At 49.5% G+C, this 138,209-nt stretch overlaps 28 protein-coding genes across 28 annotated transcripts; 16 read left to right on the top strand and 12 right to left on the bottom strand.

Annotated features, from left to right (window-relative positions):
- Positions 1-2,982: 2,982 nt before the first annotated feature.
- HRG_00402 (reverse transcriptase (RNA-dependent DNA polymerase) domain-containing protein) lies at positions 2,983-3,285 on the top strand (the record flags this gene model as incomplete). Its single annotated transcript, XM_044858873.1, has 1 exon — positions 2,983-3,285. The coding sequence occupies one exon, from the start codon at positions 2,983-2,985 to the stop codon at positions 3,283-3,285; it is 303 nt and encodes a 100-aa protein (XP_044725273.1).
- A 39,334-nt stretch (positions 3,286-42,619) lies between these two features.
- HRG_00401 (uncharacterized protein) lies at positions 42,620-43,228 on the bottom strand (the record flags this gene model as incomplete). The annotated part of the gene is made up of 3 exons (XM_044858872.1): positions 42,620-42,631; positions 42,720-42,764; positions 42,836-43,228. 3 exons carry the CDS (start codon positions 43,226-43,228, stop codon positions 42,620-42,622), a joined length of 450 nt encoding a protein of 149 aa, XP_044725272.1.
- Positions 43,229-43,842: 614 nt separating this feature from the next.
- On the top strand, positions 43,843-45,108 carry HRG_00400 (taurine catabolism dioxygenase tauD, tfdA family domain-containing protein; the record flags this gene model as incomplete). The annotated part of the gene is made up of 2 exons (XM_044858871.1): positions 43,843-43,942; positions 44,087-45,108. The coding sequence occupies 2 exons, from the start codon at positions 43,843-43,845 to the stop codon at positions 45,106-45,108; spliced, it is 1,122 nt and encodes a 373-aa protein (XP_044725271.1).
- Positions 45,109-45,710: 602 nt separating this feature from the next.
- HRG_00399 (calcineurin-like phosphoesterase domain-containing protein) lies at positions 45,711-46,127 on the top strand (the record flags this gene model as incomplete). Its single annotated transcript, XM_044858870.1, has 1 exon — positions 45,711-46,127. One exon carries the CDS (start codon positions 45,711-45,713, stop codon positions 46,125-46,127), a length of 417 nt encoding a protein of 138 aa, XP_044725270.1.
- An 11,813-nt stretch (positions 46,128-57,940) lies between these two features.
- On the top strand, positions 57,941-60,932 carry HRG_00398 (spindle pole body component alp14; the record flags this gene model as incomplete). Its single annotated transcript, XM_044858869.1, has 4 exons — positions 57,941-58,150; positions 58,213-60,415; positions 60,480-60,853; positions 60,906-60,932. The coding sequence occupies 4 exons, from the start codon at positions 57,941-57,943 to the stop codon at positions 60,930-60,932; spliced, it is 2,814 nt and encodes a 937-aa protein (XP_044725269.1).
- Positions 60,933-61,707: 775 nt separating this feature from the next.
- HRG_00397 (uncharacterized protein) lies at positions 61,708-63,154 on the bottom strand (the record flags this gene model as incomplete). Its single annotated transcript, XM_044858868.1, has 5 exons — positions 61,708-61,871; positions 61,923-62,142; positions 62,188-62,445; positions 62,508-62,774; positions 62,828-63,154. 5 exons carry the CDS (start codon positions 63,152-63,154, stop codon positions 61,708-61,710), a joined length of 1,236 nt encoding a protein of 411 aa, XP_044725268.1.
- A 784-nt stretch (positions 63,155-63,938) lies between these two features.
- On the top strand, positions 63,939-64,997 carry HRG_00396 (glycosyl hydrolases family 43 domain-containing protein; the record flags this gene model as incomplete). Its single annotated transcript, XM_044858867.1, has 1 exon — positions 63,939-64,997. One exon carries the CDS (start codon positions 63,939-63,941, stop codon positions 64,995-64,997), a length of 1,059 nt encoding a protein of 352 aa, XP_044725267.1.
- A 998-nt stretch (positions 64,998-65,995) lies between these two features.
- On the top strand, positions 65,996-75,669 carry HRG_00395 (SHR-binding domain of vacuolar-sorting associated protein; the record flags this gene model as incomplete). Its single annotated transcript, XM_044858866.1, has 4 exons — positions 65,996-69,173; positions 69,216-72,308; positions 72,402-72,468; positions 72,519-75,669. The coding sequence occupies 4 exons, from the start codon at positions 65,996-65,998 to the stop codon at positions 75,667-75,669; spliced, it is 9,489 nt and encodes a 3,162-aa protein (XP_044725266.1).
- A 3,774-nt stretch (positions 75,670-79,443) lies between these two features.
- HRG_00394 (solute carrier family 28 member 3) lies at positions 79,444-81,373 on the top strand (the record flags this gene model as incomplete). The annotated part of the gene is made up of 2 exons (XM_044858865.1): positions 79,444-81,015; positions 81,083-81,373. 2 exons carry the CDS (start codon positions 79,444-79,446, stop codon positions 81,371-81,373), a joined length of 1,863 nt encoding a protein of 620 aa, XP_044725265.1.
- Positions 81,374-82,524: 1,151 nt separating this feature from the next.
- HRG_00393 (uncharacterized protein) lies at positions 82,525-83,362 on the top strand (the record flags this gene model as incomplete). The annotated part of the gene is made up of 2 exons (XM_044858864.1): positions 82,525-82,953; positions 83,012-83,362. 2 exons carry the CDS (start codon positions 82,525-82,527, stop codon positions 83,360-83,362), a joined length of 780 nt encoding a protein of 259 aa, XP_044725264.1.
- A 224-nt stretch (positions 83,363-83,586) lies between these two features.
- HRG_00392 (pex19 protein family domain-containing protein) lies at positions 83,587-84,924 on the bottom strand (the record flags this gene model as incomplete). Its single annotated transcript, XM_044858863.1, has 4 exons — positions 83,587-83,685; positions 83,746-84,405; positions 84,466-84,686; positions 84,747-84,924. The coding sequence occupies 4 exons, from the start codon at positions 84,922-84,924 to the stop codon at positions 83,587-83,589; spliced, it is 1,158 nt and encodes a 385-aa protein (XP_044725263.1).
- Positions 84,925-85,956: 1,032 nt separating this feature from the next.
- On the top strand, positions 85,957-86,609 carry HRG_00391 (ubiquitin-conjugating enzyme domain-containing protein; the record flags this gene model as incomplete). The annotated part of the gene is made up of 4 exons (XM_044858862.1): positions 85,957-85,991; positions 86,052-86,212; positions 86,277-86,300; positions 86,356-86,609. The coding sequence occupies 4 exons, from the start codon at positions 85,957-85,959 to the stop codon at positions 86,607-86,609; spliced, it is 474 nt and encodes a 157-aa protein (XP_044725262.1).
- A 927-nt stretch (positions 86,610-87,536) lies between these two features.
- HRG_00390 (asparagine synthase domain-containing protein) lies at positions 87,537-89,836 on the top strand (the record flags this gene model as incomplete). The annotated part of the gene is made up of 9 exons (XM_044858861.1): positions 87,537-87,562; positions 87,703-87,753; positions 87,817-87,842; positions 87,898-87,924; positions 87,988-88,023; positions 88,082-88,230; positions 88,290-89,282; positions 89,339-89,727; positions 89,794-89,836. 9 exons carry the CDS (start codon positions 87,537-87,539, stop codon positions 89,834-89,836), a joined length of 1,740 nt encoding a protein of 579 aa, XP_044725261.1.
- A 1,705-nt stretch (positions 89,837-91,541) lies between these two features.
- On the top strand, positions 91,542-92,886 carry HRG_00389 (eukaryotic porin domain-containing protein; the record flags this gene model as incomplete). Its single annotated transcript, XM_044858860.1, has 6 exons — positions 91,542-91,586; positions 91,713-91,835; positions 91,899-91,929; positions 92,104-92,606; positions 92,678-92,797; positions 92,857-92,886. 6 exons carry the CDS (start codon positions 91,542-91,544, stop codon positions 92,884-92,886), a joined length of 852 nt encoding a protein of 283 aa, XP_044725260.1.
- A 365-nt stretch (positions 92,887-93,251) lies between these two features.
- Positions 93,252-94,277, bottom strand: HRG_00388 (dnaJ domain-containing protein; the record flags this gene model as incomplete). The annotated part of the gene is made up of 2 exons (XM_044858859.1): positions 93,252-93,930; positions 94,069-94,277. The coding sequence occupies 2 exons, from the start codon at positions 94,275-94,277 to the stop codon at positions 93,252-93,254; spliced, it is 888 nt and encodes a 295-aa protein (XP_044725259.1).
- A 605-nt stretch (positions 94,278-94,882) lies between these two features.
- Positions 94,883-96,729, bottom strand: HRG_00387 (glycosyl hydrolase family protein; the record flags this gene model as incomplete). Its single annotated transcript, XM_044858858.1, has 2 exons — positions 94,883-95,008; positions 95,137-96,729. The coding sequence occupies 2 exons, from the start codon at positions 96,727-96,729 to the stop codon at positions 94,883-94,885; spliced, it is 1,719 nt and encodes a 572-aa protein (XP_044725258.1).
- A 1,206-nt stretch (positions 96,730-97,935) lies between these two features.
- On the bottom strand, positions 97,936-101,249 carry HRG_00386 (RNA helicase (UPF2 interacting domain) domain-containing protein; the record flags this gene model as incomplete). Its single annotated transcript, XM_044858857.1, has 2 exons — positions 97,936-100,906; positions 100,963-101,249. The coding sequence occupies 2 exons, from the start codon at positions 101,247-101,249 to the stop codon at positions 97,936-97,938; spliced, it is 3,258 nt and encodes a 1,085-aa protein (XP_044725257.1).
- Positions 101,250-101,910: 661 nt separating this feature from the next.
- HRG_00385 (brix domain-containing protein) lies at positions 101,911-102,865 on the top strand (the record flags this gene model as incomplete). Its single annotated transcript, XM_044858856.1, has 2 exons — positions 101,911-101,916; positions 101,975-102,865. The coding sequence occupies 2 exons, from the start codon at positions 101,911-101,913 to the stop codon at positions 102,863-102,865; spliced, it is 897 nt and encodes a 298-aa protein (XP_044725256.1).
- Positions 102,866-104,403: 1,538 nt separating this feature from the next.
- On the top strand, positions 104,404-105,507 carry HRG_00384 (syntaxin domain-containing protein; the record flags this gene model as incomplete). The annotated part of the gene is made up of 3 exons (XM_044858855.1): positions 104,404-104,478; positions 104,559-105,047; positions 105,148-105,507. 3 exons carry the CDS (start codon positions 104,404-104,406, stop codon positions 105,505-105,507), a joined length of 924 nt encoding a protein of 307 aa, XP_044725255.1.
- A 1,209-nt stretch (positions 105,508-106,716) lies between these two features.
- On the bottom strand, positions 106,717-108,721 carry HRG_00383 (tetratricopeptide repeat domain-containing protein; the record flags this gene model as incomplete). Its single annotated transcript, XM_044858854.1, has 3 exons — positions 106,717-106,970; positions 107,041-108,472; positions 108,536-108,721. The coding sequence occupies 3 exons, from the start codon at positions 108,719-108,721 to the stop codon at positions 106,717-106,719; spliced, it is 1,872 nt and encodes a 623-aa protein (XP_044725254.1).
- Positions 108,722-109,593: 872 nt separating this feature from the next.
- On the top strand, positions 109,594-110,489 carry HRG_00382 (amino-transferase class IV domain-containing protein; the record flags this gene model as incomplete). Its single annotated transcript, XM_044858853.1, has 2 exons — positions 109,594-110,303; positions 110,369-110,489. 2 exons carry the CDS (start codon positions 109,594-109,596, stop codon positions 110,487-110,489), a joined length of 831 nt encoding a protein of 276 aa, XP_044725253.1.
- Positions 110,490-110,851: 362 nt separating this feature from the next.
- HRG_00381 (uncharacterized protein) lies at positions 110,852-112,377 on the bottom strand (the record flags this gene model as incomplete). Its single annotated transcript, XM_044858852.1, has 2 exons — positions 110,852-112,219; positions 112,339-112,377. 2 exons carry the CDS (start codon positions 112,375-112,377, stop codon positions 110,852-110,854), a joined length of 1,407 nt encoding a protein of 468 aa, XP_044725252.1.
- Positions 112,378-112,899: 522 nt separating this feature from the next.
- Positions 112,900-115,403, bottom strand: HRG_00380 (sulfate permease family domain-containing protein; the record flags this gene model as incomplete). The annotated part of the gene is made up of 4 exons (XM_044858851.1): positions 112,900-113,628; positions 113,683-114,196; positions 114,256-114,885; positions 114,943-115,403. 4 exons carry the CDS (start codon positions 115,401-115,403, stop codon positions 112,900-112,902), a joined length of 2,334 nt encoding a protein of 777 aa, XP_044725251.1.
- A 999-nt stretch (positions 115,404-116,402) lies between these two features.
- HRG_00379 (3-ketoacyl-CoA thiolase, peroxisomal) lies at positions 116,403-117,848 on the bottom strand (the record flags this gene model as incomplete). Its single annotated transcript, XM_044858850.1, has 4 exons — positions 116,403-116,827; positions 116,902-117,478; positions 117,538-117,718; positions 117,784-117,848. 4 exons carry the CDS (start codon positions 117,846-117,848, stop codon positions 116,403-116,405), a joined length of 1,248 nt encoding a protein of 415 aa, XP_044725250.1.
- Positions 117,849-119,113: 1,265 nt separating this feature from the next.
- HRG_00378 (glycosyl hydrolase catalytic core domain-containing protein) lies at positions 119,114-120,245 on the top strand (the record flags this gene model as incomplete). The annotated part of the gene is made up of 3 exons (XM_044858849.1): positions 119,114-119,721; positions 119,786-120,029; positions 120,204-120,245. 3 exons carry the CDS (start codon positions 119,114-119,116, stop codon positions 120,243-120,245), a joined length of 894 nt encoding a protein of 297 aa, XP_044725249.1.
- A 1,873-nt stretch (positions 120,246-122,118) lies between these two features.
- On the top strand, positions 122,119-125,661 carry HRG_00377 (e1-E2 ATPase domain-containing protein; the record flags this gene model as incomplete). The annotated part of the gene is made up of 5 exons (XM_044858848.1): positions 122,119-122,319; positions 122,394-122,593; positions 122,652-123,260; positions 123,315-123,949; positions 124,001-125,661. 5 exons carry the CDS (start codon positions 122,119-122,121, stop codon positions 125,659-125,661), a joined length of 3,306 nt encoding a protein of 1,101 aa, XP_044725248.1.
- Positions 125,662-126,236: 575 nt separating this feature from the next.
- On the bottom strand, positions 126,237-126,950 carry HRG_00376 (carbonic anhydrase domain-containing protein; the record flags this gene model as incomplete). Its single annotated transcript, XM_044858847.1, has 1 exon — positions 126,237-126,950. One exon carries the CDS (start codon positions 126,948-126,950, stop codon positions 126,237-126,239), a length of 714 nt encoding a protein of 237 aa, XP_044725247.1.
- Positions 126,951-129,569: 2,619 nt separating this feature from the next.
- On the bottom strand, positions 129,570-132,170 carry HRG_00375 (transcriptional regulator Medusa; the record flags this gene model as incomplete). Its single annotated transcript, XM_044858846.1, has 5 exons — positions 129,570-130,001; positions 130,095-130,759; positions 130,802-131,563; positions 131,759-131,945; positions 132,126-132,170. The coding sequence occupies 5 exons, from the start codon at positions 132,168-132,170 to the stop codon at positions 129,570-129,572; spliced, it is 2,091 nt and encodes a 696-aa protein (XP_044725246.1).
- Positions 132,171-138,209: the final 6,039 nt, after the last annotated feature.

Genomic DNA, 138,209 nt, shown 5'->3' with positions numbered 1-138,209 from the left:
CCCGAATCCTTCGATTCGAACGAGAGTCACCGGCGACGATAAAGTCATTCTTGGCCTTTTTAAACGATCGGAACCGACTGAGCTTGTTGTTGATATGAAGAGATGCGCCGCAATCAAGGAGGTTGAATTCTTAAGCGGATATTCCGATCCCCTTAGGCCAGGGGACTCAGCTGAGAACACGAAAGCTGGGTTTGCTGAGCCACAAGCCTTCCTCATCCTTGGTTGCTATTTCTGCATTTTCTTTCGAATATCTTCAATTCTCCTTTTCAGGACAGGATCGTCAGCGACTCTCTCGTGTCATCTTGAGATACCTTTCAGGGGCGGATTATAGCCCTCTGGTCTGGCTTCTTCGATAACCTGCCAGCAACCTCGAGCTCGTGTCCCTTGCGTCTGCAGGCAAGGCAGGGATCTCTTTTGGAATATGGCTCCTTTCCAAGGGCTCTCTGTCCAGCTTCTTCTTCTTCGCTGGCGGTACTTCGTCCGCATCGTCTGCGTCTGCTGCTGCTTTGTCCGCATGAAATGCGCCTCCTCTTTGATAGCACCTCGGGTTTTCTGCTTCTCTGCTTTCGGCCAGATGCTTCACATCTCGCACGACTCTCTCAACAGTCCATTGACTCTCCGTCGGAGCTTGGGCTGCAAGAACGGCGGCGACTGCGGCCGTTGCTGCAGCGGCCATCGCGGCTACTGCAGCTGCTGCCGGATTGTGAACAACGGGGTTAACAGGAGCAGCAGCAGGAGGACCATATCGGTCGAAGTCGAACAGTTTCCCTGGGTAGCCTCTGATTTTGCGTCGAGTATCCTGCTTCCTTGTTCGTACTGGTAGCCTAGGAGTTATCCAGAGGCCTAATCAATGTGGCAACGTCTCTAAGCCACTGGCCCGTTTGGGCCTCCATTAGCTTATACTTATCGGCGTCAGACATTATGTCTTCCCATTTGTCGATCCAGGAGTCTAGATCCTTTGCGTTAAATCTCTTTAGGTGGGTCGAATACTTGGTCCGGTGAGATTCATCATATATCCCGCTTCAGGGGCCGTCGACGCTTCTAGACGTTTAAACCACTGACGAATTGGAAGGTCTTCGTCGAAGGCGTTCTGCTTCGAGGATACCACTGATTCCTGCATCGCTATGCGAGCGTTGGTAACCAGTTTAGTCTCATCTTTATACTCTTTCCTCCTGATATCATAGTCCCGCATCGCGTCGTTATAATCTCTTCTGAACGGCAGAGAGGTCAGCGAGTCTAACAGCATCAGGGGCGTAGTGGCGGAATTCAGGTCGCTCAGGAGGTTCGAGGGGGTCCTCGTTGGTAAAGATCAGGCTATGGATCGTCTTGTCAGTTCGATTCCTGAGCTCCCTTCTCCATTTGTCCCAGTTGCTTGGTCCTGAGAGGATCGCTCGTGCAGGGGCGGCAGAAGACTTCGACATCTCGTTGATTTGAGAGTGGTTTTCGGTCGGAATGGAAGTTACAGGAACGTAGTTCCTCCCGGGCTCATGACTGTCACGAAAAGTAGGGCCAAATAGGCATAAAGTTAGTATTTCAGAATCGTCCGGTGCTGCTCCATTTTTCCTTCTGTTCTCTGTGTCTGTTCCTTCCTTCCTCGCCCTTTTATTCCTGGCCACAATCTCGATCTTCTCCGTCTGCCTCACACCTCCGTCAATCGTCGGGGGTGGCTGCGCCCCCCCCCCCACTTTTTCCTAGGACACCGTCCCTGACGGCCGGGCTGACTGTCTCAGCCGACGCATCAGAAAGCAGGCCTGACGTCCTGGCTGACTGTCTCAGCAGGAGCATCAGCAAGCAGGGAACCTCTAGAGGTCCTACGAGCGGCTTCGCAACAACCTTCGGAACCGGACCCCTAGAGGGACTACCCAAGGAACAGACTGGAAATCCCCCCTCGAGCTCTTCACGAAGAAAAGGGCCTCGCTAGCCCACCTTCGTGCCTACGGCTGCAAGGCATACGCAATGACTGCCGATGCACAGCTAAAAGGAAGAAGAAAAGAAAGCTTGATCCTAGAGCCTTTGTTGGTTACCTCGTTGGTTATAATTCTACGAATATCTTCCGGATCTGGATTCCTCTTCTACGGAAGGTTATTTCGACTAGGGATGTGATTTTCGACGAATCTAGCTTCTTCGACGGAAAGAGGGATCAACAGCCCCTCTTACTCTCACAACGTCAGCTAATTCAGAAGATCCAAATTCCCCCTTCCCAACAGTCTCAAGAAGAGGCCCTAGACGAGGAAACGGAAGAAGAAACCGACGTCGAAGCAGTAGAGGATAACGCCGACTTCGAGGAAGAAGAAGAAGAGGAAGCTGCTAGATCAGATGATCTAGACGAAGAAGGAGACTATAGGAAAGCGGTAGAGCTGGAATACGCCTACCTCCCTACGCCTCCTCTTACGGAACAAGAAGAAGATCTAGAAGCAGCTTTTTCAGTCAGTCTTCCCGTCTCGACCCCTAAGGGGTGGGAAAGGCACCTCTCTCGAAGGATTACCCGGCTGCCTTTTGTCCCTGCTTCGAGAAGCAAAGGAAGGTATAGGGCCCGATACGGATACTAAAGAAGACCAACCTCTCCCTATTTCGATCGTTTTCCGACTTCTACCTAACGCCAATAGAAGACGGTTCCCACGGAGCGTTCACAGCAGGCCGGCTTTTTAAGCCAATATCAGCAAGGAAGGTACATAAAGAGACCTCCCGGACCCACCAGCAAACCAGAAGCAGCTAGAAAGACACCCTTTAGAGACCAGTTTTCCAGGCCCAGAAAGACCACCTAGCCTCACACGAAGAGATGGGGTCTTTCGAAGAGGTCCTAAGGAAAAAGCAAGAGGAAAACAGGTCCTTGGCTGCAAGTGGGTCTTTATCTATAAGACTGATAAACACGGCTTCCTTCAAAAGTGCAAAGCCCGGCTAGTTGTCTGTGGGAATCAACAGGAAAAAGGGGATTTACCTACTAGGGCAACTACCCTAGCAGGGATGTCTTTTCGGACCCTTATGGCTATAGCAGCAGAATTCGACCTCGAGCTCGATCAGATGGATGCAGTCAACGCCTTTATTAACTGCCCACTCGAGGAAGAAGAAGTTGTCTACATGCGCCTTCCACCAGGCTTCCAAAAGCCAGGAAAGGTTCTACGGCTTAGGAAAGCTCTATACGGACTACGAAGATCACCCCTTCTTTGGCAACAGCATTTAACAGGTTCCCTCGAAGCCCTAGGATTTACGAAAGTCCCTCAGGAACCGTATATAATGCAGAAGGGTAAAATCACGGTCTTCTTTTACGTCGATGACATTATCTAGGCCTACCCGAAAGAGGAAGAAGCTGCTGCTAGGGAGGCTATACGAGGCCTGCAACAAAGGTATAAGATGACTAGGCTAGGGGAGCCAAAGTGGTTCCTAGGGATACGAATCCTTAGGAATAGGTCCCAACGGACTATCTGGCTTACCCAGGACGCCTATATCGATAAGGTCGCTTATAAATTCCTCCCTAATTCCCTCGACAAGAAGCTTCCCTCTACGCCTATGTCAGACGAAGAGCTTTTACCTGATCCGTCCTTTCAAGCCAGGGAGCAAGAGAAACACCAATATCAACAGAAGGTGGGCTCCCTGCTTTTTTCAGCTATTTCTACTAGACCGGATATCTCTTTTACGGTCTCCCGGCTAGCTAGGCACAACCAGAATCCTAGCCCTAGGCATCAAGAAGCAGCAGACAGAGCTATCCTTTATCTCTATTTAACGAGATCACATGGTCTGCGCCTAGGAGGGCAGGGAAGGAAACAAGCTGCCGAAATCTTCCTTTGTTCGAGCGATTCGTCCTTTGCGGACAATTCCTTAGACAGAAAGAGCTCACAGGGGTATATCATGTCCCTTTTTGGAGGAACCATTGCTTGGAGAGCTTCGAAGCAGGCTACCGTTACGACTTCTAGTACGGAGGCAGAGCTACTAGCTCTTTCAGAAGCGTCAAAGAAGCGATTTTCCTTAGCCGGCTGCTAATATCGTTACGACTGCAAATTCCGACCCCATTAGCTATAGAATGCGATAACACGCAGACTATACGAATTCTTACGGAAAACAGCAAGTTGTCGACCCGGCTACGGCATATCGATATCCACCAGCATTGGTTACGCCAAGAGGTCCAAAGGGGACTTATTTCCGTCCGTTAGGTTCCAACGGCATCGATGAAAGCCGACGGTCTTACGAAGCCCCTGCCGAAGCAGAAGCTAGCTATCTTTTTACAGCAAATTGGGCTAGAAGACGTTCGAGAGAAGCTGTCCTTGGAAGCCCGCCTTAAGAGTCTACGAGAGGAGCTAATGGCACGTACGAGAAGGTAACGTCTGCAGCCGAAGAAAAGGAAGAGGTTTTTCCCTTTAGAGGGCCCCCTATTTTAATTGGGTTTTTCCCCCTTTCTTATAGGACTTTCCCCTCTTTAGGCCCCTTTTCCTTAAGTAGGTCTGAAAGAGCCCAGGGACCCGAAAGGGCCCTGCTTTCCTCGAGTAAAGGGAGAAGTGCAGAGCTAAGAATCTCCTCTATACGCTCACCAGCCCGAAGCCGTATTAGCTATGCCCTTAAGGGCAGGCCATAGCTAAGGGTGTGTCATGAAGCGTGGCCTGATTTCGCAGTTCTCGGAGATATCCCTGGCACGAGGACTAAGGAAGCTGAAAAACACCCGGTGTGGAAGAAGGAAGAAGGAGCTGAAAAGAGGTGCAGAAAGGAGGGTGGGGGCATAAGGGGAAGCAGAAGTGGCGATGGCTTCCTATGGAGGTGGCGAGAGATAAGACGGATGTGCCGGCAACGGCTGGAAAGGAGGGGAAAAACCGGCAAAAAGCTCGGTAATCGAAAGGACATTAGTGGCTTCTTTAAGCAGGATCTTCTTTGTTAATTAAGATGCTAGAAGGGTATAAAGAGGGGCGTTGGATAGAGGAAAGAAGGACAATCAAGGAAATATAACAATCACTCCCCTACTGCAATTGCTGCCCCCGCAAGATTCAAACATCTCTGCCCTGCCTGTCCGACCCCTTACTTCTACTTTCACCTTCGTGCATTTTATATGCACTTCTCGCATCTCTCTTCGCGAGAATATTAGCCTATCGATATAGCCTTTTATACTTATCCTCTTATCTAGCTTAAAGAAATACTAGTCTTAGTATAAGATTTTATTTATTTATAAGGCTTTTTATATTACCTTATACCTTTACTTTAAAATTACTTTAACCTTTAAGTATTACTACTTAATTATCTTAAGGTATAGCCTAACTATACCTTAACTTAGTATTAAATTATTATTAAAGCTAAGTAGCTATATTCTTACCTTTTATACTAAGTAGTATAAGAGACTAGTATATAAGTAAAGTTATAAGGAACTTAGAAGATATAAAGAAACTACCGCTATACTTATAAGAATATATAAAGTCTAGTATACTATCCTTCTTTCTAAGTATTAAAAATAACTATATTTCCTTTCTTATAGTCTTAAAGGAACGCTTCTTAATAGAGTTATAAGAGCGCTACTAAGAGGTATAGGCTAATAAAGTACTTAGATATATAGTACTAATATATCGGTAGGGTATTAGTAGGGAATCGTGCCTACCCTACTTATATATTATAGACCTCTTACTACTCTAACTAAAGAGGAAAAATCCCTCTTCCTATAAGCTTTAGTCTTATAACGAGGAGAATATAATATATATAGCGTAGTACCTCTAGCTATCTTTACTACCTAACTAATCGTACTATAATACGTATTCCCTTATAATTTCTAAAGCTTCCTTTTTTAGTTACTTAGTAGAGATAGCTACTTAGAGAAGACTATATAACGCTCCTATAGCGCGACGTAGTAGTTAACTAGTTAAGGCCTCTTTATTATATATATTAGGTATCTACTTAGGAGATAAAGAACCGGAAGATATATCCTTAGAATAGACCCTTATTATAGACGATATTCTAACTATATTAAAGATATCGCTACTTATAGGCATAAGACTATCGACTTATAAAGAAAAGCTTATAGCCCTATAAGCGCGTATTAAGGAGCTAGAGGAGATAAAACGCCTATAAGACCGCGTTATATAATTAAAGGAGGAAATTACTAAACGTGCCGGCGCTATCGCTATTTATTTAGGAAAGTATCGATAGTCCTACTCCCTTAAATCGGATAGTAGTCGCGGTAGCGAGGTTAAGATTAAAAACATCGCTTAATTATCTTAACCTACTAATATATAGAAACGTCTAGACTAGACTTACGATCTAAAAGACGCTTTTAAGGTAGCGCTTAAACGCTTTTATCGCAACGAAATAAAGATCCTCTACGCGGTAGATTATATATATAGCGACTATAAAGTAAGATAGCGCCGATACCTTAAAGAATAGACGCTAATTAACCGAACTAAATATAGTATAGATTAAGTATACTTTAAAGAATAGATACTCGTCTTAATTAAGGATACTATAAATAAAGAGATACTATTAGCGATATAATTAAAGGAGGCTTACTAACGAGAAGGCTAGTCCCCCTTAGAGTTTAGCTTATACCTTAACTCCTTAGAGAGGTATTTTAAACGCTTATTAAAAAAGGCGCGTGCTCTTACGTTTTTTACTAAGCTAGAGCTATAACTTTAATACTAAATTAACCTCTATTTAATACCTATTTATACCTACTAATAGGAAGAGCTTATATAAGTCGCTTAATATTATTAAGATACTACTATTAATAAGAGGCGACGTACTAATACTACTTTTACCTTTAGAGGAACTAAGAATAGAAGTAGTACTATACCTTAAGGCGGTATATATAAGGGAAGGAATTAAAGAGGCTAATAAGCTAGGCCGAATTATTAAGGAAATACTACCGATTCGACTAATAACTAGTAAGCTAGCGATATACTTACTAGGGGCCGAACTAAGGGACGTTATTAAGGAAGAGGATCTTTTACTTAATTAGGAATTATATATTTCTAATATAATAAGCTAGGATACTTATTTATAGAATATACTAATTCTTTAAAGGTAGAAACCCTAGTAAAGACTCTTAAACTTAATACTATAAATAGGGAAAAGGTAAGATATTAAGGTAAACGCCTCTCTCTTAGTAAACTTAATACTTATAGGATAGTTACTTAAAACTCCTATAATAATATTAAGGCGAAACCCTATTAAAGTCCCTATATACCTAGATACTTATAGTACTATTAACTTTATAGATATATACTTTACCTAATAATATAGATTACTATAAGTAGCGCGATTATACCTTAAGTTATTAGGGCTTAGTAATAGTAAGGTAAAGGAGTATAAAGTATAGTTAGTATCGCTCTAAATAATAAATATAAGAGGCACCGAAAAGATAATTACTTATTTCTATATTAGTACTAATAAGTTAACGCTAAATAATTAAGTACTAATCCTTTTATTAGTTACTACCTTAAAGGATAAACGTATTTATATTATCTTATAGAAACGATAGTAGTAGTTTAAGTATTAACTAAGTAGCGAAACCTTATAGAATCCCTATAGATTCCTTTAAGAATATAGGAATAAGGTAAGGGTATATATAATAGCGCTTAATCTTAAGCTAATCCTACTACTAGATAAAGATAAAGATAAAGGGATTTTATAGGAAGAATAGGCCGAAATCCTACTAACTCTCTACTAGTTTAAAGATACCTTCTTAGCTAATAAATCCGATTTATTACTAGCTAAAAAGGGAATAGATTACTTAATTAATTTAATCCTTAATATAGAACCTCCTTATAAACCGATTTACCCTCTATTATAAAGGGAACTCTAAGTATTACGTAACTAGATCTAAGACGCGATAAAAAGGAAAATAATCTAAGAGTTAAAGAGCTTAGCTAAGGCGCCTATCCTTTTTATTTTAAAAAAAGATAGTACCTTACGGCTATATATAGACTACTAAGGACTTAACTAGGTTATATAAAAGAATCGGTACCCTTTACCCCTTATTTCGGAGATTATTAACCGCTATTAAGAAGCTAAGTATTTTTCTAAGATTAATATATAGAATATATATTAACGTATTTAAATTTAGGAAGGAGATAAATAGAAGACCGCTTTCTAAACGCATTATAGATATTTCGAATACCTAGTAATACCCTTTAGACTTACTAATATACTAGCTACGTTTTAGAGCTATATCTATTAGGCGCTTAAGGGGCTTATAGATATAATCTACGTAGTCTACCTTAACGATATCCTTATATACTCTAAGATAAGAAAAGAATATACTAAATACTTAGGATAAGTAATAGAAAGGCTAAGGGCTATAGAGCTCTATATAAAACTATCGAAGTATATCTTCTATTAATAGTTAGTTAAGTTCCTTAGGTTTATATTATCTATTAATAGGGTATCGATAAACCCTTAATAGGTAGAGGTAATAGCTTAATAGCTTAAACCTATAACCTACTATAATATTTAGGTTTTCCTTAAGTTCTATAATTTTTACCGACGATTTATATATAGGTACTTAGGAGTTATAGCGCCCTTAACTATATTATTAAAAGGGAGTAAGAATAGGAAGAAGCTAGGGAGTATAGAGCTAAACCTCGCCGAAAAGGCAGCGTTTTAGGCTCTTAAGGATACTTTTTAAGGAGCCCTACTCCTTTAATATTATAATCTAGAAAGATATATTTATATCGAAATAGATATATCGTAATTCGCGATAGTAAGGATTATCTCTTAACTTAATAATAAAGGGCGTTACTATCTAATCGCATTTTAGTTAAGGAAGTTTACTAGAGCCGAACTTAATTATAGTATTTTAAACTAAGAACTCTTTACTATTATTAAGTTATTTAAATACTAGCGATATTACGTTAAAGGGGCAGCGTATAAAGTAAAGGTATTATTAGACTACTATAACCTCTAGACGTTTATATACTAGACCTCATTAAATAAGAGGTAAGTAAAATAGTATATATATTTAGCACTATTCGACTTTACGATTAAGTATTATATAGGTAAATCTAACCTAGTAAACGCGCTATTAAGAATGCCTAGATATAAGGGCGAGAAGCCCCTATTTATAGAACTATTACTAGAGCTATAAGCGAAACTAGCTACTATTAATACTATATCTATATAAAGAAATAATAAGGCGTTTTTATAGGTAAAGAGACGCTTAACCTTAAGTTAATATAAGCGTAGTAAAGTACCTTTATATAAGGAAAATATATAAGCTTATCTATAGTAAAACTATAATAATTCGGGCGCGAGACTTAAATAATTAGCCGATTAAGCTAAAGAGAGAGCTAGTTATAAATAGTTACTCTTAAGGAAGACCGCTAAAGAAGCGGCTTACTATATAAAGGTTTATATAGTAGAAGTTCTAGAACCGTTACTAGAGTTACTAAAACGTACTTAGTCGGTTAATATAGCGATTAGTAAGCTAAAGGAGACTAAAGACTTCTTAAAAGGGAAGGGTTTCTAGTTAGTACGCTTAGATAGACTACTATTATAAAAAGGTTATATTATAATGCCTCTAAAGGCAGCTTTATAGTAAGAGCTAATATAGCTCTTTTATAACGATCCGTTAATAGGATACTTTAGCTCTTAATATACTAACGAACTACTAGTAAGGAACTTTTATTAAGATAGAATAATAAAAAACGTAAATAAATACGTCTAGTTATACTTAGTATATTAAGGTATAGTATCTAGGAAGCATCGCCCTTATAGTACTATATAATCGTTACTATATCTTATACGACTATAAGAAGAATTATTAATAGACTTTACTATAGGTTTACCTAAAGTATAGTATAATAGATAAGACGTTAATACGATCTTAGTAATTATAGACTAATATACTAAGTATTACCTTTTCTTTCCTATCTTTAAGATAATAATAGCCCTAGAGCTAGTAGAATTATTTTATTACTAAGTTAAATTAGTATATAGACCTTTAAAAGGCATTATCTTAGATAAAGGGTCCTTATTTATAAGTAAGTTCTAGTTAGATCTTTATTTTATCTTATAAGTAAAATATAAGCTATCGATAGTATTTTACCTATAAACTAACGGGTAAATAGAACGAATAAACTAAGCTATATAGAACTACTTAAGATACTTTACTAACTTAGAATAAACTAACTAAGCGTTACTCCTATATATTACTTAATTTATATATAATAATATAAAGAACGTAATAACTAGGTTATTACTTAATAAAGCGTTAATAGGTTACTAACTAAACTTCTATATTAATACCGAGGACGATATTATTTAAAGGGGGGTACCTAAAGTAAGAGTAAGAGTTACTAAGCTATAGGAGCTATAAAAGAGGCTTAAGGAATACTAAGGAAAGGCTATTAAATCGTAAGCGAAATACTACGATTTAAGGCACTAACCGCTTATACTAAAAGTAAGAGACCTTATAGTATTATTAATAAAGAACTTACGCTTTAAGGACGAAAAAAGAAAACTCTTACCTAAGTATATTAGACTGTTTTAGGTCCTATAAGCTATTAGAAAGTAAGTATATCGTCTTATACTCCCTAAGAAGTACTTATACTTCTATAACGTTTTTTATATTAGTCTCTTAGAGCTATAAAAGGAGCGTAAAGGCACCTATAAAGATAGCGAAACCCTACCGATACTAGACTTAAAGGACGACGAAGGTAAATAAGAAGTCTAAGAGATTAAAGACTAAAAGAGATCTAAGGGCGATACTTTTTTCCTTATTAAATAGAAAGGATAGCTAGCTAAGTATAACTAATAGGTTAATACTAAAGATATAGCGAATAGCTAAGACCTTATTAAAGAATATACTACTCGCCTAATTTAAAGGTATATAAGTAAAAGCGGAATTTTAGGAAATTAAGGAATTATATAAGACTACGTAATAAAGGGGAAGAAGGAGTATAAGGTAGGATTTTCAACGGAATTTATTAGTAGTATATTAGTATATAGAAGAGGTGTTAAAGTTAATAATTCTCTATCTATCTACTAGCGGACATACTGTCTTATATAGACAATTATAGCTAAATAGAAGAACCTTTTAGGACTAGATTTAGGCTGCCGTATAGCCCTAAGACTAGGGAATTCCGTGATATCTCGAGTAAATCTAGAAGTGTCTTGGTTCTACTAATATTCGTGTTTAGAGGAGGTTAGTCGTGCCGGTGTTCTTAAGAGGTCTTAGCTAGTATTCTAAGCTAGCTCTATTCCTTCGATTCCCGATTATATAATAACCGGCAACCCGTTTAATGCGTAATAACATGCAAAATAACGAGCAATTCTTGCTCTATAGGATGAGATTTTATCTATAATTAATATACTACTTATTAGCTTATATAATCGGGAGAGTATATTATAGCTGCTTTATTTATAGTAGGAACACCGTTCCTTATAGCCTCCCTTAAAGAGTAGATTTATATACTCTTTACTAATTTATTTATAGTAGTATATATATAGGGTAAAAACCTAATATAGGAAAACTATTCTTATACCTTAATAGGATATATAAAAACCTATTCTTTCTTAGGAAAAAAATTCCTTAGGTATATACTAATAGAAAAACCTATAGTAGGAAAAATCTATAGTTATAATAATTATTTATAGGATAACCTTATATAAGGTAAAACCTATTATTACTAGGAAAATCTTAATAGATAAAAACCTAATAAATATTTCTCTAGGAAACCTAAAAAGGAAAAACCTAGTAAGGGAAAGATATAGAAAGTATAAGAAATATCTAAAAACCCCTTTTAATTGCTTAGGAACTTATATTAAGGATAGACCGTCTCTAAATTTATAGAGTAATCTAGGTCTTAATTCCTTCGTAAAAATATTAGCTATATTATCTTTTAATTTAATATAAAAAACTCTAATTTCCCCTTCTCTTATACTAGTTCTAGTATAGTAATAGGCTAATCTTATATACTTAGACCTTTTATAAAATTCCGGATTTTCTACTAATTTAATAGCAGTAGTATTATCCGTTAAAATAGGAGGTATAGTATTAGGAATCTTAATAGATAGATCCTTAGTAATATTTTTAAAAAGCATATTTAAATAAATAGCTTCTTTATTTACCTCCCTAAGGCTAATATACTCTACTTCGTAGGTAGAAAGGGCAACGGCTTTCTACTTAGAGCAAGCCTAGCTTATTATATTATTATATATATAAAAATAGTAACCGGAAAAGGATTTTCCGTCCGTTAAATCCAACGCCTAGCTAGAGTTAGTAAAACCCTTTATATATAGATAGGTAAAAGGGATATTATAATTATATTTAATCTTTAGGCTAGGGAATTTATTTAAATATTTCTAAATTATATTTAAAGCCTTAAAATACGTCTAGTCGGGCTTAGCCGCGAATCTAGCATAGGAAATTATAGAATATAAGATATCTAGCCTAGTAAATAAGGCTAAGTATAATAGAGATCCTATTTCTTTCTAAAATTATAATATATCTTCCTTAGAAGGTAATTCCTTTGCTTTTATAAGCTTAAAGCCTACTATAGCGGGTAAATTTAAAGTTCCTAAACCTTCTATATTAAATTCCTTTAATATTTTTAAGGTATAATCTTCTTAGGATATATATAGCTCTTTATATTCTCGGTTTATTATAATATTTAGACCTAAGAAGTCTTTTATATCTCCTAAGATAGTAAAATCTAGGAATTTAGATAATTCTTTAAATAATCTTTCTTTTATTATAGATTTAAAGGGCCCTACTATAAGAAAGTCGTCGACGTAAATTACTAAGGCTATACTATAGTCCTTATTTATAAATACTCCTTTATCTATTAAAAGAAGAAGAAATCCGAGATTATTTAGTATAATTTTTAAATAATTATACTAGAGCTTAGGACTTTATTTTAGGCTATATAATGCTTTCTTTAGCTTTGCTTTATTTTAACTAGTTTTATATAGGTCTAGGAATTTAGTTAATTTAATTCCTTTAGCTCTATAAGCTAATCTATATTTTAAATAATATCTTTTAAGAGCGTATTCTTCGTAGCCTATAGGAAGATCGATATATACTTCGCTATCTATATCGGTATATACGAAGGCATTTATTATATCTATCTATAAAGCTTTAAATTTATAGATAATAGCTAAAATAAGTAGAATTCTAATAGATTTAGGTCTAGCCGTAGTCGAGAAGGTATCTAGGAAATCTAAGCTATAGATCTACTTAAATCCCTATATTATAAAACGGGCTTTATATTTTATTATATTATTTTAACTATCCTTCTTAATGGTATAGACCTAGCGGCCTCCTATAGCCTCCCTATCCCTAAGGAGGTAGGAAAATTCCTAAGTTTTATATTTAATTAGCTAGCTAATTTCCTTAATTATAGCTTCTTTCTAAAATGCTACCTTAGGGCTATTTATTGCCTATTTATAAGTCTTTAGAATTTTTAGATCCTAATTTTCTATACTAGCTAGAATTAACTCTATAAAATCGCAGTTTAGAAATAAATTAATATTAGGGTATTCGATATAGTTAGAATCGAACCCTTCCGGCTTCTTAGGTAATTTTACTACTATTTTACTAGTAGTAGGAATAGGATCGTTATTTAGAGACTCTTCTTCTATAAAGGGCGAGGGACTTTTATCTCTAGGTTCTCTAATAGCTTCCTCTATAGGGATATAGCTTTCTAGCTTATCTTTATTCGGAATAGAATTAAAATCAAAGGTATTATTACTACTAGAGATTTCTAGATTTTTTATAAATTTATTTTCTAGTATAGTAATATCTCTAGAGATAGTAATCTTTCTCTTAGAAAATTCCTAGATTTTATATACATTTTCTAAATAGCTTACTATTATTCCCTTAAAAGCTCTATTATCTAGCTTATCTTTAGGGTCTATATTCTTATAATATATAAAGCTTCTAAAGGTCTTAATTTTATTTAAGGTCTCGAATAGTAGTATTATATTATCCCTCTTTTCTATAGGACTTTTAAATCCTATCGTAGAATATAGTAATCTATTATATAAATAGGTAGCTGTTAAAACAGCTTCTCCCTATAGATATTTAGGAAGCCTAGTAGTAAATAAAAGAGCTCGTACTTTTTCTAATATAGTACGATTTATGCTTTTTATTCTACTATTATATTCTAGCGTCCTAAGAGGACTAGAATTAAAGGTAATTCCTTCTTTTTCGTAATAGAGCTTTATTTTATATATAAATTCTTTAGCATTATTAGAAAATGCTTCTCTAATCCTAGTATTTTTAGGGTTATTTTCTACCCTATTTTTAAATTCTAGGAACCTATCTAGAGCTTCTCCCTTTTTTCGAAGAAGGTATATTTCTAGATATTAGGTTCCTACGTCTAGGAAAGAGATATAATAGTAATATTTATTATAAGTAGGCACTTTAATTAGCCCCTAAATATCTAATACTATTTTTTCTAAATAAGACTAAGACTTATACGAAGGTTATTTATTAACCTTATTCGTTACTTTAGCTTTAATATATATTTCGCATTGCCTTATTTTATTTTCCTCTTTTAGAGGTATTTTTATATCCTTATTATATCTTTTTAATACTTCTAAAATAGCCCTACTATTTATATGCCCTAAGCGTAAGTACTAAGTATAAAAATCTATATCCTTTGCTTTTAAAGACGTAATAAGGATTAATTAGCTTTCTAATAAAGGTTCTATAGGAATATAATATAATTTATTTCTAAGAAATCCTTTAGTAAGGACCTTAGCCTTATTATCTAATAAAAGGACTTTATTTCCTCCTATTAAGGCATAGGTATTATTAAAATAAGATTAGGATAGTATATTTACCCTTAATTTAGGTATATAAAAGCAGTCTTAAAGGATATACCTTTTTCTACTATATAGGAACTTAAATACTAAGTCCCCCTTTCCTTTTACTAATATAAAGGAAGCTTTTCCCTAGTAAACTTTAGACTTAATTTCTTTATAGTTAATAAGGAAATTCTTATTAGATACTATATGCTTAGTAGCTCCGGTATTATATATAAAATCAAAGATCCTTTTATTCTTATAACTAGAAATCCTCCTTCTCTTACCTTTAAGACTAATTCCTTTATTCTAGGAATCGAGGCTTTTAAAGGTCCTAAAGAGAGTCTTTATTAGCTTCTACTATAGGGTATTTATAGAGGTTAAAATTACCTCTAAATCCTTAGACGTTTATATAGGGTCGGAGCCTAGAAAGGTCTATAAGGTCGATATCTAGGTCTATATTTTCTTACGAAGCTATATTTAAGACCTTATTACTATCTTCCGAATCGGACTCTAGCTCGGTAATTCAGCCTTCCTTCTTTATTAGTAGTAGAAATGCTACTAAAAGGATTTCTTCCTAGAAGAAGAAGAAGAAGAAGATTTTCTCTTCTTAGAAATTTAAGTCCTATCGTCCCTTTTTCCTTTATTTAATACCTAATAAGCGGGAGCCTTATTCGGGTATAATTTATAGTAATTTACTATAAAATGCCTTGGTTTTTTATATTCCTTATAATAAGGAGTATCCGTAGAATTTCTATAGGATTTCTAAGGCTTCCTTTATATTAAGAAGGTTTTCTCCGAAGATTTATCTATATCCTCTATTCTTTTAGCTTCGTCTAAAAGACTAGCTATAAGGGTTTCGAGGGTAAACGCCGTAGAATTATACCTAAGGCTCTACGTAATATTTATAATATAGCTTCTAAATTCCTTATTAAGGTAATTAAGAATCTATACTATAAGAATAACTTCTAGAATTTCTATATTATAGGATTTTAAATCCTTATAGATTTCCTTTACCTTATAAAGGTATTTCTTTAAATTAAAGTCCGAGGGACTAAGATTAAAGAGCTGCTTAATAAGTAGATAATTCGACGAAAAGTTCGACGGATTATATAGCATTTTAAGCTCATCCCACGCTTCTTTAGTATTTTTTAAATGCCGAATTTATATTAAGGGACTATCTTCGACTTAAAGGAATATTATAAATAAAGCCTCCGTAGTCTATATATAATTTACTTGCTCTAGAGCAGTAATAAGCTTTTCTTTTATAAGGATAGCTTCTATCCTTATAGTTTATAAGGTATAATTTAAATTTCCCTTAAGTCTAGTAAATTCGTATTCTTTCTATTTACCTATTTTATATAAATTCGGTATTATTTCGTTCGTAGGGATCGAGAAGTCTAGACGGGAGTTTAAGAGCGTAGGAAGGTAAAAGAAGTTAGGGGGAATTTTGAAAGGAATTTTAATTAAATATTTCGACGAGGAATTTTAAAGGTATAAGTAGTTAATTTCCTAGCTTAAAAAGAGTAAGCCGGGCTTATAACCTCTAAAGGTATATAAGCAAAAGCGGAATTTTAGGAAATTAAGGAATTACGTAAGACTACGTAATAGAGGGGAAGAAGGAGTATAAGGTAGGATTTTCAACGGAATTTATTAGTAGTATATTAGTATATAGAAGTGGAGTTAAAGTTAATAATTCTCTATCTATCTACTAGCGGATATACTATCTTATATAGATAATTATAGCTGAATAGAAGAACCTTTTAGGACTAGATTTAGGCTGCCGTATAGCCCTAAGACTAGGGAATTCCGTGATATCTTAAGTAAATCTAGAAGTATCTTAGTTCTACTAATATTCGTGTTTAGAGGAGGTTAGTCGTGCTAGTGTTCTTAAGAGGTCTTAGCTAGTATTCTAAGCTAGCTCTATTCCTTCGATTCCCGATTATACGATAACCGACAACCCGTTTAATATATAATAATATATAAAATAACGAGCGATTCTTACTCTATAGGATAAGATTTTATCTATAATTAATATACTACTTATTAGCTTATATAATCGGGAGAGTATATTATAGCTGCTTTATTTATAGTAGGAACACCGTTCCTTATACCTAACTAGGAAAAAGAGGCGTAAGACTAAGTAAGGTAGGGAAACCTACTAGCGTAGGGAGACGCTACTAAATCGGTAATAAATCCCTACTAAATCGCTACTAACTTATTAACGTATTAGTATGCCTAAACGTCCTATAACTATATATAAAATAGTAAAATAAGAGAATAAGGGAAAACTATCTATACTACCTATTAAATATTATTAAGGAAAATAAAACTAAACTATAACTCTACTAAGGCCCTAACGATAAAGGAGAGAAGGATAGTTATAGCTAAATAAAAGAAAGATAAGACCTATCTATTACTTCTAACTACCCCTCTTCTTCGCTAGCGTAGTAGGAACTAACTAAGGCGCCCCCTTTACTATACTAAATACCTCTAGAAATACTAAAACTACCCTATCTTCCGCTCTTTCCTTATCCTCCGCGTTAAGACCTATCTTTATTAGTATAGTACTTACCTTAGCCTTAGTAAATAGTAAGGTATATTACTATAAAGTATAGCCTATATCGCCGTCGATAAGGTAAAGTTTTAACCGGGATTCCTAGGCCTAGTACTCTAGGCTTATATAGGCGATATCGAATAAGGGCGCGGGGTTAAGGCGAATAATAAGCTCGCGGCGCTTATTAATTAGTATATAGTAGTTAGTACGCTCGACCTAGTATATCGTTAGGCGGTCGCTAATAAAAGGGTCGGATAAAACTTATAATAGTAGACTTCTATATACCTATAGTCCTAAAGGACTTACGATAGGCCGTCTTAGCGGCGTTAAAAGCCTCGGCTAAATACTATACTATAATAGCGAGATAGCGCTAATTAGCCTCCTTAAAAATAAGCACGCCTACGTTTAAGCTATTATCCTCGGTATCCTCGTTACCGGTCTTTAGCTTATTAAGCTTATATAGGTACTTAATAATAGCGACTATATCAGCCTAGTTATTAGATATAAGAGTAGTAGCCTTAAGAAGGATTAGCTTATTAATCGTAATATTTAAAGTTAAGGGGAAACTTACTTAGTTATAGGTCGCGGCACGTCTATAATACTACTTATAGTACGTTAAGGAAACCCTTAAGAAAATATAGCTAATCGAGAGTACCTTAATAGGCTTAGGCTCGGTTATACTATACTCCTTAACGACTATCCTAAAATAATATATATACTAGAGCTTATAAGGGATAACCCTATAGGCCTTAACTAAGCGGACTTTAGCCTTAGATTAGGTACGCTTTTTTATAGGAGCGCGACCGCCTTATACCGCCGCTTAGGTGCCCTTGTTTCCGGCGCCGCCGTTCTTAGGTTCGTTGGTAGGAGGAGTTAAATCGCGGCCGTCTCTATTATTACCGTTATCGTTATCTTAGCCCTCGTTTAGCTAGGCATTAAGATAGTCTTATCCCTTATTTAGCTACGCCTCGTTATTAATATCGGCCTACTTATTTTAAGGAGCGGCCTAAGCGACGATCTCTTATTAGCTAGAGCCGCCCTATTAAGATAGAGTAGCTAGGTTATCGGCACTTACCTAAGAGCGCCTAGGTACGATCTCCTCGCTAGTATTAGTATCGCTAATAAGGGTAATAGACTTATAAGTTTCCTAGCCTATAAAGGTAAGCTTATTAATAGCTAGAGCTAGGGTATTTAGCGGGGTAATAGGGGCATAACCCTCGCTAACGTTAGGTCTTAGACTAAAAGTCTCCTAGGACTAGGATTCCCCTATACCTTTCTTAGCTTTCTTCGCTAAGGGGGAACTAGCGTCGCTATAAGACTTCTAGGCCGATCGCTTACGCTTTAAGGGCAAACCCGCCGCTACCTACTCCCGTATATAGTATAGGAAATCGGCGTTATAGTTCTTTATCTTCTTTAGTATAAAAGGTATTATCGTTAATAAATCGTTAATAAAAAGTAATATAAAAAGGTATAAGGGATTAATAAAAAAGGGCGTAAAACTTTATAGTAATCGTAAGTAGAAGAGTTAAAGAAAAAAAGAAAATAAAAGAAGTAGGAGATATATACGCACGCTCTTTATATTATAGTTACGCGGCCGATATATAGGCGATACTATAACGGTTACTTAGCGGTAACCGCTAGTATAATAACTATTAATATTATAGAGCGTAGACTAACGTATACTTATATAAGCGTATATACGCGATATATAACCGAAACTACCTCTCTTTTTAACTAAATATATATAGTATAGCGAAAGTAATATATATTAAAGATATAGCCGAGACGTCTATATAGGAGGGGAGATAATTATAAGAGCGCTACTAAGAGGTATAGGCTAATAAAGTATTTAGATACGTAGTACTAATATATTAGTAGGGTATTAGTAGGGAATCGTACCTACCCCGCTTATATATTATAGACCTCTCGCTACTTTAACTAAAGAGGAAAAATCCCTCTTCTTATAAGCTTTAGTCTTATAACGAGGAGAATATAATATATATAGCGTAGTACCTCTAGCTATCTCTACTACCTAACTAATCGTACCGTAATATATATTCCTTTATAAGAGTCCCTTTTTATTTAGTCTTATTAAAAAGTTAATAACTTTAGTCGTATACCTTTATTTATATATAAAGCGACTAAGGTTAAAGGTAAGAGCGGTAAACTTAATTAAATACTCCTTATTACTTAAGTATTTATAGTACTTTATATATTTATTATCTATATCTTTAATAAGTTCCCTTTAATAGTTAGTATAACTTAATAGTAAGTAAGGTAAAAGGTATACTATATTCTTAATACCTTTTATTAAGATCTTAATTATCGCGCTAAGGCTAAAGCTTATAGCTTATTATTTATTAATAGCTTTATAAAGAAAGTTATATATATCGACGATATACTCTTCCTAGTAGGCCTTATTCTTAGTAAATCCGTTTATCTTTTTAACGCCCTTATATATTATCTAAGCGTCTTTAAGGGTAATATCCCGCTATTTAATAAGGCCTATTAATATTAAGTACTAACGATCTTTATAAATATACTAAGGAGGTTACTTTTACCTATAAACGTCTTATTAGTCTTAGTCTATAAATCTTTCCTTATTATTAGTATAGAAGCGCCCTTCGCTACCTTTTACTTTAACTTTACTATAGTAAGTAAGTAAAATAAAGCTTTTACTCTTAAATAGTAGTACGCTAAAGAAAATAGTAGTATTCTTAAGGAGGTCTATAACTAGGCCTAGGATATTATTTAGGTTCGCTGCTATATCTTAGGAAAGGGTAGAGTAAGTAAAAGAGAGGGAAAAGTTAAGATTAAATAGTTAAGGTAAGTAGTTCTAAGTTATAACGCTAAGAGGCTAAGAGGGTTATATATATATATATAAGAGTTATATTAATAGAGGGGATTATTATAAGTAGGGAAGTATTATTATAACTACGGCTACTAGGCCGCTAACGGTTGACCGCGTTAAGTACGTAATATAGTCTAATAAATAAATAGTTAGTATAACTATCTAATAGATATAGGATTAAGGGGATCGTAGAGATCTAAGTAATCTAAGATTAATAGGATTACTACGCTCTATACGATCTAACGTTAAGGATTATAGCTAGGCCTATAATCTAAGGATAGTCTCTACGGGTATATATAGCTACCTACTTTTACTCCTTTAAATAGATAGCTCTCTAGCTTTTAATATAAATCTTTATTACGATTCTATCTCTAATTTTAATTACCTAGTTATAGTCTATAGTCTACGACCTCTAACTTATTACTAACGTAATATACTTATTATTACTTAGACTACGCCCTATTATATCTATTAATATAAACCCCTTGATAGGTTTATCCCTTAGGAATAATACTAGTCGTTATACGTTAAAAGCTCTTATTTAGTATAATACTACGTTACTCTAAGTAATATCGTAACTATTAATATACCTATATAGTAAACTAGATTAACTAACTCTAGAGCTACTATATTACCTTAGGATATAATATACGAGATTATTACCCTTCGATAAGAGGTATAGTTACTTAGGAACGGAGGAGGCAACGGATAAGTTAGGGACCTTAAAGAAGTAGTTAAACTAAAATAGCTAGGACTATTCGACGGTACTTATAGTACGCTTCGAGACTTTCTTACTTAACTTAAGGCCTACTACTAGTTTTACCCTACTAAACTCTTAAACTTAGTCGAAAAGGTACTTTATATAGGAAATTATTTATCTAGAATAGTACTCGCTTAGTTTAGACCTATTATAAGGGACTTTCTCGATAACTAACTAGCACGACGAGATAATAAGATAAACGAAGTCTTTACTAGTTTCTAAGGATTGAAAGAAGCTATTATAAAGGTATTCGGAATAACTAATAAGGAATAAGAAGCTAAATAAAAACTTTAAGAACTTTAATAAAGGATCTTAGTATTAGATTATACTATAAAGTTCCGATAAGTTACCTTAAAGCTTAATTAAAATAACGAACCTCTTATATTACGATTCTATAATAAGCTTAAAGAAGAAGTTAAGGATAAACTCTATAAGGAAAATCGACTTAATAACCTCTTAGACTATATTACTATAGTAATACGAATTAACGATAGATAGTATACGTAACGCTAAGAAAAGAAATAAAGAAGAGGAAACTAAAACCCTTCCTATAAAAATAACTTTAACCGACGCGCTAACTATAAAAAGAAGCGCGAAACTCTTATTACCTATGCCTATATAACTAACCTAAGTAAGATAGACCTAAACGTAATATAGAAAAGTAAAGGAAAGTATTTTAACTATAGGAAACTTAGATATTACTTTAAAGAATATAGATAACCTCGTAAGGAGAAGAAAACCTACTAAGTACTAGCCTTAGAAGGTAAGAAATACTTAAACGCTACTAATAGATAGGAACTAAAGTATAAACTCCTTAGTTAGACTATATACTATAATAATAAATATATAGTATACTTACGCGATAAGAACGGTACTAGATAGTTCCTAAAGCTACTAAAGAAGACCCTTATAATAATATAACGAAGGGATCTTAAAATATAGAAATAAGTTAAATTTATAGAACTAGAATACCCCTATCCTAAAAGAGTCTCTTAAGACTAGATTAGGAAAAACGGTAAACGATTCTAGGAGGATATATAAAATAAAAATCGATAATAACGATAGGCAGTCTATAAGTAATATAATAAAGAAGATATAGATATAGCCCTTATACTTATAAAACTTAGATAATAACTTAAAGAGGAATAATAAAGTATCGACGATATAAGCTTTAAAAAATAAGAAATACTTAGAGAAACGGAAGATAAGAACGAACTTATACTACTACCCTCGTTATTAAAGGAAAATACTACGATTAGAGAATATACTCTATACTTCGAAGTATTTAAAGAAATACTTAAAATTAGAACCTAATAAATACCTTAAATTCTTACGGAAAACTAATAAGCTATATTAATTCGATATTAACTAGTACTATACGGAGGAGACTATACTATAGCTATCGCTATAGTCGATACCTTTATAGCTCTATAACGAGAATAGTAACTATAAGGAGAATTTAAAGATAATCTATAAATACTACTTACTTATAAGTACTATAAGTATATTTTATAGATATTATACGTCTACCTAGATTATATAATATACTTTTAGATAAAGGCACGATATAACGCTTTCTTAGTTAGGTTTAAAGGATAAGTACTTTCGAAACCCTACCTAAGTATAGAACTAAACTATTAGAAAATCGATTAACGCTACCTAAATAACTAAGTTATATTATTAAAACCTAATTATAGCACGCTACTTAAATACTACGATAATTATAGTTTATTAACGAGATATCTTTTAAAGATATATAAAATCTATAAACACGCTAAAATAAAGGAATAGTATAGCGCTACTTACTCTAAGGTATCTAAACTATTAATCTTTTAAAGACTTACGTAACGAATTAAATATAATAAAGAAGATTATAATAAATACGTATACCTAAACTATAGAGTTTATAAATATAAAAAAGTATAAGTATAGTATAAACGATATAACGGTATACTAAAAGATTACTAGTAATACGTATAAAGGCTATAGGCTATATTCGACTAAGGAAAAATTAATATAGACGAACTACGTATAAAATAGAAAGATATAGAACGAAAACTTAATCTTTAGTATAAAAACAAATAAAATTACGATATAAACTATATAATTAACTATAAAGCGACTTAATATAAACGATATAGCGTTGAGAAATAAGAAATCTTTAACTAGTTATAAGAAGTTAGCCTCTTAAGTTAAGTAATAACTTAACGCGATAAAAGAATAAAGAAATAATACTAGTAATAAATTAAAGAAGAATATATAAACGAAATAAATAAAGACTAGGTAAAAAATAAGGTACGCTATTTATAAAAGGGCTATAGACTAGTATAATACGAAAAGATCTAAGGACCCTATATATAGCAACGGTAAGCTATAGTAACTAAATAGTATTAGATATCTAAATCGCGGGATATTATATATATATACTTTTAAACTATAGCGTAATAGGTAATTATATTTTACCTAAAGTTATTAATCGTTACTAACTTATATAGAGATATAAGAAAGATCTATATAAACTTACGAATATTAAAGGAGAGGCCTTTAACTATAATAACGGAATTATTAATATAGAGATTAATTACCTCGATATTAATATCTAAGGCTACGACGAATAAGTTAACTTTAATATTATAGATATTAGAGAATATAACCTTATATTAAGGCTTTTATAGCTATAGGAGAGCAACCTACTAATTAACTAGAAAACTAGCTAGCTACGTTAAAATAAAGATATAAGTTTCTAGGACTAGTAGATTTAAGAGAAAGTAAAATTTTACGATAATTTAGCTACTAAATAGGATAAAAGGGATAACCGTTTAAGTAGATTATTATAGGCTTTAGCAATATAAATAAAAATAGTAACCGAACTAGTAAATATAATAAAATCGACTAATAAGACCTATATACTAACTAATATAGCTATATAACCTAATATCTAATATAAATAGAATAAAGGATATAATATAAAGATCTAAAGAGTTATTACTACTTTAAGGAAAGACCTTAAATAAATTAATAAAGAGCTTAAGTTAAGAGAAACTAGCTCTTAAAAGAAAAAATAAAGCCTATAAGATAGAATAAAAAACATCCCCTAGGAATACTAGAAATATAATAAACTTTTTAAGGAAGAACTTAAGATAGGGTTACCTAAATATAGCTAATAGGACTACGAAATTTATCTTAAGGATAGAATAACGCCGACGTTCTATAAGATCTATAACTTAAACGAAAAATAACTATAAACGCTACGCGACTACCTTAATAAGAATCTATAAAAGGGATATATATAAACGTTAATATCTAAAGTAAGCTACCTAGTTATATTTATTTTAAAGAAAAATAGTAAGCTATAACTAATTATCGATTATAAACGCTTAAACGATATTATAATAAAAGACCGAATACTATTACCGCTTATATTAAAACTATAAGATCGACTATATAGTAAAAAATAGTTTATAGCCCTTAACCTTAAAGGCGCCTATAACTTAATATATATAAAAAAAGGACGCGAATAGATAATAGCCTTTAAAACGAAATTCGGACTATTTAAATATCTAGTAATACTATTTAGACTTATAAATATACTAGCTACCTTTTAATAGATAATTAATAATATCCTACGCGAATACTTAGATATCTTTATAGTAGTATACCTAGATAATATCCTAATCTTCTTAGATACCCTAGAAGAATATAAGGAATACGTCTATAAGGTACTCCGCGTACTTTAGAATATAAAGTTACTAGTTAAACTAAAGAAAAGTAAGTTTATATATATAGGAAGTAGACTTCTTAGGATATACGATCTTACTAAGAGAGATATAAATATAATAAGATAAGATTAACTTAGTTAAAGAATAGCTAACGCTAAAGAACGTTAAGGATATATAAAGTTTCCTAGGATTTATAAATTACTACTAACGATTTATTAAAGATTTTAAAAAGATTATAGTACTATTATATAACTTAACGAAGAAGGAAAAAGAATTTATATAAGACGATAAAGCTAACGAAGCTTTTAAATATATTAAAACTATAATTATATAAGAACTAATCTTAACTACCTTTAATTTAAAACGATAAATTAAACTTAAAACCGATATATTAGACTTTACTTTAGGAGTATAAATCGGATAAAAAGATAATAAAGGAAGACTACGACTAATTATATTTTATTCGAAAAAGCTATATAGCGTAGAACTTAATTACCCTATCTACGATAAAGAATTCCTTATAATTATTTAAGCTTTTAAGGAATTTTAATACTACCTTTTCGGAAGTAAGTATAAAGTTAAGGTTTATATAGATTATAAAAACATCTTATACTTTATAACTATATAATAGTTAAACGGACGATAGATCTAATAGGCTAAATACTTATTAGAATTCGACTATAAAATAATTTATAGAAAAGGAATAGAAAACGGTTAAGCTAATACCCTTAGTTAACGAAGTAACTACGATATAGGGGTACCTATAGTAAAAGGATAGCTCCTAGAAATCAACGAAAATAGGAACTACTAGTAATAATAGCTAAATATAATATTTAAAGTATAACCTAACGACTTAATATACTAAAAGATCTTAAAATAGATAAAAGAATATAAAGTATTAAACGGATATAATATAGAATATTTCGAAGTTCTAATATATAAAAATAAAATCTAGATACTACTAGAATTACGAGATAAAGTTATATAAGATATATACGAATATCTAATATATAGATACTAAGGAATCTAAAGAATAATAGAATAGATTAAACGATAATATAACTTCCTATAGCTTAAAGAAGTAGTACGATAAGTTATTAAAGAATATAAACTTTACGTATAAAGTAAAGCTAAACGATATAAACTATATAAAGAATTATAACCGCTACTAGTACTAGAGAAACTATAGGATTCGATAGCTTTTAATTATATTATAAAGCTACTACCGTTAAAAGAACCTATAACTAACGCTAAGTATAATAGTATATTTATTATTACTAATAGACTAACGAAGTATAGGTATTTTTTACTATATAAAGAAGTAAGTAATATAAAAGAGCTAGTATATATATTCCTACGAATAATTATTAGTAATTATAGACTACCGAATAAGATTATCTCTAATAAAGGAAGTATATTTATAGCTAAATTTTAGTAAGCTCTTATAGTATAATTAAGGACGAAATATAAGCTTAGTATAGCTTATTACCTATAAATAGATAGATAAATAAAACGACTTAACTAAACGCTTAAATAATATTTACGATACTATATTAGCTACGAATAAAACGATTAAGTTAAATAGCTACTAATAGCGTAACTAGCTTATAATAGCTTAGTTACGGAAATAACTAAGCTCTTACTAATATATACTAATTATAGATATAACCTAAAAGTATTTAAGGTTACTTAATAAGGACTATAAGTAGAACGAGCGATACTATAAGTAGATTAGCTATAAAAACTATATAAAGAAATATAATAAGAACTTTAATTTATTAGAGAATAAATATCTACTTACTATAACCGGAAAAGATTATAGGGACTAATCTTTCGAAAGGGAGATATAGTCTACCTTATATAATAAAATATTAAAATAAAACGACTAAGCAATAAATTAGATTTTAAGAAACTTAGACCGTTTAAGGTTAAGAAAACTATTTTAAAAGTTAACTATAAACTTTCGCTACTAACGATAATATAAATATACCCGATATTTTATATCTTATTATTAAAACTAATACTATAAAACGCTAAACTATAGGAAAAAATTAAAGTTAATAATAATTAAGAATATAAAGTAGAATAAATACTAAATATAAGAAAATAAGGTTAGTAATAAGAATACCTTATTAAGTAAAAGGGATATAGACTAAAGGAAAATACTTAGGAACTACTTAAGCACTTAACCTACTATAGCTCTCTACTTTAATAATTTTACTAGAAGGTTTAAGAGGGATTAAAGGACTAAGATCTATAAACTCCTTACTAATACCGAATAAGGACTAATTCGCTTTATTAAGAACGCCTAATAATTATAAGTTATTTACTACCTAATACTTATACGTATTTAGCGTAGGTAAAACGCTATCCTTAGTATCTACTTCTTAGATACTACGACGAAATAACTTAGAACTCTTTTCCTTTATACGATTCTAAATCTTTTAGATATAAGCTAAACGATTAACGGCGATAGATATTTATAACTAAAGGTTTATAAGTTATACCTAAAGCTCTAATAAGGCTTCCTTAGCTTCCTCCTCTTTAGAATATAGCCTACGCTACTCCGCTAATAATTTAGTTACTAAAAGAAATATATTAGCTACTATATATAGAAAGAATTAAAAGATACCTATAAGAAGAGGCTACTAAAATACTATTATAATAGGGACGACTACTAGTAATATAATTATTATAGCGTAAAGAATTTTCGGCTATCCGATAATTTATCTTCTTCGCCTTAAAATATTAAGTATATAGTATATCGGTAGGATCTCTACTTAAGTTAATATATTCGGTAAGAGTAGCGCGCTTAGAGGCTTTTTAAGAACGATTTTTTAGTATACGACTAGATATACTATTAGTAGTATATCCTAAAAGGATAAAGAAATAAGGAACGATATACTTACGCATAACGCGATAAGGGTATATTTATATATAGCGGCTAAGGCAGCTATAGTAGGTCTTATAAATAAGACTAAAAGGAGGGGAGATATCGTATTACGACTACGGCTACTAGGCCGCTAACGGTCGACCGCGTTAAGCACGTAATATAGTCTAACGGATAAATAGTTAGCACGACTATTTAATAGATATAGGATTAAGGGGATCGTAGAGATCTAAGTAATCTAGGATTAATAGGATTACTACGCTCTATACGATCTAACGTTAGGGATTATAGCTAGGCCTATAATCTAAGGATAGTCTCTATAGGTATATATAGCTACCTACTTTTACTCCTTTAGATAGATAGCTTTCTAGCTTTTAATATAGATCTTTATTACGATTCTATCTCTAATTTTAATTACCTAGTTATAGTCTATAGTCTACGACCTCCGACTTATTACTAACGTAATATACTTATTATTACTTAGACCACGCCCTATTATATCTACTAATATAAACCCCTTAATAGGTTTATCCCTTAAGAATAACACCGGTCGTTATAAGTATATAAAGTATATATATATATATATAAAAGGAAGAAGAAGGAAGAAAGAAAAAGAAAGAAAGAAAGAGGGTATAGTAAAAGAAATAAATAGTTATTAAAGCGCGCGGTTATTAATTACTTTAGCTAGCCTTTATAATAGTAAGGTCTTAGGTATATTTAAGGGTTATACTTAAATAGCTTCTTTTACTAGTTATCGATTAAGGAGCTATTTAATTTCCGCCCTTTTCTTCCCTTCTTTACTCTTTCTATTTCTCTTCTTTCTCTTCTTTTTTTTATCTTCTTTATTTCTTTAAACCGCTACCTCTTATCTTCTCTTTTTATAACTACCTCTTCTTCCTTATTATATCTTATAAAACCGCTAAACTTAAAACTAAAGAGCTATTAAATATCGTTAACTTTTCTTTAACTACTCTTTTATAACCTTCCCTTATTACTACTACTCTTCTTACTTAGAATTATCGTACTAAGGTCTTTCCTCTTTATATAAAGTACTTTTAAGTAATAACTATCTAACTTATTTAATCTCGCTTAGCTCGTTCTAACTATCTTCTTTTATAGATTATAGTTACTTTAAGACTTAGGTTTATAGTAAAAATAATATCGGTTATTAAGGGTTTTTAATTTATATAGAAATTGCCTTTTAATTATAGGTCCTATTAAAAGCTCCTAATATTATTAAGATTAAAGTATATAGTTACTCTCCTTTCTCTTACTTTCTTAAGAGCACGCTAGGTTAGTATAATTAAATCGTCTTTTATACCCTTTATTATAAACGTTAGCTAATAACCTATATCCTTATAGAAATTACTTATCCGCGCGGATACTTTTTTTCCTAGCTTAGTTTAAGGTAGTAAGAATACTCTTAAGTAGTCTTAATTACTTTATATAGAACTTATAACCCTTGCTTTTATTAAGGGTATATTCGAACTTATTAAATAATTATAACTTTTACTTATAAGTATATTATATTTCTTTTTTATAAGTATATCTCTCTTTTAAGTACTATTAGCGGTTCTTACGCTAACTATATCTAGGATTTAACTAAGGCGCCTATTTATAAATAGTAGTACTTCCTTAAATACTATAAGGCTACTTATAACCTTAATAGATTCGCTAACTATATATATAGTTATAATTTCTATACTAACCTTAAGACTAATAAATTTTATAATAAGTATATTAGTAATAAGACTGCCCTTTATCTTCTTTATAATATCCTTAATCCCTTTAGTCCTACTAAGGATTTAAAGGAAAGGGAGGAAATTAACCTTATATCTATTTTTCTTAGAAAGAGATTATATAGGTTTAATAAGCTCTCTCTTAAGTAATAATTAAATAGTCTTTAAGTTCGCTTTATAGTAGTCTATAATAGGTTTACTAAGAGTAGGTAGTATTATTTAGTCGCTATCTTTAATAGTAAAAGTTTTTCTCTTAAGGTTATATATATTTAATTTAGTAAGTTAAAAATATATTAAAATTTATTTTATAAGCGCGATTATTTTTACTATAATAGGTCTCCTTTTTTATAATAAAAAATAAACGTCCTTATTTATAAAGTAAAAAGTCTTATTTTTAAAAAAGGTAAGTAGTAAGAATATTTATTTTCTTACTTTATTATTTAACTATATCTTTATTTACTTTCTTTAAGGTAGTAAAGGGTAGGTTATTATTAAGAAAGGGTAGAAAATATTATCTTTATTTACTTAGGGAGCTTTAAGTAGAAAATTTAAAAAGATAAGGTAGTAAGTAAAGCGCTTATAAATATCTTAGCTACTATAGTTATCCTTTAATTAAATAGTTAGATAGTACCTTAGTTACTAGTTAGGTTTTAGCGTGCTTCTTATAATAGTTATAGATTTTTATCTTTATTACCTTTTCCTCCTTAGCTCCTTTTTACCTCCTCTTTTTCTTATTAAATTAGCGTCTTTAAGGCTCTTATATAGAGATCCTTTTTTACTTTACTAAGTTATAGTAGCTAAACCTCGATCGTATACCTTAGGCCTCTCTTAGGTATTTATAGTCGCTTTTCTTTTTCTTCTTAGCTTTAATCCTTCTAAGGTTTATTAAGGAGTCGTTATAACTATAGTACTATTTAATCTAAGGCTTCTTTACTTAGTAAGAGTAGTAAATTATTTACTTTATTTATTATTTCTTCCTTCCTTCTTTTATTAAGAGTAATCTTATCTTAGAGTAACTAGTTATCCTTAATAAAGTACTACTAACCTTCCTTATCTTTTTTAAACTTCTTTAAATACTCTCTTAGGATTATCTTATTAAGTATAATTTTATTTAAAGTCTTAATCTTATACGCCTTAAACTACTTTAAGCGTAATACTACTTAAAAGGGACCGTTCTACCTTATTTAATACTTAGCTTACCTCCTTAGATTATTTAATTATCTTATATTAAATAGTAAGATAAGGTCTTTAAGTTATAGGCTTTCTTTCCTTATTATATACTTATTAGCTTTATCTATCTTTTTTACTAATTAATTTTAATATCTTATTACTCTTTTCTTAGCTTCTTTTATATCTTTTTCTTTCCTTTTTAAAACTTATACTTATACTTTAAATAATTCTTTTCTTATCTTTACTTTATCTTAGTTAATTAGTCGCTAAGGTAAATATTCTACCTTAAAAGATAGTACTAGTTCTTATTTATATAGTAAGTAGAAAGCTAATATTCTATAAGACTCTTTAACTATTATTTAGTTTATAAGGATTACTTAGTTAAGGTATTTAATCTACTTACCCTTTTTCTCTACTATTTTTATAAGTACTATTATTAACCTTTAATACCCTTATTTTACTACTACGTTTACCTTTAAATTATATACTAAAGTTTAGATAACTTTAACGCTTATATCCTTTAAGATATACTTAAAGTCTTTCTTTATTTTAGGCCCTCTATTAATTATAGTATATAGTATTATACTATACCTATAAATAATAAAGAGTATAAATTTAGTTATAGCTCCTATAGTAATTTCTTTAACTAAGGTTACTTCTACCTATTTAGTAAGGTTATCTTATACTTTTATAAGGTATAAATACTTATAATTAGATAGTATATACTAGCTATTAAAGTAAATTTTACTTATAAGGTAGCTAAGCGCGGTCGTAGTTATAACTTCTTAGGGTCTCTTAGTTATAAAGTATTAGTATTCTTTATAAAAAAAGATTATACTATAAATATTATTTTAAAGGCTAGCCTACTAATACTTATTCTTTATAAATATATATATAACTTATTATCCTTTATATCCTATTTACGTATAGTACTTTATAATAATCTATTTTTATTCTTTTAGGTTATCTATAACTAGTATAGGTCCCTTTTCTTCCTTTTAAGGGAGTCGATAAAGCTTTTAATCTTTAACGTAGAAATTTAGACTCTTTAAGTATAGCTTCCTATAGTCTTATTTAGAAAGGCCCTTTAGCCGTTTTAACGTTTAAAGGGAGTTTATAATTATCCTTAATTCCTTTAAGTAGTCCCCTTATAGCTTAGTCCCTTATACTACGTTTAAGTAAAAGTTTATAGATTCTTTAATATCGCCTTTTATTTCCCTATTTAATATATTAAAAGGTCCTTTAGGCTTTCTTAAGAGTCTATTAGCTATACTATTCTTCTTACCTTTAATATATTATATAGTAAAGTTAAAGAAGAAAATATAGCTTATTTAATAAGTTACTATAGCTTTAGGGATATCTTTAAGAGCACCTTTTAGTTAATTAACTAAGACCTATATATTAGTTTCTAGGATAAAATATACGCTATATAAGTATATTCTTAGTCTTTTAAACGTACTTAATATAGCCCTATACTCCCTCTTTATTATATTATATTTAGTTTCTACTAGTAACTATATTTTACTTTCGAACCTTATAAGGCGCCTCTTTCTATTAACTATTTATATTAGAACTACTCCTTAGCTAAGTAGACTAATATTATATATTAAAATAATATCTCTTTTTCTTAGGCCGATATTAAGGGATACTAAAAAGACTAGATTAGTAATAGCTTCTTTAAGGGTAGCTATTATATTTACTTATTTATCTCCTTACTCTTAATAGACTTCTTTCTTTAATAGGTCTATAAGGCGTTTTACTAAGATAGCGAACTATTTAATCTAGATTTAATAGTATCCTATAATACTAAGGAAAGCTTTAATATATATTATATTAAGGTATCTTATCTATTCCTTAATTTTAATAACTTTAGCTTCTATAAAGCACCTTTTATTTATTTTATAAATATAACTAATAACTTTAGTTACTTATTAGTATAATTTTAATTTAGCCCTTATAATTATATAATTAAAGAGTTTAACGTTAACTAAGACTTTATTAAGGATAATAAGGTATTTAAAGATAAATCTCCTTACTCTTAGCGCTACCTCTTTATTATTATACGTTATATCGGGCCCCTTAATACCTATATTATTAAGGAAATTCCTATAGATATTTAGTATAAAGTCTTATAAGATTCTTTATATTATCCTTATAAATTAGCTAACTAAGTTTATAGCCCTTTAAGGGAGTATATATATATATAAGAAGCTAATAAGTATCGTAAATATTATTAAGTTATAGCTTTTAATATTAAAAGGGATCTAATTATAGCCTAAAAAAAAGTCTAGGAGGGAAAAGATCTTATATATTAAGAAGTAGTCGCTAAACTTATTTATATTTAGTAGTAGGTTTATATCTATTATTATAATAGTATTTATATATATAGCGGAATTAATTAAACGTAGTCCTCTATCTTTCTTTACTACTAGGAAATAAGGGTTCTTATAAGGCCTATACCCTTTTTTAAGGACTCTTATTTTTAGTTTAATTTTAAGGATATTAATAACTTTCTACTCTATTACTTTTAAGATTAAAATTAAGGCTACTTACTACGCTTTATATTCTATTATCTTAATAACCTATAAGAGGGCTATAGCTAAGTCGACTTTACCTCTTTCTATAAAGTCCTAGGATAACGCTACTTCCTTATTAAATAGAATATTATCGAAGATTTAGATTTCTACCTTTATAAGAAAGCCCTTAAATTATTCGTAAATTACTTTAAGTCTCTCTTATATTAGCCGCTTCCCTTTCTATATACTTAAGAATTTTCCTACTAAGTATTCTAGGTAGGGTCTAAGCTATATCTTATCTTTAATAGTATTTTATTTAGTCTTCTTTTAGTTAGGGTCCCTTTTTAGCGTTAAGCTATTTAATAGAGTATTATTAATAGGGTTAATCTTATTTACTTTTCTTTTAAAGAGAGTATTAACTCTTAGATTATATAATCTAATAGGTCGTTTCCTCCCTATCTTAACTTTAACCTTCTAGATCTTTCTAAACTTCTTTCTAGCTCTAATAATATTTTTCTTAAATTCTCTTATAGCCTCTATAACTATAACTTTAATAATCTCTTTTACTATTTTAGATCTAATAGCTAGAATCGCTTTATCTCCTTCGTCTATAATTAATTGCTATTATACTAGTGCTATTAAGGGCTCGTTTACGCTAGTATAGGCTAGGTTAAGGACTTAGTTAGCGCCCTTTCTATAACTAAGGATCTTACCTCCTAGTAAGAGAATCTTAGCTATTAAGGTATCTATAAAGGGTTTTCTTTATAATTATTAGGTAGCTCTTAAGTTATCTTCTTTAACTTCTATTACTAAAGCCTAAAAAAAATTCTTAGGAGCTAGGTAGCTATTTCTTATATAGTCTCCTTAAGCTTTAGTCTTTTATATATATCTTTATTAACTATTAAGGTCGTAGTCTAAAAGGATTTTACTATATCGACCTTATTTAAAAGCTCTTATTTAATAGCTCCTACCGCTAGTATAACTACTTAGATAGTACCGATTTAATATTTAACCTATATATCGCCGTTTCTTAAGGAATAATTAAATAATATACGCGCGGCTCTAATAAATAGTATACCTAGGATAAAAGGGACTAAAACTTTATTTAATATAATATAAAGACGGATTAATATCTAAGCTATACCAAGATAGAGATTAGTCTCTACCTCCCTAACTATATTTATAAGGGACCTAGTATACGCTATTATTAATACTCTTATTAGTAGGATTTTAAGCCTATATACGTTTATATATCTTTTAGTAATAAGGTTTCCTTTAAACTTAATATCGATTAAGGCGCTTAGAACTTTAGCTTTCTAGCTACTAAGCTATACTTAAATATAAGGTAGGTCTTATATATACTTAAGCGAGTAAAAGGGTATAAGGACTATATTTAAATATATTATAGGAATTACTATAAAGTCCTTTAAAGTTATCTCTTAGTATCTTATTAAGAGTACTACTTCCTATATAATAAATTTATCTTTTCTTAGTCTTATTACCTTTAAAGTTTATTAATTAAATAGTTCTTAAGCTAGTTATATTATTTTAATTATATTAGTTATAAACCTAACTTCCTTTAATACTTATTAGACTTTAAGGTACTTATAATCTTATTCTTTATAAGTAAGGTAAGTAAGTTTAATTTATTTAACTTAGTATTTTTTATCTTATTCTTTAACTTATATTAAAGCTACTATAAGTTTTCCTTATAGATATTTAAGGAGGAGTAAACTACTTTCTATATTATCTTCGGCTACTTTTATAACTATTATTATAGCTTTATAAGGTCTTATATTACTCTTTACTTTCTCTAAGGTCTAGAATTTAGTATTTTCTATACTTTAGGCTATATCTATATATCTCGTACTAAGTCTCTTACTTAGTTAAGGAATAAAGTTAATTAAGTAATTTAAAGGGATTAAGATTCTTTTATATATAATTTCTCTAATAAATTTATTTATAAGTCTATTAAACTTTTTATTTAGATCTACTTTATATCTATAGTATATAGGGATAATATTTAGGCTAGTTTTTACTATTCTTATTATCTCGATTTCCTTTATATCTTTTTTAACTTTTTATCTTTTTCCCTTATAAGTATTAATCCCTATTATAGTTATATAAATTATCTAATTATATATATTACTTTATTATATATTATCTATAATTATAATAACTAATATCCTTCTTACTTCTTTTCTTATATTACTTACTTTTAGATTCCTTAGCTTTTACTTATATAGGCTTCTATATCTCTAAAACTAGTTTAATAAATCGGATTCTCTTTTACTAGTAGCTTAATTTAAGTAAGATAATATAACTATAGCTTTAACCTATTTTATAAGTAGTAATATAAAAGAGTCTAGCTATATATTTACTTAGTATATAATAAGCCTTAAAATATATATACCTATTTAAGAAAACCTATTAATAAGTACTAAGGGAATTATACTTTTATTATCTTTTCTTTTAAGGTAAAGAGTCCTATTTACTACTTTATATATTAGAAATCTAATCTTATAGTCTTAAAAGTATACCTTATACTTATTAACGTAGTATCTTTCTTTACTATAATAAAAGTATCTCCTAGGCTAGTTAAAAGTATTAACTAAAAACTATATATATTAATTAGATAAGTAATAAAATCCGATAGTATTTATACTACCTCCTTATCTATAACTTAAAGAATAGCCTTTACTACTAATATATCTTTATTTCCTATTAAGCTAGTTAAATATCTACTCTTACTAGCGAGTAAGGTTAATCTTTATATCTTTAAAGGCTTTTATTAGGTCTAAGATCTCCTTTATAGGCTATCTAGGTTTCTTATTTATTTTCTTTAACTCTTTAAGATATTTTTCTTCGCCCTTATTAAATTTAGCTTCCTTTATTACTTTATTAATTTCCTTAAAAAGCTAGTCTTTCTTTAAGTTCTTAAGCTTTTAATTATAGACTTTAGATACTATATCTTATTACTTAACGTCCTAGTAAGGTACTAAGTAGTTATTAATTATATAGATAAGGCTTTTATATAAGAGTTTTAAGATAACTTTAAATATCTTTTTATTTCTCTTTATAACGTTAATAATAAGTTCCTTTAGTATTATATAGTAGATAAAGTATAACTAGACTATAGATTCTTCCTAGCTATTAGGTTATACCTTACGCTATAGGTATAAGTAGAGACTAAGCTATTTTATAACTTCTATAATAGTCTTAGGCTTTTTAGTATTATAATAGTTTAAGCGGTCGTTAGTAGTTTTTAGTTATTTAATATTATATATATAGTAGTATTAAAGGAGTCTCTTCTTTACTTTTTCCTAGGTAAGTCTATCTATAAGAATTTTAATAGTAAGGGCTTATATAAAGGAGATATAGACTTCGAGCTAGTTTATTTTATCCTTATTATAAATATAGTTAACGTATATCTTTTATTTAAACTTCTCAAGGAATTTAGTTATATTTTTACCGTTAAATTTACTAATAAGTAAGAGTTATAGTTAGTAGAGTCTTCTTATAAGGTTATCTTAGCTTCTAATAAGTATATCTTTAAGTCTATTAGTAATCTTATTAATATCTACCTTAATTCTTTTATATCGTTAGTAGTAAGATTAGATAATCCCTCTTAACGGCTAGCGTTTCTAGATATAGTATACTTCTAGATTATAAGGTTACGAAATTTAAAGTTAGAGCTTTCGGAGTTAAAGGATATCTTATTATAACTATCTTATTACTTACTTTCTTATTTATTAAAGGGAGGTAAGCGTTCTCTATAAGCTACTATATAGAGGAGAGCTAAGGTTAAGGTTATTAAGGTATCCCTTATTAGTACCTATATTAGTATTATTAGTATATATATAAGTAAGAGGTCTTAGTAGGGTTCTATAATAGTTTAGATTACGCTATTATTATTATTTATATTTTTAAAGTATTATATAAGGATTATAGTTTCTTAACTAAGTCGCTAGTATTAAGGGTTATAGGGCTAATAATAAGAGCTTAGTATTTTATAGTATTAGCTTATTACTTTTCCTTTATTACTAGTAAAGGTATTATCTAATTATTTATTTCTTAGTAAGCCTATCGCTTTATTAAGTCCTTAACTTTTGCTATTAAGGTAGTTACTACTTTAATTATTAAATCCCTAGATTTTTTTTTTAAATAGTACCGTCGTTCTCTAAGTATTCTCGGCTTTATAAAGCTACTCGTCGCTATATAAATAGAACGGAATAATAAGTTTACGCCCTAGAGACTAGTTTTAATAAGGATAAGGGTATATACTTAAAGTACGCGTAGTATATAGCTAAGGATTAGTAGAGTAATTAACTATATAATTATCTAATTCTTATTCCTATATATAGCTCTAAGGGTCTTAGGTTATTAATATAAGTCTTAGAGATTTCTTTACTCTATACCTCTTTATCTCTACTAGAGTTACGTAACTAGCGGCCTTTACTTTAAAGGGGAAAAATAAAAATTCGAATTAACTATAATTAAGAAAGATACTTAATTAGATAATTAAGGTCTTTATAAAGCCTTTAAGTATACTTAAAAGGAAGTTAGATAGGGAGTTCTAAGGGTCTTATCCCTTTAACGGGCTAATATCTATAAGGGTACGATCTTACCTATTAAACTACCTAGTAATCTTAGTATAATACCTTTACTTAGTATACCTTAAGTACTTTAAAAAAAAAGAACTAAGCTTAGTCTTAGTAAATAATAAAGTAGCTAAACTAAGAGATAATAATAGATTTTATAAATTAAAATATATTATTAAGGCTAAGGACTTTACTATTAAAAGGTAAAGATAACTAATTAAGAGGTACTTAATTTACTAAAAAAGATAAAGAGCTTCCTATAATACCTAGGTTAAGGAGCTAAAATTATCTTACTAGCTTATAAAGGATTCTTAATATAAATAAGACCGCTTAACTAAGGCTACTAAGGCTCCCCTTTTAGCGCTCTTAGTACCCGCTTAAAAAAAGGCGCTCTTAGCTACGCCCCTTAAAACGCCCTTAGTAACGCCTATTAACCTAGCTATATAGCTAGTTATCCATTTACTAGGAAAACTATAGAGCCTACCGCTTATAACTAACGACGCTATAGCGCTTAAGGAAGCCGCTAGTTACTACTTAAAACGCCTAGCCGCTATTAAAGCCCGCTTTAAGTAGCTCGACTAATAAGAGCCCTTAAGAGCTATATATAGACTTTAAAGAAACGAATATACTACCGGCCCTTTACTAACTATTTTATAAAGAGACACGCCTTTCTTTTATATAAGATTTTAAAGAAATCGACTTATAAGTAAAGAGCTTATAAGATAAATAAAAGATTATTTAACTAATACTTATAGGAATTAGATTAATACGCTACTATAGATAATAGTTTTTTCTTAAAGGTAGGTAATTTAATATAAAAAGAGCGCTATAAGGACTAGCCCTATACTACTTATATTAGCTATAGTAAGGAATATATTATAGCCCTTACTAAGGATATAGATATAAGATAGTCTGGACCTTTAAAGCGCTATATATAAGAGTAGCGCTATAATAGTCCTCCTTAATATAAATTATCCCTTTTATAACCTTTATATTTAACCCTTAGTATACTACTACTATTATAATAGCTAAGTAAAACTTAGATTTTAAAGCTCTATATAATAGCTAGTAGCTTAAATAGCTAGAAAACACTAAATTAATCTATCGCGATATTAAAATATAGCTTTAATTACTATTAAAATATACCCTCTTTACTATAAGAAGGGTACTAAAAGGAGGGTATACTATAAGCTAAGTAGCTAATATTAATAAGTAATAGTCTATAAAGGATAAAGGATTCCCTTAGGAGTAGTAGGAAAAATAAGTAAGTTTATAAGTATCCTTTATAATACTATTCCTTTAATATATTTTAGCCCCTTATATACTTATAATAAATTCTAAACGAAATCCTACCCTATACTTCTTTAACCGCTCTTTCTACTTATACTAGTAATTACCTAATCCTACGCCTATTACGTATACCTTTCTATATTAATATAAAGAAAGAAAAAGGATATTAATAGCTTTATAAATCCTTTAATAATCTTTATATAAAGATAGGAGTAATAGAGCTTATTATAGCTATTATAAATAAGGAAGTAATATTAAAAAACGCCGTTCTTAGGGTTTTCCCTTTTATATAGTAATAGATATATTTATTTTATATTAATAGTAATATTTAGGATTAAGTCTAGCTATATTAAAGAGACTTAGTATATTAGTAATAGTTATAAAACCCCTATTAATATAAATATCCCTTTAAAAGTAAAGGTTATCCTTACTTTAAAAGCTATTAAATATAAAGCTATTAAATAAAAAGATACTATTATAGCTATATTAAACCTTAACTTAAATAAGGAAGTTAAATATAGCTATAAAGGTATACTTTTTACTTAAAAGCGCGTTATCTATAAAGAAAATAAGGTAAATTTCTTTAAGGTATAAAAGTAGCTTAATAAAATCTTTAGTTAATACTAAGGCTATATTATAACTTATATCTTTAATAAGTATATACTATAGTAAGAGTAATAAGCGTAATATTATATTAGCTAGTATTATAACTTTAAGTAATAAGTAAAGCGCTTAGTTAAGACTACTTATAAAGATATAAAGTTATATTTACTTATAAGTATATTTAATCTCTTATAGCTTTATTTAAATAATTAAAATAGTAAGATATTATATATATAAATAGCTACTTAGTAAAGAATATAATAAAAGCGTTTTTTTCCTTAGCTAGTTATCTTAGCCTAAGGACCTTAATATTATAGTAATATATAAAGCGGCTAATATTATTACTAAATAATATAAGCTTATTAAGGCCGCGATACCTTTATTAATATAAGAGCTATAGATATTATAGCCTTATAATAAGCGATTTATAAGGTAATTTAAGTTACCTTATACTAATATAATTCTTTAATGCCTCTAAGTTAAGTTAAAGCTTAAAAAGTTTAATATTTTAATATAATAATAGCTTAAGAAGCTATTTATAAAGACCCCCCCCCTTAATAGTAGTTTTTATATTAATTACTACCTTTAAGAAGCTATTACTATAAATCCGCGATCTTAATATTATTATAGTTATTCTTATAAAAAGAGATATAAGAAGTATATATAAAATATATAAAGGTAATATAGGCAAAGTAAAGTTATTTAATTCTTATAAAGGCAAGAAGTATAGTAAGGGAATAATTATTATATTGCTTTTATTATCTTTCTTTCCTTTATCTAACGCCCCTCTTTATATCCCTCTAGTAATTAATTTATAAAGAAGATCTTACTTAAAGAAGCTACTAATATCCTCTTAACTATCGAGCTTTTTACCGGTTTTTCCCCTTTATTCTAGCCGTTGCTAGTATATCCGTCTTATATCTTACTACCTCTATAAGAAGCTATCGCTACTTCTACTTCCCCGCTTTACGTTAGCTACCTAGCTTATAGCATACCCCCTTTCTAGTACCCTTTTCCTACTAAAAGTCGGGTTTTTTATAAATCTATAACTAATTTATTAAAATAGGTAGAAAGACTAAAACTTTATAGCTAAAGAGCTAAGCTATAATAGACTTATAAAGTACTATAAGTTTTTCTTTTTCTAATAATAAATAAGTTATATTACTTTTTAGTTTTCCTATAGTAAAAATAAAATACTAAATAAATAGTTTAAAAAATTTATATAGTACTATTTATCTTTATATAGCTTTTAGTACTTAAAAGTACTTTCTATTTACTATTTTATCTATTAAATAGAAAGATAATAGGATATTCTTAAATATCTTTTTAATAAGGAGAAAAGTTTATTGCTTAATAACTTAAGAGAAAAAGCTAGTTATAAGTCTTTAACTACTTTATTAGTAGTATATCCTATAAAAAAGCTTATTTACTGCTTAGCTTACTTTATTAAAGTTTTTTTAATATTAATTTAATACTTTTTAAAGTGTTAAGGCTTACTAGGTAAAGTAGTAGAAAGTACTAATAAAATACTTAAGTTAGCTTTAAGCTTTTATATAAGTATAATTAGATATAATATATATAAAAAGTAAATTTTAATACTAACTTAAGCTATTTTACTAATAGTATTCTAGGAGCTACTAGGCATAACTATTTTTCTTATATTTATTATTTAGTGTTTTAAAGCTTGCGTTTTAGTAAGAAAGGGTGCTAGAAGGGGGGTATGCTGTAAGCTAGGTGGCTGACGTTACCCCTACCCTCTTCTCTATACCTCCTTTTAGCTCCTTCTTCCTTCTTCTATACTAGGTGTTTTTTAGCTTCCTAGGTTCCTTCTTACTAAGGGATATCTCCGAGAATGCGAAATCAGGCCACGCTTCGCGATAACTTTTCCCTTCTTTTCTAGCTATTACTAGTAAACCTATCTTATCTCTCGCTACTTCTATAAGAAGCTATTACTACTTCTGCTTCCCCTCTCTCCCCTACCCTCCTTTCTATACCTCTTTTTAGCTCCTTCTTCCTTTTTCTATACCGGTTATTTTTAGCTTCTTAGATCCCTCTTGCCTAGGGATATCTTCGAGAACTGCGAAATCAGGCCACGCTTCGCGATAAGAATACACTATTATAACGCCGGGTTTAGCAGCACCCCTATCGGGTGAGGCGCCCTCGCCCGTGTTAGCGACCGTATAAGTAGAATTGTTATTTAGCATCTTACTAAAGATTATGTCTGCAAAATAGAAGGGGCGACGATTTTCCCTCCAGCTTAGACAGATGCATCGGTTAACTCCCCAGCTCTGGGCCACCGGCAGCACTATTACTCGCCGCTCTAGGGACATGACTCCGCGGCGCGCATCTCCCTAACGATTCTTGTCTTCTAGGAGTCTATGCCTCTAAGTTTTCGTAATTAAGAGTCGCTCACGTCTCCCCCGCTCGCCTACAGAACAAAGCTTACAAGTTTAAGACCAAATTTGCTAGCAAAGGCTTTCTACAGTGGTTTATATATCTCTTTATTTCTTTTAGGACTTGATATATTGTATTCTATAGCCGCGTCAAGCAGTCTCATATAGCTTTTCAGTCGAGTCGATCCATAAGGGAACCACTCTATCGCAAAATCCCATAAACTTCCAAAAGCCAACTGCATACTCTTTGTTACCAAGTGGGTCGGTAACTCGCTCAGGGAACGCGATTCCTGCCCCAAACAACCCCGGCACATACTGCGATCCCTTTTCCGCGCTGAAAAACCGTCCTGTCAACCCATCATGCTCCAGATTAAGGGGTTCTTTCTTGCCGGTTGCTGTAAGCCTGGGTAGTGGATCTCGTTGATATCCAACAGCTTGTACGACATGCGTGCAGCTCGGCAATTCGGCACGGTAAACAGGCTCTTCCTCGGTTGCTGGTGTCCAGAACCTGGTGATAACCTTACTAACCGGGCTGGAGATGAAAACATCGTCATCGAGGTTCTGGTGCGCCCATTCCGCAGCTCGGCCTTTGAGGCCCGTGTTGTCGCGGAGAATCCAGCCATTTTTGTATTCAGCGTAGCTTAGAGTCTTCTGTCGAGTAAACCACTTGACACGCAGGTTCGGGTGTGTAGTTGAGGCGAGAAGGAAAAGATTCATGAGGACAAGTATGGCAGAGTGGGACGCCCCGACGACAGCAATTGTTGTCTGGATTCCTTGAGGTAAAGTTCTGGATAAAAGCTGTAGGTTCAGGGCCGTGTCTAGATGGATACCTGATATGCCAGGAGAGTATGAGGATAAAACGGGCCAGAGAGGCTCGACGGGGCTCGACCCTGTGCACAATATCAGGCGTCGGGTTACTATACTCTCCTTGCCGTCCAATGTGACGGTCCAGAGATTGGAGCACTAGCCGGACAGTGCGCCTCGGTTAGCTTACTGTTCTCCTGGTAATACATTTACAACAACAGGAGGCAAACCTTGTCGAGATTGGCAGAGGTTACTCGCCCCTGATGGCTGTGCACGTCATCGCGGACCCTCAAGCCGTTTGTAAGCATTAAGCATAAGTCTGCAGCCTTGCCCAGCACGCAGCCTTGATCCTGAGGCAGATTGTTCAGCGTTGTGAAGGCATTAGGCACCGGTGCGTTTTCGACAATGCGTCGGAATGGCGCGAGAGCGGTAGCAAACTTGACAAACAATTCAACCTTGGTGTTGCTGGGGACTTGGCGGTAGCAAGCGTTGACGCGGCCAGCGCGAAAGAGAGGATCGATCCAGAGGTGCTTGGAGGCACCGCGCTCGAGGAGGTGGCCGAGGACGGCGAGGCCCGATGGACCACCTCCAACGACAACAGAGTCGACGGCGGTACGGAGCATCGCTCGGCGCAAGTCAGACACGGTCTGTTGAGTAAATCTGATTAAAAACCTCGACGGTTGAGGCAGCGAGATAAATTTTACAAGGGTAGCCTAGCCGGTTTCGGAGCCCACTGTTTCGTCGTAGGTAGCCTTCCCTTATCTCGCCATAACTATGTATGTAATAATTTACGGATACTCTTCCTGAAAAAGATAGGCAGGCAGACTCGGTCTGTACGGTATCTCGAATGCGGGCCGCACCTTGATAGTAACGCTACTTCGGAATCGGCGGCTCGGTTCTAACGATAAGCACGAGCCCGGTCGGCTGATAAAGCTGCAGCATAAAGACCGGGCGGGAGGGGCGCCTATCGATGCGACTCGGATGCCTTGATGCTCCTCCTCCGCCTCTGCCGCAGCGCTTGTACTGATACCAAAACATGCAGCAGTCCGCCCGGTGAGACAGCCCGGTCCCAAGACATGGTGTGGGGCAGGAGCGACTAAAATGACCCCGCCTCGTGATTTCCGGGGTTGAAAAGGAGCGGCGTTTCCACTTCCCAGCTCTGAGCAGCAATTTCATCCCAAGCTTCGAGGAACCCCTTCACCGCATAGACTACAATACGCACATCTATCCCACCACAATGGCTTCCAAGGTAAACGTCAAACCCCTCGCCTCTCATGGCGGCTCGGATGTGGATTTGGGCGCCCTCGTCACCGGCATCGACGTCGAGCACCTCTCTGGTAAGCCATCATACCCGGCAAGGCCACACGAAAGATTGTGATGATGCGTGAATATGGGAGAATACCCGTGAAATCGGTAACCTCCTCGGTAAGATTCTTTGCTCACTCAATTCAGCAGCGTTTCGTCTAATAACATCATTCTAGATGCCGACTTCGCCCTTCTCCGCAAAGCTCTCTTCACCCACCAAGTACTCATCCTTAGGCACCAATCTCACGTCTCTCCCAAGACTCAGTATGAGCTCACCCAGCGCTTCGACCCCGAGGCTCGGGCTTTATATGGTCATGACAAGACCCCCGACACCAAGCGCTCTATCCTTCACCCGGACCTGAAGACTATCCCATTTCAGCCTCAAGTCCAGGTCATTGGCAACGGCTTCATTCCCTCCTACGAGGGCCTTGAGAACATCAGGCTCCGGCACCCGCACCACAGAACATTTCACCAGACCGTCATTCCCGAAGCGGATGATCTCAGCTACACAAGGTTCTACCGATGGCATATCGACGCTGCGCTGTATCATCTTGCCCCCCCTGTCGCAACCACTCTTCTCGCTGTCAAGCTCCCTTCCACGCGGGCGCAGACGCTGAGATATGATGACGGCACTGGCGACGAATTGACGGTCCCTTTAGGGACCACGGCCTTTGTCAATGGGGAGACCATGTACGACATCCTATCCCCGCAAGACAAAGAATTCGCTCGCGGAACCAAGGTTGAGTATGCGGCCCATCCTTACATATGGATGTCTCCCGCCAAATCTCGCCCGACAGGCCTCGGCATGGTCTCTGAGGGCAAAGAACTCTCCGAGTCAGAGCTCCCTCCAATCGACCCTTCGGCGGTTCAGATCCTGCCCATGTGCTGGAAAAACCCTGTCACAGGTCGCCTAGCACTGCAGATTCACCCGTCCGCTGTTCGACGTCTGCACCTTGCCGACGGGACGATCATGGATGACTTGAAGACGGTCCGAGAGCTTGTGTACCGGCTTCAGAGGCCAGGCATCGCACCGGCCATGGTTTATGCGCACGATTGGCAGGAGGGCGATCTTGTCATTTTCCACAATAGAGGCGTCCTTCACTCTGTGGTTGGCGCTTTCGCCGAGGATGAGATCCGACTATTCAGGCAGTGCAATATTGCCGGTAGCGCTTTGCCCGAGGGCCCTGAGTTTATCTAGGCCGCCCGAGTGTAACTTTGATGAGCTTGACTTCATTTCACTTGCGTACCCGCTGTATTGGGCTTCTGCGCTTGGGTATTGTGCTCCGGAGAACCCGGGATAATTCCCCCACGGCTTCGACGTGCCCCATAGCGCCGGTCGCCGAACGAAGCCGCCAGGTCCCGGGTACCGGCCCCCAAGGAGCTACCGGTACCAAACAGTAGTTACCCAGCTAATTATCGTTCTGACTGATCTTGTGCCATATTGAAGGTGGTGGTTGCCACAGAGGCCGTTCATCACTGTGACAAAAAGCGACCGGGCCCTTATCTAGGGGACGCGGCGCATCCCTGTTGCTTTATTTTATGAGCATTGCTATTCGCACACAACAGACACGGAAAGGACGCAAGTATTATTTACATGCATATATGGCTCCTTTCACTCTATCAGGGCATTAGAGTCCCGTCCCCAAAGTAGGGGGAATCACGTGCCTCGCCGTGTGACTATAAATCTCCTAGACCTGACGCCCCCAACAGACTTAATCCGCATGCGATGCTTTTCAGTTTTCACAACCCAAGATCGGCCCACAAGACCCAAACAAGCTCGCCTTCTTGAATATTGATAACATGGCCGTTCAAATCATATCGGACTTACACCTAGAAGTGCCCAAGGCCTACGACTTTTTCAATATCGTGCCCAGAGCACCGTATCTAGCCCTACTTGGCGACATCGGTAACGTTATCTCACATAGGGAAGAATGCCTCGGGTTCTTTACCAAGCAGCTTGCGCAGTTTTGCCTAGTCCTGTTTGTCCCCGGAAACCACGAGGCCTATCACTCAGACTGGCCGACTACTCTCGACGCCCTTCGTGCCTTTGAGCAGCAGGTCCGGACCGACAACTCGCTTGGGGAGTTTATATTGTTAGACCGTGGTGCATACCACCTGCCAGACACGAAAACCGTCATTCTAGGTTGCAGCCTATTTTCCCTAGTCCCACCTGAGAGCGAAATGGCCGTCAGATTCGGCCTCAACGACTTCTTCTAGATTGACAACTGGGGCGTCAAGGCCCATAATGATGCCCATGCGCGGGACCTCGCTTGGCTGAACTCGCAAGTGGCGGAGCTAGAGCAGACGGGTAGCAAGATCGTCATTTTGACCCATTGGAGTCCGACGCGGTATGCCGACGCGGCCGACCCGAGGCACACGGGCAGCCCCATCACTAGTGGCTTCTCTACCGACCTATCGGAGGAGGGATGCTTCAAGAGCCCAAGCGTTAGGTTTTGGGCATTTGGTCACACACATTATAACTGCGATTTCGAAGTTGACCGTGGACAAGATGCTGGGACGTTGCGACTGTTTGCCAATCAGAGAGGCTACTACTTTGCTCAGTCGGAGGGCTTTGACGGAGGGAAAACGGTGACGATCTGTCACGCTACAATGAGATGCGTAAACGGCATTCTAGGAGCGTTGCTCGAGAATAATTGCATTTGCAACGAGTCGGAGATGGCCCGGACAAAGCTGACCAGACACGCCAGTAGAAAATCGAAGTCTTCCGTCAGCACTGCGAACGCTAGACTAATTATCCCGGGCTCGCGTCGTCGACAGTAAACTCTTGAATATAAGAGCCAAGAGAGACGCGACGTGAGCAAGATTGGCAATGAACAGAGAAGAAAGCCTCAATCAGCAATGAACAGGCAGGCCCAGACGCCGTCTCCCCCATTCTGCGGACCTCTCAGGCTCTCACCGTACTCGACTACATCTTGGAAACAAGGCTCGACAATGGCTCGCGGAGCGTCCGACAACGTGAGAGCTCCAGCTTTGGTTGCCACCTCTAAGAGATCCCGTGCATCCTGGGCATGGGTACAACGCTTAGCTGCCAACGCGCGAAGGCCGCAGGAATGAATCTTGAACACAATCAGATCCGGGGTCGAGATATAGGGCACAAAGCCGGGCACGATCTCTTTAAGCTTCTTTGCATCTGCTGGCATGTACGGGAACTTATGAACAGTTAGAGCAGATCTGAAGAGCGGACGAGCTTGTGACCAATTCGCCCAACGCGACTTGAACATGGGCTCTGGGAGTTAGAAGGGCGCAGACTTGCAATTCCGCAGTGACATCAATTCGGATCCAGTCCCCGGATGGTTATTTGCAGTGGAACATCTGAGTTCTCTAAATGAACGGCGAGTTGGGGAGTGCCAGTAGCCGTTGCTTGACTCCGTGTGGCGCATTATAATGTTGCCGATGAAATCGACATCCTGTTACGCCTCTACGAGAACTATGTGAAGTGCAAAATACCTCCGTTGTTCTACCTTTTGGCACGCGCGTCCAAAGAACGAGTCCGCCGATGACAGCTACCCCGGTATCAGAGTACTCGTCGATTCTTCAATGTCGGCAGCAGTTCACTGGAGCTCTAGTAGACTGAGCATGGAGACTGATGACGAGGCAAATAAAGGTCAAACACAGAGGGATGGAATCGAAGGAAGGATTCATTATGTGCAAAGTAAAAGCGACCAGCAACATGAGATGGCTATATATGTATGTACGCGTGTTCCTGGAATCGAACCTTTAACTTGATGGCGAAGTCTGCAACCATGGCTGGGCCAAATTCTAGGGAAACACCGTGAGGTTCTTCTAGTCATAACAGGACAAGCCCTAGAAGTTCCCTGTTGCAAGCCACGGAACCCAGATCATCAAGCATAACAGCCGCGCCTGGGCGGCAATATGTGCAATGTTAGAGGCGAAGCTCCAAAGTATTGCAACAAAAGGCCCTCGAAATGGTCAACGTCCAGGTCGCCGCACAGCAGGCGCTCAGAATGGTCTATCAAGGTCGCATGAGAGACCGTCATACTCGTCAGGAAGCGCTGCGACGCTGAAAACTGTCTTTGGACCACAATGGTACGGAGGGCCGGCGGCATGCTCTGCACAGGGGACCGAATTGCATGTGCTCCCAAACAAGAGCAACATGACAAAATCTCCCTAGTTCACCCGGGTCCAAGTTGTCCAAGGTCACAAGAGCACGGAGGAAGAGCCGAGGCAGATGAGGGTTGTGTTCTAGCCAACCCAGTAGACGCTAGAGCCGGGTCCAAGTATGGGTTGACTGTACAATTGCTCCAACGCACGCCGAGATCCTTAGCAAGCGAGACCTGCCAAGAAGGGCCCGGGGCCGAGGAACAAAAGCGTGAGAGGCGAACGATTGGCGCCGTGGCCTCGACCTTGATTGGATCTCGGAGTCACGCAGTAGCAGACGATGCGGCCTAACAAAACCTCACGCCAGATCTGGAGGCGCGGCTCGGGCGGCAGAGCACGGAACCGGACGAAGCTACCCGCCGTCGACATGTTGGGTCAGGCTTGGCATGAGACGCTCGAGCCGCGCGCTTGCTGCCGTGGTCGCATGACCAGGTGGTGAAGAAACGTGTCGTGAATCTCGTGATGGATTGGATGCCGTTTCAGTCCAACCGCCCACTGCGACAGTGGCTACGACGCCTTACATTACGTAAAACCCACGCGAGACACCCTCATTCTTTCGTTTCTTGCTTCCCCCTTTACCCACGACACGCGGCAACGCCTAGTCCAAGTCCCATCTGTCTCACGGCCAGCTGTCGAGAAGCATGCCCGTTTCCCCGGAGTCGTTCGTAGCAACCATCGCTCGAACGCTCAACTCGGCTCAGATTCCATGCGTCCTTTGGGGCCACTACTTACTCAGGGTCCATGGCGTGCCTACGGCCATCGCGGTTCGCTTCCCTTGCTCACTGCCCAAAAGTGTTTTTCGGCGTTGGCATGTCATGCTTTCAGTCGATGGACTTTGTTGTACCGGATTGCGCTTTGGCAGAGGCTCGAAAACCCTCAGCCTACTTCCTAACCTTGCCTTATGTCGGGAAGACGAGTCCTGCTCGGAATACCCCAAAATATGGTATCATTCGCCGCCCTCTTTTACTTCTATATCGAGTCTTCGGAATCTTCGCTAGATATATTTCCCCAGTCCTGGGTGCTTTGGTTACGTCTAGATGACTCGCCTCTCTATCTTACTCAAGCCAGCCTTCCACCATAGTACCTCCTTGCCTCCGATAAGGCCTCCCTACCTCCACGTGGCCGCCTGAGCCGGGGACTCGTCGTGCTTAAGGCGCATATTCTCTTATAGGTTTATATGCGTCTCTACGCCCGCGACTCGGGCAAGAAAGTTGGATCCTTTTAGATTGCCATAGTAGGCTATATAGAGCGGTATGTTGACAGAGACGGCTTCCTCGACTTAGAGTAGCTACCTAAGCCGCTGCGAACTGCCTATTGCGATCTTAAGGCGGATGTAAAACCTATAGCGTAGTGGCTATAGGATCTAAGAGAGGCATTAGGAGTATTCCGACGGCCATACTTTATAATCGACGTCAATATCCATAGGGCGATCCGCTATGCTCCGTTGTCTGCGAGCCATACCTCTCTGGGAGGAGTTACCTTTGGAAACGCATTGAGGATATTCCTAGCCGTACAGTGTCACGGCCGATGGCAACAAGATCCGCGTTCCATTCCTTCCGCCTTGTGCTTGTTAGGAGTTTTAAGCAAGAGCCCCAGTCTCAATGCGAAACTGGTGAGCGTCGAGGAGGCTCTCTACCGACAGCTGAACAAGCTGGCCGCCAATGCGGTGGTGAACTCCCTGACCGCGTTGTTGGAGTGTGACGTCGGCACCTTGTATTCCGCGCGATGGCCCTGGCTACTGACACTGATAGAACAGATATTAAAAGAGGCATCGGTAATCCTCATGTCTCTTCCGTTGCCCTGTCAGGACCTCAAGGCCAAGTTTACGGACCAGAGGCTGGGATCGATGGTGGAAGCCTTTGCTAAAGGACATGCCTGCCACAAGCCGCACATAATGCGAGACGTCATAAACCGGACCCCTACGGAAATGGACTACATAAACGGGTTCTTAGTGAGAAGCGGGACAAGACTGGGGATGGAGTGTCCTATCCGCACGTACACCTTTCTCCTCCATGTCCCACAGTATTTTATCGATATAACTCCCCGCTGCAGAGAGGTGAAGGATATGGGCAATGGCACGGTGGATGGCCAGAAGCCGAGGAGAAGGGAGGGTCGATTATCCGGGTTTCGGTGAGGTAGAGTGTGCGAGTAATGGGTAGGGCGGGATCTCGTACCAGAAATAAGGGGAGAAACGACCTGATTCGGTAGGTATACGGCTCTAAGTCCGACGCCAAAGAAGTTATAGAGACCGTGGGTAAGAGTGATGGCGTTACGTGGCCGGTCTATATCTATACCTTCGATCTGATGTATAATACCGTTGTTGGATATATTGAGGATTGCAAGGGCGGCCTTTTTAGAAGGATCCTGAATAGGCCAGCTTCGACAAAAAATTATTCCCACCAAGGAGACATACTAATTGGGAACTTGAATTGGTTCTCGTCAGAGAATGTGGGAGGATGTGAGCTACCTCCAGAGCATCGAATGGCTTCGTGTCTTCCCGGAGTAAGTTTCCGTCGTCATCTCGGGCATCATCGCTATTGCTTTTAAAGCGCTTTAAAGCTGCTACCTGGTCGAATCTAGGCGATACCACGCAGCGATGACGGTCGCGAACTAGGCATGCACCTCGAAGGGTTGATACTCGGTCTAGCGTTCCAGCAAAATCTGTCACACCTCCTTGCATTCGTTGAACTGCGGAATGGTACGCGGGGGAGGGCTGGGGAGTCTTTTTCGCTGAAGCTTTTACTAGGCGACGTTTAGCACAGATCGGGGGGTAAGGAGATCTATCAGCCAGCCTCATAGGGCAGAAAGAATTCTGCGAAGTTGAATAAGGTCGAGCCAAGTTCTGCCTCTAGGTCTTCGTTAAAGTCAAAAAGTTCTTTATAATCTATTAAGAGCGTCATTAAACCAAAGAAGGCCCGCAAGAAGTTATCTCGAGATTCCTCAGTGCGTGCATATTCGTAGGTGAGGCGCACGAGCAAAGGGCGGTTATATCGACGGCTTCTGTTGTCGCTGCTGCTGCTTTTGGGTTCGAAATGGTTGACTATGTGGTAGAATCTGCGACTAGCCTGGGTACGTTGATCCGATCCCAGAGGTAGCTCGGTAGAGAAATCAATGACGAGCCGAGCAGTGGGGAGGCCGGCACCCACCATGCTTAATTATAACCTGAATTTGCTTTTATGCTAAGCACATACGGCCATACCTGCAGGAACATAAATACCCGATCCCGTTCGATCTCGAGCTGTCAAGCCTGCAAGGGGCAGATTAGTAGTCAAGTCGGTGACGATTGGCGAACACCGGCTGCTGTATGTTTTATTTTTTCCTCTACTCATTCTAATTTTTCCTCTTTTTATTCTTTGTTTTTATTCTTTATTATTTATTATAAACGGTAGATAGAGCACATCGGTTAGCGCTATAATAACTTATTACTTACTATACTTAAGGGAAAAGGAATTTAAGATGGCGGTGGAGAGGTGGTGTTGGACCCATTCTGTTTTTGCTTAATGGTGTGACTAGGGAGCGGAAGTGGAAGTGGTTAGCGGAAGTGGAAGTGGTTAGCGGAAGCAAGACTCGAGGGTCGAGACAGATTGTTGAAGGTCAGGAAGACGTGCGAAGCCAAGTTCCATCGTTGCAAATCGGCTGCCGCTTTCGGCCGCTTTCCCCTCCGGGAAAGGCGCCTCGCTCACGGGTGGACGCAAATCGCAAGCGCCATTACTGTCCTCGCGCCAACTATTCTGGACTCAGCTGGTAGAGAAGTAGGGGAGTGGCGATCGCCTGTCAAGTCAAGTGCGTTGCCAATCTCTCCGAGACTGCTCCTCAGCCAGGGGGGTTACGTTGATTGGGAAAAATAATACTTCACATTCCCGCTATTTTAGTAGGAGGCTTAGGTTTTCTACTTTAATTCCTCGGATAAACGCACATCCCCCGCCAGGTCAACTTAATCAACTATCCGAACCATCGCCATTTCATCATTCTGAGGTCCGTTTCGCTGCTTGTTGCCCCGGACAAGGCATCTGCAAATTTGATACTAACGACTCTGGCGATGGAGCCTTGCTTGCTGACGATGGTCTCGATGCTTGGCGGGTGCTGGGGACTCGGTCCGAAGAGGAGATGATACAAGGGGTTCGGGAACGCATGGTCGAGGCTGTGCGGATCCGGCCGGTCGGCGCTTACTTGAGCGGCGGGTTGGACTCTTCCTCCGTCGCCGGCATCGTCGCTCGTTCATCATGCGTAAAAAGGCCAAGCTCCAGAGTGAAGGTGGTGCTCACTGGTATTTTTCCTTCCCATAGCCTCGCACACGGCTCCTCCACGACTTCAGCCCTGGCGTTGGCCCCGGCCACATCCTAACCAAGTCTCCCCTGGAACGGACCGCTATCCGTCCTTCCGAGATCCCAAGACCCTCCTGACCGGGGCGATGATGGATGGCCGGGCTCCGAGAACATGGTCAACAAGTGGCACCCTCTGCACACATCCGTGTATGTCTGGCTGAAATCCTCCCTACCGACCTTCATTCCACGCTATTGATTGCGTAGTTCGTCGTCCTGTCGCAGCGGTTCGGCGTCGAGGCGGCGAGGCCGCCATCAGGCTAGCAGTCCTTACGGAGTAAGATATTGCTTCTTAGGGCACTGTACAAAGCCAGCTGGAACCAGAGATCCGCTGCTTGCCCATCTCAACTCAGCTTTCACCCGACCCAGCAGTCTGTTCAGCGAGTCACCCCAGCCTATGACGCCCTTTCTTGTTTGGCTTGAACTCGAGTCAATCACTTCATCAGCAGCATTACATAGCAGGCATCCGATAGTAAAGTAATGGGCCACTGTCTAGCTGCTATGGCTTCAATATTTATCTTGCGTCTCGAGAGGCTCCTATAGTGGTGAATGAGTCGAAGGGTATGATTTCATGTTTTGGCATGAGAAGCGAGTATCTCTTACTCATGTTTCTGCTTGAACGGCATACATGACATTCTGATTCACTGAAAGGTGAGGGAGGAATGCTATCCCGATTCTCGCTTATGACTTTGATAGGACGGCTGTTTTAGGTGATGCAGATCTTCTTTGTCTAGATCAGTCGGTACAATGTAGTGAGAGATGCACATAGTTCGTGGGGCCATTAACCAACAAATCATTAACTTGAGCCAAATTTCCTCCATAATAGACTCTAAGCGTACAACCTTGAATGCTCAGGCTTCGTCTTACTGATAAACCTAGTCCCCCGAATCACCCGTGCCCTGGTTATCCACCTCTGCTATGCGCTGCTCGAGGGCACGATAAAGCATTCGGTCGATCGACGTAGTGTATCCAGGGGCGAACTACGATCCTCACGGGTAGGCTCAAACCCTCATAGATCATCTAATGGAATCTTGCGGGCGGCCTCGGCTACTCCACCGAGGTCTCATCTCAACTTAGGAACGCACTACTCGAATATTCACGATTTAGTATATCGTCTAGCCTATTCCTTTAAATATCTAAAGCTGCGAACTGCCAACATAAAGGAATCTCGACCACTGAGAATCCTCATGCGGTGTGGATGTGGCTTGCTACCTATTTATTATAACAGGAGAAGTATCACATCCCCTGTCCTTTGCGTTAGGGTACATCACTGAAGTAGGATCTCACGCCCCGCTTTAAATCAGTAGCAGTGTAATATAAATTGAACCAGATGGGTCGCAGAGCAAATGCATATTCTCAGGCCTCAAGACCTTTGAACGGGACTCCACCCTTCTACCCCTGCATTACGACCAAGATAGTTGCTGTAATCTTCAAACCAGTGTTTCACCATGACATATCAACAGAACTCCATGCGATAGGCAGGGAAGGAACTAGTCTTTTATGGGGTCTAGACAAAAAGACACTTAATGACTTGGAGGTAAAGGCGTAGTTCGTTTGGAATCACTATGCATAAGCTGTCTGATGTACCATTAGCAAGTAATCGACTTCGATTCGCAAGTCATAATGCTATTATTTCATAGCTTAGCAGCTGAGGCAATGAGACGAACGGATTCCAGAGTACATGCATGTTGACTGCTTGAGCTACCGTTTTTAAACTTCAAAAGTAAGCGCGTCTCCCTTCACTTAGTCTACCTTGTGTAGCACTTCTCCTCTGACGTTAGCTTCGTCGTGCCGTACCCTCCATTCTACGATCAAGGGAAGTAAGTCTTGGTCTGAAAATATCGAGTCAGCAGCCCTTTCCTTTAAGCTAACAATGCGCGCATTAGATTAACAGGGGCCTATTTGTCGAAGTCCCGAACTATGAACACCGTTACAGCCTACCGACGTTCAACTCTTATGCTAGAGGGTGGAGGTCAAAGCGACCTCAGCAATCGGGCTATCGATAGACGACAAACATTCGAACCAATCGACTGGCCGGCATTTAAGGAGAAGTGCGAGCTGGAGCGGAATCGGACAGCAACTTCCGACGAATTTTCCGAATTTTATCTAGAGCCCGAATACGTTGGGTTCTTAGAAGGCCTAAGGAGAATATGTACGGTTTTCCCGTATACGGACGCACAGTGGATAGTGGCGGTCTTATTCTTCGCCGGGAGTATATCATTTATCGTCAGCTCCTCTTTCAAGCTACTACCAGTTATCCTTCCCGAAACGGCCTCTGGTGGCGAGACGCGTCTTGGGTTTTCGGTTGCTGTTACAACTGGTGCAGTTATATTCCTCCTCGGTGGCAGCTTGGCAATATTCGCTGCTTTCAACTCAAACCGGAGCTCTGATAGTGACGGCCGATTAAACAAAGAAGAAAATCAGCCATCGACGACCAAATACTTTCCGCCTCTGCTGGGGAAGAAAGAGTGGATTTGGTGGCCGCCTTGGGCAGAATTCAAATCCCTTTACCTGCCGAACCCAGCCTTCCAGGCGGGTCTCATCTCAGTTGTCGGGGGCGTGATCCTGAATAGCTCAGCGATAGCTGGTTTTCCCAGTATACTCGGCGATCCTTCTTCACCCGACTTCCCCTCAAAACTCCAAAACGCTGTCCTTCTCCCTCTGGTTATTGGCGGGGCATGCCTTGCTGCCGGGAGTTTACGGTTAATTATACTGGCCCAAACGAGCTGGTATAAGCCCGCTATCTTGTCACTGGCTTGGCATGCCTCATTCTGGAATATGGTTGGCGCAATATCGCTGTCTTTGTCTGGCATATTTACTCTGCTGACCCCAGGAGAACCTCTCATGTCTGCGATTGCGTTTACTTCCGCTACCTGGTTGTTCTTGCTTGCTTCGTATCTTCATTGGCATATGATTATGGCATTTTATCCCAGATGAAACCACGCAGAGTCGCAGACTGCATCTGTGGCGAAGCCGGCTAATAATAGCCGCATATTTTGCAGCCTCGAAAAACAAGAGATCGGTTTAATTAGTTCGAGAAGGCCTCTTGTTCGTCCGGTCACGAGGTAACTGTATGGGCTTTCTTATGTGTTCTACTAGTGTTTCGATCCTAAGGTATGTCGGAAATTGGATGACGACCTTGATTGCAGGTATCCGGTAAAGGGGGTGGACAACCGCGGGAAGCTCAGTGGGCGCAATCAAACCCGTCATTCATTCCGTCACCCCGTAGTTTCAACACAACTCTGGTGCAAAGCCTTCTTGGCTACGTCTTGATACCTCTTTCCGATGGTTTTCTTTATCCCCTTAACTTTCTGGTGCATGGCTGGAGTCTTGCTATTTACCGGGTCTGCTTCAAGGTTCGAAGCAAATTCTTTGCTCAACAATCCTGGGCTAGGAGTGCGGCAGTGCGACATCCGTCTGCATTTTTGGCTTCTCGTCTCATTTCTTTGTGACCCCCTTTAGGATCCGTCGTATCGTGGTTCATTCCTGACAGTAGGTCTGACGTTGCCGCGAGATTCTCATATGGCCCCCCAGTCTTTTCTATCGAAGCTGCAAGGCTGGCATTCGATCCGAAAAGGTAAATACGAAGAGGGAAATAGCGATCTTCGAAGTGGATTTCATCTTGAAGACTCTCAAATTCTGCGGAACAAAGAGAACGTTGACAAAAAGAACTTTCAGTGTGTTTTGACCATGGCCGTAGACAGACATGCGACAGCGGCCGTGGCGTGGATATTTCCTTTGCGTCCATCCTCGGAGGTGATCTAGGACCTTGGATCAAAGGACCTTATCTTCCCACGTCCGTTAGTTCTTCAGCGCTTTGTTAATTTTGACCCTCTCCTCTTTTCTCTCTACCGTGCTCCTTTTCCAGCTTCTTTCCCTTCTTTGCCTCACGTTCCTTGTGAGAGAAGGTCATATTAGGAAATCTTCCCTCGTGTATATAGAGCGATCAAGCAAGGTGGAAGAAATAAGCTCACAGCTAAGGGCCTTGCACTTTTCTGGTTCTTTTTTTTTATTTCTCTCCCTATCCAGCCAGCTCTTGTGCCAGCTGGGCCTTCGTCTGGCCAGCTTCAGAGTGGAGACCAATGAGTCTGGAAAAGTTCGACAGTCATAATATAACGGAATGAATTTCAATCAACCATTGGAGAGCTGCATTTATTGGAAAGCTAGATCAGAACAGATCATGACATGCTGGGGGACGCTGTGTTCGAGCTTCGAAATCGGAGGGAAGCCATTCATTCACCCAGCAATTTCACAAGATACCATTCGAAGACATGTTGCGAAATTTTCCGTCTAGTTCTGGCTTAGACTGGAGCCAGATATGATTTGATTGGTTTGACGACAGCGCTGCCTTGGGCTGCCCGCGTAGCTCATTGTAGCTGTAGGTTCTTGAAACTCACAGCAATGATGAGGCGGAGAGGCCGGCTTGACTTCACAGTCATTGGCGAAGTGGTCATCTGCGCCACATATAATGGCCTCGAGAAAGAAATGCGATGCCCCGGCAGATCGATGATAGGGGCGCTTGTCCGCCATAGTTAAGGTCGAGAGAATGGTTGAATGACGACGCCACAGCTAGCTTGATTGTGGCGAGTGTCTTAGTACTATATTCGCTGTGGCTGGTTGGAATCCACAGGCCGTTTCTCCGGCAATGACATGCACTGACAGGTTGTAAACAATATACCAGACGCATAAAGCCGGTTACCTAAGCTAAGTATCGAGTACCCGGCATCGGCATCGTCTCTGGTTACCTATACCTTGTGTCCTGGCAAACGACTTGAGCCACTTCAACTGTCGAAACCAGAGAAAAGATGCCGATTGTCAGTAGGTGTTTGCAAGTGGCAACCAACGGCTCTGGACTCCGTCTCTTCGGGGTGGGAAGGAGCGCAGTCTCTGTCAGGTACGCGTTGGCTCGGCGCTCTCCCATCATGCTGCTGTATCGGTACTTAGGTAGTGCTCCATATATCCTGTCAATCCGTGACACTCGCAACAGAGACTGACCTCCACTTGCTTCTTCTTCTGCCCTTTTCACCGCGTCACTGCTGCACGAGAATATCCCGTTTCTTTTTGCAAGTTGGTCTCGCCCGCCCGCAGTGACTCCTTGCTGGCACATTTGGCTGCGCTAACTGCCGAGCCGCCTCAGCTTACCCTTTCGGGCATAGCACCAGCTCCAACCTCGAGATTAGGTACCAAATACAACCAGCCAGTCCTTCACCATCATCACCACCACCACCGCACAGCGCCGCGTCTGTTGATCCTGCCTACCTTCATCGCCTCCTTGCCTGTTCTTGCCTGCGTCTTCAAGCCCCTCGCAGAGCCGCCGCCTTCGCATTTCCGCCCAGTGTCTCGCCTCCAAGGGGACGCACCAGGCTCTCGACTCGCGGCAGGACGAGCCCAAGAGCCTTGGAAGAGTCGTTGCCCAAGGTCTTTTTGCCAGTCTCTTCACCAGGCCATCCCGCAATCTGACGCTCGGCTCGCTTGATCTCTCTCGGTATGTACTTCATCATACTTCCCTCCACAGGCCCAACGTCGACGATCCCCTCTGGTCGTCTGGGGCCCGGCGTGCGCTGCGCCATGGAGAGGCGGCACCGACTTCGGCCCGTCCACAAGCTGATTAGCAAGGTGGCCAGGCTAGTTACAGTCGCTTCTCCCAAGCGACGCCCCAGCTTTTGCCACGAGGCATCGAGCTCGACGACAAAGTCCGACTTCGATTGCTCCGTCTTCGCCATGGCTGACGACGAAGACTTGGCCTCTCTGCCGTGGCCCGATCGCTTCACCCACAAGGTACGTCGCCCTGCCTGTCATCGCCCTCATTGCGGATGAAATATGCTGATGCCGCCGTATAGCTTTGGAAAGTCAGAAAGGAGGCCTATGAGGCTGCGGCCAAGCAGTTTTCCGAATCTCCCGACGAGTCCGACCCATGCTTTCGCCCCTTCCTCAACGAACCTCACCTATGGAAGTCTGCCGTGACCGACTCCAATGTTGCCGCTCAGCAAGAGGCTGTTGTCGCCCTTTGCGCCTTTCTCAAGTTTGGCGGACAAGACTGCGCCCTGCGCACCCGCGCCCTGACCATAACGCCCATGGTGGAGAAGTGCCTGTCGTCCGCAAGGGCTGCCATCAAGCAAAATGCGCTCGAGGCCATCCTACTGTACATCGAGCTTGACGTGGCCGCTCCTGTTGTCGAGGACGTCATGCCCGGCCTTTCCAACAAGGTGCCCAAGAACGTTGCCGCCACCCTGAATGCACTGGCCGCCATCGTCCGCAGCTTCGGCTGCAAGGTGGTGGATCCCAAGCCCGTCCTCAAGGTGCTGCCCAAAGTCTTTGGTGCCGCCGACAAGAACGTGCGCGCCGAGGCGACAAGCCTCACCGTTGAGCTGTACCGCTGGCTCCGCGAAGCCATGAAGCCCATGTTCTGGGGAGACCTCAAACCGACTCAGCAGTCCGACTTGGAAGCCCAGTTCGAAAAGATCAAGGCTGAGCCCCCGCCAAAGCAGGAAAGGCTGCTGCGCTCCCAGCAGGCTGCCTCAGAAGCCGCTCCCGCCGCAGGCGCCGACGATGTCGAGGCACCCGAGGACGAGCAGGACAATGGCGCAGAGGTCGACGCCTTCTCCCTCGCCGAACCCCAAGACATTTCCAAGAAGATCCCCCCCAACTTCAGCGACATGCTGGCGTCTTCGAAATGGAAAGACCGCAAGGAGGCTGTCGAGGCGCTCGCGCAGGCCATCAACGTGCCTCGCATCAAAGACAGCGACTTCCATGAGGTCAACAGGGGCCTGGCCAAGTGTATGAAGGACGCAAACGTTGCCGTCGTCACCCAGGCTGCCCAGTGCATCGAGCTGCTGGCCAGGGGCCTGCGTGAAGCATTTGGCAAGTACCGAGCCGTCGTCATGCAGCCGATCATGGATCGGCTGAAGGAGAAGAAGGCATCCGTCGCCGATGCTCTTGGCGCAGCCCTCGATGCCGTCTTTGAGGCCACCAGCCTGACCGACTGTCTTGAAGACATCATCGCCTACCTAGGCAACAAGAATCCTCAGGTCAAAGAGGGTACCATGAAGTTTCTCATTCGCTGTCTACAAACGACGCGCGATGTCCCCAGCAAACCCGAAATAGCGTCCATCTGCGAGTCTGGCAAGAAGCTGCTGTCGGAATCGAGCCCTGCCCTGCGAGATGGCGGCGCCGAGATTCTTGGGACCGTTATGAAGATCATCGGCGAGCGAGCCATGACGCCATACCTGGATGGCCTCGACGACATTCGGAAGAACAAGGTCAAGGAGTACTTTGAGACGGCTGAGGTCAAGGCCAAGGAGAAGCCCAAGCCCGCACCAGCTCCGAAGGCTCCGCCGCCTTCGGCAAAGAAACTCCTCGGTGCCAAAAAGCCAGCCGTCAAGAAGGCTGCACCACTCGCTTCGGCAGCCGAATCGAGTCCCCTTGCCCCGCAACCAACGCCCAGAGCAACCGCGGCGGGAAGCAAATTAGGCATGCCCAAATCCTCTGGGCTTGCCGGCCTCAAGGCTCCACAGAAGAGAACCCTCGGTGCTCCTGGCACGGCCTCCCCTCGCCGGGCCGCGGCTGGCCCCCCCGTTATGCCGGCCGATGACGAGCCTGCACCGCCTTCCGTTCAGCCCCGCGCTGGTCTGCCAAGGGGTCTCACCGGCCGTTCGTTGGCGAAACCGGCGCCGCCGCCCACTCAGCCCCTGCCGGAGACTCCCGTCGCGTCGAGCGGCTTCACTGCCATTGAGAGAGCCGAGCTGGAAGAGCTCCGGGCCTCGAACGAGCGGCTCAATCGCCAATTGGACGACGTGCGCCAGGAGCGAAGCAAGTTCATGTCTGAGATCCAAGAACTGAAGAACCAGAACGCCGGCCTGATTGAAGATCACACACGTGATGTCTTGAGCATCAAGGCGAAGGAGACGCAGCTTGTTCGTGCGCGCAGTGACGCAGAGGCGACAGAGCAGGTCAATGAGAGGCTGAGGCGGGAGCTGGAGCGCTTGAAGAGAGCGCTGAGCCGCGCCGAAGGACTCGGTGTCTCGTCAGGCATGGCAAGTCCAGGTAAGTTTTAACAGTCCATCATGACAGTCGCTGCGGTGCCAAGATTGCTGAAACTCGTCGCCAGTCATCATGTCGCCTACCCACGACGACGCTGGCATCTACAGGGATCCCGGATCCGCGTCGGCCAACCGTAACCGCGTCAGCTTCACGAGCACGTTTTCTGAGGAGAAGGAAAATGGAGAAGCGGTTTATCCGAGAAACAAACTGAGCCCAGATGTGCGGTTTACCGGGAGCGCTGCGTCGTCGGGGCGGGGGTCCCCTGCCAGGGGTTTCCGGAGCGCCCCGTTCCCGCAAGAAGACGGCGACTCGGGCACCGGCATGACGAGAGAGCGTCCTACCTCGTCCCTTCCGCAGCCCTCTGGCAGCGGTGGTGTAGAGAGCTGGAAGAGAGCCGCCGAAGTGACAAGTCAGTTGAAGGCTCGAATCGAGCAGATGAAGGTACGCATTCCTACCAAGGCCGAGACCACTGAGACTGACAAAGCGCATAAAGGCAAAGCAGGGTTTCGCTCGACCATGAAGTCTAGCCCTCCAGGCAAGAGGAGAGGAGAGACGGCAGAATGATTTTAGATTATTTCGTTGACTTCGGTTTGCTTGATAATGGCATATGGGCTGGCACAGCGCGACACGCTTGGAGCGACAATGAAGCTATGGAGGATATCAGTGCATTTGCTAGGGCGTTGGGAACATACCCCCCATTTCTTCAGCGTTTGCTTCAGGGAGCAGTGATGGTGAGGGGAAGGAGAGGAATGGTCAGGGATGATGCGGCGGTTGTGTTATTTGTACGAGGTAGACGGCGGCTATGCAGACTTGCGTCAAATAGCTTGCCGGGCTTCGAAATTGGGTTCTCGTTGTGCGGACACGACGTTTTCAGTCATCTTAATGACATGGCAGTACGGGTTTAGTAGTTTTCATGAGCTTCAGCGGTGGTTCTTGACGGTGCTCCCTGTTGCCGTTCATTGCTCATGTCCCAAGATGGGGCGGACAGTGATAGAGCATCGCAGTGTAAGGGCACACGACGAGCCGGATCATTGTGACGGAGACGTCGATGTGCATCTGCTCGTATGATCAGAGTTTATTAAATCCGGAAACCGCACTGCTTGCTGAAAGAAGCCCTACCCTACCACCAAAGACAGCCAAACAAAGGGGAAAAGTCACAGTGGCTTCTAAAAGACGTAGGTAGGACCTTAGCCTTGTGAAACGGCTGTCGTGAAAAGGCTGGCTGGCCCTGCTCAAACGCCATTCGATCTGGGAAATTCTCCGCGCCATGGCAGTGAAAGTGCGGCGTTGGCCCCCTATTTCTTTGCGTCCTTTTCTTTCTTGTCGCTGCCTTGACTCTTGGGCTCGTCGTTGCCCTTGTCGCCTGCCTTTTTGCCCTGCTTCTCGTCGCTTTTGTCCTCGTTCTCGCCGCTCTTGTCCTCGTTCTCGCCATCCTTGTCATCATCATTTTGCGCGTCATCTTTCGTGTCATCTTGCTGTCCGTCGCCGCCCTTCTGGCCACTCGCCTCACTCTTATTGTCCTTGGCCTCTTTATTCTTTCCCTCCTTTCTCTCTGCGCCCTTGCCGTCGCCCTTCATCTCTGCCTTTTTCCTGGCCGCCGCCTCCTTCTTTGCCTTTTTCTCCGCCTCCTCCTTTTCCTTCCGAATCCTCTCCTTCTCCTCGGCCTCGAGCTTGGTCCAGTCCGTGTCGTGGTCCGCAATGCCCGGGGCGGACATGCTGGAGCTCAGGCCCTGCGTGGTTAGACGGCCGTGCGTGCTAATCTTGGCACGTCCGACGAGGGAGACTAGGATGGCGAGACCGACCATGGCCGTGAGCAGGAAGCGATAGATGCCGTACCAGGGAGGCGCCCAGCCACGGACGGCGGCCCGCGAGTCGACAAAGTAGAGGGCGACAAAGGCCATGAATTGGGTCGTCAGGGCATACTCGATGGGCATGAGGAGGGTGGGCCAGGCGACGACGGATGCCATGACTCCGATGCCGTAGCGAAAGCGGGTGCGTTCCAGCAACGGCGCCTTTTCGGCATATTCCAGTCCCTACGAGAAGCCACGTCAGTCGGTCCGTTGAGCCAAAGTCAGCAATGACGCCGCCTCCCTACCCAGTGGATTGCGCCGAGGAAGGAGATGATGACGGCTCCGTAACCGAGCTGCAAGGGCTCGATGACGTTGAGAAGGCATTGCGCCGTCTCGTGGTTGACGAAGATGGCGTCGTAAAAGGCATTGCCCGTGGGCAGTTCCTTGTTGAGATCCCAGGCCAGGAAGACGGTGGAGAGAGAGGTGGCCAGGTACGGCAGGCTGCCGGCGAGGCCAAGGATGTGAGATTCTCGGGGAACTCGAGAAAGACGGAACGTGTTATGGACGATGTCCTGTTGCATGATCAGCATGCGCAACGGTTGGTTGGTCGTGGGCGGCTCTCTACAATGTCATGTTTGAGTCCTTGGCCCAGGTCGGCGTCGTCTCTGCCTTGCGAACCCTCCATTACATGGCGCACCGAGCTTTGACCCGAAACCTCGGCGGGACGGGCCTCGAGTGTCCTTTGGCCCAGCTCCTTCTCACGATCGCGGTCAATTGGCTGCTTGGGCGGAGGGGGGGTTGATTTGTCGCTGCTGCTGGCGAAGCGAGCTACGGGGACCGACCACGGCAGAGGTGACGAGGCGGCTGGAGGACATGGTCTGGGCAGGGAGCGAGAGGGCAATGGAGAGGCCCGCGGGGCGAGGCGGAGGAGGGAACGCGAGGCTCGAAACATGGCGGACTCGAGGTCGGATCACCGAGGCGCCAATACGAGACAGCTCGACCTTGGGGAGGAAGAAGCGTATTTCTGCAGGTGGTGGGAGAGCAGGCTTTGACTGACGTCAGACGGCGCGGGAGGGGGGTTGGGAGAGCACAAGAAGGGAGGGATAAGAGGTATGCTACAGTACTGTAGTACCGTAACTTACACCGGCCAGGAACCGGGTGGGCGGCTGGTAAAAAAATGCTGAGCATTAACCTTGAAAGGCGGCATACGTATGTATGCCATCATCGCACCGTAGTCGAAGGGTTGGGACAGCCGGCTTTGCTGGTACAGTAGACGCCAGGTACAGGCAAGTACCGATGCATCTCACTCTGGGCCTGCAGGTGGGCTTCGGCTGCCACCTGCCATCTCTCGGATGCTGGGCTCAAGACAATGGCAGTCGGAAGGCTTGGGGGATTGGGAGTCCAATGACGTCATGGGGCCCATCGACCTTGACGGTGGGAGCTTGTCGAGACTTGGCCGTTCGCGATTGCGAGTGGAAGACTCTCCTTGAGCTACCAGAGACCGGTCCCTCGAGATGGAAACGTGCCAAAGCTAGCTTCCTCTGCCGGTAGATTAATTAAACAAAGCCATAGCTTAATAGTAGTGGCTGGCTGAAGTCAATCGCCCTTGAGCTTGTTTCAACCAGCATTTGAAACGAAACCCTTCAGCATTCATACGTCACCACGGCTCACTCACTCCCCGAGCAACAATTCACCACGAACCATCAACGCCTTCTCATCAGCCAACATCCACAAACATGTCCAACAAGCCCATCTGCGACTGCGACACCCCGGATCCGTGGATCGTCGCCGCCAACAGCCAGTTCTACTTGACCTTCACCCTCGGCAACCGAGTCGAGATCTGGGCCTCGCCGCACCTGGAAAACTTTCACAACTGCCGCAAATCCGTCATCTGGCAGCCTCCTCCGGGCTCGCCCTGGTCCGCCGACATCTGGGCGCCTGAGCTTCACTACCTCAAGGGGAAATGGTACATTTACACCTGCGGCGCTCCGCCCGACGTCGGAAACCCCGGCCACAGGACTCTGGTGCTCGAGTCTTCCAAGCCGGACCCCATGGACCCGACCGGTTGGCGGTTCCTCGGCCCTCTGAAAGGAATGCCCCATCACTGGCAAATCGACGCCACCGTCTTTAGCACCAACGGCCACGATCTCTACTGCTGCTGGAGCGGTTGGCCCCCCGGCGACGACAGCGATACACAGCAAGACCTGTTTCTTATAAAGATGGCCGGCCCTGCCGAGGCCGTTGAGGGCTCCATGGTCTGCATCTGCCGCGCCGATCAGCCATGGGAACGCCCCGACGGCGGAAAGCGCGGCGTCGCCGAAGGTCCGACGTGGGTCGACTTCCCCGGCTTCAGAGGCATCGTCTACTCGGCCCACGGCAGTTGGACGAGCGAGTACACGCTGGGTCTGCTGGCTTTGGCCGGCCAGGACCCGCTGCGTCCCGAGTCGTGGTCCAAGCGACCGGCGCCCCTGCTCAAGAGCAACCAGAAACACGGAGGGCCCTTTGGCCCGGGTCACGCGAGTTTCCTGCCGAGTCCGTACAACGACGGCCGCATATTCTGCGTCTACCACGCGACGGCAGACTATGGCCAAGGATGGGACAACAGAAAGGCACGCGTGTTGAGTATGGATCCACACATGTTTGGGCCACACTGCGCGCCCATCTGCTGCCACTGCGGGAGTGCTCCGACGGCCGGACATGGCGGTGGTCAGACGAAGCAGAAGTTTGACCAGATGCTGAACAAGGCTCCTCCGCAAGTCCAAGGCCTTCTTGGCAAAGTCAAGAAGTTTCTCTGATGAAGCTGTTTACTGCCTTTACAAGGCAAGGAAATAAGTATACGAGGTACATACATATAGATGAACATATATATATATATATTGTGGCACATGCGCTCGAATAGCGATATATTTTCAAAGCATTCACGTTGGATATGACCTCGTTTCGTCTTCATTTCCTGTTTCTTATCCCCTACTGCCGATTGCCGTTCAAGTCTAGGGTAGCGCTCCGGGTTGATGGCCACTCCACATGCCCTCGCCATGCCGGTAAAGATGCATCTTGTCAGGCCCCACCGCCGCCAGCTGCAGCGAAGTCAAGTGGCTGATGCAACGGCCGGTTATCGATTTATTTACCTAAAAATGTACAGTACGAAGGAGGTTCTTTGCCGCGGTGCTCCCGTCTTTAGCCAGGCTGCAGCTGCTTCCTTGCTTGACGCTGCCTTACGTCACACACTTGCTCTGTGCTCCCAAACAAGAAAAGGCACTGCCTGCAGATAGAAAGGTACATCAGCGTACTGGCTGCACCGCGTCTAGGGCAGGTACCTCGGTATGGGCACTTGATGGACCCCTCCGCAGAGCTGGGGTAACTGATCCAATCCTTCCTTCTTCCAAGGCTCACGCTGTCCATTTGTACATACATTCAGCAATCAGGCACAGAAAGCGTTGGGGTTTGCTTGTTTCCATACTCTCTCTGCACTCGACTGTCCTCGCCGTGCGCCAGCTCCCCCCCCGACGTGAGCTCGTCCACCTACGGTCCGCAGCTTGAAACCCCTCCCGCCTCCTCGCTGTGACCGAGCGCACTCGACGACGACGACGACGACGACGACGAAGACATACAATTTCAATCACCCACGACTTGTGTCGGACGCAGCATCAACCACGAGTGTCGGATACAGCTCCTTCCCACGACTGTGACGCGCGGCGCGCCCGCCCGCCGACCGATGTTGCCCCTCTGAGCACCGAACCGCACCCTCGAACCCCGTTTTCCCGGCCCGGGTCACGGCACCACCGCCGTCGCCATGTTGGAAGGACTTGCGGCCGGCCTACTCAACCGCTTCCTGGGCATGTACGTCCAGAACTTTGATCCAACACAGCTCAAAGTAGGCATCTGGTCCGGCGATGTCAAGCTGCGCAACCTTGAGCTCCGCCGCGAAGCCCTCGACCAGCTCAAGCTGCCAATCAACGTCGTCGAGGGCCACCTCGGCGAGCTTACCCTCGCCATCCCTTGGTCCAACCTGCGCGGCGCCCCGGTCAAGGTCCTCATCGAGGATGTCTTCCTGCTTGCCAGCCCCAAGGAGGAGGCCGAATACGACGAGGACGAAGAGGAACGGAGGGGACAGCGGCTCAAGATGGAGAAGCTCGACAGCGCCGAGCTGCTCAAGGAGAAAAACAGAGAAGGCATGAGCCAGGAGGAGCAGCAGAAGAACCAAAGCTTCACCCAAAGCCTCGTCACCAAGATTATCGACAACCTTCAAGTCACTGTCAAGAACATCCACGTCCGATACGAGGACTCCATCTCGGCTCCCGGCCACCCATTTGCCTTGGGCCTGACGCTCGAGGAATTCTCCGCCGTCAGCACCGATGGCCAATGGAAGCCGACCTTCATCCAGCACTCAACGTCCGTCACGCATAAGCTGGCCACCTTGGGCGCGCTGGCCGTGTACTGGAACACAGATACCGAACTCTTCGGGAGCGGTCGCGAGGCTGCGCCATCCTCCCCCGAGCTCATATCTCATGAAGACATGATAGCCAAGTTCAGGAGTCTAATCAGCAGGACCAGCGCCTCCTCCTCCAACCACCAGTTCATTCTGAAACCCGTCAGTGGACAGGCCAAGATCGAGCTCAGCAAGTCCGGCGACATCCGCGTACCAAGGTTCAAGGCAAACCTACTGTTTGAGGAAATCGGTCTGGTGCTCGACGATGACCAGTATCGCGACGCGTTGATGATGGTGGACCTGTTTCACTACTTCATCCGGCACCAGGAATACAAGGCGCTCAAGCCCAAGGGCGTCCGCCCGGACCAAGATCCCCGCGCTTGGTTCCAATTCGCAGGCAATGCCGTGCTGGGTGAGATTCACGAAAGGAACCAAAAGTGGACCTGGGACTACTTCAGGGAGCGGCGCGACGACCGAATTCGATACATTCAACTCTTCAAAAAGCAGAAGCAGGAGCAGCAGCTGTCTGCGACGGAAAACGAAGATCTTGCGAGGCTCGAGTGGAAACTGAACTACGAGGACTTGCGGTTCTGGCGATCCCTGGCTCGCAATCAGCTCAAGAAGGAAAACGCCGAGGCGTTGAAGAAGCAGACGCAGCAGCACGAGGAGCAGGGTTGGCTGGCGTGGATGTGGGGCTCCAAACCCCAGGGCAAGATTGAGAAGAATGAAGAGAACACGCAGATGACTGAGGAACAGCGAAAGGAGCTGTATGACATGATTGACTGGGATGAAAAGTCGGCCCTGGCCGAGTCGGTTGACGTTCCTCGCGAAGCCGTCAAGTTGTGCGTCGAGGCTTCCCTGAGCACCGGAAGCTTTACGCTCAAGCAGAGCCCCCATGGAAAGGCAAGAGACCTCCTGAGCTTGCACTTTGACGTTTTCAAGGCCAAGGCCCTGCAGCGAAAGGACTCATTGCTTGCCAACGTGAGCCTTGGAGGATTGCGAGTCAACGACGGCACCACACCCAACAGTCTATATCCCGAGATTGTGCGGGTCAAAGATGCCCCCGGGAAAGACGGGCGCAAACGATTGTCCTTGCTCGAGCTGGAAAACAGCAGTGACGAACCCTTTTTCCAGTTCGAGGTCGAGAAGAACCCCATTGAGCGCGAGGGCGACATCGCAGTTGTCGGCAAGCTTAAACCTCTCGAAATAGTCTGGAACCCCAACTTCGTCGTCGGCATCGTCGACTTTTTCAGGCCCCCCGAGAGACACATGGAGTCCATCACTGCATTGATGGAGAGTGCTGGTGCCACCGTCGAGGGCTTCAGGGAGCAGACCCGCGCTGGGCTGGAGTTTGCGCTGGAGGAGCACAGAACCGTCAATGCCAAGCTGGATCTGCAAGCGCCGCTCATCATAGTTCCCGTCAGCATCACCACAAGAGAATCTACCTGCATTATTGTCGACGCGGGCCATATCCATGTCAACAGCCAGCTGGTGGACCAGGACACCATGAAGGAGATTCAGTCGAAGCAGCGACAGTCATACAGTGACGAGGACTTCAAGCGGTTGGAGTCGGTCATGTACGACAAGTTCATCGTCAAGCTCACCTCCACCCAGGTTCTCATTGGGCCTTCCATCGAGGAGACAAAGGCGCAGCTGACAGTGAAGGGCGAGGGCTCTTCGCTGCACGTTGTCGAGCAGATCAACGTCGACTTTGTCGTGGAGACTTCAATCTTGCCCAAAGCCCCCAATCTGACCAAGTTCCGGGTATCTGGCCATTTGCCGATGCTGCATGCCACGGTATCCGACTCCAAATACAAGAACTTGATGAGGATCATCGACGTGGCCATACCCAAGATCGGACAAGAGGAACAGCCTGAAGTTGCACCCCAAGAACGTCCCAGGCTGTCCCCGCGGCCACGCCTCGCTAGCAGCGCGTCGAATAGGTCACGGCGGAAATCTCAGCGCGAGCGTCGGCAGTCCTCGGCTTTTCCGTTCCTGCAGCCACATACCGCCGTCATTCTCAATGACATGGACGACGACGACGATGACGACGACGACGACTTTGAGGATGCCACGGACGGCGTGGACTCGCAGCAGCTCAAGATACAGCAGCGGAACTTCGAGTTCAAGTTCAAGGTGGATACTCTCAAGGGCTCGCTTTACCGGAGTGATCCGGACAGGAAGAAGCCCGACGCCTTGTTGGTCGAACTGGTGGCTGAGCGATTCGATCTCGAATTCTACACAAGACCCTACGACATGGTCGCGGAAGTGTCGCTTGGGTCCGTGTTCGTGGAGGACTTTGTCGACGACCCACCGGGCGAGTTCAAGTCAATCGTCTCGTCGGGAGACAGTGAAGACTTGCAAGCAGAACGGAGCCTTGTTCATGTCAAGTACATGAAGGTCAAGCGGCAGTCACCGGAATTCATGCCCGTGTACGAGGGAGTTGAAACAAACATCGGCGCCTCCGTATCAACCATCAATCTCGTTGTCACCAGAAAGACCCTCTTGACACTTCTTGACTTTATCCTCACCACATTCACCGGTGGCAACAATGACCAAGGACAGCAGGCAATTCCCGAGCCAGACGGCAACGATCAGGTCGAGGGCGAGATTGCAGTCTCGCCACCAGCAACCCAAAACGCCAACGCAGGCTCCATCAGGGTCAAAGTGGATCTCAAGGGCATCCGGCTCATTTTGAACAATGACGGCATACGGCTGGCGACGCTCTCCTTTAGTCATGCTAACGCTGGAATTTTCCTGCGCGGAGGCACTATGCGGATTTCCGTCAAGCTCGGCGATTTGTCTCTGGTTGACGATGTGAATCTGGGAGTGCCCAGGGACTCAAGTCTGCGCAAGCTCATCACTATTCAGGGCAACGAGCTCGCTGACTTCCGGTACGAGACGTTTGATGCGAATAACAAAAAGACATACCAGGGCCACGACAGCTCAATCTTCCTTCGGGCTGGGTCCGTCAAGGTCAACTTTGTTGAAGAGCCATTCCGCAAAATCATCGACTTCTTGGTCAAGTTTGGCAAGATGCAGGCTTTGTACAACGCCGCCCGCCAGGCTGCTGTGACTCGCGCAAATCAGATGCAGCAGAGTCCGAGCAAGATCAAGTTTGATGTCGTCGTGAAGACGCCCATTGTCGTCTTCCCGCGTCTCATGATCCCTGGCCGACCCAAACGTGACCTCGTCACGGCCTACCTCGGTGAGATTTACGCGCAGAACACGTTCGCTCCACTAGACGACGCGAAGAATGCCGACATTGCGATGAAAATTTCCGCTGGTATAAGAAATATTCGACTCACGTCAGACCTTTACTACGAGGACGAGCGGTCGGAAGAGCTGGAGATGATAGACCACGTGGATCTCGGATTTAACATCACCTACGCTGAGCACAAGAATGGCGCAAAACGTCCAGACATGGAAGTCGAGGGATCTTTGTCGGACATTAAGCTCAGACTGACGCAGCATCAACTCAAGTTCCTGATGGAAATTTCCAAGTCGGTCCCCGCTGCATTCGCTCGCGAGGGCGATGGCGGTGACGAAGAAGCCGCGCGGCTCGTCGATGAGGACACTCTGCAGCGTGCGAGAAGCATTCCAGCAGACGATGGCTCTAGTGACGCTGAGTTGGTCGACCTCTCTCCAGAGTTGAGGTCTGCAGAAAACACATGGACGAAGCTCGACCTCCTGTTTCGTGTCGACACCGTGGGCCTCGAGCTCATCATGGCAAAAGACGATGGGCCGGTCGGTGACTTAGCCGCGTCAAGCCTGTCGCGATTCTCACTCGACGACACCAGGATCAAGACTCGAATGTTATCCGACGGCTCCCTTGAAGCAGAGCTACTCATTCGCTCCTTCACCATCTACGACAGCCGTCCGAGGGAGACAAACAAGTTCCGCCGTATCATGACTTCCTCCAACAAGGAAGTCCAGCAGCTGATGGCCAGCGTCACCATGTCAGGCGGAAAGGAGCGCAGCATGATTGCAATGGCCACAATCGACAGCCCGCGCGTCATCTTTGCGCTGGACTACTTGTTTGCCATTCAGAAATTCGCGACGGAGGGCTTGACAGTGGAGGATGCCAGTCCGATGGACGATGAGAGTCTCGATGAGACCCCTGACGACTCCGACGCCGACTCGATGCAGGTCTCGTACACACACGCCAGGTCCGAGCGACCGAGGTCTCAGATATCTCGGCAGCGCGATGAATCAGGGTCCGACGAGACTCAGAAGCAGGATGATGAGCCTACGATGAGCATTGCTTATCGGGTGAACCTCGTCGATGCGCAAGTCATCCTCATCGCCGACCCTCTGAGTTCAAACTCCGAGGCGGTTGTCCTGGGCATTCGACAGGTGCTTCTTTCTCAGCAGCACGCGCTTACGTTCCAAGTCTCCGAAATAGGCATGTTTCTGTGTGTCATGGACAGGTTTGAGACGTCACGTCTCAGGATCATAGACGACTTTTCGATTCAGTTGAATATGGACAGCTCCCAGCCATCTCTGACAAATATCCACATTGAGGTTGAGCCGCTGGTGCTGAGGCTTTCCTTGAGAGACATCCTGTTGATACTCCAGATCGTCAGCAAAGCAGGCGAGCTCTCTGGGAAAGGGACAGAGGAGGCGGGGGAGACGGCTGCAGAGCAAAAAGCAAAGGAGTTGAGGAATGCCGGCATGAAGACCAGGACTGTAAGCGGCCGCGCACAATCTGCCGCCGCAAGGACAAAGGCGACCGGCAACACAGCTGCCAGAACTCCCGCGACATCGGCACAGAGCCAGCCTGCAGCCTCGCACAAGCACGAAGAGCTCTCTGCGACACTGCAGGGCATGCGAATCGTGTTGATCGGGGACCTGCACGAACTGCCAATTCTCGACATTGGAGTCAAGGGTTTCACCGCCACTTCGGAGAACTGGTCGTCGAACCTGAAAGCGGAGGCGGCTATCGACCTGTACTCGAATGTTTACAACTTCTCAAAGTCGAGCTGGGAACCTCTTTTGGAGCCCTGGCAAGTGGGCTTTGGAGTAGCCAGGGAGCCCACCTCTGGGCTAATGTCGGTCCACGTCGCCTCGAAAAAGACTTTTGATGTGACCATTACCACGGCAACGATTGCATTGGCGTCCAAGTCTTTCGACTTTTTGATGACCAAGGAGGACATTCTGGACAAGCCGCGCGGGGTCGACGCCCCATACCGCATCAAGAACTACACTGGCTTTGTGGCTATACTGCAGTCAAAGAGCCCGACCAGCGAAGAGCCCATTGCCATGCGTCTCGACGACGGAGAAGAAGAACCGTGGAGCTTCGAGGATTGGGAGAAGATGCGAGAGAATCTCATGACGGAGTCCAGCCAGAACGACGTGGCAATTAGGCTGGAAGGTAGCGGTTTCGATGCCGTGAAACAGGTGCGGCTGAATCGCGAAGGCGAGTCGCTATACAGCCTGCGACCGAAGACCGACAACGTGCTACATCGACTGTGTGTGGATGTCCGCCTTGGCCCTGATAACGTCAAGGAAGTCACGCTACGGTCGCCTTTGCTTGTCGAGAATGCGACCCAGATTCCCATCGAGCTCGGCATCTACGACGCGCAAGAAGGCCACCTCCTCAAGATCGAGAAGATTGCACCAGGTGACTCGCGACCGGCTCCCGTGGGTGCCGTTTTCGAAAAGAGAGCTCTCGTGCGTCCGGACGGGGGCTTCGGCTATTCCTGGAGCGTGGATCAGCTTTGGTGGAGAGACCTGCTTAAGCGACCGACGAAGCAGCTTGTGTGTAAAGGGGACGCCAGTGATCCATTCTACTTCCAGGCTCACGCCGAGTTTGACAAGTCCGATCCATTGTTCAAGTGAGTCTTGGCCCGAACTCTAGGCTGTATCAAATCCTAACAAACTCCAGGGTTTACCCTCGCATGAAGATCAAGCTCTCGGCCCCGGTCACTCTCGAAAACCTTTTGCCGTACGACTTTAAGTACAGAATCTACGACAAGAACACCAAGAAGGACTGGTCGAACTTTCTGCGCAAAGGCGGCGTGAGCCCTGTCCACGTGGTGGAGCTCTCCCACCTTCTGCTGCTGAGCATTGACATGCAAGACACCGTGTTCAAGCCGAGCGACTTTTCCATCATCAATCCTGGCAATGGCGAGGACTTCCGCAAGGAGAATCGCCTGGTGCTGAAAGACGACCAAGGGCTGACATTGAATCTGAGCCTTCACTACTTCAAGATTCCCAACAGCGGCGGCGCTTTCAAGATCACTGTTTACAGCCCGTATGTCATCCTGAACAAGACTGGACTCGACATGAGGATTCGGGCCAAGAGCTTCCTGCAGCAGGCCAAGGCGGCTGCCGGCCAGTTCCCTCCGGTCCATACCTCGGAACAAGAGCGGCCGAAGGCTCTGCCCTTTATGTTTTCCTTTGGGAACGATGATCATCGAAACCGAGCTCTGCTGAAGGTGGACGAGTCGGAGTGGAGCAAGCCGCAGAGCTTCGATGCCGTCGGGAGCACTTCAGAGGTCAAACTGAACTCATCCTCGAAACAGAAAGAGATTCACCTAGGCATCACGGTCAATTCTGGAGACGGCAAGTACAAGATGACCAAGGTCGTCACGCTCGCTCCACGGTTCGTGTTAGAGAACAAGCTGGGTGAGGAGATTTTTGTACGAGAGTCTAGTTCCTCGGGGTACATGACTCTCAAGCCCGGAGCACTGCAGCCCCTGCATTTCATGCAGAAGTCTGTGGTCAAGCAGCTTTGCCTGTGCTACCCAGGCGTCGACAATCACTGGACATCGCCGTTCAACATTGCCGACGTTGGGACGACGCACGTCAAGATGGCCAAGGCCGGCCAGCGCCAGCGCCTTGTCAGGGTGGAAATTCTCATCGAAGAGTCGACCATCTTCTTGCATATGAGTGTGGAAACCAAGAACTGGCCATACTCGATGCGCAACGAGAGCGACACCGAGTTTACATTCTACCAGGCAAACCCGAACATTGAAGACGACGATGTTGTAGACCGCAGCGGGTGGAAGCCCATTCGCTATCGCCTGCCCCCGAGGAGCATCATGCCCTACGCGTGGGACTTTCCGGCCGCCAAGTTCCGCGAGGTAGTCATTTCTACGAACAACAAGGAACGACACGTCCAGTTGGCAGAAATTGGCAACCAGATTCCCATGAAGTTTGTGACGCAGGGTGGCCAGCAGAAGATTATTGACATTAACGTTGCCGCCGACGGCCCCACGCAGACCCTCATTCTCAGTAACTTCCGGGCGAGCAAGAGCATGTATAAGCCCAGAACCTTGTCCAGGACGAGCACCGGCCTCGAGGCGTTTGAAGTCAAGGATCATGGAACGGGGGCGACATTCCTGGCGCAACTCAAGCTGTCTGGCATTGGCATATCGCTGATCAACGCCCAGCTCAAGGAACTGGCCTACATCACCTTCCGAGACGTGCAGCTGCGGTTCAGCGACTCGCCGATGATCCAGACGGTCTCTCTGGCGGTGAAGTGGATGCAGATTGACAATCAGCTGTACGGAGGTATCTTCCCCATGATTCTGTACCCGAGCGTGGTGCCCAAGAGGGCGAACGAGGTCGACGCCCATCCCTCGCTGCATGCCATGGTCAGCCGGGTCAAGGATGATTCGTACGGGGTGCTCTACATCAAGTATGCGACCATTTTACTGCAGCAGATGACGGTGGATCTGGACGAGGACTTTGTCTTTGCTCTGCTGGACTTTTCGGACATTCCCGGGGCCAGCTGGACGGCAGTGGAGGTGGAGGGCAAGCTGTGCGACGAGGACCTGGACATTCCCGAGCCGTCGCAGCAGCAGTCTGGGCAGGATATTTACTTTGAGGTGCTGAACATCCAGCCGATGCAGCTCGACCTGAGCTTTATGAGGACCGAGCGCGTCAACGCCGAGGACAAGACATCGACGCACAACCCCATCATGTTCTTCCTCAACGTCATGACGATGGCGATTGGCAACGTCAACGACGCGCCCATACGGTTCAACGCCCTGATGCTGGAAAATGTGCGAGTCTCGACCCCGGTGCTGATCCAGAACATCTCGAACCACTACAGCCAGGAGGTGATGTATCAGATTCACAAGATCCTGGGCTCCGCCGACTTCCTCGGCAACCCGGTCGGCCTCTTCGGCAACATCTCCTCGGGAGTGACGGACATTTTTTACGAGCCATACCAGGGACTCATTCTCTCGGATAAGCCAGAGGAGTTTGGCATCGGCATTGCCCGAGGCGCGGCATCCTTTGCCAAGAAGACGGTCTTTGGCTTCAGCGACAGCTTCTCCAAGTTCACCGGTAGCCTGAGCAAGGGACTGGCGGCGGCTTCGCTGGATAAGCAGTTCCAAGACAGGCGACGCATCACGAGGGCGCGAAACAGGCCAAAACACGCGCTCTACGGCGTCACGGCGGGCGCAAACTCACTATTTACGAGCGTCGCATCTGGCGTGGGAGGTCTGGCACGCAAGCCGCTGGAGGGCGCCGAGCAGGAGGGAGCTCTCGGGTTCTTCAAGGGGGTGGGCAAAGGTGTGTTGGGACTGGCGACGAAGCCGGCCGTGGGCGTGCTCGACATGGCAAGCAACGTCAGCGAGGGCATCCGCAACACGACGACGGTATTTGACGGGACGGAACTCGACCGCAGCAGGTTTCCGCGATTCATCCCCACGGACGGCATCGTGCGGCCGTACAACCCGCGGGAGGCGCTAGGTCAGTACTGGCTGAAGCAGGTGGACAATGGCAAGTACTTTGACGAGCAGTACATTGGCCACCTCGAGCTCCCCAAGGAAGACATGGTGGTCATGGTGACCTTTGCGCGGATCCTGTTGATCCGGTCGAAGCGGCTGACGAGCGAGTGGGACGTGCCGCTCAAGGACGTGCAGACGATTGCCAAGGAACGGACGGGTATGAGCCTGACGCTTAGGGGAGGGACGAACGGGCCGTTTATCCCGGTTGGGGGAGGCAGCGAGAGGAGTTTTCTCTACAAGATGATTGGGGTGGCGGTGGAGGAGTTTAACCGGCGGTATCGGGGCGGAGAGTGACGGCTGAATGGAGATTGCGAGACGACGTGTGACGAGCCTTGATTGATATGTGAAAGTTTCTTTTTTTTCTCCGCCTTTCTCTAAGGTGTTGATGAGATGGAGAGGGCGCACACAACGAAGGGACTGCTGAGGCACCGCGCCTTGGGGAGAGCAAGATGGGCGGTTTGCCACTTGGGGTACCCTTTCCGCAAGACGTCGGCCAAGTTGCGTGGGGAGGACTGGTTGAGCTTGCGTGGTGAAAGTAGCATGTACATTTTGGAGGCCAAAAACATGGGCGTGTTTTGTCTACGGAGCGCGGATGAGGCTGAGCTGAGGGTGAGAGTGTCTGCTAGATGGCAGTCTAGAAAAGGTCCGACTACGCCTCGCGTCTACATGGCATGCAAGGGGAGCCAACGGCAGGACGAGGAGCAACGATAGGCTGCGATTGAGTCGACGGTCAGCCACCAAGGTAATACTCGTGCACATGTAAATCAGGAGTCGACGGCTTGTTGGTTGGCTGACCCAAGCAGAGGTCGAGCCTTTGCGACTCGGTCCAGCCTCTTCTAGAATCCTGCACGAACAACGGGGGCAAGGGGGCGACTTCTCCAAGGGCATGACGACTCATTACTTGAGTTGGTAGGTACACATACAGGGCGGCTCGGCCCCGCCGCTGCTGCGTGTATCTCGTGGGGAACTTTTGGCTCCTCGTCGTGCGTCTCCGCGTTTTTGCTTGGCCCCCCCCATCCCTGCACTGGGGCAGCCACGTGCCCTTTTTCCGTTCCTGTCTCGCCCTCCCTCTCTCTCCCTCTCTCTCTCTCTCTCTCTCTTCTTCTCTCGCTCACTCTCCGAGGAGCGGCTTTCCCTCTGTTATGCGCTGTGTGGCTTGTGGCTGGACTGATGTGATGGACCGCGTCGGCTTGTTGGACATGAATTGAATCCGCCAGCCCCCTTTGGCTCGCCTCGACAAGGGAACAAACACGCAGGGCCAAGCATGAGGGCGAGATGCAGTGAAAATCAGAATAAAAATTGGGAAATACATAGTGTCCCTCTTCTGGTAGATCCGTTGCGGTCAGATGCAGGACCAAGAGTTTGTGTCGGCCGGCTCCGGTCCCCCCGCTTTCTCGGCGGTCGTTGGCGGCGATGCGGCTCCCCCGCGTTCCTCCCCCGCGTCCCGGGCGGTACAGCACGACAGTGGCCCCGTCTTCTGCCGTCTCTCTCTCTCTCTCTATTTCCTGCTACGGACACTCTTGGCACTGCATGTGTCTGTGAAGAAAGAAGTACTTGGTGTATGCTGACAGCAAGTTTTGCCTGGTCCATCGGCCGATACGGCGTGGCCCAGAACAACCACCCACACATTCATTAGCCGCATGTGTCTTACACAGACTACCACGAAGTACATGGATACGGTACTCCGTAGATACATAGACTAAATGCATACAGTACAGTAATTACAAGGGTGGCCGAGTGTTGGTTGAAGGCGGTGGTGTGGTGATGCGGGGGAGACAGAGCCGCCGAGAGATGGTGGCCCCCAGACGGCCATGTCCGAGACACCTCGCACACGCGCAGAGGCCAACCAACGGTGAGCATCTCAGCTTCTCCACCCCACCAGCACGCAGGTCCGCTCCCCCATCTGTTTTCTTTTTCCCCGCACGAAGCCTGTTGAGAAAAAAAAGACAGTTTGCCTCGTGCGATGTGAGAAGGAGAGAGTAAAGGCAGCATTGCCGCTGATTGTACAAAGTGGACGGAGTTGCTTCGATGGCTGGGCTTGTTCCAGCGGTGCCACCACAGAAGCTTGTCGTGCTGGAGCTTGTTTCCCCGGCTGTCACCTCGGTTTCTCAGACATTGTGACGTTGCGGGCGGCTTCTCCACTTGATGTCCGTAATGGTACTCTTACCCGCTGTTTCGAAACCTGAGGTTGCGGCTTGGACGAGTTGGCGTCGTGTTCATCGTCTTGCAAGTCGCGAGCACTGTATGTACAGATGCTTCCGTCGTCTTGGGCGTGGGCCGCTGAGGCGAATCGACATGCACGCGGGAACCTAGATGGTGAGCCAATGAAGCCGTGGCCTTTTTGTGATTTGCTTTTTGTTTGCGACGCCCTGCATGCCGGGGCAGCAATCCCACCTTGGGCCTAGGGCACGGAGACGGGGACTGAAGGAATGGGCCGTCGTTATCAGACATGTGGGATAGGGCCACGGATGATGAACCAATAAGCCACAAGGACAAGGGGCCATCAACGGTGGTGCCAAACTCTGATGGCAGAGGAATATATGCTTGCTTGATTCCACGGCACGGCACGGCACGGCACGGGCTCGCTCCGGACGGGCTCGGCTCGGGAGCGACGAGGCTCGCCACTTGTTTGCTTTATTAACGAAGAGGACTACATGTGCTGAGAGAGGTGGACGCCGCCAATTACCGTTGTGTGCTAACAGGAACCCGCTGGCTCGCCACCGGAGCAGTCGGTATCCCAAGGTGGCTGGTTGCCCAATGGGCAGTTGATGCTCCCGCCTGATGGGGGCTCGGGCCAGAGTGGGGAAGCGTGGTGGACTCGGGATGGTGCCGAGATGGTGAGCCCAAAGGCGGCGAAAAACGAAGAGGGCACGGGACCAGCAGTGGCCAGGGACAAGTACTACTGGTACAGTAATTATACCGGGCGCCGAAGATGGCAAAAAGTGTGCATGTTCCTTTTTTGTTTTTGCCGAGGCAATGCGAGCAAAAGCCAGTCTAACTTAGGGGTATTTATGACTAACAACAGGCCCAAGGAGAATTCCACGGGCTTGGCGTGCGGTGCGAAAGAACCTGTGCAGGGGGCGCGGGCGAGGTCGAGAGTACCGCGTAGCCGCGCTCTTGGCTGCGGGGCGCGAGGTAGCCGTGTCCTGTGGCCAATGGTACTTGCTATCTGGCGGCGGATTGGCCACAGCGTGCGGGCAGGGCAGTTGCAGGCAATTCAGCAGCATTTCGTGCGCGCCGAGGGACTAACTTGAGAGGCTAGTGAGGAAGGAAGCAGGACCACTGCAATGAGGAGGGACCATCAGGGGCAAAAAGGGGTACACAAGGCCCATCTTTTGGGGCGGCGAGATAGGGAGATACATAGACCTTGATCAACTTCTTGGTCTGGTCACGTATTTTCTGCTAGCTAGGTACATACAGTACTGTGTGCTGTGGTTGAAAAACGAGCCAACTCTGGCCAGAAACGGCCGGCGGACCCCTGCTTCGCTGGCGGGCCCGCTGAAAAAGAAAAGGCCCCGCTGAAGAGGAGGAGAAGCCGCTGTAAAAGAGAAGCCCCCCCCCGGCTGAGAGATGGCCCGGTGGAGCAGGGATACAGGGGTCCCCCTCCCCGGTCTCCACTGGCCCCCTGTCTCTCCTGTCGTGCAGCTTCTTCTTCTTCTCCACAGAAGCTCTGGCTTGATTTTATCGCCTCTTCGCAATGGCGGCCTGCCCGCCGCTGGTCGATACAAAAGGTCCCTCGGCTGGCTTCGTGTCCTGCCGCACCGCTTCTCGGGGCGTCGCCTCCCCCCGTCCCCCGTGTGCCCTCGACCCCGTTCCTCGCTTGCCGCGTTGTTCGCCTCGTCGTCTTCGTTTTTCCTCTTCTTTTTTTTAATATTTCTTCCTCGTGCCCACCGTCCACCATTACCAGGGCGGACCAGAGAGGCGCTGGTCGGTTGGCCTCCCTTGATCGCGTCTTTTCCATTCCACCTCGCCCGCTGTCTCATTCGAGAGACATTGAGCCTCGCTCCGTCGCCACCGACTCGACGATACACAAGCACAGCCTCACTTTCCCGGCATTAATCAACCGCCATGGCCCGGGACCACCTCCCCCCCGACACGTCCGCTCCTGGTCCTGGTCCTGATCCCGATCCCGATGCTTCCCCCCTTAACAACCACCACCATCACCACGACGACGCACCACGACACATCGACGACGCCGCCTACCCCCGGGACCCCCTCGGCGTCGAAAAGGCCCCCGTCGGCACCCCCCCCGACTACAGCGACCACGAAAAGGCAGGGCCCGGCCATGGCTCGACCGAGCTGACGGCCGCCGGCGAAGGCCCCCTGCCCATCCGCCTCCTCTCCCGCCATCGCCGCGTCCTCACCCATCTCTTCCTCTTCCTCCTCTTCACCGGCTGGTGGATCGCCTCCCTCATCCTCCACCGCCACGACAAGAACTGGGTCGTGCCCTTTCTGCTGTGGCTCGCCATCTCCCTGCGCCTCCTCTTCTTCCACGTCTCCATCCGCCATGTCTCGCGCCCCATCCGCTGGCTCTGGCAGCACTCGGCCGTTGTCGTCCACGACGCCATCCCCGCTCGCCTGCGATCCCTCGTCGGCGGCGCCGCCGCCGTGGCCGTCATCCTCGTCGGCTCCTTTGCCTCTGAGGAGAGCGCCGACAACACGCGCGCCAACCGCGCCGTCAGCCTCTTCGGCATGGCCGTCATCATCTTTGCCTTTTACATCACCAGCGTCGCCCGCTCCCGCATCAACTGGCGCACCGTCATCGTCGGCATGCTCAGCCAGTACGTCATTGGCCTCTTCGTCCTGCGCACCACGGTCGGCTACGACATCTTCAAGTTCATCGCCGACCGCGCCGGCGACCTCCTCGGCTTCGCAAAGGACGGCGTCGCCTTTCTCACCACGCCCGACGTGGCCAAGACGCCCTGGTTCTTCTTCGGCGTCATCCCCGCCATCATCTTCTTCATCTCCCTCGTCCAGGTCCTCTACTTCATCGGCTTCCTCCAGTGGTTCATCCGCAAGTTTGCCACCTTTGTTTTCTGGGCCCTCGGCGTCTCGGGCGCCGAGGCCGTCGTCGCCGCCGCAACCCCCTTCATCGGCCAGGGCGAGTCGGCCATGCTCGTCCGCCCCTTTGTCCCGCACATGACAAAGGCCGAGATCCACCAGATCCTCACCTGCGGCTTCGCCACCATCTCGGGCTCCGTCCTCGTCGGCTACATCGGCCTCGGCCTCAACCCCGAGGCCCTCGTCTCCTCGTGCATCATGTCCATCCCCGCCTCCCTGGCCATCTCCAAGCTGCGCTACCCCGAGACCGAGGAGACGCTGACGGCCGGCCGCGTCGTCATCCCCGACGACGACGAGCACAAGGCCGAAAACGCCCTCCATGCCTTTGCCAACGGCACCTGGCTCGGCATCAAGATTGGCGGCACCATCATCGCCTCGCTCCTTTGCACTCTCGCCGCCGTCGGCCTCATCAACGGCCTCCTCGCTTGGTGGGGCCGCTATCTCAACATCAACGACCCCCAGTTGACGCTGCAGACCATCCTGTCGTACGTCATGTACCCGGTGGCCTTTTTGCTCGGTGTTCCGCGCAACGGCGACCTGCTCAAGGTTGCCAAGCTCATTGCCGAAAAAGTCGTCACCGTAAGTCCATCATGGCTAGCTTCAGCGGCTTCCTCGTGCCTCGATGAGCTAACACGCGTCGCTGCAGAACGAATTCAATGCCTTTACCAAGCTCGCCCACGACCCGGAGTACGCCACCCTGTCGGCTCGCTCCCAGCTCATTGCCACGTATGCCGTCTGCGGCTTCGGCAACATTGGCTCCCTGGGCATTCAGATTGGTATCCTCGGCCAGCTCGCCCCGTCACGAGGCGGTGACGTGTCCAGGCTCGCCGTATCGGCCCTCATCTCGGGCGTCATGTCGACGCTGACGTCGGCCACCGTCGCCGGCCTCGTCGTCACCACGCAGCTGTCCAATTTCACCAAGAACGGAGCGTCATAGCGTGGACACGGCGTTGCATGAAGCGCGGCGAAGTATTGGGCGTGTTGCATAGTACGGCGTGAGAGGGGGAGCTTGACGAAGCAGAGTTGTTCTATTTCAGTAGTCCTCGTCCTAACAGTGGTGACGAGAAGAGATACCCCTGTTTGATGGCGCAGGCGCTGGTTTCATTGCATGTGATTGGACGACGAATCGTAGGCAGTCGTCCATTGAGGTCTAAAAGCCCTACAGGGAGAGGGGCTTGGCATGCCCAGGGGGGTTGGCGGACCCGGAACTGTGGTTCGCTGTGCATGATGTGCTATGCGGCCTGGAAGCCGTCGCCCGTCTATCGCCGAACCTTCTTTGGGTTTGGAAATAGAGATTGTGGCTCGTGCCAAGAGGGGAAGACGCGCTGCGCTTACCTTTGGCCAGCCTCCCCTGGTCTTTGGCGCAGGCTACTTTCAGCATGCCAGGCCTGGAGGCGGTTAAGGTTCGTCGGCTGTCCTGGGAACAGTGGCGTGGCTCGTAGAGAGTCAACCACGCAAACGGTTGAAGTACAAGGACATGGACGACTGGTTTCCGAAAGAAGAGATGCTCGGTGTGACATGATAGCTTCCCCCTGTTGCGGAGAGGAACATGCCGGCGGAATGACAGGGGGGTCTCGGGAGTTCGGATGTCCGCAGCCGAGACCGCGCCGCTCGCACCGACGCCTCGGCTGCTGCTGGCAATTCTCGGTCTTTCCTTGGACATGGCGGAATTGTTGAGATATATGTTTTTGAGCAAGGCTTGGGCTGGGCGGGGAAATGTAGAGGCATGGCCTGGACAAAAGCCTGCAAGTGCGAGTGGTGGCAAGTAAAACGCCAAGTTGATCAAGTTACGTAGCAGCGCCAAAAAGGTTCCCCCCCAAAAAAGTCTTTTACGTTTTGGGACTCATCACGTGGTTGCGCGCCGGGACAGGGCCCCGCGTAAAGGAGCTCCGGCGAGGACCTCGACCCAAGACCGCTCGCCGCCACCTCTCCCGCGACGACCAGACCCGGACACGACGCGCTCTTCCTCTCCCGCAGCACCTTGCACCGATTGGAGCAGGACGCCTCCTCCCCCTTCCATAGCAAGCATACACGCGAAACCCCGCCGCGTCTCGCAAACGTGCCCGCCCGCGCGCGCCCGCGCGGCTCATGCCCAGGAAACCCCCCGAGTCGGGCATCCCGGCCGCAAACATGCTCTCCTTTGCGCCGGCGCCGCCATGGTCCTCGACATCGCCGCCGCCAACCGTCTTCTGCGGCACGTCGTGGGACCACCACCGCCCCGTCGTGTCCTCGCCGCTCTCCTCGTCGCCCGTCCGCGCCACGTCGCCCCTCTCGCCCATGGACCGCAACGCGCTGCCCCAGCGCCAGACGCAGTCGTCCCCGATCCAGCCGCCGCCGAACAAGCCCTTCGCCGCCTCCTTCTCCGTCCCCTCGCGATTCGCCTCGCGGCCGACGCGTCCGAACCCCCTCGTGCGCGGCCGCGAGGATGCGCGCCTGTCGCGGCGGCACAATTTCCTCCAGCGGGTCCGGCAGAGCGCCGACGACAAGGCGTGGCAGAGGAGAGATATCGAGGGTCAGGTACTGTTTTTATCCCCCTCCCCTTTATACGCATTTGCTCACGCCGTCTCCGGGGTAGTTTCTCAAGACGAGTTGGCTCGCCAGTCTAGGCCGGCTGTCGCACGATGCGCCCGCCATTTCCGACGCCGACATTGAAGACGCCACTGCGTTCCGGGCCGACGCGGCGCAGTCTACGGACCAGGACGAGATGATGGTCGACAGCCAGCGGGAAGACGACGAGCTCGAGGCCTTGGTCGCCACTCACGACCAGCACTTTGCCTTTCGCAAACGACAGCCCTCGCCGGCATCGCTATCCGACGAGGAATACGACGAAATCTTTGCAGAGCTTATGTCTCAGGAGCAGCCGTCACTGCTACAGAGTCAGTCGCAACACCCGGCAGAGCTCATGGACATGAGCGACGACAGCTGAATCGACTGTTTGTTACATGCGGCTTCGGGTCACGGCGTTGGCGGGTAAGGCCAAGGGGGCCACTGGCGTTTTGGGGCCGATACGTTGGGATATCCTCAGGGCATCGACATGTCCGTGTGATATATGTTGTTTCGTGTAGGTGTAGGTACTCAAAAAGTCCAACTTGACAGGTGAGGGGGGGTATATATACGAGCACACGGGGTCCAAACAATGGCAGACCGGATCTACTGTGGATTGCACTGATCATCCGCGGCGTTAAAGGCCTCCTGCGCCGACGACATGTCTCCCACCAGGTCTGCCGGCGGCGACCCAGCCGCTTGCATCTGAAGCCGCGTCGCGTCAGTAGCTGCGAGGGTGCATTGCAGCCTCCGGGGCCGACTCACCTTCTGCATCCTCTCCACAATGTACTCGCGGTCCGTGGCGTTGGTGTCCGAGTACGTGCTCTGCTCAAACTTGGCCACAATTTCCCCGACGAGCACCTGCTGCTCCTGGTATCGCCTGAGGTCCTCGGCCGCCGTCGAGCCCCTGTTCTTGTCGAACCACCCGGGGAACTTGTCGTGCAGCTCCTTCATGGGCTCGTACAAAATCTCCTTGTTGGTGAGCTGCTCCATCATGCCCATGAGCATCTTGGAAAAGTCTTCGTCGCTGCCCTCGGCGCCTAGGGTGCCCTCAGAGAGCTGCTTGAGCATCTCGGACATGAAGTCCTCGCCGCCCTCCGAGGCTGCCGCGGCCGTCGCCTGCTCGCCCGATGTCTGCATGCGCTCCATGGTGCGGCGGATCGTGTCCTGGAAGGAGGCGTCGGCGCCTGCGTCGCCCGCGGGCGGGTTGGCCGAGCTCGAGGCCTTGGCAGTCTTCTCGGGCTTGGGGGCTGCCGACTCCCTAGGGGCTGCCGGCATCTGCTTCTCGTTATCGGCTGCCGCCTTCTGTATCTCTTTTTCCTCTTCCAGCATTTGGTTCCACACCTTCTCGAGCTGTTCCGGCCCATCTGCATCGGCTGCCACCATTTTCTTGAACATTTCCTCAAACTGCTCTTGCATCTCCGGCTGGTGACCAAGGCATGGTCAGTGACCGCTCAGGCAGAGCAAATGGGGGAGGCGGCTCACGGATTTCTTCAGCTCGTTGATCATGCCATCCACGCCGGCTTGCAGCTGCTTGGCCAGCTCATCTCCGTCCATGTCATCGTATGGATATTTTTGCGTCTCTGTGCTGGCAGGCTGCGGTGTCTTGGCCTTGGGGGCCAGAGCGCCGGGTCCTAATGGCTCCGCCGGCTCCGGGGCGCTGTGTGATGCGTCTAGTTTGGTGGTGGAGAAGTCGTCCAGCATGTCTAGGGAAATGGCCGACAGTCAGTTTCCTGGCGACTCGCCGACACGGGAGCAAACCTCACCATCCAGATCGTCCAAGTCATCCTCTTCGGGATCAGGGAAATCCTCCTCCATCACGTCTAGCGATACGGCAGGTTGAGCGGCAACTACAGGGGGCGCAGAGTTGGCTTGTGCATCCATCTCCTTGGGCCCTGTGCCGTCCTTCTTGGGCCCGGCCGTCGCACCGGGATTCGAATCCATGGTGGCTCACGAGGCGGCAGAGCAAAGCAATCTGTCTCCGAAAGCCCAAGAGCAAGCCCACGCGCAAACACACACTTGGCGATGAGCCGCGGGGCAAAGACGTTTGTGTCTTGTTGCTATTGGCTAGGCTGGGAGGCGCTACGCAATGCGCTGTCGGATCCAGCTTGTGCGACCGGGGAGCAGCAGCACTTGGCCAGGGCGACGGGAGAGAGCTGGGCCGGGATGCCGAGACGAGAGGCGGATTGATGGATGAGGTCGGCGTGCGAGGGGAGCCATCGTCGTGGGTAAGGCTGAGCCGAGGAGTTTAGTGGAGGGCCGGCCAGCGAGCTCCTTTGGGGCGACGGTGCCGACCCCACCAGACACCCCGCCGTTCCCGATCAAGCTTCCCGTCCTCGAGTCTCCTGCCGACACCAACAACAGGAACTGGGCGTGGGCATGGTTTGATGGGTGCGAAAATGGCCACTCGGTCAGCGACTATCCATGCTCCTGTATCGGTCGTCTGTCGGGGCGACCTTGCAGCGCTGAACGACCAGTCACGGTAGCGGTGTGTGGGGGGGCCGCGTGACAGGGCCTTGAGCACTGTGGGCGTTACTGGCTTACAGCGGCTGTACTGCCCGCGGCCCAGCCCCGGACGCTGTACTCCAGGCGTCCCCGACACCCACAGGCGCCCCCAGCACCTCCAGGCAGCTGCGAGTCGTGGCCAGGCCAAGGCCGCCAAGGCAGCCCCACCGACTGCAGTCCGTCGCCTTCGTCGGGAACTGCCGTAGGATCCAACAACCAACCGCCTTTCAATCTCACCTAACGACGACAAACGAACGCCGTGACGCATTCCACACGCCGGGGCTCCTCTGTACCGGGCCAACGCCGACGTGTTTATCTTGCCCATCTGCCCCAAGCCTTGATCCCTTGCACTCTTTTTCTTCTCACACGATCCTCTCTCTCGCGCCCGCCGCCGTCTCTCGCGGATCCTGCCCATCAGCTGCGTGGACTCTCAGCTCTATACAGCCTTGATCCACCGCACGATTCCCTACCATGGCGCTGTGCCAGAACCGGCTACAGGAGGAGCGGTGAGTCGCATGACTGTCGTGCCCGGCGGGCGGCGCTGATGGCTGTGATCCGCCGCACAGGAAGCAGTGGCGACGGGATCATCCGTTTGGCTTCTATGCGAAACCCGCGCGAACCAAGGAGGGTGTGCTGGACCTTAAGAACTGGGAATGCGGCATACCCGGCAAGGAAAAGACAATCTGGGAGGGCGGCCTCTTCAAGCTGACGATTGCGTTTCCCGATGGTGAGCCCCGACCCTCCATCCTCTCGCATACTCGCTTCCCGATCCGCTGACACCCCGGACCTAGAATACCCCACGAAGCCCCCCAAATGTGAGTCCATGGCCCTGCTTCCAGTGCTGACCGTGAGCTCTAATCCCCCTTCCAGGCAAGTTTGTTCCGCCGCTGTTCCATCCCAACGTCTACCCGTCTGGCACCGTGTGCCTGTCAATTCTCAACGAAGAGGAGGCATGGAAGCCCGCCATCACGGTCAAGCAGATCCTCCTCGGCATTCAAGACCTCCTCAACGACCCCAATCCCGAGTCGCCCGCCCAGGCCGAGGCCTACAACTTGTTCAAGCGAGACCGAGTCGAGTACGAGAAGAGGGTCAAGCGCGTGGTGCGCGAGAATCCGGCGCCCTGAGGAATCACGCGCCGTTGAGCACTCATGCTTACTGCACCTCGGATGCAAGTGGCAAAGCGAAGAGAATACAGACTTGCTTCGGCGTTGGAAGGGAGGATACCAGGATCAACTCAGCGGCATGGCCATGGGGCCGGAGAATTGGGCATTGTCGTCCAGTTTGGAATTTGATTTGAGGCTGGCCGAGGAGCCCTGCGGGTTTGATGTCTGCCAGGCGGAGTTTGCTGCTGTCTCTGCCTCGTTCTTGCCTAAGGTTCGAGTATATCCAACTCGGTTCTGATGTTTGTTCAACAAGCCGCCCGAGACTGTTTGGCCGCTTTTTTGCCTCGTCCGCCTCTTGCTATGGCCCGTGCGCTTGTTGTCCTATCCGAGTCGCCTTGGTTTGTTTCTGTGGCTGCCTTGCCTCACCTGCTTGCAAAGGTCCAGCGCATCGTCCATTCACGGGTGCCCAGCGGAGAACAACTGGCACAAGGGGTTGCACGACTCGTGGTTCAAGGCCGCCGGGGTAGCACGGCAGCCCTTGATTCGAGGCAACGAGAGTCCGGGCCCGGACAGGGCTGAAGCCTCATCCAGCAACGCACCTTTGCTGCGCGTAGCCGGCGCGCACCTCCGATTGGGAAGTTGTCATGTAGTGGCACAGGCTGAGATTTCAACCCTTCCGCCCGCCCGGATAAGAACAACGGCCGAGGTCGGCGCCCTCTGAGCCTTGTCGCAGAACCGGACGCTGCTAGCCAGTAGTGGGCTTCTTTCTGTGACTGTTATCTCTCCTGTCTCGGCCCCAGTTTTTTATTATCGGCCACAACCGCCGGTCTCGTCTGCTTTGACTCATGCTCTTCTTCCCTTCCTTTATCCCGCATCGTCCTTGATAGTATACCTTATATACCGTCGCTGCCATCCCGAAAGCTGCTTCATTGAGGCACTGCAGCAATCATGTGTGGAATCTTCGCTTGCTACCGGTGAGTGCATAGCGCTGACCTCCGGCGACGCAGAAAATTCGGCAGACAGGATTGGAGGGGCAGGCGTGATCGGCAGCTACACCCCGCCACCCGCCATGCATCCCGTCGAAGAGCCCCGGACTGACCTGACCATTTCGAAGTCATCCCGACGTCCAAAAGTTCAAGCCAATCGCGCTTCGACTCGCAAAGCAGTATGCTACCCCATCCATCCATCGAGACCTCGACACGGACAAGCGTTGACCTGCCCGCCCTAGAATCCGCCATCGCGGCCCCGATTGGAGTGAGTTTGGACTGCCGGGACCACGGCCGCAGATACTAACCCCTTCTCCCATCAGGCGGCAACATCATCTCCAACAGCACGAGTAGGTCGATTGGCTTCCCACGGCAGCACAAAAGGAGCTGTCCCAGCTAATATCATGTCGCAGTCCTCTGCCATGAGCGATTGAGCATTGTCGGCGTTGGTAAGCTCGGACCCTCTGGTGTCGTCACGGTCGCCGGCGCTGACCCATGCACGTACAGAGTCGGGTGCCCAGCCCCTGACCAATGCCGACGAGTCGCTCGTCCTTGCTGTCAATGGCGAGATCTACAACCACCGTCTGGTCCGGAAGCACCTGAAGGAGTCGTACCATTTCAAGACGCACTCGGACTGCGAGGTCATCATCCCATTGGTTCGTTGCCCGTCTTGCCGTCGACGGGATAGCGTCAAGTCTAACCCCGGCGTCCCCAGTACATGGAATATGGCCTCGATGCCCCCTGCCACCTGGACGGCATGTTCTCCTTCGTGCTGTATGACAAGAACCAGGATCGCATCATCGCCGCCAGAGACCCAATCGGCATCACCACCTTTTACCAGGGCTGGTCGTCCAAGGAGCCGGGCACCGTCTACTTTGCCTCTGAGCTCAAGAGCCTGCATACCGTCTGCGACAAGGTCGTAGCCTTCCCTCCCGGTCACATCTACGATTCCAAGACGGGCGAGACTACCCGGTACTTTAAGCCGTCATGGTGGGACCCCTCCAAGGTTCCCTCAACCCCCGTCAACTACAAGTCTCTTCGAGGCGCACTGGAAATAGCTGTCAAGAAGAGGCTCATGGCTGAGGTCCCATATGGTGTCCTGCTGTCTGGTGGATTGGACTCGAGCCTGGTTGCTTCCATTGCGCAGCGCGAGACTCTGCGATTGAAGAAAAAGGCCCTGCAAACCAACGGTGGTGTCGAGCCCGAGGGCAACCCCGATCTGGGTGAGGGACTCGTGGGCATTGACGACGACGACAATCTCGAAACTGTCACCTATTTGCCTCAGCTCAACTCCTTCTCCATTGGCCTCCCTGGCTCTCCTGACAACAAGGCAGCCCTCGAGGTTGCCAAGTTTCTTGGTACCAAGCACCACGTCATGACCTTTACCATCGAGGACGGCCTCAATGCGCTCACAGACGTCATCTACCACCTCGAGACGTACGACGTGACGACGATCCGCGCATCCACCCCCATGTACCTGCTGTCGCGCAAGATCAAGGCCATGGGCATCAAGATGGTGCTGAGCGGAGAGGGAAGCGATGAAATCTTTGGCGGCTATCTGTACTTCCACGCCGCGCCCGACAAGAAGGCTTTCCACGAGGAGACTGTCCGTCGTGTCAAGAACCTCCACCTGGCCGACTGCCTGCGTGCCAACAAGTCGACTTCGGCCTGGGGTCTCGAGGCCCGAGTGCCTTTCTTGGATAAGGAGGTGCGTTGAAGAAGCATAGACTCGTACAAGACACAGTGCTGACATGACGTGCCTAGTTCCTCGAGACGTCGATGAACATTGACCCCCAGGACAAGATGATCACAAAGGACAGAATGGAAAAGTACATCATCCGCAAGGCCTTTGACACGAGCGACGAGCCGGACAACGAGCCATATCTTCCAGAGTCGATTCTTTGGAGGCAGAAGGAGCAGTTCTCAGACGGCGTCGGATACGGATGGATTGATGCCCTCAAGGACAACGCCGAGCTGCACGTCACGGACGAGATGATGAAGAACCCGAAGCCGGAGTGGGGCAACGACATCCCCGACACCAAGGAGGCGTATTGGTATCGATTGATGTTTGACGAGCACTTCCCCCCGCATTGCGCCTCGACGGTGATGCGCTGGACGCCGACGTGGTCCAAGCAGACGGACCCCAGTGGCAGGTTGGTTCCATTCTGTTCTCGGAGATCTCGACGGCGTTGGATGAGTGCTGACCATACACGATGTAGAGCCATCTCGACCCACGTTGACAAGTATGACAACGCTGCTTAAGAACAAGAGACTCTGCCCAAAGCCCGGCCGTGTCTCCAGAAGTGTATGAAACTGTTTGCAGCACAATCTAGTTTTAGATTGCCGAGATAGGGTCTCTGGGTTTGGAAAGGATATATACACGGCATAGACAGATGGCGGCGAATTGGAAGGCAACTTATCCGACGACAATGGTGTCTGTTCTGCGTGTGAGTGGCGAGGGCGTGAACAGCGGGTTCTACAAGTTTGACTTACTCTCTGTGCGATCAGGCGTGGGCGGCTTGCTGTGCAAAGGCGCATGGCAGAGAAACGGGCAGGCGCCTGGGTGCCCCGGCAACCAGGAAGCTGTTGAACAGCCGTTCAACCCTTTTGGCAGGGCAGCACCGCCCACGGCAAGGGCTTATAAGCCAATATTGATTGGCCACCCTCCACAACCTAGTTGCGGTTTGGCCGAGCGGCTAAAGCGAAGGAGATCAGCTGCCTCTACCGGCTTAGAGGGCTGGGAGCCCTCAGGTGGTAGAGTTTGAGCCCTCTGGAGTGAACGGGTGCGCATCCCCGCAAACCATTTTTTGCTACTCGTCGACTCTGGCCGTCTTTGCTACCTTTTTTTGCATCGCATGGGCCTCTTTCCCCCCCTCTTTGGCGTTGTTGCTGGCTTCTTTACGGCTCTTTTGCGGTCCCTTGTGGTGCCAGGAAGGGGGATCGAACAGCGCCTCGAGTTGTGAGGCATCGCGAACTGCCGTTTACGGGCAGTCGGGTCGGATGAACTGGATAGCCCGGGCCCCGAGCCTGCAGAGCTGCCGCACGCGCGTGAACAGGCTGCTCAATGGCTTTGCTGCTTGTCGGCCGGCTCGTCAAGGGCGCATGTTCGCGTGAGGTTGCAAGATCATGCGCCTGGGAGGCGGGCAGGGATGGTGAGTTTACGTTGGCATGGGCTTTGCGTTGGCATGCAGGGGGGGGGCTTGAAGATTGATTGCTTTCTTTAGATATTAACGGCACGACGGTCATTGTGAGCGAATGAGAATATCTGAGGGTGAGTGATGCTTGAGGTTGGTTATGCTCTGGTGGACATGGGCGTCTCTCTGTTCCGATACAGATATTCGGGTACCTCTACCGAATGACAAGGACGGCGTAGGCGATTCCTCGAATATACATACTGTAGCAAGGCAAGGGAGCAGGCGGGACACGATTGTCCTGAAGGACGGTCGTCGGATCCCCGCGCGTCCCAGACGTCTATGGTGACAGGAGGAGGCGCGGTGGCTGCTGACCCCTGTCTTGGGGCAGGGCATGTCTCTGGGGTACTTATTATTACCGCACAGTAGATACATGTCAAAGGCAATGGAGGCGACCTGCACGCCAGGTTGTTCCTGGCGAGAAGGGACGCGAAGACATGACGAGACGCACCAAGGAGTCGTCCGGGCATTGACAGGCCCACTAGCGCGCAGGGGGGTTCAAGGGAGAAACACACTGTACTCGACGCCTACAGGCCCCCCCCCAATACAGTGCGGAGTGTTCCAAGAGAGCGATACGGTCCGACATCAGCCGAACAGATACAAAGTACATGGCCCGGGAGCGCTGCTTCGTGTGGCACGGCCAAAAACATTTTCCTCGGCGAGAGCTTTCCACCTCATCCTTTTCCTCCACACTCACCTCACTCCTCGCGCCGAATCCCCTCACGAGCCCAATCCTCTCCCACAAACCGAACCGCTGCAGCTCGCTCGCCGCCAACATGTCTGTCCCCGCCTTCTCTGACATTGCCAAGCAGGCAAACGATGTACGTCACTCCTGCAACCTGCCTCGCCCGCCGAGCTTGTAGCTAGCAACGCCGCAACGCTGATGATGGAGCACTCGCTGACTTGATTCTCTCTGCCTCTCCGCCGCTCGTTTCCCTCAACTGCAGCTTCTCAATAAGGACTTTTACCACCTGTCCGCCACCACCTTCGAGTTCAAGGACACGGCCCCCAATGGCGTTGCCTTCAAGGTCACGGGCAAGTCGAGCCACGAAAAGGCCACGTCCGCTGCTGTGAGCCTGCCTACCTGCCCTAGCTGCATCCTGGACACTGCTGACCATGTTCCCCGGCTGCAGATTGAGGGAAAATACACCGACAAGCCTACCGGTACTCCCCCCCGCCCAAAGCCCCCCCGTCCCCCGGGCCGCCGACAGGACCACCACCGGCCCTCGCTTGGCATCGCGCGAATTCTCGGCCGTGGCACCGGCTGGCCGCTCGAGCTCGCTGCGCTTTTCCAACCTGGCGGCCGCGCACATGTGCTAATCTGTTACGCGCGCACAGGCCTGACCCTGACGCAGACGTGGAACACGGCAAACGCCCTTGACACCAAGCTCGAGGTCAGCGACTCGCTCGCAAAGGGCCTCAAGCTCGAGGGTCTCTTCAACTTCTTGCCCGCCACGGCCGCAAAGGGCGCAAAGTTCAACCTCATGTTCAAGCAGCCCAACTTCCACGGCCGCGCCTTCTTTGACCTGCTCAGGGGCCCCATGGCAAACGTCGACGCCGTCATCGGCCACGAGGGCTTCCTCGCGGGCGCCAGCGCTGGCTACGACGTCAACAAGGCCGCCGTCACCGCCTACAGCGCCGCCGTCGGCTACTCGGCGCCCCAGTACAGCGCCGCCGTCACCGCTACCGATAACCTGAGCGTCTTTGCCGCCTCCTACTACCACAAGGTCAACAGCCAGGTCGAGGCCGGCGCCAAGGCCATCTGGAACTCCAAGACGGGCAACACGGTCGGCCTCGAGGTTGCCAGCAAGTACCGCATCGACCCCGTCTCCTTTGCCAAGGTGAGTTTGCTCTGCGCACTTGTCGGTGTCTTGACTGGGCAAGGCCTCACTGACAATTCTCCGCCCTGCAGGTAAAGATCAACGACCGTGGCATTGCCGCTCTTGCCTACAACGTGCTCCTCCGCGAGGGCGTCACTCTGGGTCTTGGTGGCTCTTTCGACACCCAGAAGCTCGACCAGGCCACCCACAAGGTATGTCGGCCACGAGTTGCGACTGACATTGTGTGTTTTGCTAACGCGCGTTCGTGCAGCTCGGTGCCAGCTTCACCTTTGAAGGTTAACGGCTTGGCATACCCGTCTCTTTTAATAAGCCATCGTCGTCCTCTCCCTGCCTCGCCTCATCTGGTCCATTCCCCCTCTTGAACCAGGCGCGTCTACGCGCGGCTGCTGTACTGAAATAGATGTCTTGTATCTTACCATGCAGATGTATGAACAAGAAGGAGCGTGAGAATTCAAGACTCCAAGGCATCGTCTAGCATTTGTGGATGCATGCGCCGTGCTTTCCCTTTGGTTATCCACTTTGCCCATTGCAAACCAAATCAGTCCTGCGACGCCGTCTGTCCGCAACACACAAAGAAACCCCCGCACATGATAAACTGTCGATCCGTGCTCCCATCTCTTCTTTTTTGAAAGCGCTCCGTCTATGCTACTCCAGCTCCCTCTTTCGGTGGCCCAGGCGCATAAACTGCAGGTACACGACGGGGGCGAGAAAGGTGGCGCCCAGGATGCCGGCGACGATGAGGAAGTGGCCGGCGAGGCTGGTCTGGGGCTCAAACTCGACGTCGTCGTCGCCGACGGCGCGGCGGGAGCGCTGCCAGCGGCGGCGGTCCTGGGTCTCGTGGGTGCGGGCGTGGGCGTTGCGGTCAAAGTGGGGAGGCGCGGCATCGTCGTGGCCGAAGGGCGAGGAGCCGGGGCCCATGCCGGCGTGGCGGGGGAACGAGTCGTCGGCACAACGGTGATGATGCTCGGAGGAGGTGCCCGTCGACTCCTCGTGGGCGCGGCGGCGGGCATCGGCGTGGGCGCCCCAGCCGCCGTTGCGGTAGAAGCTGGGCGCGGGCCCGCGGAAGGAGCCGCGGCGACGGCTGAGGCCCGAGGGGGCGCGGCCGCCGGCGGGGTTGGCGGCGGTGCTCGAGTAAGAGGCGCGCGGGTGGCGCTGAGAAGACTGGTGGTGGTGGAGGGCGAGGACGTCGCGGTCGTAGGCGGCGCGGCGCGAGGGGTCGGAGAGGACGGTGTAGGACTCGGAGAGCAGGGAGAAGGAGCGCGCGGCGTGCGGGTCCGAGGGGTTGACGTCTGGGTGGTGGGTTTTGGAGAGGGCGTAAAAGGACCTGGTGGCGGATGTGAGTTCTTGTCGTTCTTTTTCTTGTGCGCTTCATGGGCTCGGCCGAACCCAATTGACGAGGGAGGTGCACGGCGAGAATAGAGAGAGAGAGAGGGGGGGGGAGAGGGTGTGGTTTGCCACGTACTTTTTAATCTCGGCGGGCGAAGCATCGCGCCTCACCCCCAGCCTCGCATAGTGATCATCCGCCGCCGCGCCGCCATGACGATGACGCTGCTGCTGCTGCCACCGCGGGCGCGACGCATGCAGCCGACGACCCGGACACACGGGCGCGAGGCTCAGCCGCGGGCGCGCGCGGCCGACGAGGACGAAGGGGGCGGACGAGGGCCGCGGCATGCCTTGCTGCTGCTGCTGCTGTGCCTCATCACGAGAATAGACGCCACTCTTTTTTTTTTTGGGGTTGCTGATCCCGCCCCCTCAGAGCGGGTGCTGTGAAGAGGGCACAAAGAGGAGGAGGAGGAAAGAGACGAGAGAGCGCGCGGTTTGACGGGACTGGTCAAGTCGGCGAAGGGGCGGGAGAGAGGCAATTGGAAGGACGGGTGGGTGGGGGAAGTGTGTGGTGGTTGGATGATGTAATGGCCGGAGCGGGCTACTGTGGGTTGTACAGTGCAAGCGTGCGATGATAAGGACGGTGCAGTGATGGAAGAAACGAGGCGCGGGGATGCATCGACAACCACGTGCGGAGCGACACATATGCATGTCCTTTTCGATTGATCCCATTTACACGGCAGTATGTACAGAGTATATATATATGCATGTATGTCCGGCCGCCAAGACCAGACATGTATACCCAAAAAAAGCCCGCCTTGCCTTGCCGCCTGCCGACCAAGGATGCAATGCAATGCGATGCAGCCTCAAGAGCCAACAGAGTGCTCTCTCTCGCTGTTGCTCTCCATCCCTCCTCTTCTAGCCTAGAGAGCCCGTCGCGACAAGACCAGGCGTCACCTCGCCGCCGGCCGCCTAAACGGATGGGCCTCCGTGTTGAGCACCCACTCGTCCAGGTCGATGACGCCCTCGTCGTCGAAGATCAGGTAGAAATACTTGAGCGTTTCCGAGAGCCAAAACGTCTGCGAGCAAAGAGTCAGCCACGTGTTGTAGGCATCAACCTCGTCTGACAGTTCCATTCCCTCAGCCGGAAAGGAGAAGGGGGCGGGGGTTGGGCGGTGGGAGGAAGGAAATAAGAGACAGAACAAACCTCCATCGAGTCCATCTTGGCACTGGCGTGCACCCTCACGTCCTCAATCGAGGCAAACGCAAGCTCCGTCTCCGTCTCGCGCACAATGCCCTGCCACATCCTCCACGCCGCGTCGCGCCACGCCTGGTCGCCCGTGATGCGCCACATGTAGAAGACGCTCTCCACCGCCTCGGGCCGGAGGAGGTAGCGCGGGTCTCGCACCCGCACAAACCCGCCGGGTAGGAGGTCGTCGCCGAAGCCGCCCCCGGCGCGCAGCGTCTCGCCGGCCGGAGGGCACGGCCCGTCGAGCGTCTCGCACGCCACCAGCTCGGCAATCTCGGGCATCATGTTGGTCGGGAACGAGTCGTAGGCCCAGACGCACCCGGCCGCCAGCCGCGACGCCAGGTCCACGTAGTGCCGGCGCCCAAGGAGCCGCCCCGCGAGGCCGTAGGTGCCGCCCGCAAAGCACGTCAGGTGCTGCATCTCGGGCGTCAGCGCCGTCGCGCCGTCGCTCCAGTGTGCGTTGCCGGCCATGAGGATGTTGTCGCCCTTGGGCGTCACGGGCCGATACAGCAGCTTGTCGCGCGCCGCGTCGAGCGCCCGGATCGTCATGTCCTCGTACTGCGGGTCGAGGCCGCCGAGCAGGGCGTGCATCTTGGGCAGGTACTCGTACAGCGAGTCGGAGCCGGCGCCCAGCGAAAAGACGACGGCGTCGACGCTCTCGTTGCGGTAGTTGATGACGCGCGGCCACAGCCCGGGCACCTTGGTCTTGGCCTGGGTGCGGCCGAAGAACTGCTTGACGCGCTCCGTGGCGTCGTAGTACTTGTTGTCGCCCGTGATCTGACTGAGGCGGGTAAACTCAAGGCTCAGCGACCCGAGGGCCGCCGCCGACATGCTCAGCTCGGCCTCTTGCCCGCCCGTCTTGGCCTTCTCCAGGCTCAGCCACTGCGTTGGCAGCCGGTTGGGCGTGTCAAAGGCGGCGTAGAGGGTGTCGCCCAGCTCGACGGCCTTGGCCCTGAGGACGGGCTCCTGGGACAGGTCGTAGGCGGAGAGCAAGCCGCCGAGGTAACGGATCGTCACCTCAAAGAGGTTGATGGGCTTTCCGTCGCGCGTCTTGGACCAGTCGGTGACAGCCACCTCCTTGACAGCCAGGTAAAAGTCGTCTTCCAAGCCCATGATCCACAGGGTGTCGAGAGCATCGACGAGCTGAGCGGCCCAGCCGGAGAAGCTGTGGCGGCCCTTGCCCGACAGGGGCATGAGCTCGTCCCTGGTCCAGGCGTGCTTCTTGTAGGCCTCCCAGCTCTTGACAAAGGCCTTGCGGACCGCCTCCTTGCGAGCCCTGGCGACGTCGTCGTGGCGCTCGGCACGATCCCTGGCCTGGACCTGGGGGAAAGCCTTGGGCTTGCCGGCGGGGAGGGATACGGGGTCGACGACGGGGTAAAAGGGCGTCGCCTGGGCCCAGTCGAAGCTGCTGGGGACGTAGCGCACGTCTCCCACAATGGTGGCGGCGGGATTGGGCCGCTCCCGCAAGCCGCGCCACAGGACGAGGGTGACGAGGGCGAAGACGGCCAGCGCAACCGAGCGGCGGCCGGGACGGCCCTGTAGCTGGTTCATGGTGACGGGCGGCGGCGCATGGTCTGTATGTGCGGCGGGTGAGGGCGAGGTTGAATGGGAGGAGGGAAGCCGGAGTGGGGGCGGGGGTAGGATAAGTTATATATGTTAGTGCTTCGTCCCTCCTTGTACGGGGAAGAGGACGATGAAAGCAGCCTCAAGTACTTGGAGACGCACGGCTCAGTCGCCGCCGGATGCATCCTCCGTCCTTCTTGGCATGTAATTGCATGCTGTCCTACCATGTATGTACATACATCAAACAACCTTATTTCCTACCTCTATCCGCCCATGTATAAACCGCAGTCACTTGCATGTACACAGCGATGCAAGAGGGCTGCTACGGCGCATCCGGGTTGGCTCGCTTGGCTTGTCTTGCCGGTCGTTCCACGGCCCATCTGAATCAAGACGCACCGTTGGGGGCCCAGAATCCCTCCTCCTGTACAAGAGATGGAGAGCCAGTGGACGCCACTGAAACCCAAACGCCTCGCTCGTAACTTGGAGCCTGTGCGACGGGCGAATTCATCATGGCCAAGGCCAAAGTCACTCACTCCTAGAGACCGCTCGCTGAGTGGACCAACCGTGTCAAAAGAATGTCGGGCTTGTCAATTTTTCTCTCCATCCATCTACCGGTAATGAGCGATTTCAGACTCGGCGTCCAATTCCATCGGCATAGGCGGCGGGTGAGCAAACGTTGCCGTTCTCTGCCCCATCCGCCATTCGCCACCAACAACAATCTCACTCCTGCCATCGACATCATGTCCCCGGAGAGGACCACTCGTCGACCATGTGTTGCTGCGTCTCCTCCACCCTCCGTCGCGCCTCCCAACAGTCCATCAAGTTGCGCGTCGCAACGTCCAAAAATGCGTTGATATCGGGGCAGTCCTGGATCCCGGGCCAGGCCGCGCCATGCATCTGACTAGTGCATCGCCCTTGTCCAGCCAGTCCCGGACTCGCTCCCTCCTGGCTGGCAGCTCTAGTCGAGACAAGTCGTCTGTGTGCCGGCAGGGCCTGTCACGACCACACGTCCGGTCGTGTGCCCGGCTCCTGCTCTGGCCCGGCTTCCTTCACGGTCTTGTTCCGTCAAACAGCTGCCGCCGCCATTGCGCAAAATCGCCTCGGCAACAGGCTGTCGCTTCGGCCACATAAGCTTCTAGAGTAGCAAGTTTCATCACCTGCTCGTCGGCTCCTCTTGGCAACTTGTCCGTCAGCTCAGTCATAGCCCCCGCCAATCTGGCTATGGAACGCGGTGCTGATGCTCTTTTCGTCGTCGTCGTATCGCCGAGCGAACCCGCTGCCGTGTGCCATTCGTCCGTTGCTCTCCACGTAGTGCTTCAGGCGGTCGCTCTGCGTGTATGAGACGGGTCGCAGCCCCGTCACGGCATCGTGAAGCCCGGCACCGAGGCTCACTCCGCCTTGGCCCACGCCCTTTCCGCCAATGACGCTCGTCGTCGTCGTCGTTTCTGTCAGCTCCGAGTTGGCGACACTTTCGCCCGCCACGCTCTCCGTTGCACGACCACGACTCTTGTTGCCGCGTCCCGGCCCGCCCACTCCGGGAAGCCCAGGCCAATGCTCGGGCGTGAAGCTCGAAAACATTGGCGGAAACGCCGTGTTGAGCGCCGCCCCGCCAAACGCGGACCCTTGGATCGACGATACGTCATCTGGGATGTACGACATCATCGAGGCCGCATCCACGTCGCGTCCTGGCGGCGCCCCGTTGTGCCTGCCATTGGAATACCCGCCAGCCATGTACTGCGACTGGTAGTTGTTTTTCTGGCGGTAGCTCACCTTGGGTCGGCTAAACTGAAGGAGGCAGGCTTGGAGGTTGGTCAGGGGGCCCTCGACAAAGCATTTGCGGTCTTTGAAGTGGACAAGCAGGTTGTGCCAGAGCTCGTGCTTTGACAGCACCTTTGGGTTGCCCAGGATGACAAGACCGTACTTGGCACGCGTCAGCGCCACGTTGAGGCGGCGCGGATCGGACAGGAAGCCAATGCCCTGGTTCTCGTTGGAGCGGACGCAGGACAAGACGATAAAGTCTTTTTCGCGCCCCTGGAAAGCGTCGACGGACGCCACCTCGACCTCTTTGTAGAGTTCCTTCTTGTACTGCCCGGAGTTTTGCATCGTCGTCACAATGTAGCTCCGCTGACCCTCGTACGGCGTAATGACGCCGATTTCGCTGGGCTTCACGCCAGCCCGGAAGAAGCGCGTAACAGTCTTTTCCACGTTGGATGCCTCGGTTCGGTTCAGATACGACGTTCCCGAGGTGGATATTTCTTCGCCGCCGAGGTTGGACCAAAACATCATGGGCATCTCAGCGACGGGCCAGGGGAAATCGACGTCCTTTCTGAGACGTTGCTCGTGCGTAATGCCGTTCTGCAGAGCTCCCTCGTAAAACATGTTGGACGGGAATTCCGAGAGGCATGGGTGCATGCGGTACTGGGTGTTGAGACGGATCGGGGACAGCTGCAGATGGATCAGGCGTTCAAACAAGGACTGGTTAAGCCCGGCCTTGGCCGCCTTCTTGTTCATGATGACGGGTCCGAGCTGCTTGTGGTCACCAACCAACACCACCTGCTTGCAGCCGAGCACAAGGGGAATCAGACACTCGGGCTCTGCCGACTGCGTCGACTCGTCAATCAGGACGTTGCGGAACTTCATCTTTGACAGGCGAGGATCGCCGGCGCCAACACAGGTGCAGCACACAACGTCGGCGTTTTGAAGAATCTCTCGCTCAGCGAGCTTGGTGAGCTGCTTGAACTTTTTCTCGTCCTGGCTAGACAGCTCGCCGACGTCGGTCTTGAGCTGCGATAGTTTGACGAGCTCCGTGTTGTGCTCCGCCATGCGGACCTGTTCGTGCAGGGCCAAGAAGCTGACCGACGACTCAACGTCCTCGCGCGACTTTGCAGTGAGACGCACAACCTTGAGGCCAGTCCGATGAATGCGCTCGCAGAGCTGATCCACAGCAACGTTGGAAGGCGCACAGACAAGGACCTGGTTGCCCGTCGTCTTGGCAAGATGATAGATGATGGTCGCCGAGGTTACCGTCTTGCCCGTGCCAGGGGGCCCTTGGATCAGACTGATGGGCTTCTGCAGGACGGACTTGATGGCGTCCACCTGGCTCTGGTTCAGATCCGGAAGTCCAGGGGCAGACCACTTCTTGGGCTGGTTTGCCTTCATGGGCTGCAGCTGGACCTCGTGGCCTAGGAGGACGTAGTAGATGTAGCCCGAGACACTGAGCTCGTCGACTGCAAAGGTCTTCATGGCCAGCTGCATGCGGTCGTACGACGTGGCCTTCCACACATAGTCGGCCGAGAAGTTGTGCGACAGCTCCGTGGGTACCGACTTGTCGTTGCCATTTTTGCGCAGTTCCAGGCACACCTCGTCCGACTGGCTGTTGGGGATCTTGATGACATATCCCACGCCTTCCCACGGGTCACGAAGCTCACCGTTATAGCGGAGCCGCATTTCGTCTCCCACCGCGAGTTTGACGTCACCAGACTCAATCTTGTGCAGGTTAAAGCTGACAAGGTGCTTATTGTTGAGGCCGTAATCCCAACGGACCGTGAGGCCGTCCTCAGACTGAGCCTCCTTGAGCTTCTTGTCGTAATCCGACTCCATCTTGACGAGGGGACCGAAAATATTTTGATAATGGTAAGGGTCCTCGTAGCGGAGAAGAACCGGATCAGGGTCATCGTCAATGTTGGCCGCCTTGTCGAGGTCAACGGCAGTGGCGTTTGGGTCCACCTTCCACATCTCCTCGAGCCTGGAAATCGTGTTGGCCGACACATGACGGGCTCTTAGCTGCTCACTGTCAGACGGCGGGCTAACAAGCCAGCCCAAGAAGGCTCGTTCCTCGATCAGAGGCTCCCATCGCGAGATGTCCCAGTTCATGTCCTTGTTGGAGGTGCTGGCCGCGCAGGGCTGGCGGCAAAGCAAAACGACGACCGTGTCCGACTTTGCCGGGATGAAGCCAAGCAGGAAAGCATTCTTGGTTCCGCAGTTGTAACACTCCAACACGGTGTCTCCCAGCGTCGACTCGGGATGCAGCTGGACCTCCTTGTGTCTCGCTCGGACAAGGTGGTTGACGATGTGGGTGGACGAGCCGTTCCCTCGGGCTCCGCAGAACCACTTGTTGCAGGTCAAGCACTTGACGACGGATGCCGGAGAGTGGATGCCGCAGTAGCTGCAGCATCGCGTCAGTTCAGCCCCGGTCAGACCAGAGTTTGGGATGCCACTTACGCGCAAGCATGGGCCGGAAGTTGCTTTTCCTCGTCCGAGTTTTTCAGTTTCATTCCCATCATCCCGTCGACGGGGACGCTGTTGAGACTATCGTTCTCGTCCTCCTCGAAAGCCTCGGTCTGGTTGTCGTCGTCGTCTGCGCGACGTCGGCCGCTGGTGGCGGGGAACTTGCCATAGAGCAGGCTCTCATCGGGGTCGAGGGCAGATAGATCGTCGGCACCGGCGTTGATGGCTGCAGCCGAGTCGGAAATGAGATGGTTGCCTACATGAGTGAAGGCACCTTCCATGATGCTCTGTGCTCGAGGACCTGATGCGATGGCGCTGTTTTTTCTGCTTTGTCGCAGTCAGCAGCTGAGGGGATGGGCATGGCGCACGGCACCTTCACGGCCTGCAGATGCCTGCGCGGCAAGAATCGTGGGCCAAAAAGCTCACCTCTGGGCAGTGAATAGAGCCCGACGTGGCAGCTCGGACGGAATGAGTTGTGAGATTCCGAAGTTCCAGTCGTGGGTGCGTTTCACATCATCGCGGTGAAGAATGCGTCGCAGGACAGTTGATCGGGTGGCCGCACGATGGTCTTTTGGGCCTGTAACTGCTTGAGGGAGACAAGTAGAGGCGAGACCGAAAGCAGCCTCTTCAGGAGTCAGAATTTGCCGGTCCAGCGACTTGGGATTTGGCTGCGAAAGCGAACCAGCCGGACCCTCTCTCAAGCGGAGTTCGGTGGGACACTTTGACTCCACGTGATAAACGTCAGGGCCATTTTATCGATAAGCGGCGGATTGTCGGCGACCACGATAAGGCGACTTTTTTTCTTCCCGCACTCGACACTTGATCCATTACTAGGCTGTCAACCGAGTTTCTCCAAGTGCGATCTCGACGTGCTACGACTTTGATACATCACCAGGTTTTCCATCAAGCTTCTCCAATTCAATTCAAAATAACGTAGCCAAAATGATTGTGAGTGTTCACGACCCGGTCTTTACAGTCGAGGCAGACGTCTAACACACACGGAAAGCGCAAACAAGCACGCCAACGGCGGGATTATCTGTATCGGAGGGCCCTGCTTCTGCGAGACGCCGAGATTAGCGAGAAGCGAGCCAAGCTACGAGCATCGTTGGCATCGGGAAAGCCCCTGGATCCGTCCATCGCAAACGACAAGGCTCTGCGCAAAGACTACGCATACGATGAATCCACCCCCGACCTGAACACCAACGAGAAGCTCGATCTGGATGACGAGTTTGCCCAGTTGTCTGGCATTATAGATCCGCGGGTTCTCGTGACGACGTCGCGGTCTCCCTCGGCTAGGTTATCTGCCTTTTCCAAGGAAATCAGACTGCTGCTGCCCACGTCGATACGGATGAACCGAGGAAACCTCATTCTCCCAAACTTGGTCCAATCTGCGCAGTCTGCAGGCTTGACCGACATTGTTGTCCTGCACGAGCATCGCGGTACGCCCACGGCTCTGACTCTGACACACTTTCCTCACGGCCCCACGGTGTCTTTTTCTCTTCACAACGTTGTTCTGCGTCACGACATCCCCGGAAGCGTGCGTGGGACAGTGAGCGAGTCGTATCCTCACCTCATCTTTGACGGATTCACGACGCCATTGGGTCAGCGGCTGGTCAAGATCCTGAAACACATTTTCCCTCCGCGAGAGGCCATCACGAGCAGAAACAAAATGGGCAACAGAGTCGTGACGTTTAAGAACCTTGAAGACAGCATCGAAGTCAGGCACCATGTCTTTGTGCGAACGGGATACGATAGCGTGGAGCTGGCCGAGGTCGGCCCGAGAATGACGATGAGGCCATTCGAGATCCGAGGTGGCACGCTTGAAAACAAGGACGGCGACGTCGAATGGCACCTAAGCCAGTACACGCGAACAGCCAAGAAGAAGAATTACCTTTGAGCGAGAATCTCGCACAGCGTTATCAGTCTGAAACAAGTCACCGGATGATGAGCCGTGGAGAGGTGAAGCCGAGCCGCGCGTGGACGACGAGGACAATTGATGGCGATTGTTGAGCACTTAGCCAGCGAGGTGTAGTATAGTACCTGTAGCGCCTCTGATGAGCTCCAGTCTGGATTCCGCGGAGATAAGGCAGGCAAAGCACAGCTTGCAGCTGCAGACAAGCCTGCCGGTCGAGAGAGGGCAACGGGGACTTGGCGGTTACAGTCTATCGGCTCATGGCGGTCAAAGGTGCCGGGCGGCAGTTGTGGTTCGACGTCGGTTATCAAGGACGGCGGCGCAGTCGGATTGAGCGTCGGCGTGGGCGGTAAGAAGGACGGGTCGCAACGCGAGACGGATGTCAAAACGAGTACCTGCTTAGAGACAAGGGGAAGGGGAGGATTGTGCTTGAGGCGACGTGGGGGCAATGCATTGTAGATTGAGAGTCGGATATACCTTACGGAATACGGAGTAGGTACCTTGGTGAGTGGATGCAAAGCCACACACGGTACGGAGCAAGAGATGTAGCTGCTCAGCCACAGCAGCCTCAATGGCTGACGACAAATGGCCAGAGGTTCGTGAGAGCGGGCGTGAAATGCGGCGCAGTTGCAATTGGAAGAGAGGAGGCTCTCTATTTTTGGGACACAAGCGTCCACACTGCCTTTGGAGGCTCACAAGGAAAAGACACGCGCGGCGACGGGGCTGTTGGGTCGTGGGCCTTGTCGTCCGTGCACGCCCGCAGGATGGAAAGGGGATGATCCCTGCAGGTGTTTGTTTTCGGTTGGTAAGTGTTTCAATCCTTTACAAGATGGATGTACTTGCAATGCCCTCTGCCATCATCTTGCGCGGTGGGTGGCCGTTATACTTTCGTATTCTTGGAACGCGTTTCTCTGGAGACCCTGGGAATCCGTTGGCTTAGTAGGTACCTCTAAGCCCCGTGTGCACTGGCTGAATGGTGACGTATGTAGGTACGTAGTGGGTGGTATGTACCTATGTACAGTAATATGCTTATCGTACTCCGTACTGTAAAACAAGAGGTACAAGGTACTCCGTACCTGCTGCCTGTGTTTACCCAAACAATTATTAGCCTCGGCGATCGCTTCTGTGAGCCTTCTGTGCCTTTAGTGGGCCCTCCTCCTCCTCCGCCTCGTCCCCGCCCCTCCGAGCCTAGATGGAGGCGGAATTTGACTCCCGGCTTGTCTTTCAGTGGGCTTGTCAGGCAGTAATAACTAAAGGCTCTGCGCATACTGCGGTGCCACAGCATCAGTCATCGTCTCCCTACATCTCACACCAAGGGCCCTGCAAGTCTCACGCCGCTCCGACCACCGCCGCTAAGGCTCTCTGAGCTTGCACTTGGCCCATCCCAGCCCTTTCTCCTCCACTGCTCTTCTCGGCATCTTTCCACTTCTTCTCCCCTCCCCCTCCCTCCCCGCGCGCTGCTTCATACCGCAGCCGTCCCTCCTCCTCTCCAGCCCAGCAACGCCAAGACAAAGCGCGCAACAATGTCGTACGGGCAGCAGAGTCAGAATCCGTACCATCAAGGTCCGGCCCAGGACGTGAACCAAGGCTACGGCCAGGTAAGCCAGCAACCAAGCTGCGACTCTCTGCCGGCGACTTCTAACCCGCCCTCGCGGCTCAGGCCAATCCCTACGCACAGGACCAGTACGAGATGCAAGACTACAACAGCCAGCAGCCTGCGGCCCTGACCCAACAAGACTTCCTCAATCGCGTCCAGAACCTCCGCAACGACATCAAGAGCCTCACAAACGACATTGACTACATTGGCCAGCTCCATCAGCGCGCCCTCGGCAGCACCGACGGCCAGGCCAAGCAGCAGCTCGAGCAGTACGTCTCCCAGACCCAGATCCGCAACACGGCGATCAAGGACGGCATCAAGGGCCTCGAGCGCGACCTCGCCCGCACCTCCGACTCGTCCCGCACCACGAAGAACACGCAATTGCAGTCCCTCAAGACCTTTTTCAAGTCGGAGCTGGACAAGTACCAGAGCATCGAGCGCGACTACCAGCACAAGTACCGCGAGCAGATTGCCAGGCAATACCGCATCGTCAACCCGGACGCCACCGACGACGAGGTCCAGCAGGCCGCCGAGGCCGATTGGGGCAATGAGGGTGTTTTTCAAACTGCTGTATGTCCCACCCCCTCAGACAAGTTTTCAACACCACCCCTGCGCGCTTGTTGGCTCTTGTGGCCCGAGTTTCCGCTGACGTGCCCACCCTGCCACACAGCTTCGCACAAACCGCACCGGCCACGCCAGCTCCGTCCTGGGCAACGTGCGCGCGCGCCACAGCGAGCTGCAGCGCATCGAGCAGACCCTCTCCGAGCTCGCCTTCCTCTACCAGGAGCTCGCCACCCTCGTCGAGCAACAAGACCCCGTCGTCCAGGCTGCCGAGACCAATGCCCAGAACACGGTCGACAACATCGAAAAGGGCAACGAGCAAGTCAAGCAGGCCAACGAGCACGCCCGCCGCCGCCGCAAGCTCAAGTGGTGGTGCTTCCTCGTCGTCGTCCTCATCATCCTGGCCATCGCGCTGGGTGTCGGCCTCGGCATCTGTCTTGGCACCAACAGGTGTAATAAACAAGGCTGAGCCGTGCTCGCGACAGAGGAGGGGACATTGCCGCTCAGAAATACCGAGACGGGAGGTGCAAGGGGGCGATGAGGCGTGAGAGCGACATGTGGGAGTAATTGACGCGCTCAAGAAGTCCTGAGGGATGATACCTTCTCACGCTTTAGTTAACTCGGCCATTGCAGGAGGAGCCGGTACGGACGTCTTTTCCCTCCCACCAGATGACATCCTCGACTCGATCACAGCCCACGTCTTTTTTTAATCACTCGGGTGTTTACGAATACCCACACCCGTGCATGGCACAAGCCGGAGAGGGGGGCAGCTTTTGAAAAAGCCCCTGGAAGCGCAGAGGTTTATCTTTTTCTCCTTCTCTACTATTTTCTGCATCCTTCTTCACGAAGGGCAAGGGCAACGAAACGAGGCTTACGATGATGGGGAGTGGGGAGAGGCTCCGGGGAACTGTAATTATCGTAGGTGGTGGCCTGGGTTTTGTGTATTTGGATTCCCCCCCATTCGAGGCTCACTTTGTGTCGCGGGTGTATTATTCTCTTGTCCATCATTCTACTTCTTCTTCTTCTTTTTCCCTGACGATTTGTTGACATGAAGGATGAAAAATCTATCCAGAGGTGCGGAAGGGAGTAATAATTTGTCGGGACACTTGCTCAAACAACAGAGATGTTTCGCAAACCAGCAAAGAGGCTGAGCACAAGTCTCGGTACGGAGCAGAATGATTGCTTTTCTTTGACTTGCTTCACCTTGCCGTCCTCTTCACGTCCAAATACCTAGGTAGTACAAGAGATCACGTTGCGCTTCCCAGCACAGCGGGCGACCAACCTCAACTCGAGGGGGGGAAAGGGGGGGGTGCCATTCAAGACCCAGGTAAACAACGAAAAGAAAAGGGGAAAACAAAAGATAAATGTACAAGGCTGCTTGGGTGAATGTCTTGCTCCATGCTTTGCACAGCATCCACAACTCCCCAGAAGTGACCACCCATCCTCCGGGCGGACCGGCGAGCCCTTCCACTTCCCGAGTGAAGGCCCCCCGCCAGGCCGCCAGCTCGATTTGCCGGATAAACCAATAGACTGTCCCTTCCCCGCGCTGAGCAAAGGGAGTGCACGCGTCTTCCCAGCTCTTGGGCACATGCTCCCGACCAGCTGCCACGAGTCCCTCCATGGTACCGCTCTTGCGTCCGCGCAGCTGTATACTAAGGTTAGACAAGACTCCCGTTATCTAAGGGCCCATTCGGAGTCCGGGGGCCCCGGGACCGGCGCCGCCCGCCAGCTTGGCCGCCAGCTTCGGGTACTTCTGCGTTACCTGCACCTGCGTCCGTGTCGCCTCGGCATAGGAAAGGGCGTTGACAATCTCTCCCTCGGTCCGGGCAAGCTCCGCTGCGCGCTCAAAGTACTTGAGGGCCTCGGTCACGTTGTTCTGCTGCAGGAGGAGCTGCGCCATGGTGGCCACGGCGATGTCACACTCGGGATCAACTACCAGCAGGGTCAGCCATGGCATCGTCCACACGACCCTCATCAGTGGCCGGGACAGGGGCGAACTTACTAATCAGGGCCTTTTGGCACAGCTTCTCTGCCTCCTTGAAGTCCTGCTTCCACTGGAACATGGCGAGGGCCTTGTTGATGAGGGGCAGCACGTTGATAGACATGGGCTTGGTCTGCTTCTCCATCTCCATGGCCGTGTCAAACTTCTCAATGGCCTCGGCAAAGTTGCTCTGGTCGAGCAGCAGCTCGCCGTAGTAGTTGTAGACGTCGGGGACCTTGGGGAAGTTCTTGATGCATCGCCGGAAGGTGGCCATGGACGAGGCAATCGAGCCCAGCTTGTACTGCGTCACGCCCAGCTGGATATGGGAGAAGATGAAGTTCTTGTCCAGGTCGATGGACTTTTGGTAGTCCTTTTGGGCCTCGGGCAGATTGCCCTTGATGAAGTTTGCCTGGGCCCGGTGGTAGTAGACGTCGGGGTCGTCCTTGCTCTGCTCGAGGGCCTGGAGGAACTCGGCGTCAGCCTTGTCAGCCTCCCCGAGCTCCAGACTGACGCTGGCGCGCTTGATGTAGGCCTGGATCATGGCAGGGTCAAGCTCGGTGCTCTTGTTAAAGTCCTTGACGGCGTCGGCGTGGTTGCCGAGGAGAGTTCGCATGGTACCCCTCCAGTTGTAGGCCAGGGCCTCGTGCTCATCCAGGCCACCCAGCTCGACGGCCTTTTCAAACGCCAGCCTGGCGTCCTCGTACCCCTCGGCCGTCTTCTTCTCGAGAGCCTGGAGGCCCAGCTGCAGCTGGCCCTTGCCTGTGTCCGAGCCGAGCTCGACCGAGTCATCAAGGCCTTCGGGGCGGGGCTTTGGCCGGAAGCTCTGGAGGTAGTTGCCGACGTAGACGGCGCTTGGTAGCTTGGGAGGCCTAGAGGCCATCAACTCCTTGGCCCTATGCTCGGCAAAGACCCTGAGCAGCCTCTCGACGGCCTCGGCGGTCGAGTTGTTCTTGAAGTTGTCGATGATGCACGAGGCGGTGAAGTCGAGGAGGGCCTCGGCGTACATTTTCTGATGCTCGTAGGCGGTGGCGCGGCGGTTGATGGCCTTGACGTAGTCGGCGTCCATGTTGATAGCGGCCGTGGTGTCCTCGACAACCTTGTCCCAGTCGCTCATGGCGCTGTAGCAAGCGGCTCGATTCGCGTAGAAGACGGGATCGGGCTTGCACAAGATGGCCTTTGAGTAGAGATGGATAGCCTTGTTGTAGGCCTTGTCACCGTAGGCACTGTTTCCGGCCTGTTTGAGTTTGGCGGCATATTCCTCGCGCTGCTCTTGGGTGAAGGCGGCGACCGACGTCTCGTTGATGTCGGGGAGCTCCGACTCGCTCTGGACCGAGGCGGTCTTTGACTGAGACGGTGCGGGGCTGTCCTTGGACTCGGTGGCCTTGCGCTCGGCTTCTTTTCGCTTCCGCCTCTCCTTTTTGCTGAGCTTGGGGGTAGAATCCGCCTTTTGTTTCTGGGAGTGAGAGATTGGGAGAGTCAGCATCCAAGAGTGTTGCGGGGAGAGGACAAGACATACGGAATCGGAGTTGAGATAGTAGACGACACCTGCACCGGTGACGACGACGGCGACCCCGGCGATGGTGTAGACGACGGCCTTGTTGTCGGACACCCACGAGGTTATTCGGTCCCAGGTGGAAGATGGAGCGTCGATGGGAATGGCCGTAGGGCGGCCCGGAGGCATTGACGGCAGCGGGTTGGACATTGTGGATCAAACAAGATGTGCGCAGAAGAATATTAGCGGGGGGAGGGAGGGGGAGGAGGCCGCTCAGAGGGCACGGAGGAGGCGGCGCGTTGGGGCGCAGAAAGGCGAGATGTTGTAGGTGGTGGATGATGATGATGAACAAGAAAAAGCTGCTGTGCCGATACCTCAGATAAGGTACAAAGTACCTGCCATCCAATCATGGAAGCTCCCCGAAATTTGCAGCCCCGCTAAAAGCTCGGCTCAACTGCCTGTAACCTGCCGCTGTCGAAAGACTAGCGCGCGTTGGAGGCCGTCAGCAAGAGTGCTTCTTCCACTTCAAAGGGAATGTGGTTTTAGATGCTCCTGGTACAAATGTCTAAAAGGAACGCGATATCCTCCGAAAAGAAAAGGAAACTTTTGAAGAAAAAATTACGGCCCGGTGTTTCTGAGCGTCGGTGCCTGCAAACGTGAATCTGAGAAACCATCACTCCGTTGCAATCCCAACCCTTTCACCCGCATGAAACCCCTGCACGCTCCCTAGCCACAGCCGTGACACCTCTCATCCCCGCCGCGCAACGAATCATTGGAGCCTCCGCGTTTAGGAGAAACAGCCTCCTCTTGTGCGGCGTCGGCTCGTTTGCCTTGTCCCGCGGACCCTGGCCACTGCCCTTCCCGGTCCCCGTCCTCGTCGAGCAGACTGACCCGGTCAGAGGTCACCTCGATTGAGTCATTCGGAGGGACTCTTCCTCTCCGGCGCGGGCCGAGTCCGCTCTCCTTGAGCGGCCAGATATCAACAACGTGCCTGGCCATTCATTGCTCACAGAGCTTGGAACGTCCTCGGACCGCTCGGCGACGCTTGTATCCAATCCTCTTGCTTCGTACACCCGGCGACAATGTCGGATTCCGCTTTTTCCCTCTTCACTTCGCTGCGGTACGACGTCGCCCTGCAGCAGGTCCCTGCCAGGGGCTTGGACTACGCCGGATGGAACCACCACACCCAATCGCCCTTTTACATGCTCGACTACCACCGCGACCGCATCCTCAAAGCTGCCGTCCACTGGCAATGGAAGGAGGCGGTGGAAAAACTGTCCGGCGACGACGCTCTCGTCCAGCTTGCCCGAGTGGCCCAGGAAGCCATCGGCAGCACGTCGGATCCGAAGCCACTCCGGCTCCGGATCGTCGTCGACAGCAACGGCGACATCGCCTTTCAACACTTTGACACGCCAGCCTTGCCGCTCGAGAACCTGCTGCCGAAGCGGCTGCCGAATCCTGGCTCGGCGCCCGGCCCCAACGAACCCAAGGTGCCTCCTCGCTTCACCCTGGTTGTCGACGACGATCCGACCCCCAGGTCTGAGTTTACGCACTTCAAGACGACCAAGCGGGTCATGTACGATGCTGCCCGCCAGAGAGCCGGCATTACTGACCCGCGAGACCAGAAGGAGGTGCTTATCATCAACGACAAGTCGGTCATGGAGGGCAGCACGACGACGCCTTACTTTTGGCGCAGCGGCAGATGGGTCACGCCGCCCGTTTCTCCCATCTTTAGCTGGGATGACGGCTGCGGGGGACAGGATGGTACTTCCCGGCGCTGGGCGCTGCAAAGGTGCGTGTGGCTCTCTTTCATCCGTCCGTGTCTGGCTGCTAATCCCGGATTGCTCCAAAATACAGAGGGCTGGCAGTTGAGCAAGCCGTTCCCGTCGACTCTCTCGTTGACGGCGAGGAGTGCTGGATCAGCAGCGGCGTCAGCGGATTTCGACTGGCAGTCGTCAGCTTGAGACGGACTGCTTAAGGCGCTGTGGAAGGAGCAGGAAACGTCACGTCAACGCAACGAATGGGCCTGTCCCTCAAGAGTCCTTGAATAGCAAACTCCCTGTTTGGCCTAGTATATCTATCACACAACCATAGGCACAAGCCTGTCCTCGGGGCTACATCCAGCCAGTTCCCTCAACCCTGACGTCTTCTGGCACACCCGAGCTGCGATCTCTCTCTCATCCTCTCTTCTTCTGTTCATTTGGTGTTTGAAAAAGCATGCGTCTTCCGTCAAGTTGCGAGTCGACTTCCAAGGACCGACCACAGCGAAAGGGGTAAACAGAGGGAATAACGAAGAACCAGATAGCACAAGCAAGTGAAGAGGATAAGACCCCCGTTGAATCAAATCTCCATGGACGTCTCCCATTCCCCTTCTTCAAACCCGTCGGGCAGTTCGAATGCGGGACTCGCAGGCCTTGGCGGCAGCTCCGACTCCGGCGCGGGCGGCGCGAGGAAGAGGTGGCGATACTGGTACTCGGGGACGGGCGTGAGGCCGCGCAGCGCACGCCTCTCGTTGACGGCTCGCTGGACGCAGCCGAGGGCCTGGAAGTCGACCTTGGCCGAGGTCCCGAGGTCGCGGTTGGGGAAGCCGGCGTCGTACACGTCCTCGCGCCAGTGGCGGCTGGCACCGCGCTCGTCGTAGCCGCAGGACGTGGTGCTGAAGTGGCAGAGCTTCTCGAGGCGCGCAATTTCTGGCAGCACGTCGGCCCATCTGCTGGTGGTGAGAAGCACGCGGTTCAGCTCCAGCGTGTGCAGCGTCCCGGCGCTTTCGACGGTCACGCTCAGCAGTGCGCGGCTGGGCAAGCTCACCCCCGCGAGGTGCACCGTGCGCAGGCTGAGAAACGTCTGGCCTGCGAGGCCGGCGAGGTTGACGTGTTCGCAGCGCGTGCTGATGGAGAGGCTCTCCAGGTCGAGGTTGGGCGTCTTGTCCAGGACACCGAGGAGCAGCGCCGCGTACCCGCGCTTCGGCAGCGGCCCCGCCTGGCCCAGCTCCTTCATCTCGTCCCATGGGAAGCCGGCGTTGTCGATATTGTCCCAGATGCCGAGATCCACATGACGGAGGCGCCGCACCACCGTGTTCATGGACAGCTGCCCCGGCGACTCGCCAGCCAGCTGCTGCAGCTCGACCGAGGCAGGCAGCCAGAGACTCAGCCTCCTGAGATACGGCAGGGGCACACGGCGCAGCGCCTTGATAAAGGCCTCAGTCACTTTGTTTGAATTGCCCATTTCCTCGAACAAATCCTCGGGCCTCTCGTTTGTCCTCGACGAGTATCCCACCAAGTTGCGCACCGCCAGCGTCTCGAGGCGACCCGCCCTTGCCATAAAGATGGGCAGCACAAACGCGAGGTTCCGGAGGTAGCAGCCGATCCAATAGCGGTCCACGCAGTTGCGCGGCACGTCAAAGTTGACCCGGAAGTGGCGGATGCAGTCGTTGTAGATGTTGTCGCTGAAGGTAAGCAGAGCCTCAAGCCGCGTCATGTTGACCACGCTCGACTTGGTCACGTCATACGACACGTCGATGTGGCTGAAGAGGAGCTGCGATGCCACGGCGCAAAAGGCTCGGTTCACAAGGCGCAGGTTGGCCAGGTTTCGCTTGCTTTGCTGGTTGCGAAGGCCGTCTGGCATGAGCTCGTTCCAGGCCTTGTTGCCGAGGCCCTGGTAGAGGTGACTCCAGGCATGGCTATTGCCGCTCTCGACGTTGACGACAATCTATACGGGTGAGCGAGCCGTTTTGAGGGCGCCTTTTCGACGACAAGTGCTGGGGAGGGAGGAGAAACAAAAGAAGCGCTTCAGGTCGGGAAGAGGGAAAGAAAGGGGAAATGGCATACAAGCCTAAGAATATCCAGAGTCGCGTTTCCAAGGCTCATGTTGTCGAGATGACCGAAAGTCGGCGCGTTTTTCCAGATAAAAGGAAGCAAAGGATGCGAGAAAAGGATGAGGGATGAAAAAAGTGCGCGATGCCAATGAGTTTCCTTCAACTCGGCGCCGTTTCCATCTGGTCACGAGAACGACGTTTACTCGGTTGTCCACGCAACAGGCACTCTTGGCCAATCACATCGAGTGCTGTCGACTGACGCGGCAGCTGGGCGCGTAGCTCCTGCTGGGCAGCTGGCGAGCCGTTGCCAGGTGGCTCGGACTATGAATCTCTGCTCCTTACGGGACTGTCTGCTGCCCTCTGTCAAGTGCAAGAGAAAAGGTATGTAAGTCTTTCAACCCCATTGCTCCCTGACGCCCTCTCTGGCAGATTTCTAGAGCCCAACACAGTAGTAGACATGCAGAGTCCGGATGCGCTTCGCCTTGCCTGTACGCGCCCGTGCAAGCAGCAAGACCCGTCCCCTCGCCGAGCAGCAATGCCTCCTTTGCTCCGTTCGACGCCCCTGGCCGGCTGGCTAATCCTGAGCGCTGCTGGTGCCGCTCCTCTGCCCGATGCTCTCCTCGTACTCTGTCCAGCGCAGCGCCTCCTCCACGTCCATGACAAAGTGCGACTCACCGCCGCACAGCGCCACGATGCCGCTCCGCTCCATGAGATGCCATACCGGGTGATTGCGTCGGGACGGCCCACGAGAGAAGAAGACGCGCACCCCGCGCGCCCGGTAGCTCTGCACAATCTCCTCCAGGACCTGGGTCCCAGACCCGTCCATCGACGTCACCCCGTGAATGTCGAATATGATGTTGCGGTTCGACTCTTGACTGCGTATCCGCGGCAGCGCCGGGTGCGCCCTCGACGTCCCGTACAGCTCGAGCCGGCGCAGCCGCGCCTTGAGCTCCCCGGTGTTGGCAAAGGTCAGTGGCTCGGGGATCTTGACGATGAGGCACCCTTCGATAAACTCCAGGCTCGGGTTGTCCGCCTCGGCGTTTTCGAAGCGGTTTGTGCCTGGGATGCGGCCCAAGATCTGGATCCTAGGCCTCGTGCTGTGCTTGATGACGAGCAGGATGGAGATGCCCACGCCGAGAGCTATGCCCAGGGCGAGCGAGTAGAATATGGTCGAGAGAAATATGATGGCCATGAGCGACAGTTCCTTCCAGCCACCGATACGCACGAAGAATGAGATGTCGTGGGGTGCTTCTTCTATCAGCGACCACGCCACCACGGAAATCATGGCCGAAAGCACGGGCTTCTGCACACTTGGTCAGCATCGACCACGACGAACTTCATACATTGGTATACTCACCGGTAGGTAGTAAAACTGGGGCAGGAGAAACAGGATGGACAGCAGGGAAATCAAGCTCAGGAAAATGGAGCTCATCGGGCTCTTGCCGCCCGTCGACTTGTTCACCTTGCTTCGCCCGTAGCCTCCAAATGCAGGCAAGCTCATGAAGCTGGCTCCCACCAGGTTGGCGACGCCTAGCGCAATCATCTCGCGGTTGGCACTCAGCTCCATGCCCTGGATCGTGTCACTGCCCCCGAGACTCTTGGCTGCCACGGACGACTCGAAGAAGCCGAGCAACGCGATGAGAAACGACGTTGACATGGCGTCACGGATGTGGCGCATGTGCGAGAGCTGAAAGGGCCAGCGAAAGACGAAGAGGTTGCCAGTGGCGGCCCTGACGGTGCCGAGGACGTCGACTCCTTGCTCATCCCATCTGAAGTGGGCACAGAGAATGGCAGACGCGACAACGATAAGGAATCGGTCGGGGATGAAGACGACGGAGGGGAAACGTGGCTCGAGCCGCTTCTTGAGTTCACTTGACAAGAGTTAGCATGGCCGACGTCACATCCCAGGACGCCCGGAGCCTAGCCTTACCGACAGGTCATGATGACGAGGAAGCTGATGCCGGCAATGGCAAATGTTAAGTGATGGACGTCGCCGGCGTGTTCGATCATGAAGCGTATCTTGTCGACGCTGCTGCCGTGGCTGACTCTGGTATCGTCTGCGAGGTCGTTGAGCCCCAGTTCGGGAATCAGTTGGTCGACGGCGATGACGAACCCAATGGCGCTGATGAAGCCTCGCAGGAACGGCCTGCTCAGCACGCTGTCCAGGAAGCCCAGCCTGGCCAGACCGGCGATGAGGATGGTTGCCCCGGCCATGCCGGCGACCACGCCGCAAACCTGGGCGTGGAGAAGGGCGTCATTCTCGGAGCCGTGGCCTGAGTCGACGCTGTGCTGGACGACGCTGCCGACGAGAAGGGAGCCTGCCGCTTCCGGGCCGACGACCATCTGCGGGCACGAGCCCAAGAGGGCGTAGACGAAGGGGTTGAAGACAAACGAGTAGAGCCCGTGGATGGGCGGGACGTGAGCGAGATTGGAGGCGAGAGAGAGGCCCATGGGCAGGTAGAAGGAGGCCATGGTCAAGGCAGCGATGAGATCGCCCTTGAGGTAGGACATTTTGTACTGCCCGATCCAGTTGAAGAAGGGGATGTAGTAGGCCAAGTACCTGGCCGATTCTGTCAGCGGTTCGCACTCGCAGGGCGGGTCGATTGGTGGCACTCACATCAAGGGCGTGAATCGAAAGCCGGCCTGCTGGGCGAGCTGGCTGCTCTGGTCCATCTTCTTAGTCCGCATCCTGGCCTTGAGCCACCTCTTCCAGTCGTCCGTGCCGCCGAGATGAGAAGCCGTGCTATCGAGCGAGACGACCGAGGCGCCCGAGCCCATGGCATCGCCGTTGCCGCCGCCGAGGCCATTCGTCGGACTGGACGGGCGGGGACTAAAGGTGCCGTGGTTGCAGACGCCGGGATGGACGCTGCACCGCTGGGCACCGTTGGCAACGAGCGGCGTCGACTCGCCGGCTGGCCCGTCGACCATTGGACGGCGCGAGGCGGCATCGCTGCCCTGGCTGTGGGCGCGACGGACGACAGGGGGGGTGTGGCTCTGGCGCAGTGCGCTCGGCTGCAGCGGACGATGACCGTTGGAGGCCGAGTTCTCGCGGCTGCGCGAGGGCCGACTTCCTGTCATGTTGCCGGCGCTGTCGTCGTCGTCGTCGTCGTCGTCGTTGTCGCCGCCACAGGCATCGGAAGGAGTGGCGCGAGTGTGAGCCTGCAATGTCGGAACCGTAGATGGTTTTCTCTGCTTGCTTCTCGTCGGGCCGCGGCAACGAGGCGGCGCCCTGCCACGGGGGGGAGTAATGCGGCTGAATTCGGAGGTTTCGGAGGGCGCTGGTTTTTGTCAGGCGGCAAAGCAGCGGAATCGTCGGCACGGTCTAGATGCGCAATGGCCAAACAATCTTCGAGGTCACATTGCCCGATCTCTTGACCCTCCCTTTTTTGTCGCAAGGAACGAGACAGGGGTTGCACAGCAGCCAGCTGCGCCAGGGGGCATGTGCAGAGTAACACAGAGCAGGTGGAACAGAGTGCACCCACTACAGGCTCGTCACCGGGCACTCTTTCGTAGCGCGCCCTACGCCTCACATCCTGTTCCTCGTACTTTATGGATACCGGCAAGCAAGGCAACAAATCCTACATGAAATATCGACTTGACGAGTTATACATACAGTGCGCACGGGTCCAGATCCAATCTACCGCCTTGGGCACGTGAACGTCATTCTCCAGGCACATGCAGATCGGGCCGGCGAGTGGCTTGCGTCCCATGCGGAGTACGTACTTGAGAACTTGCAGTGAGTTTGAAATGCCGTGGGGTCGGTGCTCAAAGAAGGTACAGTGGGTGTATCGGTGGTACAGGCTATCTGGTCGACCTGCTTTAGAAAGTTAAAGCGTGCCTAGCTCGAATGTCTCACAAAAAAAAACAAAAAGGTAGTCAAGCCGGGACCGATTCTCGAGGTACCTCACTTGATTACAAAGTTGTGCATTATTCAACTCTCTTATCTACCAAGAGCCAATGCCACTGCGGCGGCAGTCCGCGATCTCACGCCTACTCTATACAGAGACAGTGGGCAGGTAGACACCTCGATGCCGAGTAGCTGAGTACAAGAACATAATGCTTTGATCCCACAAAAGACTACATTTCGTTGACCAGCAGGCCCGCCATGCCCTGCCCAGTCCCTATGCACATGCTGACCAGCAGCATCTTCTTCTGCGATCGCCGTAGCTCGCTCAGGCCCGTGACGATCTGTCTCGCGCCCGTCGCACCGAGCGGGTGGCCCAGCGCAATAGCCCCGCCGCGTGGGTTCATCTTGTCCCACTCGAGACCCAGCTTGTCCCGGCAGTAGACGGCCATGGACGCAAACGCCTCGTTGACCTCAATCACGTCCATGTCGGCGAGCGTGACGTTGTAGATGGACAGCAGCTTGGGAATGGCGATGCTGGGGCCGATGCCCATGATGCGCGGTGCCAGGCCGGCGACGGTGGAGCCGACGTACTTGGCTAGGATGGGCTGGCCGAGCCGAACGGCCGTCGACCGCTTCATCATTATGAGAGCGGCGGCTGAGGTTCTCTTCTGATTAGCCTCTCGCCCCAGGTCGCTTGTGGCTTGCAAGACTTGGGCCGCAGTTTCTCACCTCCGTCCGTTACCTGGCTGGCATTGCCGCCGGTCGTGGTAGGTCCCCACTGCGGAAAGGCCGGTCGAACCTTGGACAAGCTCTCCGACGTGGTCCCGGGCCGGATGCCCTCGTCCTTGGTCAGAGTAACCTCCTTCCACTCGCCGTCGGGGCCCTTGATCTTGGTCGTGATGGGGACAATTTCATCGTCAAACAGACCGGCCTTTTGTGCCTTTTCCGCTCTCTGGAAGCTCTCGGCCGCGTACTTGTCCATCTCTTCCCGGGCAATGTTGAAGTCGCGGCTCACATTCTCGCTAGTCCAGCCCATGGGCTGCATGCAGTCGGCGGCCTCTTGGCTCTGGTTCAGGACAGTCTCGTCAAAGGGCTTCTCGAGACGGTCGCCGCCCTCGGACATGGTCTCGGCGCCGCAGGCGATGCCAACCTGGATCGAGTTGTTGGCGATGGCATGCGCAATGTCGGCCGTCGCCTTCAGCCCCGAGGAGCAGAAGCGATTCACCGAGTAGGCGCCGGCGGTGTTGGGGAAGCCGGCAGCCAAGGCGGCGGCACGGAGCTTGTAGGCGGCTTTGCCATCCGACACCTGCAGGCCCCGAACGTGGTGAGCGACGGCCTACATCAAGGGAAGGGGGGTTGACTTGCGTTTCCGAGGGCAATGTCCTCGACAAGGGCGGGGTCGAGGCCGCTGCGGTTCTTGACTTCCTTGAGGAGAGCGTAGACCATGTACTCGAGGCTCGTGTCCTTGAAGCCGCCTTTTTTGGCCTTTGTCAAAGGCGTGCGTATCGCCAGGGTAATGACGACGTCGTCGGCATTCTTGGATTGGCTGGAGCAGAGAACATTGCCAGTCAGCGGGCAATCAAGGTTGAGCTAGATGCGATGGAGGAATACATCTTGCTCAACGACGACCCAGGCGCCAGGTGCTTGATGATGGAACCGATGCGCTCGACAGCCATCGCGAAGGTGCCTGTCTGTGGGAGGATGAAGCTGGTAGAGGAGCAACATGCACACTTGGCACGGGAAAGGTTGTTATGGGCGTGTCGGCAGAGGGCGGTCTACGGCGAATGCTGTCGTCGACGGGATGGACGGAAGACCGAAGGGTCCGCCGGCATGGGGTCGATGAGCCGAGGCAAAAGGAAGAAGTGTGCTGACTAATGAATCGTGCTGCAACAGAATGGCAAACTCGTTCATTTTCTCCTTCTCCCAGTGCTTTCACTTAATCTTCCCTCAGTCTATCCGTAAGAAGGCCTTGGACTCCATTTCCTCTCCCAGTATCTGTCGTGAGGCGTCCCCTTCAGATGCATCGGCGTCTCCGGAGCATCGTGATTGATGGCCGCCAGTTGCCGACTGCAGATGGAGAGTCAGTTGACATTTATCGAGTTGGGGGACAAATAAATAACTATGCGCCTACGGTTCATTCACTCGATATTTGAAGTGAGATCTCTGTACCAAGTAACTTACACGTCAACGAGATCTGGCCACGAAGCCGTGGCTGCTGGCCCCTACCTACCCCAAGCCCAGTGAAGCCGTTGCGGCTACAGAGTGTCTGACCTCCTGCAGAGCACTCACTAATTACTACTCCGTAGTAGCTGACATGGACCCGCCACGGCGCTTCTGGCGCTCGCGTCGACCCGGCCCGAACCCCCTGGACAAGTGACAGACTGGGTGCGGGTGCCTCGTATTGAAAAAGCTCCGGGATCCTCTTTTGAATTTGCACCACCTGCCCAGCAAGGAAGGAAGTGGAGGGTCATGAACCACTCGCCAGTCTTCCCACCCCTGGCCATGTGGCTGCAGCAAAATGCAGCTTTCAGGTCGCGTCCAGGTTCCCATTTCCTTGTCCCTCTTTGCCCTTTCCCTCCTCCTCTTTCGCTCATCCCGCTGTGGCCTCTTTTCGTCGCTCCTTAGCCCCTTGATGCGCCATCGTCCACCGACTATAGAGACCTCAGACGACAGCCCACCACCGTTGCGACCGACAGCGACGACGCCCAGGCGCCATTCGAAGCCCGCTCGAAGCCTTCGCTTTCCAACTCTCTTCCTGTCGCAATGACGACGCTTTAGAGCTGCCCTTTCGGCTCGATTGCTTTCCACTTCCCATTCCTCAATCCCGCCAACTTCCGATTTGGCGAACCCATCGTCTGTCGCCTCAATTCTATTTTTTGGACGTCTCTTTATCGCAGTCGAATACCCCCAATCTCCGTCCCCCGGAACAATTCTCTCCACCATGAGGCTTCTCGCCGGACTACTCGCCGCTTCTGCCCTCGGACAGGCGGCCTCGTCGAAGCGCGGACTCTGCTTCACGCCAAACGAGAATCACCCCGAGGACAACCAAGTCTGGGTCAAGCCTGGTAGTGACCTGAAATGGTATTACAACTACCAGAGCCTCCCTTCCCCCGCCTACGCCGGTCTGAGTCAAGAAGAGCTCGAGTATATTCCCATGATGTGGGGCCTCGGTCCCAATCCCAATGACACGACCTTTTTTGACCAAGTCAAGAAGCTCGTGGACGAGGGGAGGAATATTCAGCGCGTACTGGCTTTCAATGAGCCGGATGCCGACGCCAGCGTTGGCGGAAGCAACGTCAAGCCCCAAGACGCGGCCCAGGCCTGGGTTGCCAATTTTGAGCCCCTTGGCAGGATGGGCATCAAGCTTGGCCTGCCGGCCTGCACCGGCGGTCGTGGAGGCCTGCCTTGGCTGAAGCAGTTCCTGGGGAACTGCTCAGACTTGGTGAGCACGGCCGGTGAAAGAAAGAATTGCACCTGGGACTTCCTGCCGGTCCACTGGTACGACAACTTTGCCGGGCTTGCCTCTCATATTGGCGAGCGCAAGGCTACGTGAGTCACCGCTTCTGTCAATGCTTCCGCGCAGGCGAGCTCGAGCCTAACCTTGTCCTCGCAGATGGCCAGATGCAGAGATTTGGATAACCGAGTACGCCTATGCGCACCAAGACCTCGGCCCGACTCAAGACTTCTTCAAGCAGACGGTTGACTATTTTGACAAACTCGACTACATCGGCCGCTACTCGTACTTTGGCGCCTTTAGAGCAAACAAGGCAAACGTTGGGCCCAACGCTGCCTTTCTCAGCAACGGGGGTCAGCTGACAGACATTGGATCCTGGTATCTGGGCTTTGACGCCACTGGCGTGAGCCCCCAAAGCGGGAAGTCCTCGACAGTTGCGCACAGTGCGAAGCTATTAGGGGCCTTTTTTTTTACGGCGCTCGTTGTCGGTTGGTTTTCATAGATGGCGGCGGTGTATCGGATTACAGCATGCATTTGGGGACCACATTGAGCTAATGAAGAGAAGGTGTGCTTATAGAATGGCTTCATCAGAAATGCGGGGGACATGTACATATGGTGATTTACAAGTCGTCATTCATAGGACAGAGGTTATGGCCGCCTCCTAGCAAGCAGTTTGTGCTGTGACGTATCTAGTGTCCTGGACACGAGCGTATGAGCGAACATCGTGATGATGGCCTTGTTGGGAGTTTGCCTCGTTAGCTGCTGGGGAGCTGCAGAGCGCAAAACATGCAAGCCGGCACTAGATGGACCATGGCCCGCAGTCCATGACTTGGCAGTCATTTTCTGAATGCATGTTGACACGTGCTTGGATATTGGAATTGTAGGATGGGACGATGCGGCGTAGGGGAGTTGGTGCCGTGAGATGCATTTTGCAGGGCATCTCGCGACGAGGAAGGTCGGGCCAAACTCAGCCACATGTTCCGATTGCGGGACCCGCCCGGTCCTTGCGTGGATGCGCCCGGGGGCACTCAGCCTCACGCATCACGACGCGGCTCAGGCCATGTTCTGGGCGTGACCACGGCAGCACGGACGGGCAGGTAGGACATCCACGGTCGCCATCGGGAGGGCGCAGCAGGGCGGCTCGGGGGAGGTGAGGGGGCACGTGACTCGGCGCTTGGAGGAATGCCAAGGCTCGGCTCTTGGCGATGGGGCTTGGGGAAACGGAGGTAAGCCGGGATGGGAAGGCGTCGAGAAGCTGATGGCACGGCTTGGCTTGGCTAGGGTCTAGGCCTATTTTAGACACTGGCTGAAAGCTTCCTTTGCACGATCGGTATGGCCCTCGGTCTGCTAGACGATTGGCGGGCAAAAGCAGCACTTAGTCACTAGTCCTGCAGTTCATGGGCACGGCACAGATAAGCTTATTGTGTGCACCGCCAGTCATCGGGGTGCATCGAGGCGCCATGTGCGCGCCGGGACCAGCATCCGTAGGTGTTGATGAAGCCGTGCGTATCCGTACAGTATCCGTATGTAACTTATTCTTGGCAGAGCCGTTATCAGGATTCGAGGCCACGCGTTGCCAAGGGTGTCTTGGCACTGTTTCTTGGCATGGGAGAGAAAGTGCGACGGGGGCTTCAGCGTCACGTGGGATGGGCGAGAGCCGTCTTTGCGCTGAATGCCGGGAGGTGAGCGCCCATGGCTACTGGTGACGAGTCCATTCTCTCGTAATTGAGAGCACGTTTCCTTGCCCCAGCCGTTCCCGTCGGCACGCCAAGGCGGGGCGTGGTGCTGATTGGATGAATCATGATGGAAGGAGCCTCATGGAACAACAGGTCGGCTCTCCGCAGGCGGCAGGTGCAGGCGGCAGGTGCAGCGAACTCCAGGTTTTTCCTTCTACTGCCCCAGACGCTCATCGCCTCAGGTTCAAAGATTCCCCTCCATACCAAACGGCGCCGTCTTCAGCCGTATGCAGCAGACGGCCATCCCTAGGATTGATGCTTTCGCCAAGCCTCACGACCGCATCTCGTCGAGCCACCATTGCGGTCCCTTGACGTCACGCCACGAACGTTGGAGCGTGGAGAAGGAGGGCGACGCTGTTGACTCGCTGGGCGCATTGCAAATTGTGGATAGAGAGGCTTCGCCAAGAGTTCCGAGTTGCCCATGGCCCCATTTCATCATGGCTCGGCAGAAAGCAACACTCGGCCGTAGTCCACGAATACTAATATCGGCTGGTCCCCGCCTCCCATGACTGTCTGCGAACCTTGATGCTCGAGATAACAACTGCAAAGGTCGACCCAAACAAACGTCTCTCCTCACCCAGTCCAGTCGACTGAAACCTCCAACAATAAAGGTCGACACTTAGGCCATTGTCTCAGTCAACTGACCAAAAGCACACGCACGCATCACATCGTCGTCTATGAATCAACTCCGGACCTTGACGAGCCTGTGCCCCGCATCCGAGCACGGATTCTTCTGCTACCTGCCGCCTTGCGATAATGGCTGAGTTCCCAAAGCACCCCTTCCTCCTGTCTGTCGAGGAGACGGCCCAGGCCCTCTCCACCGACATCGACAAGGGCCTCACCTCGGCACAGGTTGCCCAACTGCAGGAAATATACCCCAAGAATGAACTCAACGTGGGGCAGGCCATCCCCTGGTACAGCATCCTGACCAAGCAGCTTCTCAATGCCATGATTATTGTACGTCAATACTCCCTTTGCCATTGGCCCGCCCTGCGTCTGTGTCGGCCAATCGTCTAACATGGATTCTGCAGGTTTTGGTATTTGCCATGGCTCTCAGCTTTGGCATCGAGGATTACATCGAGGGAGGCGTCCTCGCCTTCGTCATCGTGCTCAACGTCACCATTGGCTTCTGGCAAGAGTACCGCGCCGAGAAGCACATGGATGCTCTCCGCGCCCTCTCTTCCCCCAGCGCCATGGTATTGCGCGATGGCAAAACCCAAGTCATCTCCAAGTGAGCCGGCCCGTTCCTCGCTTTGCAGCCGCGACAGCCACGACTAACCGTGTCGCAGTCCCGAGGTAGTTCCAGGAGACATCGTGCTGCTCAAGATGGGTGACACCGTCCCGGCAGATCTGCGAATCTTCGAAGCCATGAATCTTGCCTGCGAAGAGGGCCAGCTCACTGGCGAATCCATTCCCGTCGAGAAAATCTCGGACAACGGCATCCTGGTTCCGGGCACCGAGAAACAGGCCACGTCTGAAGAAGACATCGGTATCGGCGATAGAGTCAATATGGCCTATGCCACCACTGTCGTCCGAAAGGGCAGAGGCCGTGGCGTCGTTACGGCCACCGGCATGGCCACAGAGGTTGGCAAGATTGCTGCCTCTACTTCCAAGAAGCGACGCAAGGCTGGCCGCTCCATGAACTGGCGCAAGTATGGCAAGAGACAACCCGTCGTTGGGCTCTCCAAGCGCGTCTACGACAGCATTGGGAAGTTCTTGGGCTTGACGGTGGGGACTCCTCTGCAGCGGAAGCTGTCTGCGCTGGCCTACATTCTCTTTGGCGTCGCCATCATCCTCGCCATGATCGTCTTTGGTGTCAATCATTTCAACCTGCGCAACGAAGTCATCATTTACGCCATCTCGGTCGGCATCGCCATCATCCCCGAGTCACTTGTCGCGTGAGTTGTCCCTTGAAGCTGCTGTATCGGCAAGAATGCTGACACCTGCCGTAGCGTCCTAACCATCACCATGGTTGTCGCCGTCACCGTGATGCGCAAGGCCAACGTGGTCGTGCGAGATCTGTCTGCGCTCGAGGCACTTGGTGGTGTCACCAACATTTGCTCCGACAAGACTGGTACTCTGACCGAAGGCGCCATGATTGTCCGAAAGGCTTGGATCCCTTCTTCCCACCTCTACACTGTCCGCGAATCCCAAAACCCCAACGATCCCACCAAGGGCCGCGTGACGTATTCGCAGAACAGAGACGAGCCGGCGCCCGAAAAGGAAGAGCCCAAGCGCGATTACGACAAGGAGCGAAGTGCCGCGGGCATCAAGTTTGATGTTCCGGACGAGAAGCTTAACCCTAGGCCCAAGGACCCGGAGCCAGAGAGTGAGACGGAAATGACGGACGAGCTCCAGGCATTCCTGCTTTCGACCTCTCTGTGCAATCTTGCAACTGTTCGGTACGACAAGGAGGAGGAAAAGTGGCAGACGACTGGCGAACCGACCGAAATTGCCCTCCAGGTGTTTGCCCACCGCTTCAAGCAGGGCAAGAAGACTCTAGAGGGCAATGGTTGGAAGCAGCGCGCCGAGTTCCCCTTTGACAGCTCCATCAAGCGCATGTCTGTCATTTACGACGCCCCCGAGGGTGAAAGCGGCTCCATCATTGAGACGCAACGGAGCATGGTCTTCACCAAAGGCGCCGTGGAGCGCGTCCTCGACCTCTGCTCATACATTGGGACGGGTGCTGAGCAGCAGATGGTGACGGAGGAGCTCAAGGAGATTGTCCTCAACCAAATGAATGAGCTCGCCTCACAGGGCCAGCGAGTCCTTGCCATTGCTTACCGGCCCTGGGGTGGTCGATTCACGGCCAAGCAGTCCACCTCTGCGGCCGAAGACGAGAAGCTGCGGTCCGAGGTGGAGAGGGATCTGGTGCTTCTCGGTCTTGCGGGCATCTACGATCCCCCGCGCCGCGAGACGAAGCATTCCATAGGAGAGTGTTCGCAGGCTGGCATCAAGGTGCACATGCTCACGGGCGATCACCCAGAAACTGCCAAGGCCATTGCAAAGGAAGTCGGCATCATCCCCAAGAACCTCGGCATCCTCCCCGACAAGGTGGCCCGGGCAATCGTGCAAAAGGCGACGGATTTCGACAAGATGGCGGACGAGGAGATTGATGCGCTGGAGGAACTGCCGCTCGTCGTTGCTCGGTGTGCTCCCGACACAAAGACGCGCATGATTGAGGCTCTCCGCCGCCGAGGCGCCTTCATGGCCATGACTGGCGACGGCGTCAACGATGCGCCCTCGCTGTCGCGGGCTGATGTCGGCATCGCCATGGGGTCGGGATCCGACGTGGCAAAGTCGGCGTCCAAGATTGTGCTCACCGACGACAAGTTCAACTCCATCGTGGCCGCCATCCGCGAGGGTCGTCGAATGTTTGACAACATCCAGAAGTTTGTGCTGCACCTGCTGACCTCGAACGTCGGCGAGGTCATTCTCCTGATTGCCGGGCTCGGCTTCGTGGACCGGACGGGCTTCTCCGTCTTCCCCGTCTCGCCGCTGCAGATCATCTGGATCAACATGGTGACATCTTCGTTCCCCGCCTTTGGCCTGGGTCGCGAGCAGGCGGCCGCCGACGTGATGCGCAAGCCCCCGCAGGACAAGAAGCGCGGCGTCTTTACCAACCAAGTCATTGTCGACATGGTCGTGTACGGCGTCATCATGGGCGCCTGCACCATGTGCACCTTTGTCATCATCATCTACGGAGCCAACAACGGCGACCTGGGCTTTGACTGCAACACCAACTTCTCGGACGCCTGCATCCCGGTCTTCAGGGCGCGAGCCGCCACGTTTGCCGAGCTGACGTGGCTGATTCTCATCTCGGCGTGGGAGTTTAAGAGCCTGCGCCGGTCCATGTTCCGTCTGAATCCCGACGACGACAGCACGTTTCCCGTGTTCAAGGACCTTTACGCCAACAAGTTTCTCTTCTGGTCCGTCATCCTGGGTGGGCTGTCGGTGTTCCCAGTCGTGTACATTCCCTTTCTCAACACAAAGTTCTTCAAGCACACGGGCATTTCGTGGGAGTGGGCGCTGGCCGTGGGATTCACGATAGTATTTGTCGCAGGCATCGAGCTCTGGAAGCTGTGCAAGCGAACGTTCCGCCTCCTCGAGGACCGTCCCGTGCAGCGCGGCATCTGGGGCCAGGGCGGGCCGGACGACCAGGGGCCCAAGTTTCGCAAGACGCTTTCCATGTCGAGCTTCAGGACGTGGGCCTCCTTTTCGCGCAAGGACACGACCGACTCGACGTCGAAGCGCATCCCTTCGCGAACCACTTCTCAGGCGGCGCTGTCCGAGGTCTAACTAATGCAGGTGGGTGTCGGCCATGTGTTGATGAAAATGGAGAATCACCATGTATGGGTCTTTGTGTGTTTGGGGGATAATGAGCTGGAGGGCTGCATCTAATTAGTCCATGTCGTATAGGAGATGACGCCAGGAGGGATTTCTGGATATCTGGTGTGTTCTGTTGAGATACCACGATGAGCTTGGCTGCTCTCTTACACGTCTACCTTTTAATGAGAAGAGGAGGATACACTGTTGGCTACTGCAGACTTGATGTATAATTCTTTCCCCCGAGGCTGCCGTGAAGTGTTGATGGACATGGACATGGCAGGTCGTAGCGAGAGTAGGGAGCTGCAGTCACGCCATAGACAGGTTCGTAGAGACGTGTCCTCGGAGATGCGCTTACAAAGAGCCTTTCTCGAAGACGTAGAATGCCGCCAAGGGACGGTTGTATTTGTGTGTTTGAATCTATGTGTGGGGGTTACAAAACAAGAAGACGACGATTGTCGAGTGTCCCTGATGCGCCCAGCACGTTTCGACGCCAGACCAGGGCGGGATGAGGTCATTACAGACAACAGGTTGGCGAGCGGCATGAATCAGTCGGCGAGGTTGTAAATCTTCTGGACGTTGCACAGCATCGACTTGAAGTCAATCTTGAGGTCCTTGAGCAGGCCGTCGTGGAAGCCAAAGACCCAGCCGTGGACGACGGGGTACTGGTTGCGGGCGTACGACTGCTGGACGGCGGCCGTCTTGACAATGTTGCGGCACTGCTCCTCGACGTTGAGCTCGACGAGGCGATCATAGCGACGGGCGTCGTCGTGGATGGCATCGAGCTCGAGCTCATGCAGGCGATAGACGTCACGAATATTGCGAAGCCAGGGGTTCAGCAAGCCGAGATCCTTGGGGGTCATGGCGGCCTTTACGCCGCCGCAGCCGTAATGGCCGCAGACGACGATGTGCTTGACGCCGAGGTGTCGCACGGCGTAGTTGATGACGCTCATAACGTTCAGGTCGGTGTTGCAGACGAGGTTGGCGATGTTGCGGTGGATAAAGGCCTCGCCGGGCTCGAGGCCGGTGATTTGCTCGGCGGGGATGCGCGAGTCGCTGCAGCCGATCCACAGATACTCGGGCGACTGGCCGGCCGACAGGCGGGCGAAGTAGCCCGGGTCGCGCTGCTGCTTGTCGGCGGCCCAGGCGCGGTTGTTGGCGAAGAGGCGGTCGTGGGATTGGCGGAGGTAGCGGGTGAGGTCTTCGGGGGGAGGCGGGGGGGCGTCGTCGGCGGATGCCGGTGGGGCGGTGGAGGATGCCATCGTGTTGCTGTTGGTGGTGGTTGTGTTTGGGGACGTGGTGGTGGGAGGGCGCGTGGCTGAGGATATAAAGGGGGAGGAGGAGGAGGGAGCCGAGGTCGACGAGGAGGAGCGGTCGGATCGGGGAGGTGGCGGCGAGCGGCTGCTGCTTGCGCAACGACTCGTGATGCAAGCGGGCGCGGCTCGGAACAGCAACTGTCGACTCGGGGCAGGACCAAGGGCGCGCAACGCGATGATGCCGCGGGCGGGGAGACGAAGCATCAAGGCCGATAGCCCAACCAACGGCGTGGGGCGTCTCGGAAAAACCCAGCAAATTAAGCCCGCAAGAGATTGACAGGTACCCTCTCTTTCTCCGCGCCCGAAGAACCGAGCGTGGGTGGGGGGGGGCCAAACGCCGGCAAGAGAGGGGGGAGAAAGCGAGGGTGTGTGTGTGTGTGTGTGTGTGTGTGTGGTGGAGGTTATATTAGTTTGAGTTTGGGGAGAGAGCGGATCGGGAATGATGGATGTGTTTGGCGGGTTCGGATTGGGTGGTGCGACGCTTGTCTCTCTGTTCTTTTTACGGGCGGGGCGGCGCGGGCTGGACGGGAGCCAGAGCAATTACCGAGATACGTTTCAAGCGGTACCGTTGCTGGAGTCGACACCAACTTACCTACCCTATGACAACGTCCCCATGCTCCGACGTTATCTCTCCTGCAACGAATTAGCAGTCTCGGCGGGGGAGCCACCGCTCGCCCAGCATCCCTTTGTGTTCCCGTGTCAACAACGAACCGGTGGCTGCTGCAGGTAAGACGGATGGATCCGTGCATTCGTCTCCGCAACAGTAAGCAAGCACGCGCGTCTAATCCATCCGCGTCAGCACTGCTCCTTAACTTATTGTCTATCACCTTGGGGCTTAATTATAGCCATGTCGCGAACACCGGCCGGGGCGGGCGGGTCATGCATGCGCTGCAACTACTCCCGGCCCCGGGTCGCGCGCTGCAGTCGTGATGAGCGGGCTTGCATCGACTCCCGGACCCACGAGGAGCCATCAGCCGAGACAGACACGACAAGACCCGACGGGGTCCAACGTCGCAATCCATGCGGGGACGCCGAATGTCGCCCACACTGTCGGGCGTCTAACTTACCCACAGCCATGGAACCCAGTCTCCCATCGCATCGGCCCCAAGGTGAGCGTCGAGACATACATGCATACCAACACAATCACACACTCGCAAAACACCTCACATGTCGCAACCTCCTTTTCGCCTCCGACTGCGACGAGACCGTCCATCCATCAGACTCCCGTCCCGCGCCATGTCTTTGATCCCACCTCTCTCGCGGGATCCGTATCTTGTCCCGGTGGGTCAAGCGCCCGTCAGTCAGAGTCTCGGTCCTTGCCGAGGCCCAGACGTCAAGACTGAGAGGCCACTTGGACGACAGAGCCTGTTCATAGAGAGATATTATCAATTACGGTCCTAACTTCATTGGCCACCCGTCCCACGCTTTTCCTCCCTCCATCAAGAAAACATGTATGCGTTGGCGTCCCCGAGCCCATCCATTTCCTTCTCAAACAACACCTCGCAGTAAGTCGCTCGACATTCCAGCACAAAGATTAATAATAAATTAAGCTCCTCGGGGAAGAAAAAAAAAAGAGGCACGAGAGGTGGAAAAGGGCGTGAAAGGGTTGTGCTGCTCCGGCCGAGCCTAGGAGTTTCCGTCAAACGCGCAAAAGGGTATAAAATGCCTTGTAGAATCTTGCCACCTCAAACTTCTCCGACGAGTGGGCCGACGACCCAAAAGAAATCCACCCAGATTCGTACCTAGATCCATCGTCTATAGATTGACGCCCGAAAAAAGAGCCTGGACAGGCAGACGTGACGGCGAGGGCCAAGATGAGGACTGGGATGAAGCGATGCTTCAGCATGCCATTCGCTCGAGATGGTAGACAGAGTCAGTCACCACGCCCGTACCCATATCGACATTCATGTCACTCTTCGATGCATGTCTGGCGGGAACACAGGCTTGCTCAAGAGCGCGGGAAAACAAGACAATCACCCGAGGCCGTATCGACTTGCCAAGAAAATGGATACCTTGTCGACAAATCGTTCATTCTCCGGAAAAGATAGGGGATGCCATGCAAGATGAATGGCCGGCAGATTGATGCCATCCCTCCCAAGTATGTACGCCCCGCCGTCTGGTGCGTATCCATGGTGCAGACGAACGCCTCCATGACGCATCTAACCCCCTTGTGACGGGATTGACGGCGATGGTGCATGCAGTGCGGCACGCTTCGAAGTCGTGACGCCCAGCCGTGACTAGGGTGCCCGACGGCGTGGTGTGTCGGCTGCGATCTTGATTGGCCTACACCAACTCCGCCTGACTCACCCGTCCCTCCCTCTCGGCGCTCACGAGGCTGTCCCATGCAGTCATTCGACGACAGAGGACCTCGCACACAGCATGGCAGGAAGACTGCGAGCCAAGTTTGGGAGTAGGGGAGGAGACGGGGCAGGTGACAGTAGACGCAAATCGCCCACCATGCAAAACCCCTCACCAGCTCCCAACTCCCGACGCCGCGTAGCGACCGCAACTCCTAGTGGCAGACGTGTCTGCCGGAGCAGGGCGCCGAGTATCCCGGCGGATAGCTCATGCGCGCGGTGCGCCGTCTCCATACGTCGTCGCACCATAAACAGATTGACTCGTCGAGGGGTGATGAGACGCCAGGCTCGGGTAGCTGTCGGGATAGCTCGCAGAAGCCGTATCCCAGCGAGGCGGTGTCGCCGTGGACGGATGATGGCTGATGGGTGTGTGCAGCCCCGAGCTGCCGTAGCCGCCCGTGGAGACTGTACGCGTGTCGTACGTAGTCACGGCCGGGAGCGGCGTCGTGTTGATTCGCATGGGGGGCGCCTGTGGTTGCTGTTGCGGACTCGTGTGACGAATGTTGGGGCTGAGGGTGCGGGTGGCAGCCGCCGAGTACGTCGGGCCAGTCGTGTAGGGAGTCCAGGACGCTTGCGAGCCCGACAACGACCGAGGAGACGGGATGGATTCGTGCTGGCTCGAATGCACCGAGTACTGGCTCTGCGGATCGCCGTGGTGGGATGGCAGGCCGTGCTGCGATCCCATGCCCTGCCCGGGCGGTGTCGGCAACGGCGCATACGGAGCCGTGCCCACCGTCGTCATCATGTTGGCCGGAGGCAAGGTGCTGCTCGGGCTGGCGCTGTACTTGCCGATGATCTTTTTGAGCGCGGGTTCGAGAATTTTCCAGGGGAATACCTTGACGTCTTTCTCGATGTTGCGGGGCTTGGGATTGGGAAACCCCATGATGATTTTGAAAAATTCTTCGCTGTCAGCCTTAGCCTTGGACACCGTCATCGGATGGAAGCCTTCGAGGTTACGGCGGATGCGGTTCTTCTCCTCAACGCTGAAACGGTTCGGCGCCGCCACAAGCTGCTCAAGAAGATGGATTGTGTCGACCGACGTGACGAAGCACTCTTGCTTCTCGGCCCACCAGATGCATGAGATGCAGATGCTATTGGGAGGGCGGTCATTCACGGGAACGGCGCGGAAAGAGGCGGTCAGGCTTGAGCCCGTCTGAGACTTGCGGAACATGACGATGCGACGGCGGTTGTCCCACTCCTCCTGTGTCCAGTTCTCGGCCATTGTGTCTAGCTTGCCGTTGATTTTGAGGACGGCCTTGCTCGAGTAGAGTGAGATGGGATGGTACGGCCCGTTGCTCCCGGCGCCGTTGGCGATCGTGCTGGTGCGGATGAGCTGGGGAGTCCCGCTGCTTGTCGAGGAGGGCATCGGTAGTGGCGTCAAGCTAGGCCGACCTGATCCTAATCCCGCGTGATCCAGGACACTGGGTCGACCAGTGCTACCCAGCGTGGCCCCGAACCCGCTCCATCCTGGTGCCGGCCGGCGGTGATGGTAGTGCGGATCGGTAAAACTCGTGCTGCGGTAGGTCGAAATCATGTCTCCGTTGCCCTGCTGAAAATCGGGTGCATATTGAGATTGTTGAGACGGGTAGTCGTAGCTATTTGTAGCCGCGTCCGACGAGAGGTGGCCGTCGACTGCTTTGGGCGAGACGCTCGGCTGATCAACCTGCGGTCCAGGTGCCGAGGTGTCATGCTTGGGCATCTTGGTTGTCCGCGTGATTTCGTCCCCCGACCCTTCGAGATACTGAAAAGACCCGGCCACCGTCCGCGAGATCTCTTCCACGGACGGGCCTTCAATCACCAGTGACAGAGGCGCCGTGTTGCTGCTGCAGCCCGTGACCATGAGTTGCGGCGCGTCGGCGCTGCACGAGTACACAAAGCCAGAGCTATCCTGAGCCTCCCGGGTCACGTCCTGGATCGCGCACTTTTCGGAGCCGAAAGACAGGAAGACGTAGGGCATTGGTGATGACATGGAAAACAGATCGTACTGGGACGAGAACTTGAGGTAGACCTTGGTGCCAAACGTGCCTGACGTTGGGTGGCAGGAGAGCACCGTCGGCCCCGTGGGCATGTACTGAGCAACGGCATTATTCGAGGCGAAAGATTGCTGGTTGAGCTGAGCGAACTTGTCTGATTGTTGCGCGGAGAACGATGGCGCCGGATACTCGCCGTAGCCTGCATCCTGGTATCGTGTTGAATCGTAGCCTACTCGTCCTCGGGAAGCCACTGGGTTAGCATGCTTCTGCCCTCCATTATTCATCACAAACTGCCGTCCGAGACGCTCCTCTCCAGCGCATCGTGACGCCGCTATTTCGCGAACGAGCTGCTCTTTGGATCCCCGGTCTTCGAGGCCATCACCTCGACCTGCCAAGTACGCCATCCGCCCAATCAACCACTTACCATGCATTGAAGGCAGCTGCGCCTTGCCGTAGGTGGCCATGTCGAGGACCGTGGGAGGAGAGTCCCCGCGTGGATCTCCTCCGTTGGCTGCCCGAGCGGCTTCTTCGTACTTTAGCGTGAGAGTATCGGGGGATTCGAGCCTGTTGTCGACGCCAACGATTATCGGCTTTTGTGTTTGATATACTGGCTGCAGGATGTTAGTCCACGAGAGTGTTCTCCTTCTCCTCCAGGATAGACAGGTCAGAGGCGCCGTCTTTCCAGACCAGAAAGATGGAGCCAACAAGGTTAAGAGAGTACAGCGAGAAAGATATTGAAACCGGTTGAACAACACAGCCGTGTTGGAACAAGGTCTAGGCCACGAACTCACCTCGAAGAGTTTGTAAGATGGGGACTGGAACTTGACAGCAGACATGAAGCTGTCAGGGAAGGGATATAGTCCGCCTGGACAAGCAGGAAAGATCCCAAGGAGAAGGTGAAGAATGCCAAAGACTGTCTTGGGTAGGGAAGGTGGTTGCGGTAGCCGATAAAACCAGGTCTCGTCGAGGTCTTATTCGATGGGGAGCACTCTGGCAAGAAGGGGTTCCCTTCTGTCAGAACGGCTTGGCCTGTCGGAGATTTGATATGCTGTGGCCAAGAGTCGGATGCCTCTGATATTTTGCGGAGACCTGTCAGTAGTTGCTTTTTTTGCCCCGGGAGAGAAGGGGTGGGGAGAGGGACGTGTGTGGGTGAGACAGGTGCTGGGCAATGAGCCATCTTACTGGTTCGATGAGAGATCCTGGCAGTGGCAGAGGACGGTCCCGATCCTGGGCAGAGACAGTCGCATTCCAAAAGGGACGATCCCTTCTCTCGAATAAGGCAGGATACCTTGCCCTTCTTGACTCGAGTCTCTCGAATCGGTGAGCTGTGTGACCCGGAGAACGCACAGAGATAGGCTAGGTGGGGTGCCAGGAATGCCGGGTCATTGGCGTTGGGATATCTGACGAGGCAAGCAAGATTCCTCAAGCACCAGAAAAGCTGAGCCTGGTTGAGGAACGCGACCTGCTCTCGTCGGGGCGTGCTACCAAGCACCGTGTGGCTTGACTTCTTACCAACCACAACGGATTAGCAACCACTCGATCAGCCCAGCAACTTGGTGTCAAGCAGGCAAGTTGCTTAGGAGCTGGTCCGTCGGGAGCGGCATAGGAGGGGACACGGACATCAGCACAGAGGGAGCCACACGTACATGGCTTTTAAACGCCTGACCAGAGCGGCACTTGGCAGAAGCGGGCTTCCAACAGGCCCAGAGGAGAGTCGTCCTTGCTTGAGGGCAGTGGAGCTGCGAATGATTGCGCTATGCAGGACCCCGAACTGTTCGCAGGGAGGGAAATGATGGTCAGCACGCGGGAAGAGCGGAGCCTTGATGTGTGCAAGTGCGAAAGCACGAGCGGTACTTTGTAAACAAGGAAGAGGGAAAAAGAAACGCAGGCAATGCTGAAGCCGATGTGAAGGAGCCGGCCAAGTGGAGGGGTGAGGTGATGAGATGGCTTACGGTACGAGGCACAAGAGGGCGGGCAGCTGGTTCAAAGGCCGATAGGATTGGGGGAAAGGTCACAATCTTTTGTTCTCTCCCGGTGTGGGGGGGGGGTTGGGGGTTCAGATGGCAGAAGAGGAAGAGGAGCAAGCGGGAGGCATTTCTTTTGGAGACTGGGGATGGCGTATGCAAGCCGTTTTTGCCCTGCGTCGAGCCGTCGACCGGTCGGACCAGGCCGCGGTGGAATACCTGGGGAGGCCAAGGGAGGGAAAAGGCACGGGTGTGTAATATGATGGGCCATGAAGTAGCCAATGAGGGGGTAGGCGGAGGACGAGTCACGAAGGATAAGATGATGAGAGCCAGATGGGCAGCTTTCTCTTTTTCTTTTGCCTGCATCAACAATAGCTTTGCACTGGAAGGCACGTCAGCCCGGACGTTGGCCTTGGGGGAAAGGCCAGGCACGGCCGGCGGCACGGCGTCGGTCGCTTTTTTGCTTTGCACACCGCGGAGTGAAGGGCAGATAGCCCGACTGAGCCGAGGACCGGGACCTTGTGACGGTGGTCTGGACGAGGGAGGGAGGGGGCAGCAGCGGTAGCAAGCATCAGGGAGGAACCAAAGAGTAGCAGAGAGAGTATCCCGGTGCCTGGGACTGCAGACGAAGCGGCGGCTGGTCTGCCGCGCGGGCTAGGACGGCGACCAGACGTTCGAGTGGCGCCGGAGCGCATCTGGGGCATGAGATGGAGAGCAGGACTCAGTCCCCGGCCGTTGAGATGCGAGATTCCCAGTGTCTTGGTGGGATGCTGCAAGGGTGAAGAGAGACAGGCGAGATGGTGCTTGGTGGAGGGTGGTTGGTGTGGACATTGGATTGGGGAGGGGGCGTGGGCAAGTGAGCATGTGCGGAGGCTCTTAGGGGTGTGTGTGTCTAGGGAGAAAACAGTGGCGTATCCTTGTGCTTGGGGAGTGACGTGAGAGGTGCAAGTGGTCGGCGACTAAAGGGACGAATAAACAGGGGCCTCTTCCCATGTGTCGGTACATGCACCTCTGGTCTGGACGCACGGTGCTGGCCGCAATGTCAGACATGAGAGCTGGGGGCAGAGCATCATCGTCATCATCACGCAGGTGACATCCGTCGGGCCAGCGGGCAACGAGCCTCGGCGACACCTACAGCAGTCCTCAAGATGCTGCCGGGCCAGGACCAAAGAAGTCGGGGATCAAATGGCGCCTTCACAGAGTGTGCGAGAGAAGGAGTAAAGAAAAAGGAAAGCCAGGTACCACGTACGACTTGAGAAGGCGTTTTGCTCCGGCTGAAGAGGTGCGGCGTGTAAGTCGAGTACAGAGTGCCGCCGGGCTGGGCCTGTCCCTGTGTGTGTCTACAGCAGATCAGTTAGCGCATGCTTGATTGGTCCTCTCGAGCAGTCCGTAAGGAGCAGTGGAGCAATCAGCGGCAGACTGACAGAGCCGGGGGAGGGGGCCCTGGAGAGACGGGGCTTGTGGTCAGAAGCCGGCTTTTGGGGGCGGGGGCCACCGGTAGTAGACGGGACCGTGCCACCAGACTGCACCACAGTGCACCGCCGCGCCTCGCTGCGAGGTGCCCAGAGCAGTGCGCCGCACCCACAGGCTGCGCAGGAGATCAGCGGAGGCCCCACTGCCTTGCTTGACCTCCACCCTCCGCTACCTTGAGCTCCCCAGGGACCTCTCCATCCGGTCTGTTGGCTGCTGCTGCGAAGGGAGAGGGAATTAAGGGACCACTTGGTCATCTCGTCGTCGCAAACATGAGCGACTTCTTCCATGGCTGTGCTGAAGAGCCACTGCTCGCAGGGTCCTCGTCTTATCGCTGCCTGTGCCAGCAGCTCCCGAAAACAAGCTCATTGCTTTTGGGGGGGGGAAGAGGGGGGGACCGGGGGAAAAAAGGGGGGTGGGGGGTTCCGGGGCTTAGGTCAAGGGAGGGGCCAGGCGTAAGTTGCACAGGCGGTGCCAGCCGCCTCCATCTGCCCGTCCCGCGCCGGTCTCGAAAGACGTGCTTCTTTCTCCACACTTTCGTCGGGGTCCGTACTAGGTACCTAACGCAAGGAGCAGGCAGGTTTGATGAGCGAGCGATCGATACGAGACGGTCGAGAGTTGGAGAGAAAATGAAAAACAAACAAGGCAAAAGGAAAGCGACAAGGAGAATCAGCTCGCATCACCCTTGTTGTTCCCAGGCAAGAATAGCCAAGCTACCTCCCGTAGCCGAAGGCAAAAGATCAAGATAAAAAGAGGATAGGGAGAAAAAGATACAGGAGTCAGGCATGGGAATCGGGGACAAAAGCCCAACGGTTTCGCTGTCGCGCGCGCACTGCTAGCCAAGGTCAACCGCGCCGAGTGAAGTCATGCGACGTGCTGCTACAGGCGGATGCGCCCCTGGCAGCAGCAATCGGGACACGATCAGAGCCCGGGGGTGGATCTGGCAGGATCAGCAGACCGAGCAGAGACCACGAGGCTCCGTCAGCATCGTGTCGCCAGGCTTGCCGCCTCTCACGTCCATTCCAATCAGTCGACTTGCTCTTTGGTTGGTGCTGCCGCTGCTTAACCTCCTCCCGGTCCATGGTCCTTCCACCAACTTTGTCCAGACAGATCGCGCACCACCCGAAATGGCACGTGAGGAAAAAGGAAACACGGCACATTCAAGTTTCAAGGATAGAATCGATGTGTACAGCAGGTTGCCGTTTTGCAGCGTCGTCCAGACCATCGGGAATTCAACCACCGCACCGCACAAAAGCAGACGAGGAAACGGGGACAAGGAGGTGAGAAGATCTCGCCTCTCTCCGGATTCCTTCACCGTAGCGGTGAGCTTGAAGGTCAGGGTGCCCAGGCAAAGCCTCATGTCAGTGCACTAGCACTTGTCGAGCGACCTGCTTGGGGGTCAAGGTATGTTATGCTCTGCCAGACATTTCCCGTGCTCGCTGTCCACGTACGTACAAATTACAGGACGAGGATGAATGTGCATTGGCGAGAAGCTCATCTTAGTTGCAGCAAGCTGGCTTTCACTTGGGCGGACGTGACCACCGACCAGGCGAGCAAAAGAGAAAAAGATGAATAAGTGGCAAGGAAAAAGTAAGAAAAGCAACGCGTCCGTACCTGACAACTGCTGGCTCTGGAGAGCAGGGCTGACTTGTTGCGGCGCAGCTGTCAGTGATGGATCTAAAGCAAACCATCGCCGGTGTCTCACCTTCTTTCCACCGTCCTTGCTTTTTCCCTCTAGCCACTCTCTTCTGCTCCCGGCTCTCAGGCTCTCAGCCGTTTCCCGGAACTCGACCTGATCGGTCCCTGTTGGCAGAGTCGAGACTTGTCAACGAGTGGACCCAGAAAGTCGGTCACGGAAAATGGCGAACTAGTTTTGTGTCCCGACTAGCCGTGTTGCTTGGCGGGAGCAGCCGATATTGCATGTGTTAATGGTAGTCGACGAATGGTGGACTGTAGCGTGGTCTGTAACCTTAAGATCATGAGACAGGTTTGATGCGACAGCAACGATGAGATTTGGGAGAGATGGAGGATTCCACAGACTCTTCGGGGACCACATTTCATCTTATAGTAGACGCCGAGATGGCGAGAGAGATGGAAGCCTCTCTCGTTTGCGAGCGCCGCGGCCAGGAAGCCCTGCCGGTGCTTTGGTGGCACAGCGTGGACGAAGCAAGGTACAGGAGGGATACAAAGTATTTGCTGCGACGACGAGAGCTTCAGAGGGCTTTCGTACCTGTGCACCGGATTCTGGGGATCCTGGACCCCCAGTCGTCCCACCGCCCGCTGTGCCGGGAGAGCAGCAGTGCATGTGTGCATACCCATGACACATGCTGCGCCGAAGTGCGAAGCTGCGCTCGCTAGCCAGGACCGTCGGCGAATCTGCGAGTGCCTGCTCGGAGAGGAAGAGAGAAAGACAGGGGAGGCAGAGGCTCGGCGGCAGCGGCGGTAGTGGTAGCGAGCTCGCTTCATCACGATGCCGTCGGAGGCGTGCGTGTGCACAAGCGCGTGTCGAGCCTAATGAAATTGGCAGAAGAAGGCTGTCGATGCGCACACAGTCCCAATTGCGAGCGAGCAAGCGAGAGCGAGAGGGAGAATGAAGCCAACGGAGACAAATTGGGGGCGTGTGTGTGTTGATGCGAGTGTGGGAGGGGGTAGGTGGATTAGGGCAACCAGTGCGTACCTTTTGTTTGTGTTGTTTTTACCCGAGCCGAGGCAGGCATACCGTAGAAGCTCAGCTGGGGATGGATTGCAGCTGCGGCGCTGCCTGACAGAGGATCGTCGTGTCTCCATCGAGCACTGCTGAGGTAAGGTCAGGCAACGAATGTAGGTACCTAGGTACCTAGTAGGTATGTACGCTCTCACGCAGGTACCAGGCCCTTTGTCTTTCTCTCTGCCCTACGTTGTTGGCAGGGCGAAATGGAAGCAAAGAGCTAGCACCAGTCTTTCCAGCGACGGCATCGAACTTGATGCATCCCGATGGTTCAGTCCCCTTCTGCCGGGTCGCGGTGGCCGAGTCGGAGCACATGAGGGATCGACACAGGGAGATGGCTGACCCGAGAAGACAGGGGGGTGGTTCGCCGGGCTCAGTGCTGCTAGCCCGACCCGGTACTAGGCGACTCCCGGGGATGGGGGTGGACAGGGAATGGTGGCCGATTTTGCCCGTCTGATGAGAGAGAACAGAGGTGAAGGACGAGGGGAGAGGGAAAAAGCAAGGAACAAAAAAGGCATCAATGCAGGGTGAGGAGCTGGCCTCGGTATTACGGCGGGTTAATTTATCAGGTTCGGGGGCTTGTATGTACATGCAGTGCAGTACAATAGCAGGTACTTGCCTATTGACCTTCATGCTCGACAAGAAGCCTCCAATATTTGCCGTTGAGAATCAAGACTCCATACCCACAGTGCTGGCAGTACTATCACGGCAGGCACAGGAGCCCTACAACTGCA

The sequence above is a fragment of the Hirsutella rhossiliensis genome (assembly GCF_020360975.1).
Source record: "Hirsutella rhossiliensis strain HR02 chromosome Unknown scaffold00001, whole genome shotgun sequence".
Taxonomy (NCBI): Eukaryota; Fungi; Ascomycota; class Sordariomycetes; order Hypocreales; family Ophiocordycipitaceae; genus Hirsutella; species Hirsutella rhossiliensis.
Note: the sequence above shows the minus strand (reverse complement) of the source record. Positions and strands in the feature narration are given on the sequence as shown.